Raw genomic sequence first — 144,179 nt, forward strand, 5'->3', positions numbered from 1 at the left:
AGCTGGTTTTCAACCTAACTGAACTTAGTAGGATTGCACATTTTTTTACATGAGAAGTCTCAGGGCTAAATTCTCCTCTTTATTTATATATTATAAGGACATTGATGATCAAATCAGCTAGTATGGGAAATGGACATTTAAGGCATGTATATGAACCTTGATAGTTGTAATCTGAGTATTCTCTTAAGGCACTCATGTTTGAAAACTAGTTTCAAAGCTTCATCTCCAGAAAAATAAAGCATTTCTATGGGATGTGAAAAAGGAGGCTGAAGTCTTAGCTTTAAGAAATACATTGGTTCCTATTTTTCAGCTCAAATGGAACTGATCAGCATCTTCAGAATGAGCTCTCGGGTGCCTTTCTACAAAATATATTTGAGCTTGTCAGATCACCTGTATTTAAAAACTTTTGAATGGTAGCCTAAAAAGTAAGAAGATCTAAATGAAAAGGAAGTATCCTATAACCCATAAAACAGTGACAATGAGACCACAGTATCTCAAAGTCTATTAATAATCTACATAATAATGAAAAATTCATAAGCTATAATACACTAGAAGACTCATTACCATTCATCTTCTCATTGCTCACCTAGGGTTTTTTTTAACTTGCAATAAGTTGAAATTTGCACTCAAGTTTTGTCTTATCTGCAGAGTTTGTGTAATGGGCCAAAACCGCTGGTGATGTACAGGTCTGTGACATACAAGTGTCATGCAAATGGTTTGAAAAGACAGGGGCTAAACAAGGAGGTGGTGCAACTTCAGTCAGTGAGTGTGCAAAATTAACTTATATTTACACACTGAGCAGATGGAAAGAGAATGTATCACTACCTTGCCATTTACACAACTGTTTAATGCCCAAGAACATATCTCAGAGATTAATACAAGAGCTGAACTAGCTTCACTGGAGACTTGCATTAGAGCAGAGACAAAAGTGACCCAATATGTTTAATTTTCATCTCTCTCTATTCCTACACAGTACATACTGTATGCACACCATACTTATGAAAACTACTTCATAAATATTGTTTCTTATTGTCGTTTCAAAAAAGAATCGAAGCAGTTTTTAAACTACGGAAAAGCAAATGAGGAAGCTTTAAGCTCTGCTTAAAGGCAATTTTTCTCCTGAGTTATGTATGAAGCCACCCTCAATGTAAGGGGGCCTTGTAAATGACAAAACCATAGCTAGAGCTTCTGTAGTCAAGATGAATTCAATGAGTTTATCTTCTCACCTCTTAAAATAAAAAAGATAAGAACTTTTCCTCTGTTGTAAAGTTACTCTTGGTACTGTGTGTGTTGCCCCTACCCCTACCTCCACCCCCCAAATTGTCCCTTTGGATCTCTTTCGATCAAAACTATAGTGGAACAGCATTACTCTGATGAAATAGTGCCTCAATCCCTACTACTGTGTGTCACTAGAGGAAATCATTTTAATGCTCTTTTAAACACTGCCACAGAGCCAGAGACTATTTAGTGTGTGACAGTAAAACAAACACAAACTGCCGTAGTCCATCTCTGTCCATCAAATTAAGTTTTGGATTGGGTTCAATGTATTCAAAAAGCTGCCATCATCAGGCTGGCTTATATTATTACAGACCCATTCACCACTTTCTAGTGCAAACACCCCATAAGCATCTCTGTTGTAAACAGTTGTATTAACATAGTGCCAAGAGCACTTTCTTTATCCGGTGAAAAGATTGCAAAAAGTCCATATTGGAGAGTAGAATTTATGGATTCAAAGACTTGTTGGATACTTTACATTTTAAAGTGCTAGAAGATTTCCAACAGCTCATTTTCATTGCACAGGAAAATAAATGTTCTACTAAATGTATCCACTACAAATGCTGCATCTCTTCTTTTTAATAGATTCTTCCGTTAAAGAGTCTTCCTGTTTTTATCTAGAACTACTGAAAACACTTAAACCAAGATTTTTTTCTCCATTGTACATAGTAAATTACTAGTTTAGAACTCCTTCTAAAGGCATCCTGGCACTAGACTGACAATACCAAGATCTAGGGACAAATTCAGTTTTAGGTTAAGCAGAAGTAATTCTATTGACTTGAGTGGCATCGCAACCACTTTATACCAGTCTACTTTAGGCCTTAATATTTTTTCTGAACTTGTTGTCCTGCCTAAATCCTTTGGCTTCCAAACTCCAAGAGTAGTAGTTGGGTTTTTTTTTTTTCCATTCATCCTTGGATAAGTTACTTTAGCTGTACAAATTAAGATCCCCAAATAAATTAGAATTGCTGGTGAACACATGCTTAAACTGAATGTTACCCACCTTTGCAAAATTCTGCTCAGCCAATCTCCTCGTAGAGAGAGTTTTTTCCTCCCAATGGGTGAATAAAATATCATTAAGACCAATAATGAAAAAAACTAAAGAATGGAAGTAGATTTTGTGCCTGGGCTGGAAAGTTGTCTTGGTCATTTTACCAGGCTGATGTACTCCTTTTACTAATTACCTAATTTTCCCTCAACTGTTTGTATCTTATACTAATAATGCAAACTGGTTTTTCTAGGACCCTATCTGTAACAACAGTAATCATGTTCTTCTTTGCTAACATCTGTTAGAGAAACTCTTACTCTGACCACACATTGGCCAGCTTAAGTTTTACCATTTTGACAAGTGTTGAAATAAAGGCTCGAGTAAGCTTTGAACAGGTTTTGAGTCCACTGGCAGAAACATATTTTCCTATTTGTTTGGAATATACTTATGAACTGCTCAAGAGCTGACAAAACTTCTTATGGCAGCCAATGTTGTAGTGATCTCCAAGCACTGGACTGGAGTTTCTTATTGTCTCTGTTTTTCTAGCTTACAGGCAGAACCTCATGTCAGAGTATGGTTAACACTAATCCAGAACACTGCACAGTTGATTTCTGGATTTATCAACAGAAGGCCTAATACTGAAAACATAAAAAGAACACCAATAGTTTTCCGTGATCTTAGAGTCTGCAATATTTAATTGGCAGTACTTGCATCACAGACTTTCTGGTCACAGTCAGTGTAAAAGTAAATGATTAGCGACATGTGAATCTGAAAGAGTATGGAGGTTTGCTTTGGCAAACATCCCTCCTTTCCTCCCCACTTCCCTAAGAATTTAGGTGCTTTTCTGATCCTTTTCTAAATTACCCATTGGTTCTGAACACAGAGTTATAACAGCCTCTTATTGCCCTTTGACACTTCTGCTTCCTGTCAGAGCCAGAACTAGAAAGTAACTCGGGCCCAGATTTTTAAAGGTATTTAAACGTTACTGTGCTCAATGTTGTAATGCTGAACTGATTTAGGAGCCTAAATCCCATTGGCAGTGGATGGAATTTAGACTCCTAAGCACCTAAATCCCTTTTGAAATGGAGATTTTTTTGGTTCCTAAATCAGTTAGGCTTGGCAATGCTGAGCACAGAATCACCTAAATACCATTACAAATCTGAGCCTAGATCAATTTAGTACCCAAGCAACTAGTAAAAAAGCACATCTTAAAGTTAACAATACAACTTCCCATTGAGGTATGAAAAGTATTATCTTCATTTTATAGATGGGACACTGAGGCACAGAAACTAAGGATGGGATCCACAAACTGAGCCTCACAGCACTGAACTTACAGGCACCTTGAACATTACAGGAGCAACACTGCAATCCACAAAGCTGAGTTAGGCACCTAGGCTCCTATATAATGAATGAGGAGAGATTGGCACTTAAGAATGTGATCCACAAAAGCCAACATGCTAGCCACTGGGAGATGCCAACTAGAGCGGCAGGGGTGCTAAGCCCCACCCCACTCTTGGCAATAGGCACCTAAGTCCAGGCTACAGGGAGGAGCCCATCTCGGCTTAGCAATCTACAAATGGGAACCCCCTGCATGAAGCGAAGCTACTTCTCGAAGGAATGAGTTAGGTGTTTGCTTCTCTCCACACAAAGTAGCCAGAGGAGGAGGTGGTGGGTGCCACCTCCACCGCCTTATAACTCTTATTGCTGTGATGTGGGGAGACGCAGGTGCATTTCCCCCATCTCTGCCAGAACAGGGTCTCCCACCTCTCAGGACTGTGCTCAAACCACCAAGCTATGGGATATTTTAATGTGAGGCTCCCTCAGTCTCTCTCCTGTTGAAGCTGTTCCCCTGTGGATAAATAATGAAAGAACGATTTATAGCAGGGGGATTGGACTCTGGGTCTTCCACCTCCCAGGTGGGTTGTCTATCTCTGCACTACAGAGTCACACCCACTCTTGCTCCTTCCCTCCCACCAGGCCAACGACTTTTTAAGTATTTATCCCACAGTGGAACACTCATTGGGGTGGAGAGAGAGGGAGAGACTAAACCCAGCCTTTCCTGCAGCCATGTGCCAATGGCAGCAATATTACAAAGGATAGCAGCAATGTTCCCTCTAATTTTTGCCAGGCCGTGTGTGCAAAAAATTTCTTCTGTGCAAATTGCTGCGCTTCTGTTCAAATTTTTTGTGCACAGTGTTTCAGATCTGTGTGCGTGTGCACACGCACACAGCTTAGAGGGAACAGTGGATAGCAGCCCAACTTTTCAACTGGCCATTCATTTATTTAGCCCAGAATAGGATTATTACCTCATGGGCAAGAAGGATCTTCAGGTTAACTCTGAAGGTTTGTATTTTATTGTTAACTCGGGCAACTACTCTCATTGGGACCCTTACAATTGTCTTAATTCACCAATTCAGTGTCCAGATACAGTGTCATTGACTTTCTGAATTACATAATATATTTCCCCGCAGTGTGAACTGGAAATTTGTTTGTATGGCATGTATAAAGGGTTAATAATAATTAGAGCTAAAACTGATTGTGAAAACATTTTTGGAGCTGCTGTTCCATACCTTGTTCCTTTATTCTAACAGACAGCCACAGTCTAGTTTTAAGAAAAGGAGTACTTGTGGCACCTTAGAGACTACCCAATTTATTTGAGCATGAGCTTTCGTGAGCTACAGCTCACTTCATCGGATGCATATCGTGGAAACTGCAGCAGACTTTATATACACACAGAGAATATGAAACAATACCTCCTCCCACCCCACTGTCCTGCTGGTAATAGCTTATCTAAAGTGATCATCAAGTTGGGCCATTTCCAGCACAAATCCAGGTTTTCTCACCCTCCACCCCCCCACACACAAATTCACTCTCCTGCTGGTAATAGCCCATCCAGGGAAATTCACAGTCTTCCAACCCAGAGGTTTGTTTTTTTTCTTCCTAAAAGTAAATGGGGGGGGGTGTTCTATCCATTTGCTTTTTCTTTGGGCTGGGTAAACAGGTTTCCAAGTAGTTGGAGGTTTTTTGCTTTAATTTGGGCCCAGAGCAGAGACAAGGGAATTGTCTTTTTCTGTAGGCTGACAATCACTATCAGAGAATAAGTATTCTATTCCAGCACAGCAAAGTTTTACAGCCAAGTTTTGTTTGTTTATTTCTAAACCTCAGGTGTAAAGTTAGTTAAAAACAGAGGTTAGAATGACAAAATCCGCAGCTCGACTACAGCTGGAATTAGCCAAATTTCAGGCTGAGGAGAGAAACAAAGGGTCTGTGTGTCTGTCTATATGCTTGTTTCTGCCGGGGATAGACCAGGAATGGAGTCTTAGAACTTTTAGTAAGTAATCTAGCTAGGTATGTGTTAGATTATGATTTCTTTAAATGGCTGAGAAAAGAATTGTGCTGAATAGAATAACTATTTCTGTCTGTGTATCTTTTTTGTAACTTAAGGTTTTGCCTAGAGGGGTTCTCTATGTTTTTGAATCTAATTACCCTGTAAGATATCTACCATCCTGATTTTACAGGGGGGATTTCTTTATTTCTATTTACTTCTAGAGTTGTCACTTTGGATGGGCTATTACCAGCAGGAGAGTGAATTTGTGTGGGGGGGGGGGTGGAGGGTGAGAAAACCTGGATTTGTGCTGGAAATGGCCCAACTTGATGATCACTTTAGATAAGCTATTACCAGCAGGACAGTGGGGTGGGAGAAGGTATTGTTTCATATTCTCTGTGTGTATATAAAGTCTGCTGCAGTTTCCACGATATGCATCCGATGAAGTGAGCTGTAGCTCACGAAAGCTCATGCTCAAATAAATTGGTTAGTCTCTAAGGTGCCACAAGTACTCCTTTTCTTTTTGCGAATACAGACTAACATGGCTGTTACTCTGAAACCAGTCTAGTTTTAAAAACTACTGTTCCAAAGGATTGGATGGTAGCAAATGTTGCACCAGTACTTGAAAAAGACTCTAGGGGTGATCGAGGGAATTTTATCCCTGTAGGTCTTACATCTGTAGCTGGCAAAGTGGTTGCATCAGTAATTAAAATATTGGAACAAAACAAAACATCTGGAAGATTATGATCTGATATGGTGCAACCAGAACAGATTCAATAAAGGAAATTCATGTTTCACTAATCTCTTAGAACTCTTTGAGTCGATCAGTGGAGTAAGTATGGAAATTCCCAGTAAGCAACTTTTACTATGTTATTTTAAAATGAACCAATAGTGGTACTGCTCAATGTTGTCTGGTACTTTTGACTCAGGGCAGGATTCTGCTGTCTATGGTTCCTGATTTATGCTAGTGTAACTCCTGTCTTAGAAGTCAATGGAGCTGCTCCAGATTTATATTGGGGTAACAGAACTCAGTCTGGACCCCAACGTTCTACTTTTAATGTTCTTTGTTTTACAGTGAAGCATGCTGGAGTGAGATTGTATGGCTCCGGCTTCCCTCAGATCCTTATTAAAATGAAATGTGAACTTGGGGAAGCTAACATAGGGAGCAAACTATTAAATACAAATGTTTTATGTCCACAGCATGAAGTTCTTTATTGGCTTTCCTAAAATCCGTCCCTCTAGAATCTGCCAGGATTTAAATGGCTACTATAGCCTTCAACGTTACACTTAATGTGCCAGAAATTTAAAAAATTCATACATTACATTTTTTTTTGTAATGATCAAAAGTAGGAGGGGAGGAAGGACATTCATAGCTACTCTGCACTTCCAACTTTCATGGCACTGTAATTTCCAGCTGAAATCTCTCCTTTTACAGCAGCAGACTGCTATTCAAAAGATCACTGGAGGAAATCTTTTATCTTCATAGCCCTCTAAGATAACTTCTGTACAACTATTAAAACAAACATCAGGAGTCTTTTTGCAAGAAAAGAACTAGTATGGCTAGGGCAGACTACGGCAATTTGGAAGAACTCTTCTTTCACAAGCTCAGTTCATGCGAGTCAATGCCTGTCTGTACATTCAGAAAGGTGTGGATCAAAAGGCTTTTTTGTTCCTGGCATGATTTCTTATGTTTCTAGCTGGAAAGGAAAGTGAAGGGATTTCCCAAAGAGAAAGAAAGAGTGTCCATGAGGTAATAAACCAGCATGGAGTGCTGCAAAATGTCACTGGTTTCCTCACTTGTAGAAACTAAAGATTACTTTATTTCCTGCCACAGAGCACCTACTTTCTATTTGCTGTAGTACACATATTCATAGTTTGTTAGCCAAATCAAGAGAAAAATTAATATCCAGGGTAAATGTATGCAGCCTCTTTGAAAGTCTGAGAGAATTTTAGCTGCAACAAAATGTTAAATTGGATCATAAAATTGTTGTCAATGATAGTTTCACTTGCACTGATTTGGCATTCAGTGGATGTGAAAAACCAAGTGCATTACACTACTTAACCTCTTAAGCCTGATGTGTTATTTAAACCACAGTTTGTCACGATTTTGATTCACCGAAGTCCAAACCAGTTGATTTCCATCTTGTGAGCATGCTATTTTCCTTTGAGATTTAAAAACTAGCTGAAGCGGCCAGTTACATTTTCATATTAATCCAATAAATGTGTGTAGCCTCCCACATGCTTGTGCAAATGAATTTCACCTAGATGACCTGTTACCCCTTTTCTCAATATTAACTTAATGCTTTTATGGGTCCAAATAATTTGAAGAAGATCAGATCAATGACAAGTTGCCACAATGACTAGCCTAGGGCAGTTTGCTCAACACAGTTTTGGTGTCTCTTCTGTCCTGACCATAATTTCCTGGAAATTTTGAAGAGTTCTTGCCAACCTTAGATTAGTTAGAGTTTTGTCTAGGTTCCCTGCACCTGGTCTCTGTACCCTCTAGTTACTATACTATTATAGCCCAAAACAGTACTCTAGAAACAACAGCAAACTACAAACCCATTCCCTAGTTCTGTGATGTAGTCCTTTCCTTTTCCCCCAAATCCAGTGATTTACTGACCTGCCTGCTTCGTTGTCTAAAAACTGATAACAAAACAGCTTGGTTTCAATACTCTTCTCTTGTGTGTTCTTATTTAAGTGCCAAATAGAGTCTTGCCTGCCATTGTGAACTCCAGCACTAGCCTGTGTACCCTTTTTAGACCTCTCAGTCTGTTTTACCACTAAATTGCAGCAGAGCTAAGAGTGAGAACTACTCTGTATTAATATGCATTTGAGTTATTTTTGGTTAGATCTCATTCATGAGGCTTTTCCCATTCACTTTCTGCAAACAGCCACATGCTCAAGCCTTACTACCCCAAAATACTTGTGAAGAGTAACGTTTAAGCTTGACTATCCACTCCAAGCAAGTTTCTAGTTGTATTTTTAATGGTAATAGTCATGGATGGGGGCTGTGATGGTTAGTTATATGAACCAACAGAAATACCTACTATGATTTAGCAAAATAGTCTACACACCATGTTTCTAAGTTCTAACAAAAAATATTCACAGCTGGTTGTAACCTACCTCCCTTACCATACTCTGTGAGTAGTTCCATTGAACTCAGTGGGACTACTTGCAAAAGATGCTATAGTTGTGTAGAAATAATGAAAGAGTGATTGGAGCAGGGGGACTAGACCCAGGGTCTTCCAAACCTACAAGTGTGTCTCCTAACCACTGAACCAGAGTCACTCTCTCTCCCCCTCTCTGGCAGCTGGTTCCCATTCATAAATTACTAGAAGAGATAGTCACCTTCCTGCAGCCTAGACTCAGACACCTGTCTCTGAGAGAGGGGCAGGACTTAGCATACTCCCCTCTGATTGGCATCTCCCATTGGCAGCTCCCTACCTAGTGTGTTGGGTTTTGTGGATTGCATTATTAGGCACCTATCTCTCCCCATTCAATCTATAAAGAGTCCAGGCACCTCACTCAGCTTTGTGGACTGCGCTGTGATTTTCTAGGTGCCTAAAAATTACATGCTGTGACTCAGACCTTGTCTACACTAGAATTTACTTTGGTATAAAACTTACATCACTCGGGGTATGAATAAACCATATCCCTGAGCGACATAACTTATACCGACCTAAGCGCCAGTGATTTGTAACCCAACACCAGTCGAAACTGATCTCTTTGCCAAAGCAACTCCACCATGCTGTACACTTATGCAGAGTAGGCATGTCTATGCAAACACACAGTCTGTTCTTCAAGTCTTTCTCCAGTTCAACACTAGATGTTAGGGGAGAGCTCATTCAGACCTTGCTTACATTTATATTAGGTTTGACAGTCCAGATGGGAGCAGAAGAGGAAGCAGGGGTGGGTGGGAATTGCATCAGAGCTGGAAAGTGGAAAACAGCTGCAGAGGGATCTAACCTTATCTCACTCTCCTGGTGCCAAATAAGTGCTCTGTATTTGCAGAGCAAGTTGAAATGGAGAAGAACATTTCACATTAAAGTTTTTGAAATTCAACTTTGGCTATACATATCCCATTCTTCTTTTATTTCTGCTCATAAGTAAGCCTCAAAATTAGTGGCAATTCACATATATCTGAGTACTGTTAAGGATTTCACGGTTACCTTCCCAACTCGGACTAGAAATTTCTTTTCTTAAAAAAATAATAAGTAAAAGTAATAATAAATAATAAATAATAATAATAATAATAATAAAGTAGAGAATGCAACAAAATCCATGCAAAAGCTGAAACTCAACCATTATTTCTATTAACACAAAAGACCATTGCACTTTGTATTGGAACAACCCACGTGTTCTGGTGTCCAGGGATTAACAGCATGTAAAGCTATATGCATGTGAAAGAACTGACCTTTTTAAACTGAAACTGCTCTTCGCACAATAGTTTGATATTGGTTTGGAAAGCCAAGACTGCTGCGTCAATGTGAAAGTAAGCTGTGTGCCCACTACAGCCTGAAATAGTAGGCAGTAAGCAAATGGTTCATTAAAAAATAAAACCATTGTGGGTCTGGCCATACCAAAGCATCATGTTTCAGTTTAATTTTATAGTTAGAGCAACTCAGTATAGGGTGGTTTTTAAATCAGGGACAAACTGAATATTTTCCTTTCTGGCCTTACGAAGGCAAAGAATAAACAGCCAGCATTTAGGATATTGAAGTCAATGGTTCTCTGCCTGGGTTCAGAGATATGATTGCCCAGAGCGCTTTGCAGGATCAGCGGCCAAGCCTTCACACACAGCGTACCCACCTCATGATGCATTTGTTATATAAACATGGGGCCAGATCGTCTGCTGATGACAAGTCCATAAAAGGAGATTGACGCCAGCTGAGAATCTGACCAATACATTTCTACCATTCAGTTTATTACAAGTGAAAATTTGCAGTGGACATAAGATAAGGACGGAGTAGAGTCAGTTGCGTGATCACCACTTACTGAGCTCTATGCAGCACAAAGGTATATAAACATCAAGGGTATGTCTACACTGCAGCTGGGTTCCCAGCACAAGTAGACAATCAGTAGCTCTCCTTGAGCTAATGCACTAAAAACAACAGTATGATACTGCTGCATGGGGAGCAGTTCAGGCTAGCCCACCTGAGCTCGGACCCTGGGGATCAGGCAGGGTTGCACTTGGGCAGCTAGTGCACATCTGGGCAGCTAGTGCAAGCTGAGAATCACACCTCCTAGCTTCAGCATAGACATACCCTGGAGGTCTTGTGCTCATTCCCAAGGCTCACTGCTTTCCCCATCTCTTAAAATCAGTTATTTATTTCCTTAACACATACAAATAAGTGCGAGCTGAAAAATCAAAACACAGTTCTGTGAAAAAATCCAAAAGTTTCACAGTTTGAAATGAACAATTTTTTGTTGTTTTGAATTTTCATTAAATATATTTTCCAAAACAAAAAAAATAATAATAAATCAATTTTTCCTCCCCCCCCCCCTTCTGCCATGGAATGCAATATACTTAATTATTTCCAGGGCTTTTATTTTTTTCTTTCCACTTATTTCATACTTCTCTTTAAACTCTAACTTGTCAAAGCTTCTCCAGTCTTTTACAAAATACAAAGTGGCAGCATTACAGACTTTCACTTTCCTTTGAAGAGTTAGAGTAACTAAAGGAAAAATGGAGGAAAACACACACAAAAAGGTTTTTAAAAAACCTAGATGGCAGTCATTTTATTGTATTCCATGGCAAAAATGGAAAAAAGTGCGGGAAGAGAAAAACAATTCAACAGAATTCAAACAAACAATTCAAAATTCTGAAGATTTCAGTTTTGACAAAAAAAAAAAAAAAAGACTTTTTGCATGTTCCGTAATACAGTGGGTTATCAGTGGTGAACTTAAAAATAAATAAGTATGGCATGGCAAATAGGAATAATACACACACCTTGATAGTAGAATAAACTTTTAGGAGAGGTCTACAATAGGCTTATTTCTCTAAAAGATTCCTAGTTCAGGTTAAGGTAGTCTGACAACATTAGTATGAACTGGGAACCTTTTAGTTGGTACCTGCAACATCCACGGGGGAAGTTACAGCACAGAACTTAGGTGCACACTGCAATTCATGCCCCCGTAGTCCAAACTGCAAGGCAGCACAAACAAGCCCTTACCTTCCCCACTGCTGCTATTAGTAGTTTGGCTTCTCCAGTGGGAACAATGATGTGAACCCTAGTGTGGACAAGACTTTACATGGCTGCCAATGTTTTAAGAACCATGGTGCCTAACTCTGCCCAAAGCAGCTCTGTGACTGACAGGGTTCACTCACCACTGTGGGGCCTCCTGCTGGCTGTCCCAGGGATCAGCTCTGCTAGCCCGTGCGCCCTCTTCTCGTGGTGTCTCGCCGCTGTCACTTCTGCTCCAGGATCCACGTCACTCCCAAGACCCTGCATCCTCTTCATGATACAGCCCTACGTTTGTGTCACGCTCTGTGTTCCCACACACCACCCACCCCTTCCAGGTGAATGTACTGCAATCTAACAGTCCAGCCACTTCCTCAGTGGCACATGGGGGTGAGGGGAGGGGGGTGAGGGGAGGGGAGGGACCCACCCACTACTCTGGGTCCCAGCCTAGAGATCCTGTAGATGGCAGCCACGCACTGTATCCCTCCAACCTCTCAGTCTACTTCCCTGGGTCATTTCTCCACAGCCCCAACATCATCTCTGCCCTTATCTCAGGACTTCAGCCTGCCAGCTGTCAGCAAGGGGCTTGCTCTTACTCCCCTGATCCTGCCCAGCTCTGCTCTGCCCAAAAAGCTAGCTTTCATCCTCCCTCCTCAGAAAGCAACTGAACTTGCTCTGCCCTGCAGCTCTTCTTATATCGGCCTGCCCAGCCCTGATTGGCTGCTCCTTGCAGCCCCTTTCTAATTGGCTGTCTCCTATGCAGCTCCCTAGGGCACTCTCTAATTGGCTGCCTGCTGCGCAGCCTCCCTAAGGTTCTATTAACCCGTTGTGGGCCAGACACCCCATCAGAGTGACACAGTGCTTAAAACCTAGCAGCTGCCAATACCTTGTCTTCACTAGCTCTTTTTAGTGTTGATATCACCAATAGTAATAATAAAAGTGGAAATTTTACAGAAATAAGCCTAATGTCAACAGGGCTTAAGAGACTGAATTACTGAAATAATTCATAAAGGGCAGGCCCACAATTAGATTTCTGAACTCTTATTTCCTTCAAATTATATTTTGCTCTAATCTCCATTCTTAACCTTTACATTTATTTCCTCTTCCATTAGGCGAGATAATTATCTCGCTCTAGTCAGTATTGTTTTAGGCCTCAAATTACTACATTTTTTTAAAATGGGCAAGCATTCAGAAGAGAGTAACAAAAAATGATCGATGTTTGGAAAATAAGACCTATGGGAAAATGTTAAGAGAACTAGCCATTCAGTTCAGAAAAAAATAGGAGAGAGATAATTGTCTAAAGATATATAAAGGACATTAGAGTGATGACAAGGCCCAGTTATTCCATTATGAGAGTCATGATAGTTGCCCAGCTCTACCTTATTCTAATTTATTCGCTCAGGAAAAAAAATTGTATTTTATACCATCTAGGAACTCTAGTCATGAACAAAGACCCCACTTTGCCCTGTACAACCACAGAACAAAAAGACAGTTGCTGCTAGGGTGACCAGATAGCAAGTGTGAAAAATCAGAACAGGGGATGAGGAGTAATAGGTGATGTCAAGGTTCTTTCCCCACTCTGAACTCTAGGGTACAGATGTGGGGACCTGCATGAAAAACCCCCTAAGCTTATTTTTACCAGCTTAGGTTAAAACTTCCCCAAGGTACAAACTATTTTACCTTTTGCCCTTGGACTTTATTGCTGCCACCACCAAGCGTCTAACAAATATATAACAGGGAAAGAGACCGCTTGGAAACATCTTTCCCCCCCAAAAATCCTCCCAAACCCTACACCCCCTTTCCTGGGGAAGGCTTTAAAAATCCTTACAAATTTGCATAGGTGAACACAGACCGAAACCCTTGGATCTTAAGAACAATGAAAAAGCAATCAGGTTCTTAAAAGAAGAATTTTAATTGAAGAAAAAAGTAAAAAGAATCACCTCGGTAAAATCAGGATGGTAAATACCTTACAGTGTAATCAGATTCAAAACATAGAGAATCCCTCTAGCAAAACCTTAAGTTACAAAAAGACACAAAAACAGGAATATACGTTCCATTCCGCACAACTTAATTTCTCAGCCATTTAAACAAAATAGAATCTAAAGCATATCTAACTAGATTACTTACTAAGTTCTAAGACTCCATTCCTTTTCTGTTCCAGGCAAAACAACCCACAGACAGAGAGAACCTTTGTTTCTCCCCCCCTCCAGCTTTGAAAGTAGCTTGTCTCCTCATTGGTCATTTTGGTCAGGTGCCAGCGAGGTTATCCTAGCTTCTTAACCCTTTACAGGTGAAAGGGTTTTTCCTCTGGGCAGGAGGAATTTTAAAGGTGTTTACCCTTCCCTTTATATTTATGACAGGTGACTATGTAAGATAAAGCCCCAAATATCGGAACTGTCCCTATAAAATCAGGACATTTGGTCATCCTAGTTTCTGCTCCAAGAGCTTACAGTCTAAGTATAACACATGAGACAACAGGTGGATACAGACAGATTGACTAGAAAGTACAAGGATATAATGAGACAAGAGTGATCAGCATAATAGGCTGTGGCCTTAGCATACCAGTCGCCTAACCATTATCAAATTTTTGGAGGATTCATGGCAGAGGAAAGTTAAGGAGAGATCTGAAGGAGAATAATTAGTTTTGTAGATGTTTACAGAGAGCTTCATGAGGGGCAGTATGGGAGAAAGCATGAATGATGTTCTTTGAAAAGTAACAAGTGGGTAATATAGACTGACATCCTGGGCCAGTTGGAAGATGAAAATGACCTTTCAATACTGAATGAAAGTAGATTGAATGTTAGGAAGAATTTTAAAAGTTAGACAAGGAAACAAGCTGAAAAGAGGCCTTGTTGAACCGCTACCACTAGAGATATTCAAAGCTGAACTGGACACTCATCTATATGAAACAGAGAGGTCAAATTATTATTATAATCAGAAGATTGACTGGATCCACTCAAATTGAAATGCTCCTTGGACCAAAAAATTACAAGAACCACCACTGATTTAGAATATTTGGGTTCCCAACTTGAGACATCTTAAATGGGCTTGACATTCAGAAAGTGCTGCACACTCAGCCTCTTAAAAAAATCAGGTCCCTTTAACAGGTCACAAGTTGGGCAACCAAAAATCACTTCTCATTTCTGAAAGTTTGGGTCAACATCTTTGTAAATTTTTGTATTTGTAGTGAACTTAGGAACTGCTAGTACCATGTCTCAGTGAAGAGTGAATTAAATATCTTTTCTACTAATTTCTTTGTCATTTCTATTTGAAAGAAATGACAAAGGGTGGACTTCCTGATCAAAAATCTCTTCTTCCTGCACAACGTACCTATACCTGCTTGTATCTTTGGGTCCATGGACTTCTCCAATGAATTTGGCATGGAAGACTGGCCAGGGAAGAGAGGGAGGTTGTTTTTTGTGTATTTTTAAACTTTGAGACACCTAATACAAACATATATGTCAAAGAGGAAGGATGGTCCAGTGGTTAGGCTGCTAGTCAAGAATTTGGAAGATAGGGGTTCAACTCCCCACTCTACTGCAGACTTATTTTGATTGGGCATGTCATTCAGTCTCTCTGGCCCAGATCCTCAAAAGGTAATTAGGTGCCAAACTTCCATCAATATCATTAGAAGTAAGGAGCCCAACTTTACCTTTCTAGATCTGGGCCCCTGTGTCTCAAGTCCCTATCTGTAAAACTGTGACAATAATATTTCCCTCTCTCACAGGGGTATTACTAGGAAAAATACATCAAAAGATTGTGAGGTGCTCCAACACTTAAACTTGGTATGTACCTTAGCTAAAAAGGTATATTAAACAAGAACTATTAGGGGTTATAAAATAGCATCCAGATTCTCTTAGAGAGAAAGTCAACATCATAACACTAAGTCAGTGGTTCTCAAAGCCGGTCCACTACTTATTCAGGAAAAGCCCCTGGCAGGCCGGGCCAGTTTGTTCACCTGCCGCATCCCCAGGTTCAGCCAATTGCAGCTCCCACTGGCCATGATTTGCCACCCCAGACCAGTGGGGGCTGCAGGAAGGGCGTCCAGCATGTTGCCGGCACCCAGTGCCAAGAGGCTGAACAACAGCTTGAGTTGGTTCGTTACCCGGTGTGCTACACCCAATAATCACAACGGGGTGGAGAAGCAGAAAAGTTTATTTGCAGCTGCAAAAAGGTACAGGGAGAATAAAATCTCAAATCCTGCACCCAGAGCAGGAAGTTACACAGACTTTTATACATCCTTTTTCCCAGCATACTTATCCAATAGCAAGCTGCCCCAAGTATCCATATAGCCAGCCAATCCAGTTCCCAGCTAGTTCCCTGATTCTCTGTATCATTTGTTAAACTATACATAAAGCTGCTTTATTCAGCATTGTTCTTCCATATCTGCCCTGTTTGGCCTTGCTTAGTTTCAGACAGTCTGACTCTGCAACATATTGTTGCAGATCCTCAGCATAACTGCTGTGTGTGCCTCCAGGCGGGGGGGGGGGGCCCAAGGACACCTGGGCCTAGTACACAGGGCTGCTGCGAGTGCCTCCAGGCGGGAAGGGGGGCCAAGGACACCTGGGCCTAGTGCGTGGGGGCTTCATCGACACTTGCGGTCTTCCATCCCCTTGAGTTACCTAGTGGCCATGCCCCAGTGTCCCCAACAAGCACATCCCTCAGCCCGCGCCGCTTTCCACAGCCTCCATTGGCCTGGAGCGGTGAACCGCGGCCAGCGGGAGCCGCGATTGGCTGAACCTGCAGATGCGGCAAGTAAATAAACCAGCCTGGCCCGCCAGGGGCTTTCCCTGAACAAGCGGCGGACCAGCTTTGAGAACCACTGCGCTAAATATATGCGAGTCTTCAAAGAGGTTCCCATGATCTCATTCATTCCAAGGGACATTTTTTAGCACAAGCTGTAGGATGCAGCCTGAATTACCCTGTGCAACAGTGGGTAATAAAACACTTGCAAGCAGACAGATATCCCTCACATTTGGAGATAACTGTACTCTTTCCAAGCCAGTTTGACTTATCTGTGCTTTGAATATTTCATGAAGCTCTTCAAAGGCAGTCCAGCTAATCGACATGTTACTTTTTTTTTAAATAACTTTATTCAAACTAAGAAAAATATGCTGTGGGACAAGAAAAATGTTTAAAGCTGTCAGCTTGCTCTGTTTTGGCACCTTTAATAATGCCACCCTGTTGGCAGCCATACTGTCCATTATTTCAAAGAGTTTAATACAATCAATATGACATTCCATTAAAAGCTACAGCTTGTCATCTTAACATAATAAAAAGGGTGATATTTCAGAAAGAAATACCTTTCTAACCATTGTGCAGTGCAAGTCATGAAGCAGCCAATGGATAACAAACCCATTTTCCATGTTCTGCAGGTTTAAAGGCAGCAATTAATTACTAATTAGATAATTATTTATTTGCATTGTGGTAGCACCAAGAGGCTCTGATCCTGACAGGAGCTCTTTTCTGCTGGATGCTATATAAGAAGATCTGGGCTGGGATTTGCCAAGGAGACTTTGGCACCTGCCACTTTATGCACCTACATTCAGAATTTAGGTGATACTGGCATTCACAAAACCACCACTCAATCTGCTCCCAAAGTCCCTATGAACCTAAATTTCCACCACTGAAGTCTCCAAGGCACCTAAATTTTAGCAGCTAGGCATGCACACAGCTACCTCAGTCCCGACTCAGTCCAGCAGCTCATTGCCTAAACCCAGATGGGATTCACAGACTAGGCATTCCACCAGCTATCTTGCCTTTTGGTCCTGCTCTGGTAAACATGATCTGAGCATAGCTACACCCAGGCAAAACAGCCATTAAAAAAAATAAGAGATGGTGCCCCCTGTAACTTTAGCCCAGTAGTGAGGGCACTCTCCCAGGGAGGAGGAAGACATGGGTTCCATTGTCCCCTCTGCCTGATGCGAAGAAGGGATTAGAACTTGGGCCTCCCACCACCCACAAGTGTGTTCTAACCACTGGTCTATGGGATATTCTTGGGTTTGTCTTTTTCAGCCTCTCCAGTTGAAGCAATTTCACGGTGTATACATAATTAAATATTCATTGGATGAGAGAGAGCAAGAATCACCTCTGGCCCAGTGGCTAGGGCATTTACATGGAAGAGAGAAGACTCAGGTTCTAGTCCCTCTACTCCAATGACTACTCATGGTACCACTGACATTGATGGGAGTTTTATCATTGATTTCACTGGGCTCAGTATGTGTCAACACAGGGGGCTTTCTGTTAGTGGAGTAGGTGGACAGACCATGGAGGAGATGAGAAGATCATGGAAAGGAGGGACTAGACAATATGTGGATATAAGAATACTTTACAGAAAGAGTAAGGAGGGTGAAAGTAGGCACAATAAGGTAGAGAACAGTAAATGTCAACAAAATTAACAATATTAACTGAAGCTAGAGGAACAGAAAGTGTAGATTTGGAGAAAGGTATCTCTGATGTTTGCAGAGATGTCTGAGAGACTGACAGCAGGAACCCATTGCATTTCTATTCTGCTGATTCTCCGGCAGTACAGATTCTGAGGTCCATATGCCCACTGCACTTGTTGTGGCTGAGCTCCAAAAAAAGGGATGTGCTTTGGGAAAGAGAAAATGACCATTTACTGCAAAACTGAGTCACTCATATTCCCTCTGAGAAAGAGGCAGATCTGGGAAGCAGTTTAGTGAGCAAAAATTTCAGTGGAATTGGATGGAAAGCATAACATGAGTATGCTTATACCTCTTCAGATGTGTAACTAGTAGGGAGCTTTCGGCTACCTGAGATATTACATCTCTTAGCTAAATCAAGGATCCATATAAATTAGCAAATACCGTAAGGAAATAAGCACATATGAGTAAGCAAAAACAATGCAGCACAAAATCTGCTTTGTTCAGGGGAATATTTTGTGGTATAATATTTTATAAGAAAAATTATGAAGTCTTAGTAACAAGAGAACTCACTACTGCTCTTTGCTGTTAGATCTTTGTTGAGAAGTAGGGAGAGACTACCAAGGTGCAGTTCAGTGAGGAGTGTTGTGTATGATATTTGATATTGTTTGTCTATTTATTAGACAGAGAGAACAGCAGTGAGGGAAACAAAGTAATATTTTCTCTAGTATTCAATGCCAAATAATACAAAATATAGAAAGCGTCAGGAAATGGAACAGATGGTGGTGTAGGAGGAGCGTGCTTTGCAAGAGTGGAAGATGTACATATTGTTCGTGCACATGTGGCAAGGGAGACTTCGGTTGCTGTTGTTACAAAGTTGATAGAGTACATTTGGGGGTGTTTGGATCAGCATTTTGCTCCAGGGCCTTCCTCTAATTAGGAGTGCAAAGAAGTTCTATGAATGCACGACAGGAAATACATTAACCCATCTGAGATTACATAAGGGAATGTAGCATGGACAGGATGAATCCATCTGATCTATTTTGTCTTAACCCAGTTTGGGGTTGATGGAGGTCTCCAGGGCTATTTTGATAGCTGGTTACCAGACTGTTTCAAGGGCAAACAACATTTGGGGAGAGTAGAGTAGAAAGTCTGGTGGATCCATACCTCATTCAGCCTTAATCAGCCCTGACCATTGATTAATACAATAAAGCTTTGGCGCTAAAGAAACACTTACAAACCTAACTTTGTGTTCCTTGCGGTACTGTAAATGAAGACCCCGGAGACAGCCAATGTGGTATCTAAAACACTACAGACCAAAGACACTGCTCTCACAGAAGAATCATTTCTTCTTTGGGATACTAACTGAACTCTAATAGGGTATCAACGTGAATGTAAAGATGCCAATTGGTGCTGCCTGTTTGGCAGCAACATGAGGCATTGCAGCCAGATTCAATGAAAAAAACCCAATATCAGAGAAACATCACTTTGATGAACTATGTTTAACTAACCCAAAATGTTTTAAAGTGAATAATTTTCTATGGAAATCTGAATATCAACAGTCAGCCTTTTAATCGCTAGTGGCTTGAACATGGGTGTTAGAACATTTGGCATTACACAGCCAAACTTGCTTTCAGCTGCAACCAACAATACAAAAAACAAAACTATACTACTAAGTGGCAAAGACATTGAAAAGAACATTTCTCCTAGACAAATTTTAGCTTTGATTGTCTGGCGGCAGATATCCAAGAAACTCCATGCTAGAGACTCACTTGGCAATAAAGTACTGTTTTCAATGATCTATGAGACAGCCAAGTATCCCAGGAGTTTGCACAGCAAGTTTGATTTTAACTGTCCCCGTGACATTTGTAACAAACATTCATTCTCAAAATTAAAACTTATTAAGAATTACAAAAGGATAATGGATCAAGTAAGTCTGAAGTAATTGGGGATTTTGTCAGCTGAGATCTAGCAAAAATTAATATAAAATAAGTTATTGATGATTCAACCTGCCATCCTGAAGGTATGCAAAATGAGCCTGAAATAGCTACATAATTTGTACTCTGATCACTTACTTACAGCCTCCTCTAAAAGAGGCCCCACACACAGGTCCCACTTCTGCAAACAAACACACAAAAATCCCATTGAATTAAACAATTTTACTCACACTTATAAAGCCTGTACACACGTAAGTATTTGCAAGGGTCAGGCCTTAAATTTGAGAGGGGGCCAGAAAAGCAGTGCCATGCCACTGATCAAAACTGATGTTTCTTTCATTCTCAGCCAAACTGAGTAAGTATTCATGTCTGACTATCGGTGACATCACAGCAGAATTCTCTGAAGCTTTCACGAGCCATTACTAACTTCAAGCACTCAGCAGCTGACCTTCGAATGATCTGCCATACACCATCCATCCTTCTTCTTGCTGGTCATCCCCTACTACAAGGACTGTCCACCATTCCTTCCAGAATAACTTTCTCAAGGTTATTTCCAACTCTATTTCCAATGAGAGGAAAGTACATACATTTGCAACTGTTGATATCGGACATCAGGGTCTGCTTTTCTCCAATAATATTTCTATCATAGGCTTTTTTCCCCATCCAGGAGATTCACCATATTTTTTTCCAGCACATTTCAAAAGCTTCCATTTTCTTGTCAGCAGCATTGACTTCCCATGATTCTCTTCCATAAATTACTGTAGGAAAAAATTATTTTTTCACCAGTTGCACATTTCAAGATGCCCTGGTTTTTCCACACTTTCTTAAGTGAGGCTGTAGCTGAGCATTCAATCCGTAGTCTTCTTCTCATTTCCTGGCCAAATAGTAGCTACAATTTTTGTCGTGAGCAATGGTATAAAATGTATCTCAAAATTCTATTATAAAACTATCAAGAAAGACTATTTACTCATAATATCTTATATCTAGGTAGGAAATCAGAGCATATACAAAAATAAAAACTGTTGACATTTGCTCCAGTATAAAAAATGTATATATGATAATTGGTGATTGTGAGCAATATATTTTTCTGGCACAATTTGTTTTTAAATTAGTGCATGGTTTCGGGGTGGGGTGGGGGGGGGGTGCATGTTTGTTTTATAAAGGAAGGTTGTCTCTTCCATTTCTTGTGTGCAGTCGTTTTAACTCTGAATAGTGAACAGTATTGAATTGTTGCCATAGAGATCAGGTTGCCTAAAGAGATGTTACAATATTAACATTAAATTTAGCAATGAATATCTAAATTGGTAACTCACTGCTCCGGAAAGAAGTGCAGCCTGATGTTGAAATCACACATCTGGGGCCCAGATTCTATTCTTGCTTCTGCCAGTGACCCAACATGGGACCTGCAACAAATCACTTAAGGGTGGAATTTTCAGAAATTGTGTAAGTGACTTAGGAGCACAAATTCTATTCGCAAATAACTGCGATTTGTGCTTTTAAAGCCTTTTAGGTGCACTAGAAATTTCCATTTGCAACCTCTCAAAGTCTCAATCTGATAATCTGTAAAGTAGGCATTAATTGTTATTTTCTAATATATTGGGAGGCAGAGGTTTAATTAAGGTTTGTACAGCACATGGAGACCCTAGGAGGACATGAACTCTGGCCACGTCTACACTACCTGCCGGATCGGCGGGTAGTGATCGATCTATTGGGGGATCGATTTATCTCATCTCGTGTAGATGCGATAAATCGATCCCCAATCGCTCTACCATTGACTCCAGAACTCCACCACTGCAAGAGGCGGAAGCGGAGTCGACGGGGGAGCAGTGGCCGTCAATCCCACACCACGAGGACGCAAAGTAAGTGATTCTAAGTCGATCTAAGATACGTAACTTCAGCTACGAGAATAGTGTAGCTGAAGTCGACGTATCTTAGATCGATCCCCACCCCCAGTGTAGACCAGGCCTCTGTATTCTAAATGCAGAAACCAGGTCAATATCATGTCCTGTGAAATTATCTGAAACGGAACAAAAAAAGCTCTGTAAACTTTAGCTGGTTCAATGTAAACTTGTTGTCCCTCTACCTTTATCTCCCTGCCACTTTCACACCCTTCCCACCCATACACACACTACACTCTATTGTTATGACTTTTTTTAAACCTAGGATGGTATTCGCAAGGGGGACTGAGGTGCCTAAAGAGGCTGTTAGACGCCGAAATCGAACATTTAGGTGCCATTGTCATTCACAACACCCCTGCTCAGCTGCCATCTAACCCGTAGGCATCTAAATTCCCTGGACACCTATGTCCCCAAGGCACCTACATTCAGGAATCATTGATGAGGGATGTTGTGAAGGCTTAAAGTATAACAGCCTTCAAAAAAAGAATTAAAAACGTTCATAGGTCCATCAATAGCTATTAAACAAGATGATCAGGGACACAACCCCATGTTCCGGGTGTGCCTAAACCTCTCACTACCAGAAGCTGAGAATCCACAATAGTGGATGGATCACCTGAAATTGCCCTGTTCTGTTCATTCCCTCTGCAGCATCTAGCACTGGCCATTGTTGAAAGACAGGATATTGGGTTAGATGGACCATTGGTCTGACCCAGTATGGCCACTCTTATCAATAGTATAATAGTAGTAATATCAATTCCAGGGTATTATGCTATGCCCATCACTGCAAAATCTGAGCACCTTGAAACAGGGAAGTTCTTGAACCTTCCTCTCAGGTCCCTCAGACCTCACTTCTCTCACTGAATTCTAAACTTATGTTAAAACGTGATCATAATATCTACAAACCATCCAACATTTATCACAGGATCTTCAGAGGATAAATAATCTTATATCATGCTTATTATGAGTCAAAGGCCTACGTGCAGTAAGCACTCTGTGGGTTAAATTCTTTATAATTTTGTAGGAAAGGATCAGCCTGTCCTATAGCAAACACAGTCGAGAGCATTTTCTGATCAATTACAAGCCATTACAGATTACAAAGAGAAAAAACCCCAGCAAATATTCTATAAAATAATGGGCTAAATTTCTCCCTGTGTAATTCCACTGAAGTCAACCAAATTGCAAGAGGGATAAATCTAGCCCCTGGTTGTTAAATACTATGGGCCTGTTTCTCCACAGCCTTGGCCATTGCATAGTCATGTACAGTCTTGCTAAGTGAGTGAGAAATACTAGTGTCAGATGTAAACAACAAGTCAGAGGAGAATCAGGCCTTTTAACTGTATAACCAAATGTAGCCACAGAAAAAAATCACAGCAAAATATACTAAACCCAAACCACACCCACAGAACACCAGCAGGATAGGTCATATATGTTTGCAGCTGTTGTGTAATTGTAGATCACATGCAGTACAAATGAATGATGCCAGGCGGCACATTAACTGCAAGAGGCCTACAGATGACTATTAATACCAGTTATTGTAAAGGACAACACTTTGCTGCTGTCCCCGTGAGAGATAAAAGGCTAGCTGCAAGTGCAAATGGCCTTCTCCTAGTAACCTGCAAAGTGAACGTTTCCACTCAGAAGATTTTAATGGGAGGAAGGCGAGTTGTACAAATCTATATCCTCTATAATCACTTCATTTCAAATACTGCAACCTTTCTTTTCAAATTCCCTCTACCAGAGCAGCAATAGTCCATTTAAAATAGCCAATAATTGGGCGGAGGTTTAGATCCTACTGCTCTTGAGCTCCATTACCACGCATTTACATTTAACCAGGAAATGCGGTTTCAATTTCAAGGGAACATCATATCATAAATTTAACTCTTAACATTGAAACGGCAGTTTCATTCCCAATGCACCACTTACGTCTTATGACAGATTCATTTTAGACTCAAAATTTACCACATCTCACACCAATGCCAGTTTTATCCCACTCTAATACTGTAAGTAACAATTAGAGCTTTTGTTCTCAGTTCTCCTCTCCCTTATACTAGGTTTACATATGTAAGTCCATTGACTTCACAAGACTTATTCCTCATTTGCCATGGTGTAAGTGAAAATGTGAATCAGTCCCCTGATCTCAGTCTCAGCAGTGCCTGGACTGGAGTCCATATGAAAATGCCTTACCAACTAGAAGGCTAAAAAAAAAAAAAAAATGTATAATTGTCCCAATATACTAGCTGAACTTCCCATTTGATTCAACGTCTGTCCTTTTCCCTGGTAGAACCAGCAAAGAGCAAAAGAGAATCTGTCTTTGGGGAAAACAAATATTGTGTTCATGGAACACATCAGATTCCACAAGAGGCTTCAAAGGAAATTTAGCTCCTTTCAGTAATCAAGAGGATGTCTTCACCAGTTTGGCATGAACTGCTTGCAAAATAGATGGAATAAATCTATTTGTGTGATGTACGCAGTCATCATTTAAAGTATCTGTGACATATGGTCCTTTAGACATGGAGATAATCACAGGGGAAATTCTTGAGAATCTATTAGCTTCTAAAGTAGCTGTCTCTGCCAAGTGGTACTTGATGATGTCTAAATATAATACATTTTGTCACTTGGTTTATTTTCATAAATGCAGCTAAGAGGTTTTTTGTTTGTTTTTTTTTAAGGCTCTTTAATGCTACAAATATGAAGAAAAAAGTACCTGCCCTAACTAGTTACATAATAAGCAAGAAATGTATTTCTGACTCCAAGGCAAGTTAATGTACAAAATATAAATCTGCTGCTGATGTTCAGTGATGTGAAAACAACAAGTCTTTCTTTAGTTAATGTAAATAGGGATTCAAAGAATCTTAAACCTGTATTCAGTACTAGACCTGGACAGAAACTGCATAAATGTTTTAAAGACAGTAATAATACTGACAGACCTAAAATGTAATCTATATATTTTTCCCCAAAAAAAGTGTTTTTATAAAAAAATCCTAACATGGAAATAAATTAATTTATGCCCCAAAATTATTGAACTTCATACAGGGAATGCTCCTAGGGTTTGGGGTTTATATTTGTGGATGTGCACAGTCACACTCCTTTACAGCTCTTCTGATTTTGTAACTGAAAAAATGCTTTGAAGAAGAGAAAGAAAGGAGGTGAAAATTTGGAAAACGTAAAATTGAGGTATTACAAAACCAGACTAAAAACGTCATCAGATTTGCCAGATTCATGTCAAGGAAACTGGTATAGCCAAAGCAAAAATAGTTAACAAAGAATCTCAAAGAACATCATAGACAATAAACACGCTCGTGGGAAGAAGATATCTGATGGGAGAAGGCTGCTTAATGACAATATCCAATATCTGTAAGCTGAAGCTAATTGAATTGATCAGTTGCAGAATTGGTCTGAAATCAACAAGACAAAATTAAATAAATACAAGTGCAAAGTACTACACTTAGGAAGAAAAAATCAAATGCACAGATAAAAACGAGGGAATAACTGGCTAGGCAGTAGTACTACTAAGGAGGATTTGAGGGTTATAGTGGATCACAAATTGAATACGAGTCAATAATATGATGAAGTTGCCAAAAAACCACAAGGCTAGTATCATTTTCGGGTATATTTATAGGGGTGTCATATGCAAGACATGGGAGGTAAGTGTTCCACTCTACTTTTCACTGCTGAGGCCTCAGCTGTAGTACTGTGTACAGTTCCAGGCATCACAATTTAGGAAGGTGTGGACTAAGTGGAGACAATCCAGAGAAGAGTAACAAAAACGTTGGTTTTGGAACATACGAAAATCTGACCTCTGAGAAAAGATTTTTTTAAAATTGCCAAGGTTAGTCTTGAGAAAAGAAGATTGATGCGGTGGGAACATTATAACAATTTTAAAATATGTGAAGGGCTGTTATGAAGAGGATGGTGATCAACTACTTCTTGTTTTACTTTCAATGGACATTGAAGACAATCAGCTTAATCTAAAGCAAGGGAGATTTAGGTTAGATAGTAGAAAAATTTTCTAAGAATAAGGATAGTTAGTGCTTCATTTCGATGCTTCCACCTGAAATTAAATGTTTTGTTTAGTTCAGGGTCAACATTTATCTCTGCCTCTACCTGAACTGCCACAATGCCTCAGAGTTGCAGTTTTGGGGCCTTCATCCTCTCATTTTCCCCAGTGGCCACTCTCCCTGGATGCATCACAGTCTATCCCTCTGAATGAGCCCCATTATACACCACATTGGCTCAGCCACAGGGAGAGCCACATTGTTTTATTTTTTCCCCAGTGTAATATTCCACCAGAATTTCTTTTTTCCCACTGAAAATTTCTATTTTGACAAAATAGAATTTTCTGACAGAAAAATGTTCCACTCAAATTTGTTCAACTGGCTTTAGGAGGAACCATCTCTCAGAAAGCACACGCCTGAGGGAATTAAACAGAAAATCTGTTCCATTATAAATGCACTTTTAACATCAGTGTCATTTGATGAGGAAAATGGAGACTCCCCTCTTATGACAAAAGCAAAAAACAAGTCTGAACTAATTTAGAGACCACATGGCAGCTGAATTCTGCTTCTGAAATTGTGCATTTATTTGCATACTTGTAGCTATAGGGACATTAAAATTGGCCGAGTAAAATAAAACAGTGTATTCACATAAAAATGACAGATTCTTAGACATTTTATGATTTGGCAGATAGCTTTTCAAATTGGTATGTTTTTATTACATTTTAAGGATGCTATTTGGCAAGTTAGAATGAACAATATAAATGTCAAACTGTACTATATGTTATGTCATTTGATGGCGAACGTCAGATTCAATAAACTACAGTATTACTATTTCCACGTCAGAAGTGAAAGCAAAAGCTTTTTCACTACATATGGCAAAACAAACCATTTAAAAAAATCATATTGGTCGCAGACTAACACCAGTTTTGACTAGTCATCAATTACAAATCAATCCTGATTATCAGTAAATATGTATTCTTTATAAGTATTTGCTGAATATTTTGGACAATTTCTAGATTGTTTTATGATGTATTCACTTAACATATTTGCTCATCATTGTTAGCGGTGCAAAGCTGGTTATCTACATCACACAGTATTGATTTTTCTTTCTGAATGCATTACAAACTTTTAAAACAGGAGACTGAAAAAAATAACAATGAATGTCATGCTCCATATTTTAGTGTTAAAAGTTTTGAGATTCATGACGATTTTCAAGAACAGCCAGCAGCTGAGTATGTGAGCCCAACTAATAATGTGACCTTGTGAATCACGATGCTAAGTTCAGTCCACATTTATACACAAAATGTATTCAGGCAGTTTTTCCTGTATTCCATCAGCTTTTGTGTTCAGCTACTACACTTGAGTCTGGGACTTGGAACATGATGAAAGTCATGAGGGTTCCCTAGACAGAAGTTTATACTGTAGGAAATAACTTGGAGATTTTTTATTTCGTTACAGAAAAACACAAGTGTAATTTTAAAAACAAGATCTTTCTTGTTACTGTCCCAATGCTCTCTGATAAATAGTGATACAAGAAAAATAAAGGTTGCTCTTTTCAATTCACAACAGCTCCCCAGTAGTCTGACGTAACTGTGTTGCACTGTCAAAAAGGAGACAGGTTGAACATCGGATTCTAAAGCCCAGAGATTAAAAATAAATAGCAAACAAGAGAAGAAATGGGCGAAGATAGTGCTTCAGGCTGCCTCTCAGGTTAGATGACTAGTGAATCAGATCAGAAGATCATAAGGAACCTCATTGATCAAAGGAGTGGAAAACATATCTTCCCAGTGAGTGTGAAACACACTGAGCTCTCAGGCTGCAGTGTTGGAATCCTGTCCAGGCTGAGCCCCAGTCCTGTGCATGAGGGGAAGACATGTGAAACAAAAGAGGACCTCCTCCCCTTATGTTTGGCAGCTGAATTCCCACACTGCCACAATGGGAATTGTCAAGCAGAATAGTCTGTGCCAGGATTGTGGTGATCGCTGTAAATTAAACAGTTAGCACTGCAGCATGACCTGTTGCAGTTTTCCCAGAACAGACAGCTATTCCAGAAAACACACACTTAGCTAGGGCTCAGATTGTTCACTGGAAAAAAAAAAAAAAGGAAGAACCACAGAGATGTCATTTATAGTTGTAACCGACAGGTGTTCAGTGCTTCGTGTCTTCCCAGGAGGGGGTGAAATTATCTCTCTTTCCTCAACGACTGAGTTCTCGATCGCTTTCTGTGAATGCAATACATTATATAATTTGTATGTCCTCCCCTCTCCCTCCTCTTCTGTATTCAGTTCATGATCTCTGTATACCAGGGTTGCCCTCTGCTGCATAGCTATGTGTTTAGTGGTACGAGTAGAAGCTGAAAGAAAAACTACTGCGGAGCCAGGAATGCCATGCCCAAAAATAAGCACTATTGAAAGTGATCAGATTGCAATTTGCTTTTTGTATGTTTGAACTTGTATTTTAACTATCTAATAAACAGATTTCACTCACTGCATGTTACATATTTCATCAACGATCTGAAAGACCTGTATGAAATATTAATTATAGGTAAGCCTCACTACACTACTGCGACTGGTACGTAGAGAGCTAGGGGGCCCCACCCTACATTCTTTGGTACACCTATATCCTCCCTTGACTTCTTGGGAGCTCATGAAATGTAGGATCAGGCCTTCATGGCCTGGTCAGCAGACAGGCTGGATGCTCATAGCTTCCACTGGAGTCAAAAATCAGACCTCAAAGTGAATTGTCCAAGGTTGTACAAGTCAGTGAAGACACTTGGGAAGGACCCGTAAAATCCTTATTTTGTCCCCCTGCTCTAACCCCTGTCTGGATGCCACTGACTTGCTACTCCAAGTGCAAGGTTGGTTTTTATTTCAGGTTTTATTGGTTCCCTTATTTCAACTTTCCAACAGAAAACTCTGATTTTGTGAAACAGGCATTTTCCTTTGGAAAATCATTCTGATGAAAAATTCCTGACCACATGAAGATAAAGCTCAAAATAAGACAACCTGAGAAGAGAAAGCACTCACATAACTAAGCACACATGTACAAATACACTCATTTGTAGTTTGATTCATGGCCATAGGAAGTAGGGCCCCAATTCGGAAAAGTTCTTAAGCACATGCTTGACTTTAAGCATGTGCTCAGCGTCCATAGCACATGTAAGTGCTTGGGTGAATAGGGATAGACTAAAACACACACGTAAATGTTTTGCTGAATTCACAAGTGCTGGAACTAAGGATGAAGGGGATGCTGCCACACCCCCTGGCTTGAAGTGGTGTCCATTATATACAGGGTTTACAGTTTGGTTCAATGGCTTTCAGCACCCCCACTATACAAATTGTTCCAGCATCCCTGGCTGAATAGGACCCTAAAAGGCAAGACATTTTGTGCAGCTTGTTTTCAAATATGTTGCCTCATATTTCTGTTACATGATCATAGCTCTTTGCATGATTTATACACAAGGAAAGCCTTTTTTTAGGGTACACTGGTAGAAAAGTATATAAGTATCCTATAAACTGGAATGTTGCAGGGATTAACAAGGATTTACTTAGGTTGGGTGTCTAGCACACAAGGCAAGTGGTTCTGCTGTGCTTGCGCCATCCATAATTTTGGTTGTGGAAGTTTTGCTACAATGAGTTGTGGCAAAGCAGGAAAAGGGCAAGACTAAGCTCTTAACCTTGTCATTAATGCAAGCAGTCAACCATCCCACTGCATGCATATTTTTGCAAGACTATACAAGTGAAGATTAAAAATGGGATTCATCTGAACTCACAAAGAAGAAAGCTTCATTCTGAAAATAGAAAATTATAAATCTTACTTACAATATCACTTACAATATCAGACGCAGAGGCCCAGACAATTCCATTATGAACTGCTGCGGACAAATCTGGGAAAGAGGTTATCAGGTTTCTTGTTCACAGTAAATACTTCAGCTTGCTACTTTTACATTAGTAAATCATATTAGCAGAGCAGGTATATTTTTTCTCTTTGGAAACTTCTTTCTTGTGCAGAAAAATACCATCAAAATATAGAGGAACAGTCTTAAAGAGGCGCGCCAAGCCCAAATAGGGAAGTAGCAAGAAAGAAGGAGGAGAGAGAGAGGGGAACAGGTTTTATGGGACATCAAGGACCTGCTCCAAAGCCCATGAAAGTCAATTAGATCCTTTCCACTGATTTCAATGGGCCTAGTAAATATAATCTGATTGCATACGTGGGTAAACAAGACACAAAACTGCAAGTGTTACTCAAGGTCACACAGTGAGTGAATGACATGTAAGGCCAGGAATACAACACCTGATTTCTTGACTTCTAGCTCTACAATTAAGCAGCTAGACCAAGCTGATAAGAAATTTCTGAATCTTGTCACAATATCCAGAATAGAAAAACATTTTAAATCTCTGACCGATATTCACAACAGGATAAGGAGGGACAAAAAGACCAAAGGCAAGCACTGAGGCTGAAAGTCATACCGTTGTTTATAGCATACATTAAGGATCTATCTCTGTGACATTAGGATTTCTAGGACTATTAAGCAACAAGGATCACATGCTGTAGACACTATTTTTCATAGTCTGGTAAGAAAAGCACAACTAATAGCCAGGCAAACAGTTTTGGCTCATGTATTGATCTCCGATTCCAAAAGCTGGTCAGTATTCACAGGCTCTTTGGAAAGCTTTTGAGCTTTGCCAATAGTTCAGTGTTGCTCTACATCATATAAGTAGTAACTTAGATTGCAGCAGCAAAATGCTCTGCAGTACATGCTACTCTGTGCTGCTCAGATTCCTGCAGAAAAAATGTCAGATGTAGTAAGTGACTGTTGTACATACTCAAATACCAGGGGCCTCCCTCCCTGTGCAAACGTATACAGAGGGGAATGAATCAAGCTGCAGTTCCAGTGATGGGGAGTTCTAATGATTTCACAGAGTGAAAACCTGCAAACTCAGGGGAAATTAAACCCCAGTCCCACAAAGGAAGCCCAACCGCACACTGTCCTGATCTCCCCAAACATAGTAGAACACATAGCTGTGCTGCCATGGGTCCGCAGGCCCCTGACACATCAAAAGAGAGTCAAGGAGCACGACACAGGAGAAGGATACCACTTAGTGACTCCTCCCAAACCTCACCTCGGGCACTTTGGGGCAGAGAGAATGGTGACTGTTCCATGTACTGTGTAATGGGAAACAACATGAAAGGACTCCATACTTGTAATACTAAACTAGCTCTTTCTTAAGAGAACTATTTACAGAGATGCTGCAAATACAGCTAGCTTTCTAGTCATGTGAACACAGACTGATTTTCTGGTGCCTCCTCCAAACTCTTCCTGCCTGAAACTTGTCCTCTTTCTTCTAAGTTCCATGCTGGTTACTACAGTGGCCTTATATGAATATTGCGGGGGGAGGGGGGAGGAGTGGGGGAGAGAGAGAGGTTTGTTTAAAAATATAAACTATTTTTATTGTTTGATGTGTCCTATGTGGCCTTATAGAGACTTCCTTAATGCATGTGTACATGGGGCACAATTAAAGTTGTGGATGCTACATTAACTTTGTTATTTTTAACTTTTTAAGACCTCAATCTGACCAAGCTCTTAATTTTTAAAAAAACCTATTATTCTTAAAAGGTAAGAAATTCCATAACCAAAATATTTGGCTTATTACCACCAGAACTCTCTATGCTATACATCTTAGAATCTACAAGAGGAAATTCCTCACTGCCCACCTTATCAAAATGTACTAACTCAGGTAGGGGTCCTTTTCCATTTTCAGAAGTGACTTAAGTGCTTATGCACCTAAATCATTTAAGTACCTTTTTACTTGGTTCTATGTGATTTAGGTACATAACTCCTATTGATTTTCAATGGGAATTAGGTACCTAGTGGAATTTACAAAAGTGCCTAAGAAGATTTGGCAGCTATCAGTATCTTTAGATGCCTACATATCTTTTTAAATCTGGCCCTTGGGGTCTTTAAAAAAAAGTTACCCTAAATCTGGCAAATTTCACATATAAAAGCAGTGGGGCTAGAATGAAAACACTTATGCAACCCTTTGTCAAAGCTCTGCCCACCTCCATGGATGGGGGAGTTTTGCCACAAAAGCTGCCTTGCCCCTTCTACTGGGACTCAGGACATGGATAGCATGCATATGAGAATAAGCACCTTACACTTACCTGCTCCCCTTCCCAGGCTTATTGGGCTAGATTCACAGAAGGACTTAAGTGCCTAATTGCCACTTCAGATCCTAAACCCCAGAACCAGGCCTTCCTGGGATTCACAAAACTCCCACTTAGTTGCTGCTAAACGCTGGAGGCACCTAAACATGCTCAGCAGTAAAACATGCTTTGCAGTAAAAGTTCCCGACGCGCCTATGTTTTTGCCTCTGCCTATGCCACTGTAACCTCACTTTAGGTGTCCAGGTGGCTAAGCCCCAAAGCGCTTAAGGAACTAGAGAAAAACAGGTGTTCCTCCAACTATCTTACCTGCAGGGCCCCAGCTGGTGAGTGTGCTCAGAGCTCACCTACCAGATCAGGTCCCCATAGGTCAGCTCACCCAAAACAGCTGGGGAGGGGAAGGCCAATGTCCTTCCTCATAATGTTTAGCCACTAGTTAGGGTACTCACCTGGGATGTGGGAGATCCCCAGTTCAAGTCTCCCCTCCACCTGAAGGGAAGAAGGGATTTAAAATAGGGATGTGTCAGGTGAGTCCCTTGTCACTGAGCTATAGATAGTCTGATAGGAGCCTAGTCACTAGAAAGCATGTTTTGTTTTGTTTGTAACCATACCTGTCTTTTTGCCTCTTGCTTAGTATCACTTAAATCTCTGTTTTGTTAATAAACATTCTTAGTTTTGCTGTAAACCCTCTTGGTGCTGCAATATTGAAGTATAAAGAGAGTCCTCAGCTAACCTGACAGGCTGGTGCAAACTTAATTTCTGTGAGTGCCCAGGGAGATGGACTGGATACCACAGCCTACTTATGAATCCTAGGGATTTTCTAGATGCCTAAAATTTAGGCGTGGCGATGCTCAGTATCACCACACCTAAATTTTGTTTGTGAATCTAGCCTATTACCATTTGCTCAATCTAGCAATAGAGGAGCGTGTTCCTTCACCTAACCAAGTACAAATCTTGGGGCACCCAGTTACTAACTTCCCTCCATGTTAGTAACATTATTTATTTGTACTCTGCCTGTCTATCAGGGTATATCTACACTTCTGGTTGGAGGAAACATATCCTTGGCTCAAGGAAATGTACTCGCACTAGCTTTAATCAAGCTAGTGTGCTAAAAGTAGGAGTGTAGCTGCAACAGCACCAGCAGCAGGACAGGCTAATTGTTCTAAGTGTGTGCCTAGAGTTTCAGATGGGACAATAGACAGGGAAGAGAACCCTTCCTGCCATTCATGTTGCCCTGGCTACACTTCTATTCACTCAGTCAGCTAGCATGGGTATGTGTACCCAAGCTGGAAGTTATACCTTGCAGCTGTAGTGTAGATATATCCTGAATCAGTTTCTAACCCAGAACAGGACTCCCTTTAGTGAGGCATTTTATCTGTAGTTTTCTAAAAGTTCATATAAATCATGCCTATCATTTCCTCCTTATCCACTCTTTTGACTACCTCAAGTAGTTTGGAGACTTACTGTTTTTCCCTGTTGTATCATGGTCATCTAAGTATTGTATAATTCTCTAATTATCCTCTCCTCTAATTTAACTGGTAATGACGTAAAGTGCCAAGATCAGTATTTTACAAGATTACCCCTACTCATTATTTTTAAAGAAAGCTGTAACATTGGCTACCCTCCAAACCTCCTATATGGCAGCTGGTTTTAATGATAGCTTACATACTTCTTAAATTCCTTCAGAATTCTTGGATGAATACCATCTGGTCCTGGTAATTCAATGGAATTTTAAATTATCAGCTGGTTTCACACCTTCTTTTCTGACACCTCGGTCGTTAGTAGTGCCTCATCTTTATTACCTGTGAAGAAGAGCTCTGGAGTAGGTATTTTCCCATTGTCCTGAGCAGTGAAGATGGATGCAAACATGTTTAATTTTGCTACACTTTCCTTATCCATCCTTGTTTGCTCCCTTTTAGAGTTAGTAGAATACTATTGGACAAATGCATTAGATGGCACATTTTACCATTTTCCTCATCTAGTTTATTCAGTGAAGAACTTCTTGGCAGTATTTAACTAGCTGGGCTCTGGTTGGACTTCATTCATCAAACAAAGATTAAAAGCAATATTCAATACATAATTTTCTCTGGTACTTTACCAGTGGTATGCTTTTTACTCCATGCTCATCTAGAGTGCCCACAGTGCTTCACCTCCTCATCCTGAGATGTATTTATGTCTTTGACTATTCACCAGTTTGCCACTTGTCCCTCCTAATTTCCATCTCACATTTTACCTTCCGTATAGCTTATGTTCCTTTCCAATGACATCACTCAGGTTGGACATCTGCATCTTTGGCCTTGCCTAGACTAGGAAAATGGGTCACAAATAAAAAAGTGTAATCAAATATATTGCAACTAACAGTTGTAAACACCTGTGTAGCCAGGATTTCACACCTTTAAAAAATGTTAGCCAACTGTGGTCAACCTTGGTGGTAACGTAGGCTTTATCATTGCAAGCTAGAGTGCTTTTAAACATCATTATACACTAGGCATTAAGTAGTGGTGTTTACAGAAGTTTTAATTAACTTGTGTTGGCTTTCACATTTAAAATCACTACTCATTTCCCCAGTCTAGACAAGCTCCTAGAAACAAGAGTTTACTCCAGTGAAAAAGTTCTCTATCTTGCCCTTTTAACCATACTGCTTTTTATTGGGAGTATTCCTATTTTTTGTAACGAATAAAATACACTTAAGAATCCTCCATGTTAAGTTCTTCCTAACTGGCTTCCTAGCTGTTGTAATGTTAGTTTGTGGTATAATCCTTCCCTTGGCCATGTTTTACTTCACCATATTATGCTCCTGCTTATTTAGTGACCATTAGTTACTTCTTGAACAAAGTCCTGTGTTGTTCTGTGACTTGATCAAGACTAGACACAATGTGTGTGTTACATGACTAGCTATTCCACATATGTATATACAGTAGTTCTGAAAAGTGATTTCTCAACACCATGTTGTGATAAGACTTTAACTCAAGTACTTGGATAGTTGGTAACCCATTGTTATTGATTTAATAACTTGTGTGTCTTCTCTGATCTTCCTCAACACTAAACACTCATAGCCTCTTGATCATGACAAGTAATAAACCACCACTACTGTATGTGTAATCTTATAACTTGTGATTTTTTTTAGGCATAACTTGTCATTCTACTGCATGGTATCCTCCATTCAGACCCATAAGTGACAACCGCTGACTCCTGCAAGCCTGCCTCAGCTTGCCACAAGGTGGCACTTGAGCCCTTTATGCTCCATCCTACCTCTAGGCTCAATTATGCCCTTAAGGCACAATCCTGCATGCTCCAGGCCATCAGCTAAAAGACAAGTTCTGCCATGTCTTCCCAAGCTTTCTTGCACAGAGGGAGAGTGTGCCAACAGCTAGCCACCAGAGCAGGTACAGCATACTCCCCTTGACTACCTAACCTTGGCCATAGGCCTGTTTCCCCCCGATCCACTGTGGCTGCACAGAAGGAGCAGTGTATGCCCAAAGGAAACCAGAGTGCAGAAATTGCAATTCTGCTCCACAAGCAAGACACATTCCTTGTGCCTTCCATTTGTGTGCCCTGCCTTCCTTTGTGGCATCCACGGAGCAGCTGGGCATAGTCTTGCTGCTGTCCTGAATTGCTGTCTTCTGCTCTGTACATTTAAAGTAGGCCCAGGAAATCGATTGAACTGCTCCTTGTGAGAGAAACAGAAAAATACACAGACACGGAGAGAAAGGAGGCAAAGCAGGGAGGAGCTGGAGAATGGCAGGAACAGGGCCGTTTTTGTGAATTTATGTAGCAAGGGTCCTGTTCCTATTTGTGCAATCCTCTTCCTGAATGTATCCTACTCCTCTGGACAAGAAGCTTACACATCTTCTTCACTCCAAGTGATATTTTTCAGGAAATTCCTGCCATTTCCTAGCAGTTTTATGAAAAATAGTCAAATTTCACCCCTCCCCCCAAAAAATCTTTTTGTGACAAATGTTTCTCCAAGGTCTAGTCACTACCATGATTCCATAATAGTAAAGCTCCCAGAGGGGGGAAAGACTATATAAACAATATGAAAGCAATAGATTGTAGAATTGTATAAGCTCCATCCAGTTTAATATAAACCATAAAAAATGTAAGTGTACTGTATGCAGCAGCCTTACTAGTATTAAATAAATACTTGCCACAAGCCACAATACATCACTTTGCTCAAGATAATTTAATTTAAAATAATACTGCAACAAACTAATTTAATAAGTATAGCTTTAATCTCTCCCCAGCCACATTTTAAGACATCTCATTGTGGACACAGTAGGAATAATGTATAATAAATTGTTTCATTGGCTTCCAAAGGTAATATTTTTGCCAAGACAGCTGGGGCAAACCTTGCAAGTTTATTGGACCTTATATTCAAGCTCTGTATCTATTTGGGGAAAACAGTTGGGGACTGAAATAAAAATTTACATAAATAATCAGAAGCCTGTATTTCAGAAACACACTCAGATCAGTCAGTCATCATTACTTATTATCAATACAACAACCAAACCAGGGTAGGCATCCAGGCTTCAACAGACATGTATACAAAACAGGAGTTATGGCTTAAAAGTGATTCCTGACTAATAATTAGTTTTTGGACACAAAGTCCAGTCATTGCATTGTGCAAAACTAATTTCTGAAGCTTCTGCAAAACCTCACTCATGAGAGAGTTGTTCTTATTCTAATACATTGGTATGTGCATAATGTTGATAGTAAAAAAAGAAAAAAAAAAGGTGGTAAAGGCCAATGTTTTCCAGCCTGGCTCCCTAAAGATAAGCACCTAAGTCCAAAGTTAGGCACCTAAATAAGTGCTCTGATTTGTAGAGGCACAGAGCACACCCCAATTCTCATTGACTTCAGCACAAGCAGTAAGTGCTCGAGACCTTTGAAACCAGCCCATTTAGTTAGGTTCTCCCCGTAACCTCATCTAGAAGAGATATTGCACATGTGAATCTCATCCCTTTCGTGTTGAAGAGGGTCAGGTGGTCCATGGCACCAGCCTGCCTCCTCTGGACTCCATGAAAAGTGTCTTGTGAGGTCCATGTTGGAGACTAGGTTTGCCAGGGTTGAGGGACATTCATTGCTTGACCATCTCCAGGTCTGCAGAGCTTAGGCAGAAAAGAAAATACAGCCAGCCTGAGGCTGGATTGTCTTTCCACAGATCCTCCTCCCAGAGATACACATGGTCAGGGGGTATCCATGGTGGAATGGCTTCACTGGAGTGGGCCCAGGGCCAGTGCCGAGCTTATGGGACTCAATGCTGATGGCACTGGTCTTCTGCACATCTAAAGGGATCTGGGGGGGGGGGATATGCCAGGGTTCTATATGGGCCTCATTCCACAGAGGGGCAAACTTCCTCCAATAGAATGACGGGGAGTACTTCTAGAAGGAGATTTCACCCTGGCTCTTCCACATGGAGAAAGTAGGGGGACATGTTACGGTCCTATGAATATGTATGCCCAGCTTAGGCACACAAGTCGGAAAAGTTTGGCCAAAGATCCCAATAGCTATAAAAAGGTTCCTCCCCCCCCCACTATTAAAATGTAACATGATTGGACCATTTGTGGGTGCCTGGTTGCCACATGACAAATATTAATCAAGAGTATTGAGTTATAATATCACATACTCATGCATTTATCATTTTGATGGAAAATGGTACAGGCAGTTTACATTATGCCTGGGCAATTTTAAATGAATGAAAGGCTCAGACACAATAAATGTTGATATTTTATATAAAGTTCAGGGATGGGGGGAAATAAATCAAGAAAGCTTTTCTTGCCCATTTTACTATCACACTGCTTGTGGGACTTGGAAGAGCACACGAAAAAGGCTCAGAAGGGAATCTCTCAGCATGGCAAATGTATATGTGCTGTGGGGAAATAAATTCCTTTTTGGCTCTCTCTCAGTGTTGTGCTAGACAGAAACCATTTAGGATCTCTGTTAGAGGCTTTGAAAAGTCAAACAGATGAGTCATGCTTTGCCTGTAATGGGAAATAGCACATTGCCCCACAGTCTGTTCAGAAACTATCCTGTGTCAATCTGCTCCAGTTTACAGATGTTCTTCTAACTAGGAACTAGTCAGTACATAAGTTTTTGCAGCAGCAACATGAAGCCATCTATTTTGTTGATCCATATGAATTTTTTATCAGTTCTGGGAACCAGAGTGTACATTTAAATAACCATCTAGGGCCTGATAATGGCCTGAAATCAACAGCAAAGCTCCTGATTTCAGTGACTGAACCTGTTGGACATTATCTCCACCCTAACATATTTAAACAATGGAAAGTATTTAAGGGCCAAAACCTGCAAAGCCTTCATCATGCAACTATTGTTATAGCTACATAATGTAGATCCCAGAAGCGCCAATTAAAATTGGGCCCCATTGTGCTAGACACTGTATGAACATATATTAAAAAAATTCCCAGCCCCAGAAGCCTTTGAGGGAAAGTCTACACTACCAGATTAAGTTGACCTAAAGCAATGTCTACACTAGCACTTGGGTAGGCAAAACTTTTCTCACTACAGGGTGTGAACAAACACGCCCCTGAGCGATAAAAGTTTTGCCGGCATAAGTGCTCGTGTGCGCAGCACTATGGCAGCAGGAGACGGGCTCCCACCAACATAGCTACCACCACTCGTTGAGCTGCTTTTATTATGTTGACAGGAGAGCTCTCTCCCATCAGCATAGAACAAATACCCGAGCAATCTTACAGCAGCACAACCGTATCAGTACAGCTGTGCTGCTGTTGGCTTGCTACTGTAGACATGGCCTCAGTTACGTTGATGTACAGTCACCACAGTAACTGAATTGCTTTTGCACGTCCACACTATGCTCCTTGTGTTGGCGGTGCATATCCCCACCAGGAGAGCTTTTGCACCAGTTTAACTGTCTGTCTGGGGCATTGTGGGACAGCTTCTGAAAGGCAGCAACAATTGATGTAAGCAACACAATGTTTATATTGACATTGCATCGAACTAACTACATTGACCTAAGCACTATGCCATTCATGGAGGTGGAGTTATTAAGTCGGTGTCGTATGTGAGTTACATCGATGGGAACTGCATTTTAGTGTAGATGCTTACAGAGTTAGGTCAACATAAGCTGCCTTATGTTGACCTTACTCTGTAGTGTAGACCAGGCCACAATTGACTAATATACAAAGGGTATGACAGAGAATGCTACGGTCACATTCATTATGTACACATACATTTGCATTTCTTTTCATTGGGCGGGATTTCAAAAAAGACACCAAGTGACTTGATTCCCATTGACTTTCAATGGGACTTTTGCACACAAGTCACTTTGCTTCTTTTGAAATTTCCATCCATTAGGAATTTATATCTCTCTATATATTTACCATTTATATCTCTCTGGCCATCATTAACTGTCAATGCGACCATTTGTGAGAGTCAAGATTACTTATGTGGATAAGAGGTGGGATTTAACAGTATCAGGCCCTAATTAATTACATATACAAGTAAAATGCCATTCAAAATATCAGAGTTTTTGGAAGCAATAGCAAAATGTTAAGAATCAGCCAGAATTATTATTAAGGCTTTCAGTTACCATGGCAATGGACGTGACATGGTATAAAAACCCTAGCAGATCAACAGATCCTCTGGACATCTTAATTTGAGCAAGTTCTTAGTCATGCAAGTAGCCCCTTGACTTTAATGGGATTACTCAAATGAGTAAAGACTGCTTATCCAGGTAAGGGTTTGTAGAGCTAGATCTTTAAGTTTTACAAAATGAACAGGATATATTGTAACAGAAAGGAACTTAAATATCTGATGTCTCTTTATTAATGCATCAACTACTGGTATTCTTTAATTAAGGTTTTTTAACTTGAAAAGAAAATAAATACAAATAAACACAAGTCAAACTACTAGAGAAAAAGAGTGTTTACACATGCCAGCCACTTCTGTTCAAGGAAAGAGAAACTGAAATCATACACTTAAACACTTTGGAAACCAGATGTAACATGGGATATAGCACTATTTTTATACCTACTGCATCTAAGTCCATCAGTGGTTATTAGCCAAGGTAGTCAGAGACACAACCCCATGCTCTGGGTGACCCTAAGCCTCCAACTGCCGAAAGCTGGGACTGGATGACAGGGGATGGATTATTCGATAATTGCCCTGTTCTGTTCACTCTCTCTGAAACATCTGTCCCTGACCACTGTCAGAAGAGAGGATATTGGGCTAGATGGACGATTGGTCTGACCCAGTAGGGCTATTGTTATGTTCTTACTCCTTACTCCAATATTTTAAAATTTAATCAAGCTTTAGGGAACATGAATGGTTTCGGGAACTAGTAATGGGACACAGAGCCTTTCACTCATAGGACATTAGTTCCAACAATGCCCAGGTGTTTAGAGTCTTACATCATGCATTTGAGATCTCAATCTGTACTTTCTCAAAGGTTTGGGTCCAGGATTTTGGGGGTGTGCATCTGTGTGTGTATATATATGGATTTTGATTTCAATTCATCTCTTTGACAGGACCTAGTTATGTGTCCTCACTGATGGCTCCGGCTGGTTTCAAAAATGTAGAACACGATGAGAGCCACTAGAGGGTTTAAACTATTTAAAGGGATACTACCCTGTTCCTGAACACCACAGGTAAGGATTTCTGCGGTGGTGCAGCAGAGAGTGTTTTTCTGCAGTGCTTTCCTGTTAAATCAGCACTACACATTGACTGTCTGCTTCTCCTATTTTTGGAGGTGGGGAAGGGGGAATAGTAGCAATGTGTTTCAACTGTCTCTAGAATTTTTGTTACCATGAGCTAATTAGTTGCCAGTTAATGGAAAGTACTTAACGTGTTTGTAAAATCTACTATGAACACTCCCCATCTGTTCGTTCCAACCTTCGAACATTTGTTCTTTCCCCAGTCTGATCCTTAGGGTAAAGAAAAAAATAATTGTAACCTTGATCAAGTGTGTGGTGACGGTCCACACTAGTCTTTAAGCTCTTTCTGTTAATTAGCAATTAATAAACTGGAGGTTAAAAAAATCTGATGTAGCCATACCCTCTGAGTTAACTAAATTAACTTTTTTCGCCCCTCAAGCATCACACAGAAAAAGCATTATTGTAGTTAGCTCCAGCCAGTTTCTTCAAACAAGGTCATTCCATTGAAGTGGACTCATGGTACATCAAGATTTAAGCAACAAAGACCGTAAGGGGCAGACCTGAACTCATGTAAATGATCATAGCTCCACTGAAATCAACAGAGCAATGACAAGAGACCCAAGCCTAGTGAGGGACAGTTAGGTGGCTACCATGATGGGAGATAGCAAAAAACGATGGGGTGGACTGGGTCTCTGGGAGATTTCCAGATCCCCACCCCAACCTCACACAGGACTTCTTGGGCAGGTCTGAGGTCAGGTAGGATTTGGCATGAGATTTGGAGCCACAAAAAGAGGGCCTGCACGCAGGGCCACTTCCTGTTTGCCGCTTTGTCCAGTGGTCAACCCACTCTCCCACCCTTATCTGGGTTGCTGAAGGCTACGCTAGTCCCTCTTTTGAGGCTGGGAAGGAATTTTTCCCCGTATCACCAGGTTGCAAAGAAGGAGGGGCTGGGGGGAAGCACAGAACACTCTGACTGGCCTCAGCCAGTGAAAACTAGGGGTTGGTTTCGGGCAACCGCAGGGCTGGGACTCTTCCCCTCTTGAAGGGCCCAGTTTGGACTTATGCAAGAGTCATGTAGTTGTTGCAACGTTTGGCTGGTGCCCAGTGCAGGAACTCACTCATTTAGGCTCCAGATCCAAAAAAGGTAACATAGTGGGCATGCTGAGGGCATCTCCTTATGAGATGGGAGCAAATGTCCAACCCCCTGGGGCAAATGCAAACCAGGGGCCAGGACACTGTGGGGACCTCCCCACCAGTGCACTTTACCGCAATGCTGGCAAGGGGTGAGGTCCCCTCTCATCTCAACACCACCCCCGAGAGGGAGGGATGTGAGCAGGCAGGTGGAGGTGCCCAGAGAAGCTCTTAGTATGATTATTGGCTGCCCCCACAGTGGGAGCACACCAAGAATTGGCAAAGGATCAGTGGATTGCAAGTGGCTGTGCTGAGCTGTCCTCCCAATCATAACCTTGGCTGTAATTTGACTAATAAAGTTGCAGCATGGTTAAAACCCATATCATGTGTCCTTGCTTTCTTCTGTGAAGTGAGCACACCAATTTACACGAGCTGAGGATCTTACCTCAATTCTCCCGCCTTTTCTTGTTCCTTTACAAATCCCTGCCCTTGAATTGTGTCCTCCCTTCAATTTTTTGAGTGCACATGCATCGACATACCACAGGAAGAGGACAATGGATCAATTTAAAAAAAAAAAAGAACCGTAAGTTGTCCCTGACATAACACTGCAAGTTGTCCTATGTTCTTATTAGCAGAGTAATTCAGAAAATCATTCTAACCCCTTACACCTTTCCTACATGCTTGTTGCATGATTCAGTCCCCAAGTATTTCCATTAAGATCCACTTTGTGGATCTGAGGATAGAATATGGTGCCATTATTTCAATGCTCCTCTGTGTTATATATGATAAATAGAAGTTCAGCTAGAACAGAGGATTGAGCAAGCTTTGGGATCCTCATTACACCAAAACCTAGCTTGCAGATTTATTTGAGGAGGAAATTTTAAGAGAAATAAATTGAGAAAAAGGAATTTAATTGAGTAGCTGGTTTTAGTGTTTTGTATTTCAGCTGAAGATTCTTTGCTGAGCAGTAAAGGCAGTTATCTTTTCATACCTAGTTACATTATTCAGCTAATAGGCATTAGTTATGAGAGCCTGCCTGGTAAAAGTTCTGGACCAGTGTCATTTGTACAAATTTATGTACTTTGGAAACACTCACTTTGAATGAGTCTTGCCAATGTCAAAATTGTTTAACAGAGCTAAATCATCAGCTCAATTACAAAGAGCTAATTTGGGCAGCTTTTCTCCAGAATTAACAGGTCAAAATTACTATCATAATTCTAGCTTGACTACGGGAGAAAATTAAAAGGCAGTTCCAACATCATTATACCCTGCAAATGTTACTAGTACTACAAACACAGGGCCAAATCCTTAGCTCAGTGCATCACTCCTCTGCAACTGGAGCTGCTCCATAGCTACTACTGCCACCTTCAGGACTACAGAAAGAACAGGAGGACTTGCAGCACCTTAGCGACTAACCCATTTATTAGAGCATAAGCTTTCGTGAGCTACAGCCCACTTCATCGGATGCATGCAGTGGAAAATACAGTGGGGAGATTTTATATACACAAAGAACATGAAACAATGGGTGTTACCATACACACTGTAAGGAGAGTGATCAGGAAAGGTGAGCTATTACCAGCAGGAGAGCCGGGGGGGGGTGAGGGGTAGCGGGGGGACCTTTTGTAGTGATAATCAAGGTGGGCCATTTCCAGCAGTTGACAAGAACAGCAGGGTGGGGAAATAAACAAGGGGAAATAGTTTTACTTTGTGTAATGACACATCCACTCCCAGTCTTTCTCACAGCTACTCACAACTCTGTGAGGAGAATGGCTGGGATATCCATCATTATTGTCCTGCTTTCCCGCCCCCAATCTCCATCACATGCACTGGGGGACAGCAATTCCTCATGCAGCATACCTCAAGGGAGCAAAAACCAAAAAACACTCTGCATTTCTCCAGAACCTCTAGTCATGGTTATGCTTTTCCCATAGACAAAGAGCAAACATTTACTTTCAATCTCTATTATTTTTATTTTAGATTATTAGAAATAGCAAAACAAGGAAGAATAAAAGTAACAAAAAAGTAAAGACTCCAAGACAGAGCAATCTCTCCAACATGCTGTGTCACCTCAACCTCAAAAATAGCAACCACACCTGCAAAGTACCTTAGGAGCATAGAGATGTGGCATAAAGAAAACAGTCATAATAGTTCTATAGCTAAATACATATATTTACAAGCTGGAACAGCTAGTTTAATGTTTCCTTATTCCACATGCATATCCAGAAGATTATAGTTCTTTAGTCATGTAGGAAAAGGATCACAGCAGTAGCTCCTCTGAGAAGGAAAGTTTTGATTTTCACACAGTAGGGGAAGTGAAGGCTGATCTTAAAGGACTTCCAGAAGAGCATTTGCATATGGAATAAGCAACACAAACACTGAAAGAATGTGAGAGTGACAAAGTAAAATCATGTAGATTCATCCATGCCATGTCAATCCTAAACGCCTGAGCTCAACACAGCACTGCAACTTGCAGACTTCCAAAAAAGATTCTTGGAGGCTAACATGGAATATGACAGGTTTCAGAGTAGCAGCCGTGTTAGTCTGTATTCGCAAAAAGAAAAGGAGTACTTGTGGCACCTTAGAGACTAACCAATTTATTTGAGCATAAGCTTTTGTGAGCTACAGCTCACTTCATGCATCCAATGAAGTGAGCTGTAGCTCACGAAATCTTATGCTCAAATAAATTGGTTAGTCTCTAAGGTGCCACAAGTACTCCTTTTCTTTTAACATGGAATAGATCAGGGCTTACATTTTAGTGATGGGCAATTCTATCTGCCCATTGCAGCATGTTTCTGGGCCTTCAACTGCAGTACAATGTAATGTAAAATACAGACATTTTCTCAGTTAAGAACATAAGAAGAACATAAGAATGGCCATACTGGGTCAGACCAAAGGTCTATCCAGCCCAGTATCCTGTCTGCTGACAGTGGCCAATGCCAGGTGCCCCAGAGGGAGTGAACCTAACAGGTAATGATCAAGTGATCTCTCTCCTGACATCCATCTCCACCCTCTGACAAACAGAGGCTAGGGACACCATTCCTTACCCATCCTGGCTAATAGCCATTAATGGACTTAACCTCCATGAATTTATCCAGTTCTCTTTTAAACCCTGTTATAGTCCTAGCCTTCACAACCTCCTCAGGCAAGGAGTTCCACACGTTGACTGTGTGCTGAGTGAAGAAGGACTTCCTTTTATTCGTTTTAAACCTACTACCCATTAATTTCATTTGGTGGCCCCTAGTTCTTCTATTATGGGAACAAGTAAATAACTTTTCCTTATTCACTTTCTCCATATCACTCTATATACCTCTATCATATCCCCCCTTAGTCTCTTAATTTCTAGTGCAATGCTTTCAAAACATATGTACTACCCCATGTTATGTAATTGTTTTGGAATGGAATCTAAATAAATATTTCTGTTATTCCAAATCCTTGGGATGTTTTCTCCATCATTTAGATGTATTGCCGTAAAACTATTATGTCTCATCTGTGATTGTCAATGAAAATTTCTGGCAAACTATCTACCCTACCAATGTGCCAATATATATTTGCATTCAACAAATTTATGGCTAAATTTATGTAGGGTGAGGGATGCACAGAGCTGAATGAGCTCTGGGACAAAAGTTATCCTGCCAGCATGGGGCAGGATGGCTCAAGCCAATCCAGGGACACCCTTAATTTCTATTGCAGAAGAAGTAGCACACTCCCCTGTCTAGAGCATAATATAGAGAGCAGTATAGGTGCTATCCAGCTGGGATCCATGATCTTCAATCTATGGTACCCAAGAAAGGTCATAGCACACTCTTGAGTGCTTGATAGAGGACACTGTTAATTTGGGCTTGAATAGGGACTGGGAATGGCTGGCTCACTACAAAACCAATTTTCCCTCTGTTTGTATTGACACCTTCTCATCAATTATTGGGAGTGGACCACATCCATCCTGACTGAATTGGCCTTGTCAGCACTGGTTCTCCACTTGTAAGGTAACTCCCTTCTCTTCATGGACCAGTATACTTATGCCTGCATATGTAATTTTCACTCCATGCATCTGAAGAAGTGGGTTTTTACCCACAAAAGCTTATGCCCAAATAAATCGGTTAGTCTTTAAGGTGCCACTGGACTCCTCATTGTTTTTGTTGGTTGTGTGCTGCTGTTTGCTTGGATGAGGCAGAGAAGAGACTCCACATACACCCACACGGTACAGGGCAGGATTTCTCCCTAATATTTAAACATCCAGAAGTAACTATGTTGACTTACTAGGGTGACAGAAGTTACTTGTGTTGCTCAGAAGACCCACTTAGGGTTCAAATCCACCCTGTGAAGTCAATAGGAGCTGCCCCTGTAACGGAGGGCATAATTGGGCCTTACGTGTAAAAACATTCTCATCCTAGTTCCTAAACTGCGGCCACTGCCCAACGGCCCAGAATAAGCCAGCACATCTCCAGCCAGGAAGCTAATGATCAGGGAAACTTCTATTAACTGAGCACCCCTGCAGCTTCCTACAGACATTAACTGAACTGTTATTCAAATTTTCTTTGTTTCTTTGATGAGAGGTTATTAATCAATTGTGTGCTTGCTGTAATGAAAGGACAGTTTTGAATTTTAAGAAATGTCGTATAGAAAATTAAATGAAGAAGTAATTAAGAAGAGATTACCTGATTTGGCGCCACCTTGGTAGGAATGCATAGACCCAGAGAGGCAGTATGCTATACAACAGGGCATTAATGGTTCCTGCACACTCTTCCAGACTTTTTCCACGGTTGCTTGTAAAGTGAAAGCAAAGCTGTGCTCTCACATATATAGTCAAACTGGAGAAATTTAACTCCTCACTGGTCTGCCAAACTGGGGGAGCAGGAGATTCCCTTTTCTCTTGATTCAGTTTCAGTTCAGTGTGTTGCTTACTCTCGTTGCACCTGTGTGTGAGCTGCAGCTCTCATCACAAGACTTTGTCAGTGGAAAGTAGCAGTAAAACAACAAATCACATACATGAAATCGAGGCAAATCTAAGTATCTCCTCAGTTCTTCTGCAAAACAGTGTGATTAAAGCACATTAGCTCTTCAAGTAACAGCAAACTTATCCAGAAATCACCTATTAGAGGTCAGGCCCAACAAGGAAAATAACAGAACACCACTGGCCATCACGTACAGCCCCCAGCTAAAACCTCTCCAGCACATTATCAACGATCTACAACCTATCCTGGAAAACGATCCCTCAGTCTCAGAGAGCTTGGGAGACAGGCCAGTCCTTGCTTACAGACAGCCTCCCAACCTGAAGCAAATACTCACCAGCAACTACACACCACACCACAGAAACACTAACCCAGGAACTAACCCTTGTAGCAAACCTTGTTGCCTACTCTGTCCCTGTATCTACTCTAGCGACACCATCAGAGGACCCAACTACATCAGAGGCTCATTCTGTAATTTTCACTCCTATGAAGTGGGTTCTAGACCACAAAAGCTTATGCCCAAATAAATCTGTTAGTCTTTAAGGTGCCATTGGACTCCTTGTTATTTTTGTGGATACAAACTAACACGGCTACCCCCTGATAGCAAACTTATCATCTGTTTGCATTGTGATAGCTCCCAGAGATCAGAGCTCCATCATGCTGGGTATTGTACAAACAAATAGAAAATATGGTCTATGCCCAAGACAAGTTACAGTTTGAGACAGGACACAACCAATGCATGTGACAAACTCAAAGAGGGAAGGAAGGAGAATGAGCCTGATGATATCACATGGTTACATCAATTAGCTATTACATAGCCTCATTGTTGAGTATCATCCAAGAGGGGAGTTTTAAAGGAGAGATTTGAAGGAAGATTGTGTAGTGGCTTTGCAGGGTTTTATTTATTTATTTTTTTAAAGTGTTCATCCCAGAGGAGGCATCAAAGGAAAAAGACCAAAGATGCCTGAGGGAAAATCGGACTAATAGGTGATGATAGTTGGCATTGGTTGCAAGAGCAGAGACAGTAGTCTATGGTATGGGATTTTCCAAAGTGCTTAAGAGCTATACCATTGACCAAAATGGAAGCAAAATTAAGCCTTTTTTAAAGTTCCACCCCTAGTGTTAAAGAGGGTCAGGCTCCTCTGGAAAAAGATTGTACATGGTCATGTAATTTAAAAATGTATCATAATAGATATGCTCCAAAAGAGGCAGGATTAAGGTTACAGGGACAACCTTATTTCTGGCATTTCATAATTTTTTTCTTAACTTTTGAGTGCCACTAACATTCTCAGCAACACAATAGTAGTTTAGGACAGGAAGTGAAGAATACCTTTTCCAATCCATGTAGAAAGAACATACAGGCTTCAAATACATAGGTAGTATATCATATTTTATATGCAAGTTGTTGTAGCCATTTCAGCCTCAGGATATTAGACAGAAAAGGTGGGTGAGATAATATCTTTTGTTGGACCAACTTCTGTTGGTGAAAGAGACAAGCTTTCAAGCTACACCGAGCTCTTCTTCAGAAGTTGGTCCAATAAAAGATATTACCTCACCCACCTGGTCTTTCTATTTTTATATAATCTAATATGGCTGATGGCCAATGTCATAGGGCAGCCCTGTCTTGAGCACCCTACTGTGGAAGGATGCAGCGTGTCTGGGGCACCTGCCTCGGTTCCCCTTTTCTTCCACTCATGAAAGGAAATAGTTTCTCAGTGTCCAATACAAAGCACAACTCTGGTTATAATTTATTCACATATTCACAGAGCCAGGGCTTAAATTCCCAGAGCGTTCCCCCCCCAACCCACACATATTCAGGGCTTTGGGCTTCAGCTGTGAGGAAGGGGCTTGTGGGGCTTCAGCCCCATTGTATACCCAGGGGCTCAGAGTTTCAGCCCCATGGGTCACATCAGGGCTTGGGGCTTCTGCCCCATGGCATGCACTGGAGCGCCTGTGGGTTTGAAAATATTTACCAAATTTAAACTCTGAGCAGAGCAGTAATTCCCCCAAAACCTGGTAGTAAAGTCATTCTCCAATTTCCATAACAAACATATAAAGATACATTATGTTTTTCCAGTTTCCCTTTTCAGAAACATCACCTCCAAGTCACACACCCAAGTGTCAATACCAGCATTTTGTTCCCAGTTCCTTTTTCTCTGATCCAAGGTCCTCTTTGCCAGCCTCTCTGTCTGAGAGTGACCAGCCATCCTGCAGCCCTTCAGTTAGGTCTCTGCCCCAAGAGCTCCCCTCTTGCAGTGTTCCACCTCTCAGGCCTCATTGCTTGGGTGTCCTGCTTCTGCCCAGTGGGGATCCACCACCACCCATCAACCCACTTGCATCCAGGCTCAACTCCCCCGGACCAAGCTGGCTCTTCTCTCTAGTGTATTGAAAACTGAGTTAAAATTGTAAGCTATCACTTTAAGTAGTCCGGTGGTATTCCTGGTCCTGCTTGTAACCTAGGGGATTCCTCAGGGAAGCATAAAATCTGGGTCTAGCAGCATTCAGTTTACAAATAGCAAGTCTACTATAAGGTGGGGTGAGCTGTGCCTTTCTGTTTCAGGGAGAAGCCTGCTTTATCTCTCTCTGGTTCGTGTGTTCTGAATTCTAAGAAATGAATTAGTATGAATTTGCAACATTCCAACAAGGGTATTTTATGTTTTTATGTAACTTCTCTGTTGTATGCCATAAAACATAACAGCCCCCTTTTCTTATGGACCTGTGCCTGAGCCTTCCGCTCAGCAGAGGTCCCCAGCTTTAGTCAGTTTTCAGCAATACTCTTGTTACAGTTCCCATCTGAAATCAGCTCTCTCTACTGGGTCTTCTGAAGCTCTCTCCCAAGCAACGCCTGCCAGTTCTTCCTTACTATTTCCTGTCTCTTGGAATCTCTGGCAACTCTTACCCACATCTCTTATATCTGACTTCAGGTCTTGGACTCTCCCGGTCTCCTTTCCTTTAGAACACAGATGCCTGTGGAAAAGGACCTAGGGGTGACAGTGGATGAGAAGCTGGATATGAGTCAGCAGTGTGCCCTTGTTGCCAAGAAGGCCAATGGCATTTTGGGATGTATAAGTAGGGTCATAGCGAGCAGATCGAGGGACGTGATCGTTCCCCTCTATTCGACATTGGTGAGGCCTCATCTGGAGTACTGTGTCCAGTTTTGGGCCCCACACTACAAGAAGGATGTGGATAAATTGGAGAGAGTCCAGCGAAGGGCAACAAAAATGATTAGGGGTCTAGAACACATGACTTATGAGGAGAGGCTGAGGGAGCTGGGATTGTTTAGCCTGCAGAAGAGAAGAATGAGGGGGGATTTGATAGCTGCTTTCAACTACCTGAAAGGGGGTTCCAAAGAGGATGGCTCTAGACTGTTCTCAATGGTAGCAGATGACAGAACGAGGAGTAATGGTCTCAAGTTGCAGTGGGGGAGGTTTAGATTGGATATTAGGAAAAACTTTTTCACTATGAGGGTGGTGAAACACTGGAATGCGTTACCTAGGGAGGTGGTAGAACCTCCTTCCTTCGAGGTTTTTAAGGTCAGGCTTGACAAAGCCCTGGCTGGGATGATTTAACTGGGAATTGGTCCTGCTTCGAGCAGGGGGTTGGACTAGATGACCTTCTGGGGTCCCTTCCAACCCTGATATTCTATGATTCTATGCCCTTTCTTTAGCCTAATTGAGGGTCAACTGACCAGCCACAGATGAACTGGCCTCTTCCCTTTTAAAGTGTCAGTGTCTCCCTGTGACAGGACACCTTCATATTATCTCCTACAGAAGCCACTATTAAATCATAGTCCTATACATAAAACATATATGACGTCACATATACCATATATAATATACACACACACACAATTTTGAACCTCCCCCTCCCCCACCATCATACACCCTATGCCCTGCACACTGTAAAAATATGTTTTAAAAATGGAGAAAAGAACAACAAAAATGATTCAAGACCTGGAGAAAATGCCTTAGAGTGAGGGACTTAAAGAGCTCAACCTGTTCAGTTTCTCAGAAAGAAGAATGTGTGGTGACTTGGTTACCATGTATCAATGTATCTTCACAGGGATAAAATGCCAGATACTAGAATTCTCTTCAATCCAGCAGCGAAAGACATAACAAGAACCAACAGCTGAAGCCAGACAAATTCACATAAGAAAATGAGGCACCAATTTTTAACAGCGAGGGTGATCACTGGAACAAACTACCAAGGAAAGCAGTGCCTTCTCCATCACTTGGATTAAGACTGGATGCCTTTCTGGAAGAGATGCTTTAATCCAGCACATGTTACTGGATTCCATGTGGGTAACTTGGTAAAATTTACTGGCTTGTGATATACAGGAGCTCAGAGTAGATGATATAATGATTCCTTCTGGCCAGTATTTCTATCCATCTTTGAATACATTTGTTCTGTGGGGAAACAGAAACTGTAGAGGGAATTTAGGTTGCCAAACTTTATGTAAGTTGAAATTTGGCCTGGACAAGAGGATATTCCTACTGCTACCAAATGTGCCATGGGATCTTTAATGTCTACAAATGGTCTGGGCCTCATTTTGTCCAAAAGATGGCATCTTCAGCAGCACTGTACCCCTACACATCATGCTGAGGAGCTGGCTCTATACTAATCTAGAGCAAAGATTGCCCCCTAGAGTTCCCAATTCCACTTCCTGCAGAATCTATAGACCTTCATTGTCCTCCAAGCCAAATAATAATCTATTCAGACTTTGCTTTGGTTTATCTTGTGAGATCTTGACAGTGTCAGGGGACAGGGTGATACAGCTGTAAATTACTGCGTTATCCTTTGTATTACAGTACCTCTATTTGTGGCATCCAAAGTGTTCCAGTTTGAGAGTGGGGGGGCGGGGGGGAGAAGGAAAATGACAATAACGGGAGGGGGAAAGGCTGGAGGCACCATTTCACTTTTTATTGATGCTCACAGTATTAATTTACCTTCTGCACTTTGTGAGCAGGGAGCCCCAAATTTCTTCTGTAAATATTTAAGTGTGCCATTTCCATCTGAGCACAGAAGTTTGAACTCTGCTTTGTAACCTAGAAAACTACTGGGCCAAACCCCCTAGTGTAAATTCCACATGGTTCCACTGAAGTCAATGAGCTACATCAATTTTTACCATCTCAGGATGTGGTCCAGCTTTAGGATACATTAAGACCCTGATATTTAAGGGACGAGAGCTCCACTCTAGTAAAAAGGGGTCTCACTACATCCCTACCTGGGGCCTGATTCTTATGCTATTGAACATGGAAAAGAATTAAAATTACACATGAAAACAGTCAGCCAAGTAGGATCTTTGTTTTAAGAGGTTCAAAGCAGCTACAGACAAATGTGTCTTAAACTTGCCTCTGGATTCACTACCATCACTCCCTCATAATTCCTATTGTGTAATTCATAAATATTATGAACATTTGCCTGTTTTCCTCTTTCCAGTTTCTTAAACTCGTGCTGGAGAAAGAGTCTCCACTCAAGGTCCTGGTGACATTTGGCTAATTTTCCTGTCTTATTTGTCAAATTGTAATTGCTTTTTATTAAATTGTCTCCTGTTTCTTTTGTAACACAGTTTTCTAAGTGTTATGTTACAGCTTGTGATGGAATGCAACAGACATGAAGCCTTTGTAATGGTCAAAGATTAAGCACTTTTTAGAAATAGAGCTCCCCACATCACTTAATCCAAGCAGTTGACAGTTTACTAAAGCAATTAGAAGCAATCTACCACTCTATAAATAGGACATTAATTTCCTTATTAAACTTCAGGAGAGCCAACACTTTGATTCCCTAAGGGAAGGAAACTTTCACTGACAAGCAGCTTAATATTCAAAGTCTGCAGCACGAAATAAGGGATTCTGCACACACAGCAGAATCATGTTGTGGTTCTATTTATGTTTCAAGCAAAAGAGTGTTCCATTCCCCTTTAGCCCCTGATTCCATCAGAAAAGTAAAGTGTGATGATCCCCTTGCAAAAGCCAGTTTTCCCCCTTGTAGCTCATAAGATAGGTATGAATGTGAACAAATAACCTGTGCCAAAATACCTCATTTAAACTGTCATTCTCAATAAATTTTCAGTATAAGACAAGCACTTCCATTGAGCTGATCTGTGCACAGTTCTTTCTTATTGCAGCCAACAGTGAAACAAAATGTCCTCTCCCCTTTCTGCAACTCTTTTGATTGGGTGTTAGCTTCAATACATTGAGAAACAATACTGAGTGTTATTCTCCCAACTTCTCTTTTCTGGTGTAGAATTCCAAGCAATGGCACACAGTAGAGTCTGATACAAATTTCATTGAAGTCAATGGAAAAACACCTACTAACTTCAATGGAGCTGAATCTGCCCATAGTCACCTATTTTCTATTTGTATCAGCCTCCTAGCAGATACGTGAGTAAATAGTCCCAGATCTAAAGATTTAAACCTAGCATAGCTATAGTAAGAAAGAGGTCGAGAATGAGTGCATCAATACTTACATATAATCTAAGTAACTGGATGAAAAATTGTAGCTGCAGAAGCTTGCCGGGAAACTTTGCCAGAGGTCTATAACATTAATTGGCTCTGTAAATGCTGCACATAACAAGAAGCCAAGACTCCAATTTAAAGAGTTGTATATCAAAATTCAATAGGACACCTGGAGCAAGGTTTTAATTTATTTTTAAGTTGTACTCACCCAGTCTTCATGGAACCATTTGTTGCACAACACCAAATATATTTCAAACCATTTGCCCCTCTGGGTTTTACATATACAACTGCAGCTTTGCCTATCAAATTTCTAAATCACTTTCAGGTATCACAGTGGTTTCCAACATGGCAAGTTTTATTTAGATGTAACATAATCTAAAATTTTTGTTTTTCCTTTCCAAACTCCATTTGTGATTGAGGTCCTGACAAAACTTCCCCTAGATCACCACTAAACAAAGATATGATTTACAGAAAAGGACATTAACATAGTTGAGAAAAAAAATGTAAAATACCAAGATTTTCATTAAAGATAAAGCACCCTAAAAGGCTGGTTCTAATCTCTGCAGTATAGCATGTAAAATTAGAACCTGGTCTTGAGGCTTAAACTATGGCAGTAATGTGTTATGAATATATTTTGCGAGGAGGGGTGGGTGTTATTTGTTTTTAAAAATAACAGCTGGGTACTGGATGGCTCAGAATGACTGTTAATAGGACATAGGTATTCATCTCTAGAACTTGGATTCTAGCCTTAGCAATGGCAAATGAAAGTAGTTACTCATCAAATGGCTGTTTGGTGGCACATGTGAAATGAATAATTTTATAAGAGAGCATTTAGTCCAGTCTTCAGGAGAAACAGGTGTACAGCTAAAACACCATGGATACTTTGATCAGTAGTCTCATCAGAAAGGCCAGGGAATGAAATGATATAGCCTGTCATTCCTATAGAGGTTCCCTCTAGGTGGAAACCCATCACTGGGAACATGAGGGGAACCATGCATTACTGCTGTCTATTCCATAGAAAAATAGAGGACTTCACTCTGAAGTGCCAGACTGACAGTATTAAATTCCTTTAATTTTTCTTGTGCTTTATGAGCTCCTCTGGCATTATGCATGCCAGTTACTTTCTTCATAATTAAATCAAGCAAAAAGTCACACTAGGATGCCTTGTGTTGTTAAGACGTCTTGGTGAATAGTTCATAACAAATATATTTGTTATTTTCTGTTCTCAAATTGTCTACAAGCAGATCACTGTGTTACCAACTCACCTAATAATTTCTCTGACTAATTCATAGTCTGTAGCTCATTTGTTAACCATTTATTGCATGTATTCAACATTTGACATTGAAGTTGTATTGGTTGTATTCATGATATGTTTCTGCTCCCTAACTAGATAAGTGTAATTTTTAGAAACTGATTTCTGGTGGAAACACTTGTGATAAATTTTAAATTTCTTTTCTGTGAATATTCTGCAATGTTTGCTTATATTTTTTCAGTTTTCATTACTGCTGCTGCTAGTAAACTCCTTTGCAAAAGCATTAATAGAAACAGAACAGAAACGATCAAAAGTGAAGTTCAAACATTTGAATGAATATTCACAGAATTTTTTTACACTATTTGCCCACTTTATATGCTAAACACAATTCTAGCTATCTGAATTACTGTGGTAGGTAGAGGCCTGGGCAAACGCTCACAGGTTGCGTTTTTCATACTTCCCATTGAAAAGTTTCTATTCCTTAGCAAAAGGATAAGGACTGCAAGTTTTGCTCAATTATCTTAATTAATAGAAAGCTATTAGTTAGATCACAGCTTGGTAATTATTTTAGCCCCACAATATATGCCACTAAAATCATTTTTACAGAACTCTTCTAATGAGCAGCTATTCCTGTAGTGCAATTGCTTTTAAATCTCATGAGGCTAATCTCATGACTGTTCCAGTTCACATCTCTCAGCACTCAAAGGACATAAATCAGTTTTCAAGTTGTTAATTTGTCAGTACTCTATGCTTTTTAACCACAGAGACAAAACCATTTGCTCTTTTCAGTTGGCTATTAGGTTATTAAATTATTTACATCCATAAATACTGTCAATGCCACATGACATTAACCGCATCATCTGTGAATTTTACAACTTCCCTTTCTATGAGTTCCATACTTAAGTTTGCTGCAAGTTATCTGCTGACATAAATGGAGAATAATTATTGGATATAATGGTATGGGACCCTAGTTCAAAGACAGGCCCATGGAACATGACAAATTCATAGTGAAGGACCTTACCTGAAATCAGTCATTCATCTATGCTTAACCAAGGTAGTATTCCATCCATGGTACTTCAGCATCAACAGGCCTTTGGAGCTTGTTGGAGGTGTTACATCTATCAACATCAAGGTTAGACTTTTTGGTAGAATAGGTACATAAGTAAATATGATAAACCTTCTTGCTAAATATATCTTTGTCATCTTTAAATGGGGTTTCAGAATTTCCCAGAAGGAATAAGTTATGAATTAATAAGCATTTTAATTAAATAAGTGTAATCTAGAGATAGGTAGGACCTGCAAAGTTTAGAACTGAATTCAAACTTTACCTGTGCCTAAGTATTCATACCTGGGGTTCCAGCTTGGGTTCATGTGTAGTCTTAGGCCTTATTTTTGCAACTGGATCCATACAGAATCCATGGATTTATGGACTTTAAAGACAGAAGAGAGCATCATGATAATCTAGTCTGAGCCCCTGCACATTGCAGGCCACAGAACCTCACCCAGCCACTCCTGTAATAGACCCATAACCTCTGGTTAAGTAACTCAAGTCCTCAAATCATGATTTAAAGACTTCATGTTACAGAGAATCCACCATTTACTCTAGTTCAAACCAGCAACTGATCCCTGCCCAACACTGCAGAAGGAGATGAAAAAATGCCAGGGTCTCTGACCTGGGGAAAAATTCCTTCCCAACCCGAAATATGGTGATCTGTCAGATGCTGAGCATGTGGACAAGACCCACCAACCAGACAACTGGGAAAGAATTATCTGTAGTAACTCAGAGCCCTCCCCATCTACTGTCCCAATTCTGGCCGTTGGAAATACACTAGACCCTCGCTAGAACGCGGGCTTTGGGATCCATGCCAAGAACCGCGTTATAGTGGGGACCGTGTTGAAATGAAATTACTATATACAGTAAATGTCACATCCATAATGTATAGAAAACCTTAGAAAATAAACTCCAACTCGAAGGAAATAATAAATGAGGAAAAAAAGTGTTGCTTTATTAGAGATCTAAAGTAGACATTACAATAAACTAGTCTAGTTTTTCTTTAAAAAGTCGGTGAGTTGCTTTTGCTTCTTGCCGCTGTGCCGCTTCCGGTTAGCAAACTGCAAAAGACTACGTAGCTGCATAGTCTATAGGCTCAACATCTTGCATCTTAAACCATCTCAAAGCAGTCTCTAAGCCAGCTACAGTCACAGTTGACGTTGAAACATCGTCCACTTCATCTTCCTCTTCTTCCATGGTGAAGGCCAATTCTTCAGCTTCTGGAACGTTGTTTGGTCGTACTGCCTGAAGAATTTGGTCATCCGTTAGACTTTCAGCAATGGGACAAAATCCTTCTGCTTCATCATCGCCTCTTATCCAGGACTCAATATTTTGTGGCAGAACTGTTACCCCGAGCCCGGACAGTTGCTGGCACAGCTCCTGCATCCACTCCATGTCTGTTTTTCCAACTTCCTCCTCTGTAAATCCCTTCAAGTCGAATTCTTCGTCAGACTGTGATCTGCTTTCTTCATTTTCTTCTAGGAGCGGGCAGCCAAATGACTCTCTCAGTCCCACCAACCAACAGTGGTTTATCGTTTCAATGAATTCCAGGAATTGCCGCCAATGTAAAAGAAGTTTTTATAGTCAACGTCTTCAGAAAATCAGTGACAGACAACTCACTTTCAATCATTTGTCCTACCAAGTTCCATAAATAGTGCTGCAAAAAAATGGCAACACCACCTTGATCAAGTGGCTGGATTTTGGAAGTCGTGTTTTTAGGTAAGCAACCAGTATTTTACCGTCATAGGTTTGGAGTCTTTTGGCCGGAGGATGTACTGGATAGTTGTCTAGCAAAAAAATGGCCTTTTCTTCTAAGCGTTTTGCCCACAAATGCTTTCGCACAGAAGGGACAGATTCAGTGAAGAATCATTGTTCAAAAATCTCTCGTCATCCAGGAATTTTTGGAGTTCTTCTATGAAAACGGCAGGCAATTCACATTTATGTGATGAAAGCACGGAGGCATGCGAGACTTTCCAATGCACAATGGTTTTAATTTATGCTTGCCTGTTGCATTCACACAAAACAATAAAGTAAGGTGATCTTTTGCCTGTTTATATACTTCTTTATTACGTTCATCTGTTCTGACAGCCAGGGCTTTATTGGGCAACATTTTATAATAAATTCCTGTTTCGTCTGCATTGTAAACCTGTTCCTCTGAGTAACCCTCTGCCTTTAAAATTTCCCTCAGCTTCTCAGGGTACGATTGCGTGGTGTCTGCGTCAGCAGAGCATTTTTCTCCCAAAACTGCAATCTGAAAGATTCCGTGTCTTTTCTGAAATCGCCATAGCCAACCTGAACTTGCCTTAAAATTGCAGAATACCCATTAAGTTCCCAGTCGAATTTTTCCACTTGCATGGCTATAAGCGGACCAGAGATTGGAATGCCTTTCTGCTGTTCTTGCACAAACCACATGTACACCGCAGAATCAAGACCAGCATAATTCGCTAAATGGGCTTGTTTTCTTTGAAGGCCATGCTTTTCATCCAGGTTATGAATGTAAGTTCCAAGCTTGTCAGCATTCTTTAGCAATCCACGAAGGTGGACTCGTTAATGCCAATATCATGGCTAATTTTTGCCTGGGTTTTGCCATTTCTAAGTCATTCGATAGCATCCAATTTCTCCTGCACTGAGTAAGCCTTCCTTTTGCTCGACATTTCTGACATCTTTCTAAAGATGAATGCTGTACCTGTAAATTTTTATTACATTATATTTGTATGGCATTCTAGGCCTAAAGCAATCGTCTTGGGCTTGTCTACACTACTGCGTGGGGTCGATCTCTCCCGTCGACTGTGCTTGCACTCCTCATTCTGATGGAGTACTAGAGTCAACAGGAGAATGCTCAGTGGTCGATTTATCGCGTCTATACTCAAAAAAATTGTACTGTACAGTACTTAAATTTGGGATCCATGGCCGTGACCACATTATATCCGAATTCGCGTTAGATAGATGTGCGTTCTAGCAAGGGTCCAGTGTATTCGCTAATAGCGGTCACAGATGGGCCACATGCCATTGTAGGCAATCTTATACCATCTCCTCCATAACCTTTTCAAGCTGCGTCCTAAAACAAGTTAGGATTTTTGCCCCCACTGCTCCTCTTGGGAGGCTGTTCCAGAGCTTCACTCCTCTGATGATTAGAAACCATCTAATTTCAAGCCTAAACTTGTTGATGGCCAGTTTATATTCATTTGTTCTTGTGCCAACATTGTCCCTTAACTAACTCCTCTCTCTCCCTGGTGTTTATTCCTCTGATGTATTTATAGAAAGCAAATCATATCGCCCCTGAGCCTTTGATTTGTTAGGCTAAAAAAGCCAAGCTACTTCAGTCTCCTCTCGTAAGTCTTTCTCTAATCATCAGCCCTTCTCTGCACTTATTCCAGTTTGAATTTATATTTCTTTAACATGGGAGACCAGAATTGTACACAGTATTCCTGATGATGTCTCACCATTGTCTTGTATAATGGTAATAATGCTTCTACTGGAAATACCTCCCCGATGAATCCTAGGATTGCATTATCAAGGTGAGCTCCCTTGAGGTCAGGTTAATATCAAGATAAGGGCTTTAGATGATATTTCAATTAGATTAGCTTTCTAAGAAGTATTAAAAACTTAGAATGACTGTTCTTCCTTGAGTTACTTCCCAGAGTTCTCTCCCGCTAGTTCCTTGAAACCTTAATTCCACTTAGCAAGTTCCTGACAGATTGTTAATTGCTTTTTATTTCTTCATCACTGCATGTTCACCCACTCATTTGTTCTCGGGTTTTGTTGTTGTTGTTTTAATATACTACAGTATATTGCTAAGGTCACACTTCAATATTTCATCTGGGTGACACAATGCTGAAGTAGCTTAGTTTATAGGCCATGAAATTTTGATGAGATTTAGTTCATTTTGCATGAAAATCAAGAAGCTGGGGCAGCAAAGTTCATTCATGGAAAGTGCCTTCTCAGTGGGAGAATCTCAAGTTGAACTTGTTCCTTGATTAAAACTATTTTTCCCCTGAGCTCCTACCATCACTAAGCTTGTTATTTCATTTCCTGAGGCCCCAGAACTTTTTTAAATAAGAGTTTCCATATGAAAATATTAAGCCTCAAATATAATTTCAGCCTAACTTCAACCACACTATGGAAGGTGAAATATCTGAATTTCTGTTTTGATAGTGGACTTATGAGTCGAGTATCAGATTAAGTGTTTTGTTATAAAACCAAGCGATACCTACCTGATGTTGAATGCCTTCTGATGAAGTGTATTTCAGTCTTTTATTTTACAAATTCGTATTTGATTTTGACTATAAATATGCACTCATTGTAAAGACACTGGGTGGATATAGCTTGAACAATATCAAACTGTTGACACGTGCCAAAAAATGAACTTCCCTTAAATACATTCTAATCAGCCTACATTTAGCATTCATGTGAAACCTTGAGTGAACAGATAAACCTTGCATTATGCCTTGAAAGTCAGATTTAAGCTCTGTCACAGCACAGGAAGAAATGAATTCCAGAGTATAGAGCTATCCACCAAGAACTTCACACAACCTGTCCTCTAGACTTCAAATCTAGGGACTGTTAGCAGAAGTATCCTTTTTCTCTATTGTTTGCTACTCTCCCTTCACTCCATTCTATCTCTATAACAACCAGAATTCAAAATCATGTGAGGATCAAACACAGACCTTGAATTGTACCTGGAAGCAAACTGGGAGATAGTCTATGCAGAATACGTACAAGATACTTCACATGACTATTATCACTAAGTAGAGCTGGCTGAATACTGAGAAATTTGATTCACAAATTTATTTGCAAATTTGAGGCTTGAGTTAAACTAGCTACTATTCATGGGGTCTCATTATTCTTTCAATTCTTTGAAATTGGCTGGTATTTGAAAACTCCTACTGGTAATTCAGTATTCACAATAGGTGAAATTCAGCTCCATGCAGAGGACCAGCACAAAGCCTATATACCACTTAAGTCCTCCTTTGAGGGGCAGATCATAATCTCTTGTAGAATATCATCGTTCTATGGATTTTAATGGAGCTATGACAATATCTGGTACCAGGTGAGGATCTGCTAGAGATTTTAAGTGGGACTGATGGTGCACAGGCCTTGTGCTGAAATTCATCCCCACGAAGAGGGTTATCTACTTTGCTACTCATTTTTTCCTGCTTCATAGATTTTAAGGTCAGAAGCCTTCAGTTATCCAATCAGGGAATAGAATCATGGAATATCAGGGTTGAAAGGGACCTCAGGAGGTCATCTAGTCCAACCCCCTGCTCAAAGCAGGACCAATCCCCAATTTTTGCCCCAGATCCCTAAATGGCCCCCTCAGGGATTGAGCTCACAACCCTGGGTTTAGCAGGCCAATGCTCAAACCACTGAGCTATCCCTCCCCTAGAAACAATGCCATGTGACTTAAGTAACCCGTGCCGATGGTCAAAGTGAACAATTCATAAACAACCCATACACTGAAAATCATTCCTCCGAACTACTCCATAAGCCAATACAGATGCCAAATATGTTCTGAGCTGATAAGACTGGTTCACAAATGATACATAAACCTACAAACAAAAGCAAAATCTGTTGGAAGTTTGATTCAAACAAACAATACTCAAATAGCTGTAAGACCCACACTAGTCTAAACTTCAAAGTGGTCTTCAGTACATATAGAGCACACTGTGGTATCCAATCTGAGGTTTACTAAGGCTCAGTTAACTGGAGCAAAGTCTGCCTGAGAGAAAAACAGTTGCAACCCCATAGCTAAATGCAAATAGAAAAAGGCACTTGTAGTCATGACTGGAACCTGGGGAGAGCCCTCCAATGTGATCATCACTGAGAAAGGGTAGGCCCTCACCACCTCAGAGAGGTCAGTAACTATCTCTGTCATATTCTTTCCTCTATGTACCAGCATAATTTCTGTCTGGTCTAAAGTGAGCTTCATCCACACCTCTGTCTTGGCCAGAATCCATCCCAAATACAGTGAAAAAGAGAAATAGAAAAGTCAGTAGGAGCCTAAACCAGGGATCGGCAACCTTTCAGAAGTGTGTGCCGAGTCTTCATTTATTGACTCTAATTTACGGTTTCGCGTGCCAGTAATACATTTTAATGTTTTTAGAAGGCCTCTCTCTCTAAGTCTATAATATATAACTAAACTATTGTTGTATGTAAAGTAAATAAGATTTTTAAAATGTTTAAGAAGATTAATTTAAAATTAAATTAAAATGCAGAGCCCCCCCGGACCAGTGGCCAGGACCCGGGCAGTGTGAGTGCCACTGAAAATCAGTTCATGTGCCGCCTTTGGCACGTGTGCCATAGGTTGCCTACCCGTGGCCTAAACCATCTTCATTTTTAATAGCCTCTGATATACAGGTACCTTGCACACAAGGGGGTGACAATGAAAGCTTCCAGGGCAAAAGCACTTTTGCTCAATCCCCTCTATCCCTCTTCCCCCCCCCCTCCCCCAAGAATTTTCCAGAAGGAAGTCATAGAGCCACTGGAGTACACCTGTATCTACCTCAACAGAGCCAAAGGCAAGCCAGCAGAACCTTTTGGTCAATGGTATCAAAGGCTGCTCACTGATCTAAAAGAATCAGCCTGGTAATTTAACCTTTGTCCTTCACCAAGAGGTGAACACTGACCAATTAAACCAGAGCAGTGACTATACCATATGCATACCCCTGCCTCACAGGGCATTGTGAGGGCATGTATGAGAGCTGTTCAGATACTACTGTGATGGGGCGGGGGAGGGCACATAGGTACATGCATAAGCAAACTTCCACTCCAGCCGCACTTTGCCCGGATATGGCTCTCATCACCTAAAGTATAAGAAGATTGCTGATAAATATTTATTAAGGCAAATGGTACTGCTGCTACACAGGTCTTGCTAAGTCTTATTATAGTGGAGGCAAAATGTATATACTGTTGTTTATACTGTTGATGCATCCGATGAAATGAGCTGTAGCTCACGAAAGCTTATGCTCAAATTGGTTAATCTCTAAGGTGCCACTAGTACTCCTTTTCTTTTTACTGTTTGAAACCAGATTTCAGCTCAGCATTGACTGGAAATGCTAAAAGAAGAGACAGACAGGACCAAGGATGAGTCTGAAAGCCTAACCTCAGAGCTCTAATAAACACCATGATGATTTATGATCTTAAAACGTCTTCATATTTAGTAGCTTGGACATGTAAATTCAGATTACTTATATGCATCTCACTTCCCTCATTTTATAGAATAACTGTATTGTTTATGGCAGTTTTAGATGTTGGAAAAGTTAAAATTTACAAACAGTTTTTAAAGCTACAAGACCGCATATGTTATTTAGCAAAGTTATGATATCACCACTGGTAAATTTCTCTTCATCTTTAAAGAATTCGGGTCCCTAGGGTAAAGATTTTGCCCTATTACTCAATGCAGAAAGGCAGACAGAGATAGGCAAAGGAACAGACCAAATAACAGCTCTAATTAGATATGGGCCCAAGCTATGGAGGGCAGAACTGAATTTGTAGCCACAGCCTCATTTCCGAATAGTTCAGGAATTAAACTTGGCCCCACTGAGAGTTTTTCCATTGACTTCAATAGGGCAAGAATTTCATTCCAAAATTTCAGAGGTTCATATTTTACTTTGGGCCCATTATGAAGTGATAGGCCTGAGCTGCAAGTTTCAGAACCACATCTGGATGCAAACACCAGGGGGGATGCTCAAGTTCATTGTAGTTTGGGCCAGTCTGTGTTCCTAACTAAATATTTATATAATATTTCATTGCTTGTTACAATTGTTTCCTGGGATGGTTATGTGTTAGGGGCAACCAGGATGCTATTCTGGTTGCCCCAACACATATATTGTTTCATATGTAGTCTTTTCAAAACACTCTTGTTGACTCGATGGTTGGTGAGACCCAGAAAGAAACACTATTCATAATATTCTTTGTTCTCCTATTTCACTGCAGCTATAATGCAGATTTTATATAACTGCAGGACAGTTCAGTGATGATCCCTGCAGTATTTACTTGGCATTACCTGACTGTTAACAACTTCTGTTATTGAGAAAATACTTAGATATTGGGACAAAGTTCTTCCTCTGCCTTGGTGGGTCCTGCGCTTATTGGCGGATTTTCTCACCTCAGTGGCTCACGGCAGCCCTCAGTTTGGCCACTTTCGTGGCTCAAATCTGCTGTTCACTCAGTTAGCCTCATCACTGGCCAGCATGGGGAAAGGAAGTAGAACATTCCCTGCAGTCTCTGCTGATCCACCTTGTAGATCGGGGAACAGGCCAGAGATCTTCCCCTCTGGTGGGACCCACAGTCCAGTTCAACTCCTCCAGTATCAAGTAGGGAGTTGGGGGAATGGAGGGATGGGGGGAACCCGGGACTGCCCTCTACTCTGGGTTCCAGCCCAGGGCCCTGTGGAATGCAGCTGTCTACAGTGGCTCCTGTAACAGCTGCGTGACAGCTACAACTCCCTGGGCTATGTCCCCATGGCCTCTTCCCAACACCTTCTTTATTCTCACCACAGGACCTTCCTCCTGATATCTGATAATGCTTGTACTTCTCATTCTTCCAGTAGTACGCCTTCTCACTCTCAGCTTCTTGCGCCTCTTGCTCCCAGCTTCTCGCACACACCACAAACTGAAGTGAGCTCCTTTTTAAACCCAGGTGCCCTGATTAGCCTGCCTTAACTGATTCTAGCAGCTTCTTGATTGGCTGCAGGTGTTCTAATCAGCCTGTCTGCCTTAATTGTTTCCAGAAAGTTCCTGATTGTTCTGGAACCTTCCCCGTTACCTTACACAGGGAAAAGGGACCTACTTAACCTGGGGCTAATATATCTCCTTCTATCACTCTCCTGTAGCCATCTGGCCTGACCCTGTCACAATATGTACTCTCAAATTCGAACAAAACGAGCTCACATGTGCAAAAAAGAAAGCAGGGCCCAATCCTGCAAAATGTTCATCACCTACTGTTCCCGTCCCACTGAAGATGGTGGAAGTTTAGGGTTCTCAGCACCTAGCAGGAAAAGGTTCTTAAAGATTTGGCCATTCACATATTTAAATACTGAGACTGACAACCGTTTCCTCCACCACAATGGAACTTTCTATCAGAAAGGTAAAACTCATCTGTGCAGGAGATGGAGCTTCCTCCAGGACCTGCCTGAAACTGTGATACGAACTCCCACAAGAACTGAGGGCCATCACAAACCTCACCACCTTCTGCACTGAATGCAAAGCCCACCTTTTTGAGTTGGCCTTCTCTAACATAAACACATAGCAGCACATACATTTGAAACAAAAACAAAACCCTACCAAAACAAAACACTGCACAACACACACAAGTGTCCCCTGGGGAGAGAAGATGAGAAAGAAGAAATCTCCAATGCCATGTGTTGGTCATATTGTTTAATGCACTACTGGAAGGATGATATAAGAACCTTTATAGAATAGAATAGGCATTCACTGCTGGGGAAGACTGAAAGGTCTTTGGAAAAATTGTTATCTTTATAAAACATGGACTTTCTTTTTCTCTTCAGATTGTAAAAAAAAATCTAAGATCATGTGAATTCAAAACCATTAAGTACATACCAGATCTAATAGCTATATTAATTCATTATAGACTTAGTTTGTGAGGGTCTTATTTCACTGTCTAGGGGGTTAAACTTACAGATGTCACAAGTTAAAGATAACCTCTAGGATTAAATAAAAACTCTCATAATAGCAACTGCATCTAACTAGAGAGAAGAATTAATTTTAAAAACTGGTTAACAGTCAGTCAGTAAATGAGCCATTAACTAATAAAATTATAGAATTTAGAATAGCTTTTCAGATTTCTTATTTTAATGTTTTTTCATGGCAAAACCAATTCTTTCTACTTTGCATCATCCACCTGGGCCCCAGCTGGGAAAAATCATTAATATTTCAGACCCACTGAGAGGCACAGCATTACATGCCGAATGGAGATAATTGAAACAGTGACAGGTATTTCTGAAACTGTTTTTGAAATTCCTTTGAAATATATGTACAAATCTAGTAAATAATTATTTACTAATCTAAAGACAACACCACAGAGGGCGGGGAGCAAATCATTGGTGCCACTTTTTTTTTTAAGTGATCCATGCCCCAATACCTTTCTAATTTTCCACCAGGTTTGCAACAAAGGTGTCAAATCCTAAAGGCAGCAACTTCTGCTTCATGGAACCTTAAAGGGCTCTCTGGCCTGCCTGGGTTAGACTCTGGAAGACACCTCTAAGGCAGCCAGATAATGCTTGTCCAACTGTTCAACCACTCCTCCTCAGAGGTGGAGTGCCTGATTCTGGCCAGCCCAACTCCCATAATAAGCAGATGCAGTATCTCTCTACCGTAATAGTTAGGTCCCTGACTGACAGCTCTGAAAGCAATACCTCAGTTGTCTGTTTCTAAAAGCCAGCATTTCAGAAGGATTCCGTGACAGTTAACATACAGTCATTGGAGAGGTTTCAGAGTAACAGCCGTGTTAGTCTGTATTCGCAAAAAGAAAAGGAGGACTTGTGGCACCTTAGAGACTAACCAATTTATTAGAGCATAAGCTTTCGTGAGAGGGAATCCTGGCAATTACAGGCCGATAAGCCTAACTTCAATAACAGGCAAATTGGTTGAAACTAGTAAAGAACAGAATTCTCAGACACACCGATAAACACGGTATGTTGGTGAAGAGTCACCATGGCTTTTGTAAAGGGAAATCATGCCTCACCAATCCACTAGAATTATTTGAGAGTATCAACAAGCACGTCAACAAGGGTGATCCAGTCAATATAGTATACTTGGACTTTCAGAAAGCCTTTGACAAGGCCCCTCACCAAAAGCTTTTAAGCAAGCTAAGCTGTCATGGAATAAGAGGGAAGGTCCTCTCACGGATTAGTAACTGGTTAAAAGATAGGAGACAAAGGGTAGGAATAAATGGTCATTTTTCACTCAAGAAAGATCTTGGGGTCATTGTGGATAGTTCTTTGAAAACTTCTGCTCAGTGTGTAGTAGCAGAAGAAAAAAGCAAACAACGTTAGGAATCATTAGGGAGGGATAGATAATAAAACAGAAAATATTATAATGCCAAGATACAAATCCAGAATATGCCCACACCTTGAACACTGCATGCAGTTCTGGTTAGCTCATCTCAAAAAAAGATATAAAAGAGTTGGAAAAGGTACAGAGAAGGGCAACAAAAATGATTGGGGATTGCAGTTTCCATATGAGGAGAGATTAAAAAGATTGGGATTGTTCATTTTACAAAAGAGATAGCAAAGGAGAAATATGATAAACTCTATAAATCATGAATGTTGTGGAAAAAAAATAAATAAGGAAGTGTTATTTACCCCTTTACATAATACAAGAACTAGAAGTCACCTGATGAAATTAATGGGGCAGTATGTTTAAAAACAAACAAAAGGAAGTATTTTGTGTTCACAATCTGTGAAAATCATTGCCAGGGGATGTTGTGAAGGCCAAAACTATAACTGAGTTAGAAAAATAATTAGATAAATTTGTGAACCAAGGACCGTCACTACACTCTGTTTAGAACTCTATGCAACACAAAGATATCTAGTGGTTGCAAGTAAACATATAATTCGTCCTCAATGACACACTTCAAGGGAAAGATCTAATATCAAGGGATCTTCCTCCTGCAGGACTTCAATTCCTGACCTGGTTCCTTCCAGGTTTGATCCATGTGTTATAACTTGAAACGGATTTTAAAAAATGCCATGAAAAGAGGGAGGATTATAGACATTTCTGACCAAAAAGTTTCCTGTTTTTCCATCAGAAAGTATTTTCACTGAAATGTTCCAACCTGCTCTAGATACAAGCATATTGTTGTCTGAGAGGACATACGAGTGGGAATGGAACCAGGAATTGGGCCTATTTGTAGGGAACATCAATTAATATTTTAATGCATAAAACTTAGCTTTACAGCCCCTGATATCATTTTAAAGGGGAATAAACATAATTTTACTGAAGAATACCTTAGTCCCCAAGTTTAAAGAACCAGACTGTGTTTTTCACTCTGCCTTATTTTGGAGTAGTTTGGAGCTGCACCACCTCAGGAAGCTCTAGGAGGCGCCATACTCACCCAGCTCTTCATGTAAGGGGAGGACACACATGCACCATGTTTTTAAAGATACAACCTATTTATCTCCCTCTGAATGCCCAGCCAGCATCACAAAACTGTGTGAAGTGGGGAAATGGAGCCATAAAGCAGTGCTCCCCCTTCTCAGTCCTCTCCACCCTCCTTGGAGAAGTGCTGGAACTACACCCTCCTATCAATGGGACTATTTTTGTAACTCACCTTTGCTTGAGAGGTCCAGGGGGTGGGGAGGAATTACCTTCAACTAAGCTGTAAAGATGACTGGACAGTGGATCATCTGAACTCCTCTCAATCAGGAAAACTATTCATATTTGGTTCAAGAGCTGTCAGAGGGTTTGGAACAGTTCTTAGTTTATGCAATACAGTGATGTTTAGCTGTTTGAAAATACAAAGCACAATATAAATGCCAAGTATTTTTGTTCACCCATCCTAACTACAACTGAAAATGACTAATTTTGTCCCCTCTGCATACTACAAATGGGTTAACACTTTGTAAAACAAGGACAACCTTTGCAAGAAATACATGTTCCTTATTAGTAGCAAGTCTTTCTGAAGTTTTTTTAAATAATCACCCTGTTTCTTTACTGCACAATAGGTAACCATGAAGCAGAGAGATCTGCAGACCTAGATACAATATACTCTTGGGGCTGCATTTAAAGAGAGCATCTGCACCCTGCAGCTGAATCATAATTTTAGTTAGCAACATCACCCTAGATATTCTGAAGTTTGCTTTAAAAGTCCAAAAGTATGTTCAGCTCACGAGTACTAAACACAAAAGACAGGATAGATTTCTTAGGCTTGGCAACAAATAGGATGAGATTTCTGTATTTGGTGCTTTTACAAGTTTCATCCCATCACAGAAACCAGCACATCTTAAAAGAAATATTTGTCTGTTTTGGGAGGGGTTTTAAACACAAGAGCATAAGAATATAAGAACAGCCATACTGAGTCAGACCAAAGGTCCTTCTAGCCCAGTATCCTGTTTTCTGACAGTGGCCAATACCATGAGCTTCGAAGGGAATAAACGGAACAGGTAATCACCAAGTGATCCATCCTCTATTGCCCATTCCCAGCTTCTGGCAAACAGAGGCTAAGGACACCATCCCTGCCCATCCTGGCTAATAGCCACTGATGGACCTATCCACCATGAACTTACCTAGTTCTTTTTTGAACCCTGTTATAGTCCTGGCCTTCACAACATCCTCTGGCAAAGAATTCCACAGGTTGACGGTCCATTGTGTGAAGAAATACTTCCATTTGTTTATTTTAAATCTCCTGCCAATTAATTTCATTTGGTGACCTCAAATTCTTGTATTATGAGAAGGAGTAAATAGCACTTCCTTATTTACTTTCTCCAAACCAGTCATGATTTTATAGACCTCTATCATATCCCCCTTTAGTCGTCTCTTTTACAAGCTGAAAAGTTCCAGTCTTATTAATCTCTCCTCATATGGAAGCCATTCCATATCCCTAATAATTTGTGTTGCCCTTTTCTGAAACTTTTCCAATTCCAGTATATCTTTTTTAAGATGGGGCGACCAGATCTGCACATGGTATTCAAGATGTGGGCATACCATGGATTTATATAGAGACATCATTTTCTGTCATATTATCTATTCCTTTCCTAATGACTATAAAGGATGGAAATCAAAAAAGCTGTCAAAGGCTAAAATACAGCAGAGCTCTCAAACGGTTGCTTGGGACAACAGGGTTATGTTGTGGCTTTTCAGCCACAGAGAGAGTGGGAGGCTGAGGAGGAGCTCAGAAGCGTTGTGACTGAGACATGCACATAACAGTGGGAGCTACTAAAGCCTTTAATACAATGCAGTATGTGCATAGTCATATGCCTTCCACTGGGGATCTGAATGTGCAGTTTACTACAGCACTTGAGAAAGGATGCTTTGCTTGTATCAGAACAAACATCATGCATGCCAACTGTCAGTGGTTTGGATTGTATTGTTTGAGCAGGACTTTACTGAGCCATAATCAGAATGATGTTTTGAGCTTCTTGTGGAATACAGCTGCTTGCAAGAAGATCTTTGTTAGTTTTGTGAATCCACCACCCCACCCCCACTGAAAAAAGAGAAGCAGGGCCAGCCAGGTAAACTAATACGGCGGACAGGTACACAGGCCTTTTCACTGCTTCTTTTAATACCCACGTTCCAACAGAACAACATAAAAAATTGGTGGGTGCCAGAAGATGGAAGCAAAGTAGGATATTAAAATTCCTCCTATTACTTTGAGGAAAAATTGGAAATAAAGGAACAACTGCAAATTTGTCAAAGCAGACAAACAAGGCCGTGTGCCTACAATCAAAATGTTCCTCATTTTGTTCCGAGTCACAAATATAAACTGCAATTTGATGGCAGGAGCATGAGGAAAAGGCCAGCTAGGGCACACTGACAAAGGACATTTCATCCAGATGTGCAGCAAGCTCCCAGACATTTTGGTAGTATTCAGACACTATCAAAAGACAAAGGCATGAGATTCCTTATTCCCTACCCAGCCGCACAATTAGCATTTGTCTTGCCAAAATGGACTGAAATGGCTCCAGATGCTAGATTGGTCATTCCTCACACTCAAAAGCCAAAAATGTATAATCCGGGGGGAAAGAGCACCCTGATACTGCTGAAGAGGACAGGGTGGAAATCACTATTGTGCTCCAAGATAAATCCAAGAGCACATAGAACAAGCAGAACTTTCTGAAATTGACTTGAAATTGTCTTTGCAACAAGAGAAGAGGAGCAGAAACATCTTCAGGCTGATATAAGGACTACTATTATACATTGCTCTTCTCACTGATTATGAGAAGTGCTCCTGAGATATTGGGTAGCATTGTACCTTTAGCCCCAAACGTTCAAACTATAGTACTGGATGTGTGGCACGTGAATCCATACAGGCACCTAAATAATTTGCCCCATTTTCACAGACGTTAAGCACTGTAGTGGGAGTTGTGATTCAGTGACGCTGGAGATGAGACCAATTATTTACATTATGTCCCTAAAAATGGATTTAATTACCTCACTTCAGGCACTCACATATTGATATTTTCTCCTGAGCTCTCACGGTGCTATTGGGTTTTATCACAACTTCTGTGAAAGAACAAAAATCAAAGTTTTCACAGCTTAAAAACGGAGGGGGTTAATTATCGGTATTTGCTATCAATTTGCTGGGTGCTGTAATGAAAGGAAGAATGATCCCTCTCAATTCAAACTCCTCTTGGGTAACAAATTTCCTTTCATCGGCGGGGGGAGGCAGAGGAGGGAGCGGGGAAGAAGCTACCTGAGGCATAGGAAATTCCTTATTAAACTTAAACAAGTAGAGTTCTCTCTGAATCATTCTTTCACAGTTATGGAATATATGGCTCAACTTGATCAGACTAAACCTTCTTATGGAGAAAGTTCAGCAAGAGCAACACAGAACACAGTCACGCTTGAAAGGAAATGGAAAACAGCAATCAATTAGTTCCAAAATAATAACATAGAATTACCCCTAACATATGGTTTTGTATTGAGTTGATTTTATAGTGCCTCCTCGTTTGGATTTAGATGCTATTGAAAGCAAAAGGAAAACATTATGAACATGTATTTCCTGTCGTATTTACAATTTTAAAAAAAAGAGAGTTAAAAATCCAATTTAGTTTTAATACTTACCAATTTTTCATGTCTTTCAGCTTGGGAACTGAAAGTCAAAGGAAATCAGTTTCATCTTTGTTTATAGTTATACTGTAAATGGAGCCTGGCATTCTGTCCTCTTTCTGACCGTTGGCAGAAAGATGGCCTAACTGTGTAATCCTTAAATGCATCGAGTCTTACTGACATCAATGGGATTGCTCACATGAGTAATGGTTCCACAACCCAACCTTTGAGGTTTGCTCATTTGGATCCTCATCCTGTTCTCATTTACACCAATGTAAATCAAGACTACATGAAAATCAGTGGATTTACACCATCTAAAACTGGTGTAAAGTCCGAATCAGACTATTGAGGTCCAGTCCTGCAAACTCTACTCAGGCCAAATTCTCTGACTCCAGTAGTTCTATTTCTATCTTCTGCTCTATGCATGGCAGGCTTTGCTGTTTCTGTTTCTTCTTGGCTGACTTTACAGTACTTCGTATTAGCTGTTTATTTGCAATTTAACATTTATGCATTAGTAAAATTCCAGGTTATGTACGCAACAAGATGAAGAGCTAGAGAGCTGATGGAAAAAGATGGTGTGAAATGAACACTATGAGGAGTAAAATCTTTGGAGTACTGATCCTACAATCAAGTCCTTTGTGCTCTACACAGTCTGCTTGGTCCATTTTAGGTTGTGCAGTGCTTTTATTTCATTGCATTTTTTTTCCTTTTCTTTTGTTTTTATTTTTGAATGGAAGTTGTTTCCAAAAGCTACATTCAGGCATCAGTAAGGAGGAGATTACAGTTACACACAAAGGACAGGAAATGTAGAGCTCAGATTCCCACAAGCAGCTTTATTTTTTCCCCTTGTGCATATGCATTATAATGAGGCCCAAGGGAGGGTGGGGTGAGATCTTGAATTTGAATTGATTTTTTAGCAACCTGTAGAACTAGAATTGCTGGGATCAGTCACAAACTCAGATCTGCCAGATATGTTTATCCAAATAATACTTGGTCAGGATATTTTTTTGTGCTGAGATTAGGCTCTAAATTTTCAAGATGTTGCATGGTGTTCTACCCCATGACTCCAACTAAACTATTTATGAAGGTATGAATTGCCTTCATAAATAAGAAGCCTTGCCTTCTATTTCCCAGTGGCAAAATCAGCTTCATTGGTATGCACATTACACTTTCTGTATGGCATAGGTGAAACTCACTAATACTAAAGGTGGTCTATTTAAACTAAAAAAAGGAATCAGGATTGAAAGGAGGATCTAAGGAGTATCAGAGATTTCTGCCACATCTAGAAGAACTTCAGATTTCCAAACACAGGCCTAGACCATGCTAGGCAAAACACAAAGTAGGGGCTTGTTTACACTTGAAAGTCAATATGGACTAAGGTGCATTAAAGATGTGAATTTAAAGCACAGTAGATTTTCCAGACCAACTTCATGTTTGGGGACACTTATTCCAGAAGAAGAGTGCTGACTCATTTTAGGTGTTTATTTCCAGGAATCCTGAACAGAGATAAGTGTCTTGTTCCTATTTACCTTTCAAAGTGGGTTGAATTAATCAGCAACAAGTCACCCTTCTTCTGGAATTAGGGTGTCTACTCATGGAGATGATCAGGAACAGCTCTATGCATGCATAGACAAACCCTAAGCAATGGTGATTCAAGGAGACTTCAGTGGGAGTTAACCACTGGGCTATTGACTATTCCAGGAAACCCTCACTCAAAAATGGCCAGTCGGGCTCCCCAGGGATGTCCTTTGGTGAGGCCCAGTCCAGTCAGTGTGAAAGAAGAATGCCTTCTGGGTTGGACCCTGCAAGGAGGATAGATGGGGGGAACGCCTGCTCTGTGGGCAAAGGCATGAGCTAGAGCATGGGGCGGTTTGGCAGATGCCCACTGGTGGAAATTTGATGGAAATATGGGGAATTTAGGCACCTCTAGGGTTAGGCAGCAGTTGAGTAGGGGTTTCAAAATCTTACTAGTGCATAAATGTTGGACTGTGGCCCCTAAGTAGCAGTTAGTCACCTATGTCTTTGTGGATCTAGCCCTTAACTCCAATTGAAGTCAATGATTTTGCAAATGCTACTAGGCATCTATCAGCATCTTTAGCTGCCTAAACCCCTTTGTACCTGTAAGAGTGTGATCACTCCCCATCTCCTTTATAGGGTACAACATTGTCCCCTCTCTGTGCACAGGCCCCATCCTGACGTGAAAGGGAGATGGGACCGTGGCCCTTCAGTGACCCCAGGTGAGTAGGGAGAGGAGTTACAGGGGCTGCATTTTTTCCTGGGGCTGCACATGGGAAAGGTTGTGTTCCTCCTTCCTTGTGCCTCATGTAAGGTTCTGGCTGACCCTGGCCCAGAGTGAATACCAAACAGTCTGTGTAACAGAAACACGTTGGGGATGGGTAGGACTGCTGGCCAGGTTCTCCAGCCAGGAAGGACTAACCCCAACCCCAACCTCTCCCGCCACACACACACACAGTGTTCAGGCCCTTCTCACAGGGCCCAATTCATTAACACAATAAAAAATGTCAACATAAGTTCTACATATAAACCCAGTCTCTTCCCCTGACCCAGGGTCTTCTGCAAGGGCCTGCCACAGGAGCCCACCTCCATCCCACAGCTCATCTTTCCAAATAAGCCACTTCCTGGCTTTTATAATCACTCCATCAGTCTCAGCTGGGAGGTGAGTGATCAGTTCACAGCTCAGGCTGGGCCCAGCCTTGCAGCTCCTTAAAGGGCCAGCCATGTTGTGAAAGGACCACGGTAACTTAATGCATACCCTATAGAACTGGGCACAACCACAACAATATTGGGGAAATATACAACAAGGCTGCTTTATTTAAAAACAAGCTGTATACATCTTGTATGGATTGGAGGATTGGGCCAAAAGAAATCTGATGAGGTTCAATAAGGATAAGTGCAGGGTCCTGCACTTAGGACGGAAGAACCCAATGCACAGCTACAGACTAGGGACCGAATGGCTAGGCAGCAGTTCTGCGGAAAAGGACCTAGGGGTGACAGTGGACGAGAAGCTGGATATGAGTCAGCAGTGTGCCCTTGTTGCCAAGAAGGCCAATGGCATTTTGGGATGTATAAGTAGGGGCATAGCGAGCAGATTGAGGGACATGATCGTTCCCCTCTATTCGACATTGGTGAGGCCCCATCTGGAGTACTGTGTCCAGTTTTGGGCCCCACACTACAAGAAGGATGTGGATAAATTGGAGAGAGTCCAGCGAAGGGCAACAAAAATGATTAGGGGTCTGGAACACATGACTTATGAGGAGAGGCTGAGGGAACTGGGATTGTTTAGTCTGCAGAAGAGAAGAATGAGGGGGGATTTGATAGCTGCTTTCAACTACCTGAGAGGTGGTTCCAGAGAAGATGGTTCTAGACTATTCTCAGTGGTAGAAGAGGACAGGACAAGGAGTAATGGTCTCAAGTTGCAGTGAGGGAGGTTTAGGTTGGATATTAGGAAAAGCTTTTTCACTAGGAGGGTGGTGAAACACTGGAATGCATTACCTAGGGAGGTTTCAGAGTAACAGCCGTGTTAGTCTGTATTCGCAAAAAGAAAAGGAGTACTTGTGGCACCTTAGAGACTAACCAATTTATTAGAGCATAAGCTTTCGTGAGCTACAGCTCACTGGAAGACTAACCAATTTATTAGAGCATAAGCTTTCGTGAGCTACAGCTCACTGGAAGTGAGCTGTAGCTCACGAAAGCTTATGCTCTAATAAATTGGTTAGTCTCTAAGGTGCCACAAGTACTCCTTTTCTTTTTACCTAGGAAGGTGGTAGAATCTCCTTCCTTAGAAGTTTTTAAGGTCAGGCTTGACAAAGCCCTGGCTGGGATGATTTAATTGGGGATTGGTCCTGCTTTGAGCAGGAGGTTGGACTAGATGACCACTTGAGGTCCCTTCCAACCCTGATATTCTATGATTCTATGATCTTTGATGGATGTATATTTCAGGCATGTGATTCTGCTCTGAGATAGGACTGTGTGAAACTGGACCTTCTTACCTTGCATGTAAAGAATCGTATTTCCTTACTTTGCTGGCAAAAAACAAAGGTTTGGGAGATTGTTTATTTTTTAAACTACCATACTTTTTAATTCCCTTTGGAGCCAATCCTATGAGACATCAAGCTGTGCTCCCACTGAACTCGCTGGGGGTGGGGAGCACCCAGAACCCTGCAGGATCCGACCCTTAATTTTTATTAAATAGTAAAATACACACAGCCACACACACAGAGCACCCCTTGCGATGCATATTGTTTTCCCTTGCAAAATGTAAACAAGAATGCATTCCTTAAGGACTCTATTGTGCTTAATAGACACAGACCTGTTTTGAGGCTGAGGGTGGGGTGGAGGCTGTTCCGAGAGGTCATCTGTTGCTTCACCCCTTCAGTATTCAATGTGTGCTCCCAGCCCTAGCAAGTCAGCACTATTGGTCAGTCAGAGGGAAGGAGGGGCCAACAATCTGTTTCTTCCCCATCCCCTTTGGGATTGCGATACTCATTCTGCATGGTCCTGGCATTCAAGCAAGCACAGAGCCTAAAAATGAAGATGACCCCTGTATGAGGTGGGGGGTTATGGGAGAAGGGAGAGAGACCTCTTGTACCTGGTTCCCTACTTCTACCCACAAACCAGGTCAAGCCACTATCTGGCCCTGCAGGCGGCACTGGTTAATGGGAAGAAACCAATGTGCCAAAATCAACTGTGACAGGAAGTCCTTTTATTTTAGACCAATGAGTACACATGCACAATTTTCCAACTGCAGAATTATGCGCTCTCTTGCTGATGGATATTTAAAGAGATAGTTTGGCACTGGACATTCAGTACCTGTCTTGCAAGGACTTGGCAGAGGGAAGAGGTGAGTAATCAAAGACATGCCAAAGACTCGTCAGCGAAAAGAAAAGAAAAAATGAAAAACTTGTGCTCAATAGTAATCAAGCCATGCTCTGTGCCAGTCCTATTGCTCATCCTTCCAAGAGAGAGCAAAGTCTTTCAGAGCAAATTCACCCGTGCTGCTGCAGGGAGCACAAATACCTTTTGTATCTGTCAGATGGAAATGAAAGATGAGGCGGCTGAAAATTTTTTTAAAATCCTGTCTTGTGCTGTGTGGTAACTAATATTTCTACCTGCACAGAGTGGTTGTACTGCATTGGGGAAGCTTGAAAGAAATAGGCATCATTTGTGGCTCTGGCACTGGTGGGTTGAGCTTCTTTGTGCAAGTCTGCCAGAGTATTTCAGTCCTCATCACCAACATTCTTGCCAGGGCCAGATTAAGTCACAGGCAATCCATCACATGCCTAGAGCCCAAATTCATGGGGTAACCCCAAAAATCACAGGCTACAGAGTTGTGGGGAGTGGGGCATCCAATCTTTGGGGGAAAAGCCTGCGTCACGCTGCAACCCCCTGCACCATGTTGCAATGCCACTCACTCACGCTGGAGAGGCAGCTGGGCCAAACCTGCCTGAGTGGCACTGCAAGCTGGCATGCAAGGTTGCAGCACTTCTCAGGTTTGGCCCAGCCACTAGGATTGTCACCTGGACAGTTTTTCAACTGCCAACTGTAAGCCACCGCACAGCAACTGGCACTCAGGTCACATGGCTGCTGGGAGCAATGTTGGCATGGTACTTGAGTCCTGCCCTGGCATGCGGAGCCCTCAACATGCCAACAGCAGTGGAGGCTCCTGCTCCTCTCAGCACCAGGGCAAAGAAGTGGGACAGACAGACCAGAGGCTCACCAGCAGGGAGAGGTAAGGAGCAGAGACCAGGGTGGGGAAGACAGGGGCTCCTGGGAGGGAGTGCAGGGAGGTGTCTGAGAGGGGAAGAGGGGCATGGCTAGTGGCCATTTTATCAGTGGTTAGGCCAAGAAGCATATGTTTGCCTAGGGTCCCAGTGGTGGGTTAATCTAGCCCTGGGCCCTGCTATTCTAGTGGAGACCGTTGTTCTTGCCACACTGATTCTTGGATATGGAAAAATTCATACTGAAGACTATAGAAAAGCAATCAAACTCATCTACACTGTACTTGGACTGCTGCAGCCCTGCGGGCAAGAATTTCCTCTGTAGTGTGGCACACTTGAGCTAGAGCACTTGAGCTAGAGGTGAAAGATACAAATAATCATCTCACTTTGGGCCTGACCCACGTTTCACTCCCGCTCTCTAGTGATGAAAAGTGAAGCATTTATGGCCAGATTTTGCCTAGCTGCTGCGCAGGTACTCGAGATGGGGCGGAAGGCACAAAAAGTTTCTTTTCATTCCTGCCCCTCGGCCGAGGCTTGGTACAACTGCAGTCACCGAGTCACCCTTTTGAACTCAGAGCTCACACCTTCCTAGTGCCTCCACTGGCTCAAGCAGCCCCAGGGTCAAAGTGATGGATCTGCCCCACCTCTGCAGCAGCCAGCAGCACACTGCACTTAGGGTGATCAGATGTCCCGATTTTATAGGGACAGTCCCGATTTTGGGGGCTTTTTCTTATATAGGCACCTATTACACCCCACCCCCGTCCCGATTTTTGCTACCTGGTCACCCTTACTGCACTCCTCCTGCGGGATGGTGCACCCTGCACATCCCCTTGACATACCTGGGAGCTCCAGGAGGGAACAGGTCTCTCGGCACTCCCCCAGTGCAAGGCAGCTACCACAGCTGAGCTCTAATCTCAAGCACTGTTGATCTTCCTGAGGTTTATTAATTAGGTACATTATAGCCCTTAATGAAGGAAAAAATTCAAGTAATTCAATAATATTTAAAAAAAAACTTCACACTTCTATTGCAGCTTCCCTCCAAGGGTCTGAAAGTACTCTACAAATATTAGAGAGTGTGGCCTCCCACAAGTCCTGCAAAACAGGGTATTTATTATTGTGTCCATTTTACAAGATGAGGAAACACAGGCTCAGAGAGGTTAATTGGCTTGCCCCTGGTTGCACAGGAAGTCTTTGGCAGAGACACAATGTTATTACTGTTATAGCAATAACCATTTTCTAGGGATTTTACAATCAGGAATGAAGAAAAAGTCCCTGTCCTGAAGAGCTTATTATTATCAAAACAAGATGAACCTAAATCTTCTGATGCCCAGGCCTGTGCGTGCTTTAAGCACCAACTTCCACTTATGCCTCAGATATAACCTAGTATAAAATTGTGAGAGTACCAGAATTTATATTGGCTTCAGTGAGACTGCTCACGCACATGAAGTTACACGTGGTTACAGGATCAGGGCCAGAGCTGGTAGAGAACTGCAACTATTTGTTTTAAAAGTACATGCATCCACTGCACTGAGATACAGTATTTCAAAAGAAACGAGAACAAAAGAGAGGCGGAGTTCTCCCAAAACAATGCATGTGCTCCTCTGGCTGCCTCTATTACATATCATTCCCAGAACAGTGCACGTTGCTGCTGAGGTGGTCAGTGATGCTGGCGCAGCAGGAGAAAACAAAGAAAGCTAGGCTATGTTGGCTTCTGCTCCAATGAAAACACCAGAGGAGAAAAGAGCAAGCTCAATTTTTGTCCTTTTTCTTTTGGCAAACAGCAGCAGAAAAACAAGTTTAGGCTCCAAGCTTTCAAAATGATATTGCAAACAGCACAGGGTCAAACTGATTTTTGTTTTCCACTAGTTGTCTTTCATTGTGCCAAAAGGGATATTTTCAGATGCTTTTACTTTTCTTCCCCCCCTGCCCCGGTCTGTTGGTACATATGCCTTGTTGCACACAGTTTATCTTAATCACTTAAAACTCACCTTCAAATAGTTTTTAAAGTTCTAGCTTCACACCAACAAAAGCCAAGGTTCTGACCAGGAACAGCCACCCAGAGGTGGTGCTAGCCCCTTGGGGCCCTAAACAGGGCCACACACACACAAAGCAAATAGGGGGCCCCCCTTGAGCTATTCGGGGTCCTAGGCAATTGCCTAGTCTGCTTCTGCCTAGCGCCGGCTCTGCAGCCACGTTCAAGGTGTTACTGTCTGTGTAAGGAAAGCAGAATTTTTACAAACCCACTACAGTCGGCCCCTCAGTCCCTGGCGGTGAGTCATAACAAAGGCAGTTCTACAACAAGTACAGGGAAGAGGCAGATGAAAAATAAAAAGGCAGGTGACGTAATCTTCCAGCATAGGAATGTCATCTATAACTTTTGTTTACAGAGGCACAGCTCTGAAACTAAGGAATCTCAGGGCGCTCATCCTCAGCTCGAACATTCAGACAGCAAAGAAGAAAAAAAGTCACCCTGTAAGAATGGCCATTCAGACACTGTGTTTATTCAGAGACCTTTGGAGCAAAATCCCTGTAGTTGCAGGCGTCGGTACCGACTTAACCCTGATTTTTTCCCCCTTGGGCATAGGTCAAATTTTTACCCTATAGTGACCATCCCTTCTCTTACAGCAATGGCTGCAGGGAATGCTAATGTTCATAAGGATCCCTTGATCCCACAAATGGCAGAAATTATACTTTATCATTGAGCTCCTGGAGACAGCTTCTCTTTTCTCTTCGACAATTCACTGTCCATTGGGAGAGTACTTTAGAGAAAAGGGGCAATGGGTCCCATTTTGTGGCTGTGCAGTATTTTTTCTTCCCCTTCTGCTCTAGTGAGAAAGTCCCTTAGTGGGGTACAAAGTTATGCACCTCTACACTTCTAGATGAATATACCAACCCATTCATACATGCACAATCGACCATTAGTGGCGTAACCTAACAGGTGGCTTTCAAGGTAAACCATGTAGCAGAGTGTAGGCCCTCAAAAGTTAAATAAATATAAAAACCAACGCCTTTATCCAAAAGCAACAGCAAATCAATTTGACATTAAAAAAAACTGACCACCACAGCATTAGTCTCACCCTAACTTTCAGTCCTATGACCTACGTAACCACTATGTTACTTCAATTTTACTTTTCCTCTCTGCCCTTTTAAAAAAAAAAGTCTTTACGGTGTTGTGGAAGCATAACACTGCAAGTACTCCATGGCACACCAGACCCTCAGTCTCTATTTTAGCACTTCAGAGTTCACAAGTAGCTCACAGATTTTAAAGCCAGAGCCTTTAGAATGTGGGGCATTACATCATTCAGCCTGACCTCCTGAATATCACAGGTCACTATGTTTCACCCAATTACCCCTACCTTGACTCCAATAACTTGTGTGTAACTACAGTGTATCTTCCAGAAGGGCATCCACAGTCTTGATCTGAAGACCTCAGGAGATTAAGGATCCATCACTTGCTTTGGTAGTTTTTGCCAAATGATTAATCACCGCCACTGTTAAAAATGGGTGTCTTATTTCTATGTTCTTTGTTATAAATTCTGATCATCTCTAAAATATTGTCAGGCTGTGCTCCTTTGAGCTAAATAATTCACCATGTCACTGTGGAAAACTGTCGCAGAGAAGAAAATTCCTTCAGGACAGGCAACATATACGGCATTATTTAGATTGCTCATCTAGCCACATTTGAATTAGAGCACATGCTTGAATGATGTGGGCACATTCTCTTGGGACCTGGGGATATTCCCTTGGGAGAAAATATTATGCTGATCTAACAAAAGTATGATGCAAAGCTACCTTTTGTCTATATGCATTAAGGCCCCATCCAGCAAAACACATACGTATGTGAACAACTTTAAGCACCTGCTTAGGTAGTTGGCTGAACTGGGGCCTAATTGTATTGTATTATGGGTAGAAAGGTGCCTTTGCATTTCAGCCATCTAACGTACGCTCATCTGAAAAATCAGATTTGTGTTTTGCAGGAGATAGGGAGAAGCACTGTAATAAAGTTTTACCAGTGGCTAAAACATGGGTTGGAATGATCCCTATTATTTTGATTTCTTGGTGGTAGAGATACTTAAAAAAAACAGTATTGAATGAGGGAATCAGGAAGGAAAATGGGATTACTTCTTGCTCATTTATACACCAATTCACAAGAAAAAATTCTAGCTCAGAGCCATTTCATAGCTTAGTTGTGCTCATGTTTCAGAGCACTCTTCACAAACAAGAATGGTGGAAAGATCCCTCTACATATAACTTCTATCATCGCTGTATGTGTGCACCTATGAATAAAATGGACGGAGTCAATCTTCCTTACTGACAATATTTATGGAGGCTCTTTTCAGAATAGTTACTCCTCTACTTAAGAGAATCAGCCTGCTCGGACTTGAGCCTGAAGAAAATGTTTTTCTAAAAAAAACAAAACAAATATATTTCCCTCTTCAATCATATCCTATGGACCAGATGCAGCACCCAGTGAAGTCAGTGGAAAGATTCTCATTGGATTAAATCCTATTAATATTAACAGGAAGACTGGGATTTTGAGCTTGTCTATATTAGCACCTAGTTTGCAGCAAGCTGGGGTATAAATCTACCCCACACTAGCCTGCTGTTAAATAATTGTGCCTGTGAACTCTGCTGCCACACTCCAAAACTTCCCTAGTGCACTTTAATCTACTCCCATTTCAAAGTGCTCTAGATCAAAGTGTGATACAAACTTTCAGTGAGCGGCAGCAAGGTCCACATGGATATTTAGTGTGCAGCAGGTACAGCAGGGTAGATTTACACCCCACCATACCATGAACTAAGTGTTCATATAGTCAAGCCCTTTGAATTTTATGGCAGCAGCCCTCTAGGCTGTGCCCAGTACTAGCAGGAAAGGTGCCATGACAAAGAGTAGTTTTGCGTAGTTAATTAGGATCCTGAATACCTGATTCACACTCATTCAGACACCAAGTGGGTAAAGTAACTATCTGACTTACAAATATTTAGGGTGAAGGAGACAGTCACAAACAAGAAATATTTCCCACTCTGACCCATCTCTATAATGAAAGCTCATGGTATCACTTTCTCTTGTTTTATAGAATGTCGGATAACGGTCTATCCATATAGTAAATATGCTCTGGCAACAAGGTAACACTACAAAAATAGCCTGGAAAAATACAAACAGAACAACTTATGATCCTTAAAGGGTTATGGGCAAGTCAAATTTGGCCCCAAATGTAAATATCATGCAACCAAACTTTTACAAGACTAACGTAAATTTCTGTTTCTATTTTATAGAAAGTTATTTTTAAACAAAATACCACAAACAACATACTGTTCTCCAAAACATAGCAGCAAAGAGAACTTGCATGTAAAAAATAACTACACAAACGTCAAACTTCATTAGTTTTCATCATCCAAGCTGAAAATAAGGCAAAAGTAGATCATGTTGAAAACTGGATTTTGTTTGCCTTTTTTATTGTAAAATCAGCAAGAATGTAGATGTGCATAATGCATTAACTTTGTTTTCAATAGCATGTGGATCTAAGCAAAGGGCACTTCTATATGTATATTATACCAAATAGATATCAAACCATATCACAGGGTAAGTCTAAGCTGGGGAGGGTGGCCCAGTGGTTGGAGCACTGACGCAGGTTACCCAGGTTCAATTTCCTGCTCTGCCATGTATGGCCTGAGTGACCTTGGGCAAGCCATTTAGCCTCTCTGTGCCTCCGTTCCCTCATGTGTACAAAGGGGGTAATACTGCTCCCCTGCCTCACAGGGATCCCTAAGAAGAGAGGGGCACTGCAGGGATAAAAGCACCACCATTGACATGTCATGGAATGACTCCATTACCACTATGTTAGTCACAAGATACATAAGACATAAAAATCTACCTTAATTATTTTGGGAATTTGTTTCCCCATTTCCTTTCAAACTGGTTCAAATTCTGTGTTGCCCTTGATGAGACTTGCTCCGTAATAAGGTTTACTCCAATCAAGCTAACCCGTATGGTCCTTTTCGTTCCTACTGGATACATCCCTCACATCAAAATTGCTTTTTTGGCCACTGTTAACAGTAACAACAGAACTCTGAGTTTAATAATCTAACCCCTGATGAATAACCTAGTAAAGAAGTTTCTCTACAATATAGGGTTTTTAATGGACAGGAAACTAATGAGGCATCAAGAGTGGCATTGTGAGCAGAGAAGTGTTCTATAGGGGAAATATAAGTGACCAGGTGTAGACCAGAATGATACTGTGCAGGGTCTTGAAGGTGAGGACAAGAAGTTTGATGTTAATGTGGTGCTCAAGGGTTTACCTGTGGAGGGGAGTTTTTAAAATGTGTTTCTTCATGACAAAGTCTAACATTAGCTCCCAAGAGTTTAACAATTTTTCTAATACAAAAATAAGCCAAATTCAACTTCAATGTAAATCCAACGGATGAATGTGGCCCACAGTGTGGATTTAGTCACAGAGTAATATAAAGCACTAGTTTTTGGTTGGAGATGTGAAATAAAATTCAAGGACTTACAAGAGAGTTTGAACTGTGTTTTAAATAATTTCTATTTGCCCTCCTCTTGACTTTAGAATGATAGTCTATATAGAAATAATGCTTTACATGATCTGAACAGGTAGAATATAAATGGAAGTTGTTTTTTCTCCACTGAGGGCCTTCTCTGTAGTACAATTAATTTTATTAGTCCATTAGCAGATTTGTCACACTCAGCTGACAATTACCAATCTGCTTGGTAAAGAATACTGGTCACTCCTCATTACATCTATTTAAGTGATCTAATGGGAGAATGCCACTTGAAATGATAAATGGTCTGGTATTTGATGGTAATGGAGTGAATGTTTTTTCCTTTATTTATCAATGAAGAAAAGCTGCATTTTGCTTTCACTCAGCTGCAACAGCAACTACTATCTCCCAGTCTCCTCAATATGAGTTCTGGGCTGGGAGTGGAATGGAAGGAGAGGAGGATAAAATACAAGAGGAGTCAGATTTTCTCATTGCAGGTATTACAGAGAATCTGCTTCTGGAGGAGTTTGCCAAATCCTGAGGTGAAATCCTGGCTCCATTAAATACATCAATGGGAGTTTTGCCACGGACTTCAAGATTCCACTCTTGATGTCAGGGAGACCTTGTGGCCCGTGCTCTGTATCTAAAGCTATCCTACAAAAGATTGATGGGAAAATAAGTCTCTTATTGTATTAACGGCTATAAAATTAAGATGCAAATATTAAGGAAAGGCAGCCCAGAACAAACGAAGTGGGAGAATTTCCAAAATTGAATGACATTTCGGTAAAATTAAAAATTTGAAAATTGAAAAAGAAGTTTTTCACTCTGCTCTAATTTTGCAGGGTCTTAAAGCTGGATTTACCATAGATTGCTACTGTATTTGCATCACTTATTCAAGATGTTGTTGCTGATGTCTGAATATATTTTTCTGGGTTAGTTATATAGCTCGAGTGACTTATTCACCGAGGGTTATCAGTGTACTCAGCCCTCTGCACACATGGTCCCTTCTGCAAGGAGACGGCAGTCTAAGGACTAGACCTGCTCCCATTGAAATTAAAAGCAAAAATCTGAAGGGTGGGGGGAATCAGGCCCTATTTCATATGCATGATGGATTTTCATAAGGTGAATGTTCAAGCTGCAAAAAATGAGGCACCTAAAAATCACTAGGCACTTCTGAAAATCTTGGGTGATATCCCCATCATACCTAGGTAGGTATGTATATAGGTACCAATACCAATGATCCATTTGTATCTATACAAATCAGGTACCTGTGAGTCATAAATTGAAGAGCCATTCTTAAAGGGATATAGGATTTTTTTCTACTGTTTTACTTGACTGTCTTTGGTGAATTAATGGGATAGGCTTTGCAGAAGAAGTGTGTCCTAAAAGGGGGGTTGAATGAAGAAGGGAAGGTGATTTGGCAAGGGGCCAAATCCTCCAAGATACCAAACCTCCTCTGTGAGGTGCTAGCTGCTGCCTTCAGCTCCCATTAAAGGTTTGTTTTTATAAATTGGGCATGTGGCTTTTTTGGCTTTTTGCTGGGAATAGAAGGCAGGGTACCATTATGCTAGGCCCAAATTACATGTCCTTTGTCACCACAATTTTCAGAATTAATGTACCAAATTTCTGTGGGTAAAGCCCCTCAACCACACAAGGCCATAATCTGCTTCCAACACCAGAACAGACCCCAAGAATCCCAATATCCAACATTTTCCTGCTAACTCCCTAGCAGATATCTGACCCACTGGCAAAGTGTCTGTTCTGTCACTCTCGCTTGGCTATGCCACATAGAGAAAAAACAGACTACCTCCGTTACAAGTTACTCCTTGAGCTCAAATAGAAGAGGTCTGTGCTAATCTGATCCCCTCTTAAATTAAGTTATTGGGGGACTAGATGCCTGTACTACTAAGTGATAATTTAAGTGAAGATTCAGGTTAGTATTTATTGGAGGTAGAGGTGATTCATTCCTCAGGGCACAGCTACCAAGCCATATAGCCTCTCACCTGTAGATGACTGGCAGACTCACCAGAAAGGCCAAGCAGTGCATGGGCCATGTATACAAAACTATCCCAGTTACTCCTAGTAGAAACCACCACTTATATCAGGAGTGAGGCAATGGGCAGGACCTGGAAGCTTGCCCTGAAGTTAAAGAAGAACTTCTTTTATCTGAGCTGTTGGTTTGATGCCTTTCACTAACACTAAAAGCACACCATCTTCAGCTGAAGTGTCTGGTTACATGCAAATTAGTTGTCAATGTGCAAGTTAGCTCATGACATAATTTGCATTAAATGCAAAGTGGAGCTGCACAAAACTTGGCAGTTATGGATTTGACCACTCCACAAAAGTACTAGAATCCACAGCTGCCACTGCCATTGTGCCCTGTTACTAATATTTATCTGACCCAGTAGGTGGCTCTAAAATTACATAGTATGACAGTTGACCTGAGCAAGCCGAATGCAGTTTCTGTGCTATTCATGACAGTTGCATGCACTTTGGGTACTTAGTGTACACAGTAGCAGCAAGTGTACCCAGATATGATGATACTGCCACACACACACACACACACACACACACACACCCCTCTGTGAAGGAGTGTATTACCCCTGTAAGGGGCAGCTAGGAGTTCACAATCAGAACAGCCTTGGAATAAACAAGATGACTCCCTGCTCTGCCCAAAGACTGACCTATTTAAACAGAAACAGGAAGCTGAGCAGGACAGAGGATACTTGAAGCTCTCCAGCTTGCAAAGGGTGGTGATCTCTCTCCAGCTGTAGAAGGGATAACCTGATCAGACACAGAGACTTTGTTTTGGACTTTAAGTTTGAGAGCTCTGGACCTGGGTCCTGAGATAAGAGCCTTTGAACTATTATTCCCAATGGAGCTTCATGAAAAGTAGACACTTATTCTGATTAGCTTGGTCTGGGTTCTCATTCCCCTGACCTGTGCCAGCAGAGTTACTTTCCTCCAACAGGGTGTCAATAAGGCAGGGCTCACCCATAATACCACACCTGGCCAAAGATGGCACATAGGGTAACCCATCCCTTTACATACCCATTGATAACACCCATCATCCCAAAAACTACACTAGTTTGGATCTTTATTTTGGTCATGTTCTCTGCTTTGAAGCTACTGCAAACATAGATTCAGCTATTTGACGAGTGATGTCAACAAAATTAATGGCCCTCATTTTCCTTAATTACCCTTAACTCTAGCTGTCCTCCACATCATGTGCACATTTAGGGTACACAAGTTTGAAATTAGGAACTAAGTTGATTTTTTTTCGCTATTCAAAAAGCCTGGGAGAAATTATCCAGCCATCTGTAGGCACAGATCATAAGGTTGAAAACATCTGTGTGAACCAGCTGGGCTGATGATTCTCCTTATCGGGAAATGCTGATAAACAGTTTCCAATACAGAGGCAAAACCAAATACAGTATATACTGGGTATTAAACACACAATGCATGGATCTACCAGCTCTGTCTGCAACATGAACTTCAGGAATTCCCTTGCTATTTTTGCCTGTAATGGGGTGCACTCACCTCTCACGAGTACCCCATCTTAGTGCACGTACCTGTACTCTCTCTCTCTGTTTGTGGTGGGTCTTCGGTGACTCAACCCTCTGGCCATGTGACACAGCCTATGCTTGAGATAAAAATCAAAACCTCTTCCGGGATATAAGTCCAACAGGGGCTCAGTGCCCTCTGTAAGGTCCCTCGGTCTGCAGCCCAATCTTTGGGCTCACTCCTCAGTCAGTCCATCAGAGCCTATCAAGTACCCTAGTTTGTTTCTCAGCCCCCTCTGGGCTCTCTCCTTGTTCTCCAAGCAGTCCTGGCCCTTGTGTGGGGCCATGTCCCCCAGGGCTTCCTCTCTGGAGATTCTGACCCCAGCTCTTCAGCTGGGCCACTAAAATTTGAGTTCAGTTCCCCTTCTGGGGTGTATCAAAGTCCAGGCCACTTTCCCAGTGGCTGGTGGGGGAGATTCAGGCCCACCCGCTACACTAAGTCCCAGCCCAGGAACCCTAAAGATAGCAGCCATCCACCATGTCCCTTTAACTAAGTTACGTTGCTGCTAGGATTCCCTTGGCCATTTCCCCATGGCCCCAGCTCATTCTTCACCCTTACCCCAAGACCTTGTCCTGGTTGAGTCCTAGCAGCCAGTCTGGCACTCCTTTGTGTACCCCCAGCCTCTGCGAACACTGCTCTGTCCACGGTCCTGTACCTCCCTCAGCCAGCCAGGCACACCATCCATACTCCGCGAGCTCCAGCAAGGAACTGATCTCACTGGCCCTGCAGCTGTTCTTATACTAGTCTGCTGGACCCTGACTGGCTGTTTCCCACACAGCTTTCTAGGCAGCTTGGGGGACCTCTCTACTGCCCTTTTCTGGGTCCATTTGTGGCAGGGTCTTTGGACCTGGTCCACCTTGTCATATAACTACATGGCCATATAACTACAGGGCTAGTGCGGACGTAGACCTATATTTTCCCAGCAGATCCATTGCTCTTTCAGAGGCAGTCCCAATACTGAGCACTTTATTTCTCTTGCAACAGGAGATTGTGTGCCATTACTATGGATATATATTACTATTACACTATTATTTTTCCATGTGAGTTATCAATACTTGTACCATATAAAATTGTACACTATAAGATTCATTCCTCTGGCCCAGATGCCAAAAACCAAGCACATCCATTAGACTTACAGGGATCAGTCAGTAACAGTGCAATATCTTAATTTCATAACTACTCATCATACATTAGTGTTGATATGGCATTTATCAATAACTGCACAAATTTGTTGACCTGGCACAAAGAAAAATTGATGACCAAAATCAAACTGCATACTTCCAATAGTTCTCATTAGAGTAGGGGTTCCCAAACTTGGTTCGTGACTTGTTCAGGGTAAGCCCCTGGCAGGCTGCGAGACGCTTTGTTTACCTGAGCGTCTGCAGATACAGCCACTCGCAGCTCCCGGTGGCCGCGGTTCACCATCCCCAGCCAATGGGAGCTGCTGGAAGTGGCGCAGGCCAGGCCACTGCTTCCCGCATCTCCCATTGGCCGGGAATGGCGAATTGCGGCCACTGGGAGCTGCGAACAGCCGTACCTGCGGACGCTCAGGTAAACAAAGCGTCTTGCGGCCCACCATGGGCTTACCCTGAACAAGCAGCAAATCAAGTTTGGGAACCCCGGCATTAGAGGATATGAAAAGAGTTACAAGAATTATTCCAGGACTAGAAAACATGCCTTATAGTGAAAGACTAAAAATGATCAATCAAGAGAAGTTTACGAGGTGAATTAATCATGGTCTACAAGTACATACACAGGGAAGCAGATAACTCTTTAATCTAGGAGAAAAAGATATAATGAGATCCAATGATTGGAAGCAGAAACTAGACAAAATCAGACTAGAAATAAGGCATGATTTTTTAAACAGTGAACATAATTAGTAACTGGAACAACTTACCTTGGATTTAAAGAGTTGAAGTCTTTAAATAGAGCAGGAGTGGGGAACCTTTTTTCTGTCACGGACCCTTGATCCACCAAAAAAAAAAAAAAAAAAAAAATCAAATCACGGGCCACTCACCTGCAGCGGGAGGTGGAGGCTCGGAGCTTCCTCCTGAAGTGGGGCAAGCCGGCGCTCGCCTCTCCAGTCCCACAGGGGGCACAAAGGCAGTGACACGAACAATTTTTACAGTGGGGGTGCTGAAAGCCAGTGGTCCCCAGACTTTTTACCTGGCACCCCCTTACTCCTGTCCATGCCCCCTCTCCCCAGAGCTGGAGCCAAGACTGGGCCGTGGTTCCGGGAAGGGAGGGCAGGAAGCGGACAGGGGTAAGGGGGCTGAAGCTGGGACCACAGCAACGGGTGGGAGCTGAGCCCCAGGAGCAGGGCCAACAGCCAGGACCCCACATGCAGGGCCGGGAACAGACTCCCGGGTGCAGGTCTGGTGGCAGCCGAGACCCTGCGCGCAGGGCCAGAGACAGAGCTCCCAGCGGGTTTCAGGCAGCATCAGAACCCTGGGTTCTGGTGGCTGGGACCCTGTGCAAAACCTGGGGGTGCTGCAGCACCCACTGCACCTCTAGTTCCTGCACCTGTGTGCGGAGGCTCGGGGATTCCCCCCACGGCGGGGCAAGCCACCACTCATGGCTCCAGCCTGACGGGGGGCGGGGCACCACAGACCAAATGAACTTAAGCAAGGAGCCAAATCCAGCCCGTGGGCCATAGGTGTCCCACCCCAAAACAGAGACTGGATTTCTTTCTAAAAAGATATGATATATCTCAAACAGAAGATACAGGCTTGATGCAGAAGTCATGGACTGAGATCCTTCATCTTGTGTTGTGCTTGAGGTCAGACTAGATAATCAGATTGGCCCTTTCGGGCTTTAAAAAAAAATCTATGAACCCTATATTATGTGTCAATGTGTTTTCAAGAAATCCTAAGATTTGGTATCTGATCGTCCTGCCTAAAGCATTATCCATATTTCAATTAAACCGAAGGGTGTGAAAGAACATTCTGAAAGGGACATGTGGGCAACAGAACGGTGTGCTATCTTCCCAGCACAAGACATCTCTCTAAGATTGGATAGGCTTCTGAACTTGACGGTCAAGGACTAGTGATGGTTCATATCGGCACTAATGACACTGCATCATGGACCATAGCTGACTTCAGGGAACTTGGAAGGGTGCTGAAGAAGAATGTCCAAGTGATCTTGTTAGAGATCCTTCCTGGCCTGTGAGTGCAGCAAGACAGAAAGTGAACCACTAGCTAAGTAAATGGTGGAGGATGTGGTGGGTTTCGCTTTTCTGAAATATTGGTTGTGCCAATATTTTAAAAGGGATGACCTAGGTAATTTATGGGCTTATCACTCTGACAGACTCCAGGCAAGATAATGGAGTAACTAATATGGGATTCAACAAAAAAGAATTAAGGAGCATCCAAAGTTACAAAGTGCATCCGCTGCACTTGGCAGATGGGGAAGTGTCCACCTGTGGACAGCTCCAAATAACGAATATGGAGATGTGGACCTTACGTTGTGCACAAAGGTTAGTAATACCGTCATGTAAAACAAACTTACTACAGAAATGGACACCAGAAGCCATATCGATATGCAGCAGGCTCAAACACGAGATCAACTTCACACAAAGAATAATATTGGCATTGGTCAAACCTGTAAGGAAACCTGTATCCTGAAAAGTCCTTTGCTTGTCCCTTGTAGAGTCCTGTGGCAGATCAGTAATGAAAATCTAATTATGGAATTTGAGAACAGTTTAAAAAACTATTAAAAGCTGGTCAGATAATTAAAGGAATGGATTGATACCATCTTGGTGTCCTTGAAATTAATAAGTGTGGATGGAGAGGTTCGAACAAACTACATTTTAGAGAAATAATTGAGACCACCATCCACTCTGGTAATGTGGATAATGGATCTGAAGTTGGCATATCAATCCTAATGTTGAATGAACCAGATCATGCACTTTCTGAGCTGGAATCAGTCAGTCAATGAAAGAATTATTGGAGCTCACTTTCAGAGTAGATTCTTCAAATTAACAATCATACAATACTATGCACCAATCAGCAAAACCCCAGATGAGTAAAAAGAGGCTTTTTAGGATTTGTTACCGGATGTGTTAACCAAGCTCCCAAAACATGATATCTAGGACTATGGATGATTTTAGCACAAAGATTGGAAATAACAATGAAGTTTTGGATAAAGTGTGGGTAAGTGTGGTAGGGGTTTGGATAGGAATCAAAATGTTGAATAGTTGGTAGAAATTTGCAGCGTGAACAACATAGTGACAGATGAAGCAATACTCCCTCAAAGAAATTCACAAAGTGACATGGAATTCCCCAGTTCCTACAGAGAACCAGATAAAACACTTCTGCATTTCAAGAAAGTTTTGCAGCTGTTGGTAGATGTAAGTGCACAGAGGGAAGCAGACATGGGCAGTGTCCATAACCTTTCTGTGGCTAAATTGAAGATCAAATTTAAAAGGATGAAGAAGGTAAAAGAAGACCAGGCATCAACAGTGCACTATTAAAAGACCCAGACACAAAAAGTACTTTTCAGCTTGAATTGAATAACGTGTGCAGAGTTCTAATGGAGTCAGCTGAAGAAAACCAAGACACTGCTATTTTGTGGGAAAACATCAGAGTGCTATCTAGAAAGTGCAAAGACACTCCTAACAACAAAATCCAAAAGGAAGAATGAATTAGTGATGCTACTTGGGCAGCTGTGGAAAAGAGAAGAAGTGTAAAACAAAAACTGATGAATGCTAAGACATGTGAAGAGACAAGCAAGTGACAAGAAGAATAGAGCGCTCTAGACAGAGAGGTAAAAAGGAGAATATTGATACCCTCTCAACATTTTCCAAAGGCACTAGCCAAAGAGTGAGCTTACAATCTTGTATAAAACAATCAAACATCTAATAGGAACCTTTAGCAGTACTGGAGGCCCTATTAAAGATGCAAATAGAAAGACTCTTAGGCCTTGTCTACAGCAGCCCAGCTGTACTGAAGCTCTCCTGCCGACATAGCGCTGTGCACATGAAAGGGAGGTGGCTTTCTCACATACCTGAGTGACACAAGTTATGCTGACACAGGCTGTAGTGTAGACATAGCCTTAACATAGAACAAACAACAAAGGAGAAGATGGGCAGAACACTTTCAGGCTGTTTTTAAATAGAAAGTTGCTAAAAATACATGATAAAGACCTACTACCAGAGCTTGATGTTGATTTAGGAGATATTACAACTTCAGTAATGTTATCATCTCCAGCTGCTTTTCTATTTTGGAGAGATATTTAAAGCAAGTGATGAAATAGCCCTCCAGACTTTCCTGAATTTTTGGATAGAATATGGAGTGAAGAAAAGAACCAATCCAATGGAAGAGAGGCCTTATAGTAAAATTGTCAAAGAATGGTGACCTTACCAATTGCAATAACTGGAGAGGAATCACATTACTCTCCATACCTGTGCATCATCATCCTGGAACATACCAAGAAACAAAAGAGATCTCCAACTTCAAGAGGAACAAGCAGGTTTTAGACCACTGAGATCAAATGCAGATCATATTCTTGTTCTCAGACAAATTTTGGAATAAAGCGTAGAGTGGCAAGCACCACTTGTGATACATTTTATAGACTTCCAGAAAGCTTTTGACAGCATACACAGAGACAATCTATGGAAAATTATGGCATATTACTGAATACCTGCAAAATTAATTAGAATCATCAAGAATCTGTATGACAATGCCAAAATGTGCAGTCAGAGATGGGGACTACATCAGCCAATGGTTTGCAGTGACAACTGGAGTAAAACAAGGATGCATTATGTCCCCACTATTGTTTGAACTGGTCATTCACTATGTCACGAGGAAAGTAACTGCAGAAGGCAACAGAAGAATTATATGGACTAATGATAAAGCATTATTGGATTACCTTGTTTTTGCTGATTACATTATCCTGCTTAGTTCAACATATCAACTTAATGGAAGAAAGCCCCAGTTTTTGGCAGACACAGCAAAACAAGTTGGTTTGTTTATCAACCAATGGAAAACAGAATATATGGTTATCAGCATCCCCAAAGTAACCAGCAGAGTAGAAGGAGAAACACTAAAAGTAGTACTTTTAACTATCTACAGAGTGAGATGTGCAATGTTGGTGACACCATGCTAAATGTCAAGCAACAAATATCAAAGGCAGCAAACAACTTACATACACTTAAAGATTTGGAAAAGTAGCATGACTGGCACGGATACCAAATTATGAATTTTTCACATTGACATCATGTTTGTTCTCCTACTACAACAGAAATCTGCAACAGAAATTAATAAGATCAAATCATTCCAAAGAAAATGCTGTGGAAGATCTTTAGACTTCATTAGAAAGAGTTTCTTGAAACATCAGAAATTTTAATACAGCAAATCAAACGTAGTAAGACGATGATAGACATGTTTGGGACACACTTTAAGGATGCCACCAACACGACTTCCATGTCAAGTGATAATATGGTCACCACCTGGAAAGAAAAAAAAAAAAAAAGAGAGTAACCTAGAGAAACATTACACAGAAGAATAGAGAGAGAAGCTGTATCCATCAACATGACACTCAGGAGCCTGAATAGACCAGCACAATACTGAAATAAATGGCAGAAACTGGTGGACACCCCATGCACCTGAGAGTGCAGGAGAATACCAATAAAGAATGAAGAATATTATTAATGCCAATCAACATCTTATTTTCTTGTAAAAGGGGAACCATTATTGAGCAGGTATGTTTCTAGTGGGCACAAACAGACAATATGCATTTTAATGTGGCTAAATGGAAATGTATATATCTAGGATCAACTAAGGTAGGCCATACTTACAAAATGAGGGATTCAGCCCTGGGAAGTAGCGGCTGTGAAAAACTGGGAGTCATGGTGGACACTCAGAATACAGCATCTTATGAAGTTAGAGACACTACTTAAACAAGGTTGTTGCAAAGGCATGTGTGTTCTCTTAAAAATTAATACTTGTGCTGCCCAAAATATAATGATGGTGCATACAGGACAGCAGACTTAGTGGTGCTATGTAAAACATCACATCAATACATGTACACTACTGCTTACATGGTCACAAACTGATGCTCATTGCACCTTACAATGCGTATTAGTTAGGAAGTAAAATAGTTGAGTCAAACTCATTATCTGATAAGATCTCATTTCCTCATGGTCTTCCATTAGTGGCAGATTTCTGCACAGTATTATTATTCAGCATTGCTTCACATCCTCACACCTTGGGTACTTTAAAGCCACAGCTGACTGCCAGAAGAATGGACAGCATGAAATTGCATTTTTAATATAACAAATGTTCATTCAGTTACAACATCCTTTGCTGGGAATATCATTGTACCTCTGCTCTCCTGGAGCTGATGGCATGTATATGAAAGTCACTAGATAATGGACAAAGTTTAGACACTGTCACCTGAAGAAAAAAACTGAAAAGTTATGTGAACACTGCTTAATTCCACTAGTATGGTATTGTCATCGTGTCAGCACCTGACACTAAGATCACGTGCCCAGGGGCACATTACACACCAGCTACATCCTCCCCACTCAGCAAGTGCCAAACACAAACCACATTCTTAAAGTACATATAAATATTTCAATTCTTAAAATAAAACAAGTCCATGCACACCACAGTCAGTGCTGCCAGGCTTCTAGATCCACCAGACATAAGAAAGGTAATACAAAATAGGCTTTTCTACGCTTGCACAGAAAGGACAACACTGATGACCCTATAGATTCTACCATTACAATACCCAGACAATTCCAACAGCAACCATAACAGCCAAGATATTAGAGTGAGCAGCAGTGGTATGCACAAGTAGAGCTGGTTGGAAACCAGAATTTCTGTTCCATAGGAAATTTTGAACATTTAAAATTTGTTTTTCTTCCAAATCAGAATGAAAAGCTGAAATTTCAAAGTATTCTGCACAGTGAAAATTCTTAAATTTCATTTTAGAATTGTCAAAATGTTTTGTTTTGATGATGAATTGCTTTGTTAATGGTGAGCTAATTAAATATAGTATAAATATATGTTAATATAATAAAAGTTAAAACAAAATGAATTGAAATGAGTAAGTCAAAACAATTCACATAGCCTTTTTCCTGCTGAAAAATTTGTCAAAATTGACATGTTCCCATGAAACATTTAAATTTCTACAAAACTACATTTTTCAGTGGACCAGGTTGCATCTAAAAATTTTGAGCAGCTCCACTCACAAGCATCATGCACACATATGTAGACCACAAAAACACACACACACACACTCATGAGAAATGTGGGACAAATAGAAATGAATGTAATTACAGCTCATATTTAACGTACAAGTAAAAAACCAAACCCAGCAATGAAGAGGTACACAGAGTTTTCCCTCAAAGTGCCAGATATATATAATGTCAACTGATCACTTGAATATCATTCAACAGCTATGCAAAAGCTCTCATAAACACACAACCTGGAAAAATACCACAACCCTACTATTGCTTCTATCTAGTGGATATCTCTGTGCTGCCTCAACATAATGTAATCTCTATTTTCCTATTACATTATTCTGTGTGTATCAAAGGCCCCAAATATTGTTTCATGTGTCATTTATATTTCTACAAATGCCAGCTACTGTCCTTGGCCATGCAGAACCTGCTGTGATGATGACCCATCAAAAATGAATGCATAATGGCAGGAGCCTGGAAACTGAGCATTAATTATTTGTATCACAAATGGACTGAACATGTAGGGCCAAAATTCTCAGCTGGTGTTAATCAGCATAGCTCCATTCACTTAAAATGGAGCTCCACTTATTTACCCCAGGAAAGGATCTGCCCTTCGCACTATGGAAGTGGCCTTTGTGTCAGAGTTGTGATTTTGCCATGCCTGTGAAAGGCCACCAAAATTTGGCCAAGATATGTCTTTGAAAAAAAAATTGCAGTTTGCACATGCTCCGTAGAGATTTTCTAGGATTTTGTAGCTAAAAACTCCTGTGAGAAAACAGTATGTGATCATTCAATGAAGGACAGTATCATATTTGCCTTATTGAAAACTAACATGGTGATATCATTGAGAGCTTGTGACGAATCAAAGTACAAGGCAGGTTCCCAAAATTCTGGACCCTCTCTGGCTAATTATCCTGACTGCTCATGCTCTGTCCACATCATATCTCAGGGCAAAGAGTGATGAACCTCACAACAGAAAGCAGAATTTGGGGACTAATAAAGCAGAAAAGACAGTAAATAAAATGTACAGTGTGTTTGTAGGTTTGTCATAGTTTATAAGCATGGAGCCAGCCGATATATTACGAACTATAAAAAAATTGTTAGAAAAGATGGTGGGGGCAGAAAAAACCTACGCTTACTTGCATGTTGTTGCAGAACTCAAAAAGAAATAGGGAGATCTGAAAAGATTAGTTAAGGGAGAAAATGTCTCTGCACACAGGGAATTGGCAAAACAGGAGGAAGATCGCTGACTCCAATGACCCTATTAAGCATGGAGCAGGAAATTCAATTCTCCCCTGGGAGCAGGTGCAAGGAATAGAGAATGGCGTCCTTCTCATCGTCTAAACAATGTACCATTCAGCACTAATATCAGCTAACAATGGAAGTATGTTTGTTAGCTTACAACATTCTGGTTTGTGCCCTTGAATGCAATGGAGCAGATGAGCAGCTAGGATCACTAGCTGAACAAGTGGCCCAAATTTTGATCTTTTTCGTTGTGTGCTTTATGCCTTGCAAAGTAAATCTGCACGAGCACTCAGTGGTATCTCCACATCTCAGCCTTTTTATAATGCAGATTGCTTTGGGGAAGGATCATTGCTTCATGTGTGATGGGAGTTTAGGATGAGTAAGTTCTCTGAAACACAAGTCAGCCAAATGCTGCACAGGATCACAAATACCATGTGATAAACGTGGACTGTTACTCCAGCTATGGGCTGGTAACTAACATTTGGTCATTATCTTGCATAAATTGCCAAATATTCCCAAATTTTGCTGCATATGACATATATGCAAGGAACCTATTTCAAATTAACTCAAATATCACCAGAAGTACTTGGTGACACCAACAAGGTGAGGCTCAGGTTCCCCAGAGCTTTAGAGGACTGGGGATGATCAAGGAACCTCTCTCCCAGAAGCAGACCTACTGGCCATATCACGTGTCCTCTGTACTAAGCAACACTACATACATTCCTTCCATCTTCTTAGAGTAGTATCTTTTTATGGGCTAATACTAGCAAATTACTGCAGTAAACACTCAACCCTGATTTGCACAGGATTCCCTGCCGGCTGCCAGCTTGCTCTGGAAGTACAAAGAGCAAACCATGGGGTTTTTTTTGGAAATGTTTACTACAGTGTTCTATAAACATACTTCTTATGTCTCAAAATATTACCAATAAACAAGCAATCAGATCCCTGTGAGGTTTGGCTTGATCTATACCAATGATCATGAAGTAATGGCTAATGTTCATAATTGAAACACAAAACATTTTAGGGCATCATCAAGTTTGTCATGCACATTTCCATAGCAAAGACCAGTACCATCAATGACAACATAATAATCGCCTTGCTGACTAGTCTACAAAGGTTACAGCAGACTGACTTCTGTAATTAGTGTGTTGAAAAATTAGGTGCCTGGTAATTAATAGACATAGAAATGTGCATCTCACTCAGTAGGAGCTAACTCCAGCAAGTGGGTATGTTGAATGGACGATATGAACCTTTATTGTTCATAGATTTGGAAAATTGTATCTCTAAATTATGAGCTCTGTTTTATTGGCCTTTCCAAAATATTTATGATTTTAACTGGGAACTAGAATATCCATCCTTGTCATAAGTTTCCAGGATGAATGCACACATAGCATTAGCTCATCTTGACAAAAAATAATTTCAACTTACAGTTAGACAGAGAGGTGCCATTTTCCATCACTGAATGCTATTTACGCCCCATCTGACTACTAATGAGCTTCAGCAACTTCGATGTTAATACACAGAGAAGTCAGATAATGCCATTGTGCTGCTACTTTGTGATGCCTATTCACGTATCTCTACATTTCTCCACAGGATTAAATCTGCAAGGAAGCAGTGGAAGGCCGAGTGTCACCCTCTGACACAGCAGTGGCAACCATTACTAGGTAATCAACTAAATAGGATTTGACCACCTCTTTACCTAGCATGCACAAGGCAAGAACCACAGAATCTCAAGTTAACTCAATTTATCTAAGGTAGGTAGTGTTGCAGAGGCCATAGCCAGAGATCCAGGAAACATTAATGGTTATGCAACACTTGCTGACATGCGTACAGTCCACTCAGCAGCCTGCTATTCCCCCTGCCTCAGTGTACAGAAACAGCCAGTCTTCAACCATATGCCGGTGGAGATAGTGCATGATTCACAGAGCATGGCATTCGGCACTGAGGCGGAGACAGCTGAGTCAGGGGTTAGCAGTCAAATATGCATCTGCAGGCAGAGGTGTTTAAAATCAAACTAGTCCAATGACTGACAACTTCAAGTCAAGGAGGATCTGGTAGTGAGTCCAACTTACCGACTTCACATATGATTGGAGATGCTGATGGAGATTCTCCTGTCACTGCTCTATAAACGTAGCTTCTCAAACAGAAGGTTAAGGGGTAACTTGATCACAGACATCTATAAGTACCTGCAGAGGCAACAGAAATTTGGTAGAGGGCTCCTCAATCTAGAAACCAGAGATATAACACCGGCTGGAAGATGAAGCTAGACAAATTCAGACTAGAAATAAGGCACAATTTTTTAACAGGGAGGGTAATTAAACATTGGAACAATTTACCAAGGATTGTGGTGGGACTGTTTAATAGTGGCAATTTTTAAATCAAGATTTAAACCACTCTGAAATGCTCAGGGAGATTAGAGGGGCTATTAAAATAAAAAACTCAATAATAATGAGGGATTTAAACTATCCCTATATTGACTGGGTACATGTCACCTCAGGACAAGATGCAGAGAAAGTTTCTTGACACCTTAAATGATGACTTCTTGGAGCAGCTAGTCCTGGAACCCACAAGAGGAGAAGCAATTCTTGATTTAGTCCTAAGTGACACATGGGATCTTGGCCAAGAGGTGAATATAGCTGGACCGCTTGGTAATAGTGACCATAATATAAATAAATATAACACCCCTGTGGTGGGGAAAACACAACAGCAGCCCAACACTGTAGCATTGACTTTCAGAAAGGGGAACTACACAAAAATGAGAAGGTTAGTGAAAAAGAAATTAAAAGGCACAGCGCTAAAAGTGAAATCCCTGCAAGCTGTATGGAAAATTTTTTAAGACACCATAATAGAGGTTCAACTAAAATGTACACCCAAATTTAAAAAAACATAGTAAGAGAACCAAAAAAGCGTCACCGTGGCTAAACAACAAAGTAAAAGAAGCAGTGAGAGACAAAAAGTCATCCTTTAAAAAGCTGAAGTTAAACCCTAGTGAGGAAAATAGAAAGGAGCATAAACTCTGGCAAATGCAGTGTAAACATAAAATTAGGAAGGCCAAAAAAGAATTTGAAGTACAGTTAGCCAAAGACTCAAAAAATAATAGCAATTTTTTTTTAAGTGCACCAGAAGCAGGAACCCTGCTAAACAACCAGTGGGGCCCCTGGACAATTGAGATGCTAAAGGCGCACTTAAGGATGATAAGGCCATTGCAAGCAGAATGTTGGGAATCATTAAGAAAGGGATGGATAATAAGACAGAAAATATCATTTTGCCTCTATATAAATCCATGGTATGCCCACATCTTCAATACTGCATGCAAATGTGGTCGCCCCTTCTCTAAAATGATATATTGGAATTGGAAAAGGTACAGAAAAGGGCAAGAAAAATTATTAGGTGTGTGGAACGGCTTCCATATGAGGAGAGATTAATAGGACAGGGACTTTTCTGCTTGGTAAAGAGATAACTAAGCAGGGTTATGATAGAATCATAGAACCGGAAGGGACCTCATGAGGTCATCTAGTCCAGTCCCCTGCACTCAAGGTAGGACTAAGTATTATCTAGACCAGTGGTTCCCAAACTTGTTCCGCCACTTGTGCAGGGAAAGTCCCTGGCGGGCTGGGCCGGTTTGTTTACCTGCCACATCCGCAGGTTTGGCCAATCGCAGCTCCCATTGGCCACGGTTCGCTGCTCCAGGCCAATGGGAGCTGCTGGAAGCAGCAGCCAGTACATCCCTCAGCCCGCACCGCTTCCAGCAGCTCCCATTGGCCTGGAGCAGCAATCCGCGGCCAGTGGGAGCCGCGATCGGACGAATCTGCAGACGTGGCAGGTAAACAAACCTGTCCGGCCCGCCAGGGGCTTTCCCTGCACAAGCAGTGGAACAAGTTTGGGAACCACTGATCTAGACGATCCCTGACAGGTATTTGTCCAACCTGCTCTTAAAAATCCCCAATGATGGAGATTCCACCACCTCCCTAAGCAATTTATTCCAGTCCTTAACCACTTTGACAGTTAGAAAAAACTTCCTAACGTCCAACCTAAACCACCCTTGCTGCAATTTAAGCCCATTGCTTCTTGTCCTATCCTCAGAGGTTAAAAAGAACAATTTTTCTCCCTCCTCTTTGTAACAACCTTTTATGTACTTGAAAACTGTTGTCCCGTCTCAGTCTTCTCTTCTCCAGACTAAACAAACCCAATTTTTTCAATCTTCCCTAATACGTCACGTTTTCTAGACCTTTAATCATTTTTGTTGTGCTTCTCTGGACTTTCTTCAATTTGTCCACATCTTTCCTGAAATGTGGCGCCCAGAACTGGACACAATACTCCAGCTGAGGCCTAATCAGCACGGAGTAGAGCAGAAGACTTACTTCTCATTTCTTACTGACAATACTCCTCCTAATACATCCCAGAATAATGTTTGTTTTTTTTGCAACAGCACTACACCATTGACTCATATTTAGCTTGACTATGACCCCCAGATCCCTTTCCACAGTACTCCTTCCTAGGCAGTCATTTCCCACTTTGTGTGTGTGCAACTGATTGTTCCTTCCTAAGTGGAGTACTTAGGATTTGTCCTTGAATTTCATCCTATTTACTTCAGACCATTTCTCCAGTTTGTCCAGATCATTTTGAATTTTAATCCTATCTTCCAAAGCACTTGCAATCCCCTCCCAGCTTGGTATCATCCACAAACCTTATAAGTGTACTCTCTATGCCATTATCTAAATCATTGATGAAGATATTGAACAGAACCAGACCAAGAACCAATCCCTGTGGGACCCCACTCGTTATCTGGTCTATAAAGTCATGAATGGTGTGGAGAAAGTAAATAAGGAAGTGTTATTTACTCTCTCATAACACAAAATTAGGGGTCACCAAATGAAATTAATAAGCAGCAGGTTTAAAACAAACAAAATGAAATATTTTTTTCACAGAATGCACAGTCAACCTGTGGAACTCTTTGCCAGAGGATGTTGTGAAGGCCAGGAATATAACAGGGTTCAAAAAAGAACTAGGTAAATTCATGGTGGATAGGTCCACCAGTGGCTATTAGCCAGGATGGGCAGGGATGGTGTCCTAAGCCTGTTTGCCAGAAGCTGGGTATGGGTGATAGAGGATGGATCACTTGGCGATTACCTGTTCTGTTCATTCCCTTTGAAGCTCATGGTATTGGCCACTGTCAGAAGACAGGATACTGGGCTAGAACGACCCTTGGTCTGACTCAGTATGGCTGTTCTTATTGGATCACTTTCTAATTATATGCCCTAATTCAAACAGAAATTAATTCAAGGAAGTCCTATGGTCTGTGTTATATAGGAAGTCAGACTATATGATCACAGTGGTCCCTGCTGGCCCCATAATCTATGAACTAATCACTGAAACTGCTGGTGCATTTGGAGAACACTACTATGGTCCCAGATCTTATACCACTCCCACAGTGATCTATTTTCCAGAAAAAAGAAAAGTTGCAGATGGTAAATCTCATGAGTGGCATACAGAGAGTCTCTTGCAAGTTCTTATTAAGGAATAGGAGTTACATTGCAAAAAAGTTGCGATCAACAGTGAATTACAACCACAACAAGAGTTATTGGAGAGAATCGGTATATTCTATAGAGAAAATGCTGTCCGCAAGTCAGGTGAGCACACACTCCAATGATACTGCAACACAGGGAAATAAGGAAGTTATCCTTAATGAAGACTTGATGGAGGCAGATGCTGAATCCAATCAGACACAAGGCAAAAGTCTTATAGAAGGCCATAATGGTTGGCTGCTGAGACAAGTCAGCCTTTTCTTGCATTGTCCAACCATAGTTAAACCAGTAAAGATCACAGGAGGGACCAAGTAAAGTCATGACAAGAAAGTAAGGGAACCACTCTTAGAAGACGGTGTAAAAATTTGAGGTTCTGCATTACTTAATGTGAGAACATAGGAAAATAATGTATATACTTTTAAGATGGATGCTGCCGCTCCAAAAACTCAACATAACCATATCTGTAATTGGTTTGAATACCTTATAGGATAGCCATGAAGGGTAGAGTCCAAGGAAATGCTCAGAGTGAAAAGGTACTACAGTGTATGTATTATGCTATTACTGTATATATCTAAATTGGCGGGAAATGGACATGTATTGAAGATGCCACTAATTGTACAGTAAATGGCGTATTCCAACAAAGGAATCAACAAGCAGTGAAAAAGTATTGGATAATGTTGTCTAAAGTTTGAAATAACCTTAATGGATATTGTCTCATAGTGTCTGCCATGCCTGTCAACATCCTGAATGCTAACGCTAGTGTCTTTGCACAAATAAAGATGGAGAAAACAGAGTGAAAGATGGAAATAGTGGGGATTAGAAAAAGAACGAGAGAACAACAGAAGGGGAGAGAGAAAGGAGAAGTGGTTGACACCTTTCTCCTCTGCCCAGGAGCAGCAGCAGCTGTCCTAATTAACTCTCAGACCTCCCCCAACCCTGACTCAATTCATTTCTGGCCTCTCCCCGCCACAGTGAAGCAATTCTCACTTTCCACCTCATTCCAGTTCAGCTAGTTTAGTTGTGAACTCTTCTCCTCCCCAAGTATTTCTTCCTCTGTCATCCTGTTCCCACTCATTGTCTCCATTTTACGTCCCACCCTAACCCCAACATTTTATGCTCTAAATCCTGCCCCCAATATTTCCTTCTCAACAGCTGTAAACTGCCCAGCCCAGCATTTTATTCTCTACCTCCCCTGTCATAGGATTTAATTTTTAACCCCCACAACCCTTATCCCAGCATTAAATTATTAAACCCACACACAGCCAGCCCCAGTGTTTTTTAATTAACTCTGCTTCCCCTCCAGTACACACTCCTTTAGAAATCTCCCCCTCTCAAGTCTGTGTTGGGGAGTCCCTGGTGGCTTATTTCCTGAGCAGGTGCCCAGATGTTCAGCACCCTCCCAAAGTGAAGGGAGCAGGCAGGCAGACTCTTTTCTCCCCTTCCCAGGACTGGGGGGGGGGGACTTCTCCCCTGCTCCTAGTATAGTGCACTGCTACTGGCTCTTCTCCCTGCCTTCCCCAGGCTGGGAGAGGTGCCATGACAAGGGGCCCAAGCAGAATCTGCAGAGCTGGCAGGAGAAGTTGCTCCCCAGCTGACTGTAGTACAGAGAAAGCACATCCAGCCCTTCAGCAGGGCGACAGGGAGGGAGAACTGCTCCATGTAATCAGGGATTTAGAGATCATTCAAACTGTTCAGCCACTCCTTTGGCTGCCCTTCCCCAGGAAACTGGCTGTCCTTCCCCATTTGCCCTATCAAAAAGGATGTTCCCCCATAGACCCAAAACAAGATTTGAAAACCTGCTGCCTACAGGGAAAGTGTAGAGTTGATAAGTTCAAATCTAGAGGGGCAGACCTAAGTATTTTGAGCACTACAAACAGAAGTCACTATATAAATGCAAAGTTTCAGAGCAGCAGCCGTGTTAGTCTGTATTCGCAAAAAGAAAAGGAGGACTTGTGGCACCTTAGAGACTAACAAATTTATTTGAGCATAAGCTTTCATCACGAAAATAAATTTGTTAGTCTCTAAAGTGCCACAAGTACTCCTTTTCTTTTTATATAAATGCAAAGTACATATTTAATCATACTATGGATGTCTCATTCCTTCGGCTGGCAGCAGATTCAGCCCCCTGTGAGGAAGGCTCTTTTCTCAGCACTCAACAATAAATCTCTAGACCAATTCAGGAGCTGCCTTGGTGAATTCCAAAAGAAGGCCTGTCCAGGATGTTGGCTTTGCCTGGTTGAAGGGCATCAAAATAGAAACAAAATTGGGTGGTGGAAGTAGGAACCTCTGGCTTCCACTGGGAAGAAAATAAATTAAGGCTCCAATTCTCCACTAAATCCAGGTGCAGTGGCAGATGCAGGGAGATGATATCATCTCCCCGATTCAGGCCCTGCTGGGCCCAATTTAAGTTAGAACAGGAGGCGCATGCAATACAAAGTGGTCTTAGCAAAACTCAGAGAATCTAAGCCCTGAGTGTCTGAAAATTACACTGACAGCTAGAAAATTCAGAATTAGTGTTGAAAAATGTATAAAGCATAGAAAAAAAAATCTCCTGCTATTCAGAGATCCCTTAAATTTCTAAGTACCATGGAGGTGGTGGGGTTGAAAAATATAAATCTAGCTGTAGGTCATATTATCCTGGCTCTTTCTGGCTTGTCAGATCTTTCACTTTATTTGATCATACAGAAAGCTATTTCACAGTTTCTCTGTGCCACTACTTCAGTGTGTACAACCCAAGACTACCAACAGTAAATGCATCGCACTTGTCCACACACCAGGATAGGTAATGAAAACTAAGTGAATTTTGTACTCTAATACTCTGTCCAGATACTGAAACTTGCACTGGCCTCCTCTCCCCCTTGTATAGTCTGCAATAGAAGACTTGTTCCCCTGCTGCCCCCGAGAAAGTAGCTTTCACCATGGCAGACATGTTAAGCAAAGAAAAAGGATAAAGATAAATTCCTGAGGAAACTACAATCCATCGGTGATCTTCCTGAAAACACCATCCTGGCCACTATGGATGTAGAAGCCCTCTATACTAACATTCCACACAAAGATGGACTACAAGCCATCAGGAACAGTATCCCCGATAATGTCACATCAAACCTGATGGCTGAACTTTGTGACTTTGTCCTCATCCATAACTATGTATACCTTCAAATCAGCAGCACTGCTATGGGTACCTGCATGGCCCCACAGTATGCCAACATTTTTATGGCTAACTTAGAACAACGCTTCCTCAGCTCTCGTCCCCTAACGCTCCTACTCTACTTGCGCTACATCGATGACATCTTCATCATCTAGACACATGGAAAAGAAGCCCTTGAGGAATTCCACCATGATTTCAACAATTTCCATCCCACCATCAACCTCAGCCTGAACCAGTCCACACAAGAGATCCACTTCCTGGACACTACGGTGCTAATAAGCGATGGTCACATAACCTACTGACCGCTATGGCTACCTACATGCCTCCAGCTTTCATCCAGACCACATCACACAATCCATTGTCTACAGCCAAATTTTAAGATACAACCACACTTGCTCCAATCCCTCAGACAGAGACAAACACCTAGAGGATCTCTATCAAGCATTTTTACAACTACAGTACCCACCTGCTGAAGTGAAGAAACAGATTGACAGAGCCAGAAGAGTACCCAGAAGTCACCTACTACAGGACAGGCCCAACAAAGAAAATAACAGAACGCCACTAGCCATCACCTTCAGCCCCCAACTAAAACCTCTCCAACGCATCATCAAGGACTTACAACCTATCCTGAAGGACGACCCATCACTCTCACAGATCTTGGAAGACAGGCCAGTCCTTGCTTACAGACAGCCCCCAACCTGAAGCAAATACTCACCAGCAACCACATACCACACAATAGAACCACTAACCCAGGAACCTATCCTTGCAACAAAGCCCGTTGCCAACTGTGCCCACAAATCTATTCAAGGGACACCATCGTAGCGCCTAATCACATCAGCCACACTATCAGAGCCTTGTTCACCTGCACATCTACCATGTGATATATGCCATCATGTGCCAGCAATGCCCCTCTGCCATGTACATTGGCCAAACTGGACAGTCTCTACGTAAAAGAATAAATGGACACAAATCAGATGTCAAGAATTATAACATTCAAAAACCAGTCGGAGAACAATTCACTCTCTTTGGTCACTCAATTACAGACCTAAAAGTGGCAATTCTTCAACAAAAAAAACTTCAGAAACAGACTCCAACGAGAGACTGCTGAATTGGAATTAATTTGCAAACTGGACACAATTAACTTAGGCTTGAATAGAGACTGGGAGTGGATGGGTCATTACACAAAGTAAAACTATTTCCCCATGTTTATTTCCCACCCACCCCCACTGTTCCTCAGACATTCTTGTCAACTGCTGGAAATGGCCCACCTTGATAATCACTACAAAAGGTTTTTCCCCCCCGCTCTCCTGCTGGTAGTAGCTCACCTTACCTGATCACTCTTGTTACAGTGTGTATGGTAACACCTGTTGTTTCATGTTCTCTGTGTATATAAATCTCCCCACTGTATTTTCCACTGAATGCATCCGATGAAGTGTGTGTAGCTCACGAAAGCTTATGCTCAAATAAATTGGTTAGTCTCTAAGGTGCCACAAGTACTCCTTTTCTTTTTACGGATACAGACTAACACGGCTGCTACTCCAAAACCTGTCATAAATTCTTTATGCACTGAAGGCTCTGTTGTGCTTTTAAGGCACAGCTGTGATTTGGAGGCAATAGAAAAGCAGAATGTCTGCTAGAACTCGTAGGAGCATAGGGGGAGTAAAATGCAATGTGTCACCCTTGAAGAGGATGCATCATCCCTACCACCTCAACATGTGGCCATTTTTGCTGGCCTTTGCAGAGAGGTGTGGGATCATGACTCAGGATTAACAGCAGTTTAAGTGAGATCAGAATTAAGCTTATAGTAATACAAGCTGTAACACTATGGTTGCTGTTTAAATCTATGCATAATACATGAGTGAAATGGCAGAAAAAGCTATTGTTGTGGAAACCATTACTTTGAATTTTCTGACTTGTATGTTTAAATGATCAGTCATAGAATTGCATTACAATTGTTTTGGTACTGAATTTCCTAACTCTTTTTTGTTTTTTAAAAGAATGGTGATTGATCACTTAAAATCAATGCAGTGAACAACATGTTTATTTCAATGTGAGATTTAAATGGAAGAAAGTGTTGTCAATCTGTTTGACCATACTGTTGATATAGGACAATAGGTACCAATGATCACTTAGGCAAGTAAACACAAAAGTGCATTTATATGATGGTGCATTAGAACTTGACAAAATTATCCAAAGGATTCATCTTTGTTGGAGAAAAACCATGAGAATTTCAACCCAAATTACTTTTGGTTTAGTTTGGACTTACATCTGTTGTCATGGTAGACTTATAATAGCAGCTCCTGGGGCTAGTTTGTGTTAAGGAAAAGTTAGCACATGTGACTCCATTTTGGTTTGGGACCCACCATTGTTTAAATGCCAGCACATCATACACCAGGAGGAGTAATCCTCAGATATTGAATCCCTGTGAAAATCCTCCTCCTTGTCTCCAGCCTGCCTTGACTGCCAGTATCTGGTTTTTGTCAGTCTCGAACTCCCTGTCTCTTGGCCTTGATGTGAGGCCTCCCATCCTGATAATAAAAGTTACTGATGCATGGCTTTAGGACCATGCTGTGTAATTAACATACTGGTATAGCATGAGGAATGCACCAAGCAGGGATAGGTGGTAGATAAGACAAGGGTTTGTTTATTGGCTAAGGTTTCCGATGCACGAGGGCAACATGCTTTGCTAAAAGGTATATAACCTTTGTATAATCTGCATTCAGGGTCCCCTCCTGGCTAGCAGGGGGGCACCACGCTCGAGCATAATAAACTTAGTGTCTTTTGGGAACTCTGCAGTTGTGGACTTTGTTTCTGTGCCTCAGCCTAGATTCGAACTGTGCGTGTCCTACCAGGAGTAATTCGCAACACTGGTGTGCGTGTCCTACCAGGTGTAATTCGCAACATTTGTCATCCTACACTGCACGCTCTTAAGAGGCTGGTAACATGGTGGACAGATAAAGGACTCCCCTCTTCTAATGGCTTCCTGTGGACTACCCAGAATTGGCTTCTTTTAATGGGGGGCAGTCCCATCCTTCAAATTCCTACTGGGAACAGACTGTCATGTCCAGAAAGGATGGAAAGAATCACTTGTGCCACCCAAACCAGTTCCCTCCTCCCCCCTCATACTCTCTCCCACAGATGGGAGAGCCCTTGCTCTTTAGACACCCCTATATCCTATTCAGGGAAAGTATCCCTAAACAACCCCACCCTCATCCTCTCCAAAACAGCACCCCCAAATCCCATCCTCCTTGGAAACAGAATCCTGCACATGGCTGAAAATGGCACCACATAGTAACCTGTACCTCCACTGCAGTCAGTAGGGAGGTAGTATAGGAGGAGAGCGCTGCCAACTCAGAAGGGTAAGGTGTATGCACAGTAGGGCGAGGAAGCAAGTGTAACTGACTGGCGAGTGTTGATCCACATATGATATGAGGTGTTACTGCCCTTAGCTAGAGACAATTGGTTCTCTAGGTATAGCAGCTAATGCTTTTAGCTCTGAAGGTCCCCCATCCAATTCCCACTGTAACATCCAAGAGAGCAGTTGTCACTTAGCATCACGTTCCTAACAGCATCAGTTACTTTTTTAAAGTCATAAGCACCTGAAATTGAAGAGCTATAATGAAAACACTTTGTCAAGCATCCTGGGAGCAGGGGTCAGGTGCGCGTGGGGAACTGGTGGTACTCTTACAAGCTCTGCTTATAAAATAATCTCCAGCCACATGAGACATTGCTCAGACTGTGCAGATAGTAAAAATATGATCACGTGCTCTCTGCATTTCTTGGGCCTGGCTTTCTGTATTGGGGTTGTCAAGGTTCCTTCCCCACTCTGAACTTTAGGGTACAGATGTGGGGACCTGCATGAAAGACCCCCTAAGCTTATTCTTACCAGCTTAGGTTAAAAACTTCCTTAAGGTACAAACTTTGCCTTGTTTCAGAGTAGCAGCCGTGTTAGTCTGTATTCGCAAAAAGAAAAGGAGTACTTGTGGCACCTTAGAGACTAACCAATTTATTTGAGCATAAGCTTTCGTGAGCTACAGCTCACTTCATCGGATGCATTCTGTGGAAATAATATCTTCTACACTTTCCACAGTATGCATCCAATGAAGTGAGCTGTAGCTCACGAAAGCTTATGCTCAAATAAATTGGTTAGTCTCTAAGGTGCCACAAGTACTCCTAAACTTTGCCTTGTCCTTGAACCCTATGCTGCCACCACCAAGCGTGTTAAACAAAGAATCGAGAAAGAGCCCACATGGAGACGTCTTCCCCCAAAATATCCCCCCAAGTCTTACCCCCCTTTCCTGGGGAAGGCTTGATAAAAATCCTCACCAATTTGTACAGGTGAACACAGACCCAAACCCTTGGATCTTAAGAACATTGAAAAATCAATCAGGTTCTTAAAAGAGGAATTTTAATTAAAGAAAAGGTAAAAGAATCACCTCTGTAAAATCAGGATGGTAAATACCTTACAGGGTAATCAGATTCAAAACATAGAGAACCCCTCTAGGCAAAACCTTAAGTTACAAAAAGACACAAAAACAGGAATATACGTTCCATTCAACACAGTGTATTTTACCAGCCATTAAACAAAAGGAAATCTAACAACACTTCTAGCTAGATTACTTACTAACTTTTTACAGGAGTTCTGAGTTGCATTCCTGATCAGTTCCCGGCAAAAGCATCACACAGACAGACAGACCCTTTGTTCCCCCCCGCCCCCTTCCAGCTTTGAAAGTATCTTGTCTCCTCATTGGTCATTTTGTTCAGGTGCCAGCAAGGTTATTTTAGCTTCTTAACCCTTTACAGGTGAAAGGGTTTTGCCTCTGGCCAGGAGGGATTTAAAGGTGGTTACCCTTCCCTTTATATTTATGACAGGGGTCCAAATAAGGACATGGCCTCTGCCAGGCTCTTTGTGCTTTGTTTCCTCTCAGCAAAGATTGTATTCTCCTCTGGACTTCTTGAGCTTGGTCCCCCCCGGGAGGTTCAGATGGCCCACTGTGCTCTGACAGATTCCTTGGACTTGACTCCTTCATGACTGTGGACAGGGGAAAAGTGGAAATATCTCCCAAGCCCAGTCATTCATGGTGCCAGAATGAGCTGTCACTCACAATAGGATGTACAGCTTTTCATAACCTCCTTTCATACACACGTTGACAGGCAGTGAATCCTTTTAGCCACCATGACCTCCAAGACTCTGGACAGGGTGCTCTGGAGAAAAGATAACATGTCCCCAGGGTATTATATGTACCCTAGCATTATCTTTTCAGAGGAATCTCTCCAAGGCCTCAGGAGGGACTACATGTATCCCTCCCTGCCTACTCGATTGTCTGGCCTGTCCAGGCCCCTCCCATATCCCCAGACTCACAGAAAGGCCTCGTGGGGACTAGGAGCACATAGTGCCATGGAGGTGCCTCAAACCCCTTCATCACAGCCCTCCATAAAACAGATCCCTGGGCCACAGCCTGGGCACAAAATGTACACACACTCTGCCCAGTTGTCTGTTACTTTAAAACACTGAGTGATTTCAAAGAGGCACCAAGGATTGACACATACTCAACGTGAGACTGAACAATTCAAAAATGCCTGTCTCTGAAATACCATCAGCTCAGGGGATGGCTCAGCAAAAACAAATCAGTGTTCAGCCTAATGAAATCTTTATAATAATAAATCAAGAGAGGGGCGCACAAGCAAAGAGTAAGAAATAGGAAAGTCACCAGCCCTCAGCTCTAGGGTGACCAGATGTCCTGATTTTATAGGGACTGTCCTGATATTTGGAGCTTTGTTTTATATAGGTACCTATTACCCCCCACTCCGTCCCAATTTTTCACACTTGCTGTCTGGTCACCCTACTCAGATCCCAAGGATGGAACCCTGCTCCCCACAAGCATTCACCGCACCCTGCCTCACCAACAGCTCTACTCATTACAGTCCTTCTCTTCAGCTCCTGCAGTTAACCCCTATCTACGGAGCACAAAACTGTGTCACTCTACCCTGCCATATGTTCAGTACTGTAGAAAAATATACTACTCTGTGGGTCTAGGTCTTCCAGTTTGCTCCCAGGGCTCAGATCCTCAGCAAAAGGTCAATGACCCATTTTGGCTCACAAATTAGACTAATTCTGGCATCCCACTTATTTTCTTAAATTCCCTGAATCTGTGCAGGAAACACACACACACACACCGCTTGAGTCTCTTCTCACTTACACCACTCACTTTAATGACTTCAATCAAATTCCTCCCATATTATACTGGTGTGAGAGAATTACCAGGCCCATAATTTTCTAACACACAGCAAGATTTGTTTACCCAGATCAGATTGGCTCCTTTATAGCTTATTGGAATGAATAAGTGAACAACTTGGCCTGGTAAGGGTTTCCAACTCACAGCGAGTATATTTCACCGAGGCATTGAAGTTTGAACTTAAGGGAGAAAATAAATAAATTAATAATAGTCCAAGAGCAAAATGCATGTTCTATCTAGAACGATTCTCCAACTCTCAGCCCTTCCATAACACTATCAGAGTGCAGATGCTGGGAACAAAAAAACATTAAAGACAAAGGAATTACTGCAATTACCACAGTTGAGACGACTTCTTTTCTATGTTCCACACATGACGAGCACAAGGCTCAATGTTCAAATGCTTACACTCTGTTGGACTGTAGCATAGCTTTAATATTTGATATGTAATCAGGTTTGATTCTTAGTCACTGCACAAAAGATGATCATGAATGGCTTGTAATTGTGATAATAAAACATCACTTTTGGAAATATTATTACAAATTCAAGCCAAGTGTTTATTATAAAATAAGCCAGTCGGGTATTTTCAGCTAGACTGTGAGCTTTCTCTTCAGTGTCTGAGACCAGAGGAGGCACTTCCTAATTTAATGCTGTTCTCTAAAAGGAAATCCAGTTTCCACCACTCTTGGCTTGTTGTCTAAGGCATGTACTTGCTAAAAATAAATCTAACCTGATAATAAAGCATCTAGCTGAGAGAGGAAAAGGTGGAGAAAGTGACAAGATATGGGGCAATGCATTTTTCAATTTACAGAATGACATGACTATAAGTCTGCCTGGAGGCTCAATTCAAGAGAGCATCTATTAACCCTTCCAATACATTGTTTTACTATAAAGGACTCGACCCTGCATTCTTTTCCTCTTGCAAGTAATCCCATTGACTTCCCATTACTTCACTGGTGGCAGGATCAGGCCCACAGTATGCATCTGTCAATGCTCAAGCCTCATTACACTGAATATGATCCAACCAGGCATCTCAATTAATCACTCTCATGTATTTGTAAGTAATTCATTAATTCAATAAATTGCTCCAGGCCTTGGCATAATCAGTCATGTCAGAGATTATAACAAAATCACACACCAGAGTGTTAAACACCGGCCTCTCTCTGCTGATTCGTCATCTGAGGCAATAACTCAAAGCAGAACAGGTATGCTTTACACATTTTAAGACAGTTGACATGGAAAATTAATCATGCTAATTGTGCAGATTTCCTGCATAAATGTATTGTCCCATCATGTCTGGTGATTAGAGAATTATAAGTTCCAAACTGCATAAAATTTAGGGACATAAGTGCCTCAAAAACAAACAGATCCTCAGAAATGCAGAGATGGTTTTGGTGATAAGTCGTGGGATCTATATGTATAGTAACATGTAACTCACATTCTCCTTAATTCCTTGGCATCAAGAGAAGAATATAGCCTAGAAAATGAAAGAATGTAGAGCCCAAGCTGGAGCTATCTGACATACATAGCACAAACTAATGTCACAACACTGAGAGGTTGTACTGTATATCTTCATCTTTTCCGTTTCGTCTGGAATGCAATTACTAGTATCTCTTTTTATTTTTTAAATCATAAACAGGCCGACCTAGCAGTGCTGAAAGTCCAAGTGTGACATTATCTGATTAAAATTGACCATGTAGATAATTGTTGCTACCACTGTTCTATAATTGCAACAAATCTTGTACAAATTATGTCAAGTAAAGTTTCTATGGAAAGGTTATGATTTGCTTAATACGATTGTGCTATTTGTATAGCATGTATCATTTTTGTATTGGAAGTTATAAGCATTGGCTCTATACCTGGATTTCAAATATGTTTGCTTCTGGGGTAACGCCCGCGAGGTATTTAGCCTGCGCATCTGGAAGGGACTATTCAACTTAAGTGGCCCATCAAAAGAACACTTAGCTCACAATGGAAGACACCCATCAACACTGAATGGACTTTCCTGTGAACGTCCCATCTGAAATATAGGTAATGGCCTCAGCTATGATTAAGGGAAATCATGCGTGGACATGTGACTTGTCCATGTGACTCCAAACACCATCTTGTTCCCTGTAAATTTCCAGTAGCCTGCGCTGAGGGCTTTGTTTGAAACAATGGATTTCCCTCCACATGGCAGAAACTATAAGAGACTCTGGAAACCCCCCCATTATGTCTCTTTCTTGCTCAAACCTCTGGACTATTAACTCATACTAATGAGAGCATTCTGAACAAAGGACTGAGGACGTTCCAATGATTTGGAAGCAACCAGAGACTTGACTGAAGCCAGCAGTTTATTCCATCACTGCTACAAGCCTGATCCAACAACTTTGCATTTGTATGTATTTGATTCCTTTAACCAATTTTAACTCTCACCTTTCTTTCTTCATTCTTTTTTATACATAAACCTTTAGATTTTAGATACTAAAGGATTGCCAAGAATGATTATTGGGTAAGAGCTGAGTCATATTGACCTGGGTATGTGGCTGGTCCTTTGGGATCAGAAGACCCCTTTTGTTGATGAAACTGGTTTTAAATAACAACTCATCTTTAAGTCTCATTTCTGGGTGTTAAATCCAGGACTACAATGCCTAAAGAAACTGCTTTTTTTGATTTCTTGTTAGCCAGTGTGGTGAAACAGAAGTTTACTTTTGTTGCTGGTTTGGTATATCTTATGGGAGAATAACCACCAGTTTTGGAGTATGTCTGCCCTATTTCTCAGCAGTTTGTCCTGAATTTGGTACTCTAAGTTGTGACCCACTGAGGCATGGTGAAACCAAGCAATAGTTTATATCAGTTTGCCCACAGCCCACCCAATAATGGGGCGTGAGCCAAGTTTTACTGGGCTGTAAGGACAGAGTTATAGGTCATGATAGCCTCATATTCAAATAAAGCATCATCTGGTAGACAAAATAGAAACTGCCAGAGATCAGCATGTAACATCTTCATATCTCAGGTATGTACATTATGCTCAATTCATTGGAGGAGAATCTGAGAACCACAATTTCAAATAGTCAGCAGATCATATAAACCAGTCTTAGAAAATCAGTTGTGAAAAATTTACCACCCAAACTTAAAACTTGACTTGCCTGCTCTTTACTGTGAAGATGGAGGATAATGAAAGAAGCTAAGGTAAATGTGCTTATCAGAAAAATCACTCACCCTGGAAAGTGAATGAGTAAACATTTGGGTAACCCACATGACTGTACTATGACATTTTATATCTTTTAAGATCAAAAGGAAGCAAAGCAGCACTGGGGAGGAAGAATGGACTTTCTGGTTTCATATGTGCTTCTGTGTATGAGCAGAGAAGGGAACACACACAAGAGCCCCAAAAGACCTAGAAGGTGGTGTATATGTATGCAGTCATTGATAGAGCTGGCTGAAAAATGTCAAAATCCCCTTCCCCTTACCCCCCACCAAAAGGGGCAAGGTTTTCTGCAAAACTTCTCTCATTTTTCAACCATCTTTCACTAGAACGAACACTTTGAGCTACCAGCTGAATCAGCTTGTGACCACTAAGATTCCAGTCATGGAAGGTGCCTAGTGTACCGGTGAGTTGCAAAGCATTCCCTACACAATGAAGCAGTACTCTAAGTAGCACACTTTCAGGGCCTGGGTTTAGCCATACAACTAGTCAATGAGAGTCATGCAGCTAGAGCCAAGTGGAGTGCTTTGAAAATATAACCCCTTATGATGCATTATGTCTGTCTATTTAGGTCTTATCATATATGTTGTAGGATTCAAACATTGTTCCCACACGTTTTAGAGGTATGAGAGATTTGTGAAGGTTTACTTTAAAAAGTATCCGCCAAAATACCAAATCCAGTTATTGTCATAAATCTGCAGCCCATTTATATATTAACCTCATTGCTGTCACCAAACAACATGCAATCCAGGAAGGGTCTCATGGCCAAATGGCAAATTTAGGATCTCTTGATCTGTTATGTGAACTGTGGTTAGGGTTGCCAATTTTGATTGGACGTATTCCTGGAGGTTTCATCACATGACATAATCCTTAATGAAAGATTAATTTTTAATTCCTGGAAACTCAAGGGCAATCCTGGAAGATTGGCAACCCTACCTGTGGCTATAGTTTTCCTGCTTCATAACACAGCACATGGATTCTGTGCAGAACACACAATTACAGAGGAAATCTAAATTATTATTATTATTATTATTATTGCATCTGGGTCAATGATTCATTGATCCAGTACAAAGTAAAGCCCTGAAAGAAACTCACAGGTTGTGGATATGGTGTAAAATAAAATGTAGGCTTCGCTATGGGATCAGGTCTTATATATGCATATTGAAATCACTAGGCTCAAAGAGTGAAACCCTGAAGTCAATGGGAGATTTGCCATTGACTTCAATAAAGCCAAGGTCTCATTCAAAGCCACATAAAACAGAATCTTGATATGTGGACCTGCCAAAGGATGGGATGTTATCAGGGGTTTATTTACAAATCAGAATGAACCTAGCAAGGCACTTTAGAACTAGAGCTGGTCAGGAACTGGAATTTCCATTCCACTGAAAATTTCAACTTTTTTTTAAAATTCCTAATCAGAACAAAAAGCTGAAATTTTGAAATTTCCTGTGAAACAAAAATTTTGAAACATTTTGATTTGGGATCATCAAAGTGGTTTTGTTTTGATATTGTCAAGACATTCTATTTTGATAGTGTCATTTCAATTAATTCCATATTGACTTTTATATTATGCTGTATTAATATATTAAATGTAATATATTATATAAATCAAATATTGACGTTCATAATTAATATCCCAAATTGAAATGATATAATCAAAATGAAATATAACACTATCAAAATGAAATGTTTCAACACTGTCAAAATGTTTCAAACTTTTTCCTGTCAGAATCAAGATGGTCCCGATAAATGTTATAATTTCACAAAGTATCATATATGTTACATCAAAAATAATGTTTCAGTCAGCTGTTTAAAACATGTTCAACACTCGAAGCTTTGCTGAACAGGAAGATGGTTACACATGTGCTTAACCTTAAGCACATATTTAACCTTTGCTGAATCGGGACCTAAATCTTAATGGCACTTAGTACACCTTATGAATAAAGCGTTCTAAATAATGAAAACGTTTTCAATAATGGTGTGCTGTACTTGAAATTATAGAGTTTGTTTGTACAGTAAATTAAAACCAATAAGGCCCCTGTCCAGAAAAGAATCCCAATTCAGAAAAGCATAAAAGCCTGTGCTTAACTTTAAGCATATGATTAAGTGTTTTCCTGAATAGGGATGATGTTAAAATGTGCTAACTTACTTTGCTGAATTGGAGCCTAAGTTGGCTGGGATACTAAAAGACTGAAAAACTGATCATTGCAGATCTGAACTATAATAATAACTGCATCTTATAAAATCATCTTTCAAGGTTAACCACATGATTTTCAATATTAAAGAGAACAATTCATCATTATAACTAATTAATTGTTAGGGATACTACTAGATATTTAGCAAAAATGCTTTGTCCATGTGACATTCTTACTTGCAAAACACAGAGTTAACTGCTATGGAAATATCCATAACCAACAATAGTGAAATAATGGACTCAAAACATTCAGGAAATTCCACCCGTGAAAAAGCCCTGCAAGCTTTAGAAAGGGGCCAAGGATTTATTGTAAAAAACATTATATTTGCAACTTCAGAAGTTATAATAAATAGTAACAAAGGTAAATACAACCATACATTTCTAAAGATATGTCTATGCTGCAAAGAAAAATAAAAACCAGATCGATCAACTCACGGTCATGAGGCTTAGGCTGTGGAGCTAAAAAATAGCAGTGTAGGCATTCCCGCTTGGGCTCCAAGACCTTCCCTCCTCCAGCCCAAGTGGGAATGTCTGCACTTCTATTTTTAGTCTCACAGCCTGAGCCTGTGAACCTGAGTCAATTGACCTGGGATCTGAGACTCAGCACCAGAGGTTTTTCTTAGCAGTGTAGACATACCCTAAATGATCTCACAACAATTACCTCTAATAAACCTTGTCAGCAGAGCTTTCAGCTAACTAAACACATTGGGATAGAAATATTACAGTAGATTTAGAAAAGAAACCAAGACACTTAATTATTAATCATGTTTTATACTTGGAGGATCCAGTAACTCTAGAATCAACAGAACAATAGGTCAAAAGCAGTATATATGTGTTACAGTTCAGGGTATCTGCATCTATATTTCCCCTCCATGGTCCAGCCAGGGCACCCTACTCTCAGGTTTCCAACTCCCCAGCCATAGCCTTTCTTGTGTTGGGGACACTGGGGCATGGCCACTAGGTAACTCGAGGGGATGGAAGACCACGAGTGTCGAAGCCCCCTTGCACTAGGCCCAAGTGTCCTTGCCACCCCCCCGGCCCGCCTGGAGGCGCACACAGCAGTTATGCTGAGGATCTGTAACAATATGTTGCAGAGTCAGATTGCCTGAAACTAAGCAAGGCCAAACAGGGCAGATATGGAAGAACAATGCTTCATAAAACAGCTTTATGTATAGTTTAACAAATGATACAGAGAACCAGGGAACTAGATTGGCTGGCTATATGGATACTTGGGGCAGTTTGCTATTGGATAAGTATGCTGGGGAAAAGGATGTATAAAAGCCTGTGTAACTTCCTGCTCTGTGTGCAGGATTTGAGATTTTATTCTCCCTGTACCTTTTTGCAGCTGCAAATAAACTTTTCTGCTTCTCCACCCCGTTGTGATTATTGGGTGTAGCACACCGGGTAACGAACCAACTCAAGCTGTTGTTCAGCCTCTCGGCACTGGGTGCCGGCAACACTTGGGTGGAGACCCACAGCTCTCTCCCTCCTGACCAGGGTATTTCCAGGCTGAACAGTTCACTGCCTTCACTCTGTTATTCCCAGCAAAAGACAGTCTGCCTCAAGAGGCCTGCTTGCATCTCCCCTCAGAGATGGTACTCCATAATAGCCCACGATTATAAATTACCACACAGCTCTTCTTAAGCAGGCATATTTTATTCTAACTGTAACACACATATATACTGCTTTTGACCTATTGTTCTGTGGATTCTAGAGTTACTAGATCCTCCAACAGAGAAAATAATAAAAGAACTTATATGCATGCTAATAAGCTTACCAGAGATCACCCCCTCCTGTTAGGGGAGATACTGGCAACGCAGCAAAAGGCCCAGGCCACTGCCAGTAATTGGAATATTGATTATCATGCTTATTGCCACAAGCAGCTATAGGGCCTTTATAGCAGCCTTAGCATAACTAGGCAAGCTGGAGGGGAGGGAGTTGAGTGACCACGAAAATTGAGCATGACCCTGCTGTCATCCTGTTGAGCTTTCTATTAAAACTGCTGAAGTATGCAGCTTTGAAAAACAGGAAGTCCAACTATATTTGACTGCTGGTATGTAGAAACACAGCTGCACAATTCACGACTTGAACTTGCTAGCTTAATAGGGTTTTTTTAATTAAAATGTTATTGTAACACTTACAAGCATACTTTCACACTTACAAGCATACAAGCACACTTACAGGGTCTGAGGTGAGTGGACTCATTCAGTGAGCTCATTTTAAGATCCCTAGTGGCAGATGGAAAGCTGGCCACCGGAAATCTGTCGCTGACCACTCAAAGACCATTCCAGACTTTGAGTAACTATATATTTGGGGTGCACTCGCCTATTGCATACGTGTGTATGGGCTTGGGACTGAATAAAGTAAAAGCTTTAAGTGAACGCACTCTTGTTTGTACCAATCATTTATCAGACGGATGTGCTGTGTCCCCAATGATTTATTTCCTGACACTGCCTCGCAAAGAGTAAAGTTACTGAGAGCTTTGGGTTCAGAAAACCCTGGGTAACACTCCAACATGCGCTTTGGCAGGAGCAGTCCTTCAAAATCCCCACACAGGGGTTTTCCTGTGGTTGCAAATTCATCACACCCTCAGTTCAGAGGTAGCATCCTCATGAAAAATTTAGTCCATCATTTATACCTTTTGGAGGTCTTTGAACTGGAGTTTTCAGGAGGAGTAATCAGTATACAATTGGTTTCTCTCCCCAGGGCATAGCTTCAAAAGGATGGATTCAAAGTGGGTCATTTGCATTCCCATCATGCCCAAGTATTTCCTCAGAAATCCACTTCACACATATTATCCCAAAAGTCCTTTGAAGTGCCTAATATCTTCCAGAGATTGCATTAATCCTGTATTCCTGCTAAAGAAGTTCCATATTATCCCATAATAGTACATAAACATTTGCATTGTTGATACAATAAACTCCAAAAATGTTTAACTTAATTCAATAAGATTTGTCTGGCTATTATAGGACATTGCCATAATTGTCACAATATTGGACAGAACATCAATATTATAACACAGAATTGGAAATAATTCAGAATTGCTTTTGATACCTTCAGAAAGACCACCTTCGACTCTAAATCCTATTGAAGTCAATGAAAAGACTCCTGTAACTACTATTTTGAGAGCTTAAATGCTTTACTGTCATCATAATCAAAGAGAATGCATTTGTACTGTCTTTAGACAGGCTCAGCTTTGCAGCATGTTATGCAATAAAACCAAAAGCAATAAGGTCTGTCCTAAGCAATAAGAATTTTCACCTCTTAATTGGTGTGGCCTTAGAAAGCTGAGGAAAGATATGCATTCTGTGACTATTAATACACTCCTCTTATTAGAAAGAATAATATATTTGCTTCAATGAAATAGAGTTGGTCCAAGAGACATTTAACATTTGCATTTTTTTCCATACGTTTAAAAGCAAAAATAGCCATTTTGTGGAAACCCTGAATAATGTTTCATGGAATTTTGTATGAACAACACTTGTGAATTTTGCTCAGCTCTAGTAAAAAGCCAGTTTTGTCACTGAAATGTTGGACTGTTCAGATTTGCTATTTTGTAAATATTTCCTCTTCGAATAAACCGAATCTAGGTAATTAAAAAGATAGAAACAACCTTTAGCCAGAGTAATTAGACTATGAACTCTATGCTCAGACTAATGGACTATGGAATTCTCAGATGCCCTCTTAATTGCAGCTGAACAGCTACCACAGTAAAAGGCAGTTTCAGCTAACTAAAGGCTGGAGGGTAAACAAGCTACAAGATTTGTTCTTGGTAGACAACCTGCCAAGGCCAAGCACAGAGGGTGACAGCTATGTTCAACACCATTTTCCCCGGTATGCAATAAATATGATATATTAAGTGACACTTAAACACACACACACTTCTTGAATATTTGTGTAAAAATGTCACATTCAGCACCTGGAAGAGAGATTCAAGCAAATATTGAGGTAATGCATGTGTCATGGGGTAGGTACACCCCATCACAGGGTGCCAGATTTTGGGGGTTAGCCAAATGGTATTTGACGTCCCAAGTGTCCTTCTGCTCAGGGCAGCACGGCCTCGTGGCCCAAATCTATGTGGTGTCCCTGCAGCTCAGGGCAGTATGGCCCAATGGCCAGAATCAATAGGGCTGCCTTTCAGCAGCAAAGTCTGCCCCTACGGATGTCAGTTGCCCCCAGTGGTGGGGCAGCCGTGATAGGGGGAACCTGGGCCCACCCTTCTCCACTGGGGATTCCAACCCTGGAAAAGATCTTCAGAGGTCAGCAGCAATGGTGGGGGCCATGGCTGTTCACAAAGGGATGGCCTCAGGATACCGGGTTGCGTAGTCAACAACCACAAGGATAACTGTATCCCAAGCCGCTTTTCTCCTAGAGCACCACTACGTCCAAGCCAATACACTCAAAAGGTACTCCAACCATGGGAAGTGACATTGGGGTGCCCTAGATATCATAGAATATCAGGGTTGGAAGGGACTTCAGGAGGTCATCTAGTCCAACCCCCTGCTCAAAGCAGGGCCAATCCCCAACTAAATCATCCCAACTAAATCATCCCAGCCAAGGCTTTGTCAAGCCTGACCTTAAAAACTTCTAAGAAAGGAGATTCCACCACCTCCCTAGGTAACGCATTCCAGGGTTTCCACCACCCTCCTAGTGAAAAAGTTTTTTTCTAATATCCAACCCAAACCTCCCCCACTGCAACTTGAGACCATTACTCCTTGTTCTGTCATCTTCCACCACTGAGAACAGTCTAGATCCATCCTCTTTGGAACCCCCTTTCAGGTAGTTGAAAGTAGCTATCAAATCCCCCTTCATTCTTCTCTTCCGCAGACTAAACAATCGCAGTTCCCTCAGCCTCTCCTCATAAGTCATGTGTTCCAGTCCCCTAATCATTTTTGTTGCCCTCCGCTGGACTCTTTCCACATCCTTCTTGTAGTGTGGGGCCCAAAACTGGACACAGTACTCCAGATGAGGCCTCACCAATGTCGAATAGAGGGGAACGATCACGTCCCTCAATCTGCTGGCAATACCCCTACATATACATCCCAAAATGCTATTAGCCTTCTTGGCAACAAGGGCACACTGCTGGCTCATATCCAGCTTCTCGTCCACTGTCACCCCTAGGTCCTTTTCCGCAGAACTGCTGCCTAGCCATTCGATCCCTAGTCTGTAGCGGTGCATGGGATTCTTCCATCCTAAATGGAAGACTCTGCACTTGTCCTTGTTGAACCTCAGATTTCTTTTGGCCTAATCCTCTAATTTGTTTAGGGCCCTCTGTATCCTATCCCTACCCTCCAGTGTATCTACCTCTCCTCCCAGTTTAGTGTCATCTGCAAACTTGCTGAGGATGCAATCCACACCATCCTCCAGATCATTTATGAAGATATTGAACAAAACCGGCCAGAGGACTGACCCTTGGGGCACTCCACTTGATACCGCCTGCCAACTAGACATGGAGCCATTGATCACTACCTGTTGAGCCCGACAATCTAGCCAGCTTTCTATCCACCTTATAGTCCATTCATCCAGCCCATACTTCTTTAACTTGCTGGCAAGAATACTGTGGGAGACCATGTCAAAAGCTTTGCTAAAGTCAAGGAACAACACGTCCACTGTTTTCCCCTCATCCAGAGCCAGTTATCTCGTCATAGAAGGCAATTAGATTAGTCAGGCATGACTTGCCCTTGGTGAATCCATGCTGACTGTTCCTGATCACTTTCCTCTCCTCTAAGTGCTTCAGAATTGATTCCTTGAGGACCTGCTCCATGATTTTTCCAGGGATTGAGGTGAGGCTGACTGGCCTGTAGTTCCCAGGATCCTCCTTCTTCCCTTTTTGATCCAGCTCTCTGGCATTCTGGACATGAGGTGCAGCAGTCCTGGACTTTCCAGTGTATGCCAGGCCAAAAGAATCTTTGTGCCACCCATTGTAGAGTTCTCCCTTCCCAGGTGTCCCACCCATAGCAGCAAGCGAGCTAGGTGTAACAGGCCTCTTTGAAAGATCTGTGGGACTAACAATATCCAGGCATCTTCTTGGGTCTGGATGTCCTTAGCCAGCTGGTAGAGGCAGTCATCCCGGATCATGAATTGGGGTCCTTGGGGTAACCGCATGGGGCTACCCTTCCCTTACTCCAGGTCTGCCACTTGCTCCCAAGCCCGGCTTAGGGTTGGATCCTCCCTTTGTTTCCTTCAGGACACCTCCGTCAATGTCCAGCCACCCTGTCAGTCCTCCTCCGGGGTCCCTGTTGTAGGGTAGCACCAAAATGGGTGCAGATTTTCAAACACCTCAGCTTTCATTTAAGGAATCTAAATAAGCACTTGATTTTTAAGAACTCAGCATGCAGCTGCTCCTGTTGCGACACCTATACTGAACTCTTGAAAATGTGGCCACATATTGAACAGTCTAAATGGGATATGAGCTCTTTTGAAAATATGGTCATATGCCCACATTTTTAGATGCATATCGTTGGGTTGCTACATTTTTTTCACTCTAATACTCAGATTTGTACATCTGAATAAGCTAATTTATTATCACAAATGTAATTTGAAAAAAAATAAGCTTCTCAGAATGAAAAAATATAACTGTTAAAATTGCATATCCAAACATTCAGTCATGCAGCTTTAGGCCTGCTAATTCAGACTCCTTATTTGAAAATTTGCCTGAAACATAATTCGGTTGATAAGGGATTTTGCATATCCAGTTATGTGACTATCTAAGCTAAATGCACACATAAAGCATCAGCAAACATTCAAAATTGTTTTGTGCTGACATTTGCAAATGGATCATTGGTGCTGTCTCATTAATATATATAAAGCTGCCTATTATTGCCTTCACTTGCAGCGTGTAAGCAGCTTCTAAAATTTCTTCTTTCCATCATTTTAACTAGGCCTGGTCTGTGGCACCAAGAAGAGAATTACCTACAGTCAAACAACAATTTTTACTGATGCTAAGGTAAAACAATGGTAATTACCTTAGAATATGAACTCTACACATATATTATGTATGTGACTATATCGCTGAGAGAGGGATAAGGCTCTGGACATAAGTCAGGAAAGCATTTAAGTATGTGCTTAAATGCGTTTGTATTTAGGACTGTACTATAAGTATATTGACTTAATGTTAAGATCATGTGGAAGTGCTATCCTGAATAGAAATGCTTTCCTGAATTAGTGCCTGTATGCCCTCTTAGGGTTAAAATATTGTAACTTTCATTTTTCAATATAGATAAAGAAAACATTTGAAATGTTTTAGATTTAGATAGAAAAATGTTTCCAAATCTGGTTGTTTGCTTGGACAGTGAGCTGTAAATTGAATGAAGGGCCTGCTTAAGAATAAGCTATATGTTAATAGAAAGTATTTCTTAGCAGATCAGACAGCAATTTTTTATATTATTGGTGGGATTTTCAAAAGCGTTTTCATTAGCCTAACTGTACTCACACCAAAGTCAACATGGGTTTTACCACAGGGTTCAATAGGAACAGAGTTAAGACAGTGCTAATATTCTTCTTTATAACAGTTTGCAGTTTTCTTACACTTTTGCTTTTAGACATTTTATTATAGGTGGTTGTGTGATGTTTATGGTTGCCTTTTTAACGTTGTAAAGAGTTTGTTATCAGCGTTTTTTAGCTTGTAATCATATGCTAAGAATGTAAAGTGAATTGGATGCAATGTAATTGGATGCCCAAATGCCAACTGTTTATAAGCAACCACAGAAGTACATCTCTTTAAAAATATTACCCTCATAAGCATGGTATACTGTAGTGGGGGGCCCACTTACTGCATTTCTTTTCCAGTTTGTTGGAAAGTTGGGTGGATCATATCTTTTTTAATTTATAGTATTCCCTTCTTTGTCTTGGAAGCAGGGCAAAGGAGATGATTACACTTTGTGACTCACTGTTGAGTAGGAGAAAAATTTGTGGTTAAGAGAAATGGCTTTGACACACCTGCAAGCTGCCCACTAGCAGTATGCATGCAGAGTGTGTGTTCACAGCAATATCTTTCCGTGTACGAGTGAACGGGTCACATTCACTAGTGTTTTAGCTACATATTAAAAACTAGAAGACACTAGCAAGGAATGCATGCTACAGGGAGGCTGCTGATGGTACCCAACTGTATTCTTTTTTAATTTGCTCCTCATAGTATTGTAAATTATAATTGTCCTACAGCATTAAATTGTGTCTCCCACACACCGCCTCCACTCTGACAATGAAGTAGTTAAAATCCCCTATTAATAGTAGATAACAAAATAAAATAATAAATATAGGGCTGTCAATTAAAAAAGTAATTGTGATTAATCGCACTGTTAAATAATAGAATACCATTTATTTAAAATTTTTGGATGGTTTCTACATTTTCAAATATATTATAAAACAGAACACAAAGTGTCCAGGCTGATGACTGGTTCTGCTCAATAACAATCCAAAGCAGAGCAGACAGACGTGTGTTCATTTTCACTATCTGAGTTAGATGCCATCAGCAAAAGGTTAATTTTCTTTTTTGGTGGTTCGGGTTCTGTAGTTTCTACATTGGAGTGTTGCTCTTTTAAGACTTCTGAAAGCATGCTCCACGCCTCGTCCGTCTCAGATTTTGGAAGGCACTTCAGATTCTTAAACCTTGGGTTGAGTGCTGTAGCTATCTTTATGTAAGGGGACTATTGCCCCCTTACTAATATCCAGTGGGGGTGTTTTAGTTGCTAGCTCCCTGTACTAAAAAGGGGGAAGGGTCGATGGGAAATCAGGACCCTGAGACTGACAGCCCCCAGGAACAATGGGGAGAGGCTAATGCTCCAGGTCAGCCTGAATGACAGGGCGGGCAGGCTAATCAGGGAGTCAGGAAGGTCCCATCCTCCGTGTGAGCTGGAATTGCCTGGCCAGACAGAGTGGGGCCGAGCTAAGGAGAGAGTAGGGGGCCTACGCTGAGCTGAGGAGGAGAGCTGGGCCAGATCCAAAGGGACCAGAAAAGCAGCCCAGAGAGAGCAGACCCTGTGCTGGGACAAAGCTGGAGTCCCAAAGCCAGAGGCACAGCCCAGAGAGAGCAGACTTGCCCTGGGAGGAGAGCTGCAGCAACCAGAGCCAGAGGGGCCAGAAAAGCAGCCCAGGAAGCAGGTCAGTGCTGGGAGCAGAGTCACAGAAGCAGCCTTCAGAGCAGACCTGTCCTGGGAGCAGAGCTGCAACAACCAGAGCCAGAGGGGCCAGAGAAGCAGCCCAGGGAGCTGGAGGCAGAGTGGAGCTGGAGCAGTCTGGAGCTGGGTGCGGTGAGCAGCTGGGGAGACCGAGAGGGACCCTGGGCAGCGAGCCCAGCACAGGGAGATGCCTCAGCCAAGAGGCTCTGCAGGCCAGACTTGGATCGTAACCCCAACAGGGCGGGGGCGACACTGGGAAGAAGGGTTCTAACACTTAGAGCCTGAGAGCATGTGGCCATCACAAGAGCAAGCGTCCAACCCGCAGCATCCCCGTAGCACAGCCAGGGCCTGAGAAGGCAGCCTGGGGCTTACAAGGAACAGACTGAACTGCCCTGACATTCCAGAGACACTGTTTGTGATGTTCCCTGCCACAGAGCAGGTTGATGTGTTTCCTTGAACCTTTCCCGTTTTTCCTTATTCTTTTTTAAATTAATTGTTGATTAAATAACTTGCATTTGCTTTAACTTGTATGTAATGGTCAGTGGGTCAGAGAAGTGCCCTGTGCAGAGAGAGTACCCTGAATTGGGGACACCCTAGCCCCTGTCCTAGGTGACCATAGCAGGGTTGGGGGTCGAGCCCCCCAGGAATCCTGGGCCCAGCCTTGTTGGTGTTACGACAACTCTGCCAGACAGGAGAGTGGAAAGGGAGTCCTCAAGGGCAGGGAGGCCACTGGATAAAGGAAGTGGGAGTGAGGACTCAGATCCTTTCGCCGGGGTAGTGCAGAAGCCAGGAAAGTTCCCCACAATAGCGGGACTATTCCCTCGCTTACATTTAGAAATCTCACATTGGTACTTTGTGTTTTGTGAAACCTGCAGCGAAAAAGTGTTCTTAAAATGAACAACAAGTTATCATCCGAGACTGCCATAACATGAAATATATGGCAGAATGCGGGTAAAACATCAGGAGACATACAATTCTCCCGCAAGGAGTTCAGTCAAAAATTAAATTAATGCATTATTTTTTTAACGAGCATCATCAGCATGGAACCAAGTCCTCTGGAATGGTGGCCGAAGCATGAAGGGGCATATAAATGTTTAGCATATCTGGCACATAAATATCTTGCAATGCCAGCTACAAAAATGCCATGCAAATACTTGCTGGTGACGTTGTAAATAAGAAGAGGGCAGCATTATCTCCCGTAAATGTAAACAAACTTGTTTGTCTTAGCAATTGGCTGAACAAGAAGTAGGACTGAGTGGACTTGACTGTTTTGTTTTTGAGTACAGTAACAAAAAAAATCTATATTTATAAATTGCACTTTCACGACAAAGATTGCACTACAATACTTGTATGAGGTGAACTGAAAAATACTATTTCTTTTGTTTATAATTTTTACAATGCAAATATTGGTAAAAATAATAAACACTTTGATTTCAATTACAACACAGAATACAATATATGTGAAAATGTAAAAAAAAATCCAAAATATGTAGTAAATTCCAATTGGTATTCTATTGTTTAACAGTGCAATTAAAACTGCGATTAATTGTGATTAATTTTTTTATTCATGATTATTTTTTTTAATCACGTGAGTTAACTGCGATTAATCGTCAGCCCTAAATTAATCATATATCTGGGTGCATTACACAGCTCAAATTCAATCATACTTCCCTTAACATCACTGGGATCTCACTTAGGAAAAAGCTAGGATTCCCTTTCTATCACTGATTCTCTTGACACACGGTCAAGATAAGCTTAATAAAGTACTAAAATGAGGCCAGTACATAACCAAAAACATTATGGATCTGGCCTATCTATTCCCATAGTGGGAAAGCAACCTGGTTAGAGACTTGGCCAGAATGTCTAACTCTATAAGCACCCATGTTTATTGTATTTTATGCTATCAATAGCATTGATATTTGTCAGGGCCAGCTCTAGGATTTTTGCCACCCCAAGCAAAAAATTTTTTGGCCACCCCCGCTTTTTTATGTGTGCCCCCTAGCTCTGCCCCAACCCCACCCCTTCCCCAAATCCCCGGCCCCACCTCCTCCCCCAGGCGTGCTGCGTTTCCCACCATTGCTTCCTGCAGCTCCTCCCCTGCAACCTCTGCCCTAGCTCCCCTCCTCTCCTGAACATGCTGCTGCTCCGCTTCTCCCCCCATCCATCTCAGGCAAGGGAGAGGCAGCACGTTCAGGGGAGCAGGCGGATCAGAGGTTAGCGGGGGAGGGAGCGCGCAGGAAGTAATGGGGGGGTAGAGGAACCGCTCCCTGTCCCAGATCGCCGCCACTCCATCACCGCTGCCTCCCCCGAGTGTGCCGCCACTCGGCTTCTCCTCCCAAGCTTGCCGCACCAAACAGCTTGTTTGGCGCGGCAAGCCTGGGTGGGAGGGGGAGCAATGGCGGCGCACCTCGGGGGAGCAGGCGGAGGCAGAGCGGAGGCGAGCTGGGGCGGCAGGGGCACAATTCTAGGGGCAGCATGGCCGGCGCTGGAATGCCGCCCCTAGAAATGTGCCCCCCCCCAAGCACCCGCTTGTTTTGTTGGTGACTAGAGCTGGCCCTGCTATTTGTATTGTGATAACCCCAACACTAGTAAGATTCAAAGTCCCAGCATGGTAGATAGACATGGTACATAGCGTGGTAGACATTGTAAGAGGCTGTCCCTGTCCCAAAGCTCTGTCTAAGGCAAGACAAAATAAGTGGGTGCAACAAAGGGAAAATGGTCAGTGAGAGAGGCTTAGGCTAATAATGACATGGACATGTATAACAGGCTCCAGCCACCCCAGGGGGAAAAGAGAGGGCCTGAACCCTAAAGAATAATCAACACCATTGGAGGGGGAACTTACACATCAAAACAGGCTTGAAACCCAGTGTAGGAGTACATGAGAAGGTATGAACTGATTTCACTGAATAATATCCCAGTTCTTCAGGTTTCTGAGTAGCAGCCATGTTAGTCTGTATCCGCAAAAAGAAAAGGAGTACTTGTGGCACCTTAGAGACTAACAAATTTATTTGAGCATAAGCTTTCGTGAGCTACAGCTCACTTCATCGGTTGCATGCAGTGGAAAACACAGTGGGGAGATTTACGTACACAGAGAACATGAAACAAGGGGTGTTACCATACACACTGTAACGAGAGTGATCAGGTAAGGTGAGCTATTACCAGCAGGAGAGCAGCGGGTGGGGGTGAGAAGAACCTTTTGTAGTGATTATCAAGGTGGGCCATTTCCAGCAGTTGACAATAATGTCTGAGGAACGGTGGGGGTGGAGGGGGAATAAACATGAGGAAATAGTTTTACTTTGTGTAAGGACACATCCACTCCCAGTCTCTATTCAAGCCTAAGTTAATTGTATCCAGTTTGCAAATTAATTCCAATTCAGCAGTCTCTCGTTGGAGTCTGTTTCAGAAGTTTTTTGTTGAAGAATTGGTCACTCTATTACAGACCTAAAAGTGGCAAAGAGACTGAAGTGTTCTCTGACTGGTTTTTGAATGTTATAATTCTTGACATCTGATTTGTGTCCATTTATTCTTTTACATACAGACTGTTCAGTTTGGCCAATGTACATGGCAGTGGGGCATTGCTGGCACATGATGGCATATATCACATTAGTAGATGTGCAGGTGAACAAGGCTGAGAGTGTGGCTGATGTGATTAGGCCCCATGATGGTGTCCCCTGAATAGGTTTGTGGGCACAGTTGGCAACGGGCTTTGGTGCAAGGATAGGTTCCTGGGTTAGTGGTTCTGTTGTGTGGTATGTGGTTGCTGGTGAGTATTTGCTTCAGGTTGGGGGCTGTCTGTAAGCAAGGACTGACCTTTCTCCCAAGATCTGTAAGAGTGATGGGTCGTCCTTCAGGATAGGTTCTAGGTCCTTGATGATGCATTGGAGAGGTTTTAGTTGGGGGCTGAAGATGATGGCTAGTGGTGTTCTGTTATTTTCTTTGTTGGGCCTGTTCTGTAGTAGGTAACTTCTGGGTACTCTTCTGGCTCTGTCAATCTGTTTCTTCACTTCAGCAGGTGGGTATTGTAGCTGTAAAAATGCTTGATAGAGATCTTGTAGGTGTTTGTCTCTGTCTGAGGGGTTGGAGCAAATGCGGTTGTATCGTAGAGCTTGGCTGTAGACAATGGATCGTGTGGTATGGTCTGGATGAAAGCTGGAGGCATGTAGGTAGGCATAGCGGTCAGTAGGTTTCCGGTATAGGGTGGTGTTTTTATGTGACCATCGCTTATTAGCACTGTAGTGTCCAGGAAGTGGATCTCTTGTGTGGACTGGTGCAGGCTGAGGTTGATGGTGGGATGGAAATTGTTCAGGAATTTACTCCTAGATTATGAGGAGATTGACTCCAATAGAAAGGTTCACAAAGGGTACATCTGCATTGGAATAAAAGACAGCTGGCCTGGGTCATTTGACTTGGCACAAGTCTCTGGCTGAGGGTCTACAAATTACAGTATAGATGTTTGGAATCGAGCTGGAGTCCGGGTTCTAGGAACCTGCCCTTTTGCAGAGTCAGAGAGCTTGGGCTGCAACCCAAGCCCAGAAAGACTATACACCAATATTACAGTCTCACAGCCTGAGTCAGCTGACCCTATCCAGCTGTGGGTGTTTAATTGATGAGTAGATGTAGCCAGAGACTGTGCACAACATAAACTGAAAATGAAGGTGACACCTATTTCATATGACTAAAGCCTGAGTAATCATGTTCAGTGTGTGAGAAGTCCAGATGGGTTGTGGGAGGTGAAATCCACCTCCCACTAGGGAACCTGGCTCCAGGCTGCAACATAGCCATACTTTGTAGCTCCTACTCCAATGGAAGTGGTCTATACAGCAGGCTGGCAATGTTTACCTGACATGCCATATATTGATCTGGCTGACAACAGGTCAAGTACATTCATTTGATTCACTGAGACAAATGGCTTGTTACTTTACCTGCATATAAAGGAGGTGGGAGTGGCTCTCTAAGGGAAAAGGATCCAGTATGGAGGCTGAGTGATCCTGAAGGAGGAATCCTGGTAGTAATCAAGCCTGCAGAGATGGTTTGTGCTTAACCTAGTTATGTTACTGATAATTTCTTTATTAATAAATACCAAACACAGGAAGGGATGAGTTATGTCATCTGTAGCACGTGGTACTTGGTAAGTCGGTTCCCATTCCTCCACACCACTTGCACAGGGTATTGGGGCCATGGTACATAAAAATCCCAGGGACTTTTCCTGGGCATTCCCAAAACCAATCTGCAACAGCCTATGCAAGGCTGGCACAGGCCCCTTTTCCATAATGCATCCCTGGTGCCTGGCTGTTCTGCCTTCACCCCCTCTAAGCATCCCCTGCACAATTCAGCCTCAACAAAATATTTTACAATTTAATTTTTTACTTATCTCAATCCAGACAGCTATGTAAAGGACCTGATTCTGTTCTCACTTGTTCTGGTACAATCCATTGCAGTCAGAGTTACTGTCATGTAAGATTAGATTCAGGTACTATGTTCTAATCAGTGGTGGAAGGACAGTCCATGGAGGTGGTATGTGGCCTGGTTTTTTACCTGATGTAACCCACCATCCCAATATCTTTCCTCTCAGGGTCAGTGAGAAAATGGAAGTTCTCATCTTTGAATTTGATCCTATTTCCAAAAATCTTATTCAAACTCAGTTCATTCCTAAAATATTTCCTTTTGATCTTCACTGCTCATTCCAGTAACTCACTATACCTACTATCATATATTGGTCTGGTGTTCAGAAAATATAATAGTGACCATAAGGTTGAGTGTCTCACACACTTGCTTTCTCTCTTTTTCAAAGGTCTAGTGGCTTAAGTTATTCTCTTGACACTGGAGAATATTCATGGGAAATAGAGATTTTTAACTATCTGTATGAGGTATGTGTTAATACCACTGTGGGTTAGTTTGTTTGGGCGTTGTTTTGTTTTTGTTTTTTTAAAGGCATTATAATAGGGAGACAACCTAAATAAATGATGTAACATCTGTTGTTTGTTTGTCTTCTTTTTTTGTTAAGTACTGAATGTAATCTCCAGGCTTCCACGGTCTGTTTGCATATTGATACATATGGGATTTACATGCATAGCTTTCATTAGCATTATTTGTCTCAATTCCTGTGCACTAGTAAGGTGCAAAGTCTCCTCATGCTACTTACTTGCTTCTATCTCACAGAAAACTGGCAAACTGATCAAATTAATACTTCTCTGTAGACACTGTAGTGATTAACTCATCCTATTTAATGCCATTTGGTATCTGCCCTCTACAAAACTGATATAAAATGAAACATTGTCACAGAAGATCAGTTATATATAGGCCAAATTCTGCCTTAATATGACAAATAGGACCCTTTGCAAAGGGACCCTTTGCCAACAACTCATCTCAGAACTGACAAAGTCACTACATCAAATACATGGCTGACAGAGTATTTGTCCATAAAGCGCAACAAAGTCACTATTGAAAGCTTGCATTGTATCAGTGTTGCTAATCATGCTGTGATGTGCGTGCAGGTAATATTTAAGGGGTGATGTAACTATTTTGAAGTTTATGCCCTCATGGTCTTAAGGTTAAAAAGGAGTCACCAGGGTGTGCTATTACTCAGAGATGGCCTATTCATGCAGTAGGGAAGCGTCATCCCTCCCTGGTTAGTCGATTATGTAAGGTAGTGTTCAATTGCCTATCCTTGCTCCATCACAGAACAGTCAAAACCACCTTCAGCTAAAACAGAACATGAACAGAAGATCAGCCTGTCTCTGAATAAAGACAAAAGACTGATTTAGTATATGAGATGGTGAAGAAAGACTTTGTTCACTGAGGAGACATCTTGCTGAGTGGGGGTGTTTTTCATGAGAGATTGGATTCTGATTCCTGAGAAGCCAGCCAGCTCTGCAACAGAGTGAACTTGTTTGGGGGGAGGGGAAGGAAGCTACCTGATTAGATAGAAAAGATAACTATTAATAAAAATGTAGACCCTAGTTCACAATTTATGACTTCATTTTCTATTATAACCATTTGATTCCATCTCTGTTCTCTCTTAAATAAACCTTCTTCTACTATTTCATTACAAGTAGTGTGTGTTACACACAACTGGTGGCTTAAAATAAAACTGGTGTATACTGCTCCTTTGGGGGCAGAGGATCTGGTTTTCTGTGTCAGGGGCTGGATATCACAGGGGAACACTTAAAGGGGACTTAGTTGCACCTCTTGTTAACCTGCAAGACAGATAGGGCTGGCATAGCCGCGAGGGGAATGCTTGAGTGGCTGAAAGGCTGGTGGTGTTAGAAAGCTAACACTCACTTATCCCAAGGCAGAAGGAGCTAACAAGGTGACTCACAGTGTCATAAATATGCATTAATGGAACCTTATTGACTCAGTAATACATTGACTTCACTAGGGTTGATGAGTGTGACTGAGGGCAGACATTGGTCCAGGAAGCACTTTTTACCTATAGGGATGGATTCGCCAGTCAGATACGGCCAGTATTGAGCACCTCTCCACATACACCTCACCTCCCAGTGCCAGGAACTCTCGCCTGGTGTGAAGCCAGTGGAGGCAGCCCTACAGGTCCTGTGCCACATACACTCTAAGCTAAAGGTAGGGAGGGGGCATACAGAGGGCATTCTGGGGCCAAGGACAGAGTTATATGGCAGAGCCCAGTTTGTTATGACTGATCCTTCACTGGAGTAATATTCTGGAAGGCCTCCTATGGTGGGTAGCATTAAGTTAAGGTTGGATTGGGATAGGCCTAACTTACTGGATGGCTATGAATCAGAGATGCAACCAGCGTCTTGCAACCACCACTCTCTGCTTGGTTCACCTGCAGAAGCAAGCCCATAGATTCTTCAAAAATCCTAAACTCAATGCTTGGCTGCAGCTGTGAGGCTTTGGGCACAACTCAGGAGGGGAGATGATCATGAGAAAAAGAACTGGTTAGAAAACATTGCATTTCTAATTGTAAGATCAATAAGGCACTAGTGTCCATTCCAGCTAAAGCATGGGTTTGGCTACTTGCGGGTAATGAGAATGACCAAACTTTTAGAAATAAGAAGTAGAGATAGCTTTATGCTAATGCTACAAGCTAGAACCCAAACGTGGCTTAGCTGGAATGGCTTACTTGAGAAAGGGTGATCTATTTGACTGATATCTGAGAGGTGATGGATGATAAACAATGAGGTTTCAAATGGATTGGTAGACCACCTACCTAATTCTTAACACAGAAATTAAGAAGTGTGTTTAAAAGTCCATAACTACCTGGCCTCAGGCTTTTGGCATGAGACAGTGACCATAGAAAGATCCCTCATAACTGACTAAAATATCGCAGGTTTTCTAGTAATGCTGGAGCAGCAATTGTTGCAACCATAAAGAGGAGTAGACACAGTGGGTCCCACCTAGGCAAACAGCAAGAACTTTCCAGTCAGTTGTCATCTGGATACAGTTTAACAATTCATGTGCATTCAGAGAGTGGTGAGGCTCAGGGAGTGCTTCTCCGTGATCTTCTGAGGCAGTCCTCAAATGTTATTTTCCTGATTTAAAAGAAAATCAGGATATTGGTCCAGATCCTCAGCTGGCATGAATTAGCATAGCTGTACCGGCACATCTGTGACCAGGGAAAACCTGGCCTCCCACCCCTTTCCTTTTGTCTGAAATAAGCTTGGTTTTTTTTGTTTTGTTTTTTTCCCCTAAATGGCAGACAAACTTTGGGTGAGGAAAGAGAAACAGAGTAAATCATGTGTGATGCACTGGGAACCTATGTACAAAGCACTAATTTAAGTTAAAGAACTGTGCTTGGGGATCCAGAGCTCTTTTAGTGGGTAGCATTTATGACATGGCCTTCAACCCTGTACAGAGACAGAGGTATTTTTGCTGAGTCACTTTGAGATAAGGTACATTGTTCCCATTCAGCTCCAATCCAAAAATGTCTGGGGGAGGAAGGGAAATAGTGCCAAGATGTTTCATGAAAAAAATTCCAAAATCATATTCATCTCACACATTTGAAGGAAAATAATGTTTAGGTTGTTTAGAAATTATTGCCAAAAAAAATCAAAAAAGTTGATTTTCCAATCTCGATTTTCCCTCTTCTCTGTTTCTCAAATTTTTGAGCTTCACCACCCTTTTCCTTGTGCTATCATGTCACTGAAGAAGTAGGGTGAGGAAGTAAATGAGTGGGAAAGTAGAGGGACAGGGAAGGAAAACAAAAATGAAGATTCTGTCTTTGGGGTTTCTTGGGGGGAGGGGGAAAAACAACCCTGAAAACTTCAAAAAGTGAATTTCCCAGAAAAGAGAACATGCCCTAGGAGCAAAGAGTCCCAGAGTGCGTATCCCTCTAAGTGGAAGTTCCAGGTAGCACGGCTAACATGGAGTCTCACTGACATTGAACAGGATGTATACCTCCAGATTTACTGCAGAACCTTGGGGCAGATAGTCCTTGCCTCCCACAGATCCCCCAGAATCTGCACAGTTAAGTGATAAATTGAGTAGTCTGTTCCACATAGAAGGGCCCAATCACGGACACCTACATACTCTGACAGAATGACATGGGTATGTATCAGTGATGGAAACCTTGTGGAGGTTACCCGCCTCCCTCTGCCCCAGAGCAGGTTCATCCATAAGAGGGAGTTCTCTGGCACATGGCCCTCAACAGCAAGCTCTCAAAACAGAACTATCAGCCATGTTATATTAACCACCGTGCCTCTGCAGTAGAGCCAGTTGAATTATTCATGTTGAACAATTTATCTGATGTTTGGCAAATGCATTTTTGGTTATCAGACCCACTCTACAGCTGGCTGATGAATGAGAAAAAATATATTTGAAAAAAGCACCAAATAAAAGTATGCAACATTTTGTTCTCATTATGAGATCAGCTCTGCTATGCCCCACTAATTAGGGGAGGGCCTGGTGGGCGAAGAGGCTGCATTGTTAAAAATCAGAATTCCTGGCTTTTGACAGGTTAAGGCAGGCCTCTAATGTTATTTGAACATACTGTGGGGTTTAGAGACAGATGGCATCCTGCAGAGAGCAGAAACAATTTGCTAAGGAATACATCTATAAACTTGACAAGAATCAGCACTGAGACACCTCGCTGACTCCTGTCTGCGGTCTTCAAAGATTTTAGCCAAACTATAGTGAAAATGACTTTCTGATGTGCTAGAGCCTAACCAGACCAGAAAACAGGTATTGCAAGTTTTCAATCAGAATTCTTCACAAAAAGCCACTTTCAGTTGCTAGAAGAACTAGTAGAAAGGGGGGGCGGGGGAAGCAGCCTTGGAATGCCTGCTTTTGCTGGCATTCAGGGTGTAAAATAAAGCTTTCTATGGAAAGCTTTGCTAGTAGAAAAGGACCTCATATTAAAAGCCATACAAAGGCCCAAAGGTCAGCTCCTGGGTAAGATACCTGATAAGGAATCTTCCATAATTGCTGAATGAGACTCTACAAAGCAGAGAAATGCAGAAAGGGAAGGATGATGGGCTTTTATTAATACTAGAGAGGGGGCACAAACTGGAAACTCAGTTCCAAACCCCCTCAAAACTTTAGGAACAATCATACTGATATGTGAATTTAAGTCCAGAAACTGGGTAAGTTATGCCATCTTTGTGGTTCCTTAACCCTAGGGTTGGCGTGTACATGCCCAGTCCCTCGAGTAAAATGAAGGCATTGCTTTTAGGGTATGGGTTACAAAGCTTGGATCTGCACCCAACTTTCCTCAGTGGACTTTGGATCCAGGCCTACTTGTGCGATTAAAATGCTTGACAGGCAGAGTATAACCAAATAAAGCTCTATTGGACTTGTGTTCATAGATTATACAACCAGACAGAAACAAAACAATTATGATAATCTAATCTGACCTCCTGAATAATGCAGGTCATAGGACATCCCTGAATTAATTTCTGTTTGAACTAGAGCAGATCTTTTAGAAAAAAATCCAATCTTGATTTAATAGTCGCTAGTGATGGAGAATCCATCACAACCCTTGGTAAATTGACCCAATGGTTAATTGCCCTCCCAGTTAAAAATTTGCATGTTCATAGAATATCAGGGTTGGCAGGGACCTCAGGAAGTCATCTAGTCCAACCCCCTGCTCAAAGCAGGGCCAATCCCCAACTAAATCATGCCAGCCAGGGCATCATAGAACCCAGGTCTCTTGTATCCAAATCCAGTGCCCTACTACTGGGCTATGCTGCCTCTATCTTTGTATCTAGACTGAATTTGTCTAGCTTCAACTTTCAGTCACTGGATCTTGTTATACTTTTGTCTGCTAGACTAAAGAGCCCTCTATTATCAAAGTTGCTGTTTCCATGTCGGTGTTTATAAACTGATCAACTCACCCTTTAACATTCTCTTTGATAGACTAAATGGATTGAGCTACTTTAGTCTTCCACTGTAAGGCACATTTTCCTATTCTTTCATGGCAACACTTTCAAGCATTGTGATTCAGAGCTGGTTGTAGGGGGATGTACGAACAATGAGGCAGCACGCAGGAGCTCTTTCCTCATGGCACATCCCTTGCCAAAATGGTGGGCCATGAACTGGCTAAAGCATGGGTGGGGAGGATGTAGCCAGGTACTCTGCCCTACAATCCTCCACTGCTGGAACAGCCCCTAACCTTTCAAGCAAACTCTGAGTCCTACTCTTCCTGCTCACTAAGTCTTTGAGCTCAAGTAAATTGCCTAGGGACTTCTAGGAGCTTTATTCCAGCTCTTTTTAAGGGGACAATACACATTATTTCACTCCATACATAAACACTATCAGTCAACATTATTACATTTATGAATCAACATTTATCTATCAGTGGGAGACTGTCATTGACATTCTCGCTTGTTCGGTCAGACAAAAAGCAGATAGGTAAAAGTCAACAGGAGAACCAACAAAAGGTTAGAGCACAGTTACAAAGAAGAAAGTCACTAAGAATGGCAAGCTCTGACAAACTGAAAGTTTTTCCAATAAAGGACCAGGAAATGTTATTTTTACTATGTTCAGTGCTTAGCACAGTGGGATCACAATCCCTCACTAAGCCTGTGCCTTTGCCACAACACAAATAATGATTAACAAAAGTATGTGGACTGATGGAAAAATGTTGCAATGGTTTAATGGATTTTTAGAGAGACTAAGAATTATATAAGGGTTATAAGGAATAGCCAACATGGATTAGTCCAGAAAAAAAATCATGCCAAACTAATCTAATTTTCTTCTTTGACAGGGTTACTGACCTAGTAGACAGGATATACCTTGATTCTAGTAAGGCTTTTGACATAGTCCCACATGACAATCTCCTTAGCAAACTAGGGAAATGTGGTCTAGAGGAATTTACTAAAAGGTAGGTACACATCTGGTTGAAAGATAGTCCTCGAAGAGTAGTTATCAATAGTTTGCTGTCACACTTAGTGGATGTATTTAGTGGGGTCCTGCATGGATCTGTCCTGGGTCCAGTACCATTCAACGTTTTCATTAATAGCTTGGATAATGGAGTGGAGAGTATGCTTATAAAATCTGTAGAATGACACAAAGTTGGCAAGAGTTACAAGCACTCTGGAGGACACTATATTAAAATTCAAGAGGGCCTTGATAATTTGGAGAATTGGTCTAAAAACAACAAGATTAAATTCAAATTGAGACAAGTTGTCGGTTGTGAGGACCACAGCAGTGTGCAAAAAATCACACTTCAATCTGGATTACTCTTTGATACAGACAATAGGGATTTTAAAAAACAAAACAAGAAAGTCTATGAACATTTTAAAAAAAAGTCAAGGCCCTTGATCCTCAGGGCTTTCCAAAAGGGTTACAAGTCTCAGAGACAATCTGGTGTTAAAGCCTCTGGCAAGCTGGCTTGTATTGAGTTGTCTCCTTAGCAGTCCAAAGTTCTTCTGTCCCTGCCCCTTTCCCTCTGTTCCTCCTCCATTATAGCTGAGCTTACCCTCATCAATTACTACAGCTGTGATGTCTGTCTCCACAATTGCCATTTCTCACAGCTGAACTGGGGCATGGTTAATTTGGCTGTCTGCAAGCAGGGAGGGTTCTTAACTTTTTCCTACCTGTCTTTTGTAGACCCCCATCACCCACCATCCCTCATGATTGAAGCCTAGTGCATCAGGGAAAGTCCACCTATCGAGATAGTGTATGTTTTAGTGAGATATTCCTGGGTAGTGTGGTACTTGAAAAACATATGGTTGTAGTGACAGGTATCATCTCATAATTTGTGTTTGTTTCCTTCATTACATTCAACCATAATAAGGGTGCATGATCCAAAACCAATGTAAACACATTCCCAAAGAGGTAATAACTCAGGGTCTCCACAGAGCATTTGACTACCAGACGCTATCTTTTATCTCATGGAAAAAACTTCTTTTGCTGAGATATAACATAGGGAGTTCTTTGGCATCTACCTCCTGGGATGCAACTGCTTCTATGTCCAACTCAGGGGCATCTGTTTGTAATACAAGTTTTTTGAAAATCTGGGCTACAACACTGACTTCAGAGGATGTCTGAGGCCTTGGACCGCTCTCTGGCAAGTTGGTGTCTGTATAACCCACTTTGGGGCAGGGTCTTTAGTTTGGTTGATTAGCAGAGCTGCTATGGTGGCAAAGTGAAGTATGAACCTGCAGTAGTACCCTGCTAGCCCTAGGAAGGCTTGGACTTTTTTCTTGGTGGTAGGTGCTTGGTAAGCTTACAAGACATGGACCCTTGTCCACCTGAGACAAGAAAAACTCCCTGCACTCCATTGTGTAATCCTAACCTCTATTTTATCTCTGACTTCTCTCTTCAATTAGCAGTAGTCATTTTACCATGGAGAAAACTGCAGGTCACTTATTCTTGGATGTTGTAGGTCACATGATCTGAGTTAAGCAATTCCTGGGCTGAGCATGCCCAGTAAAATGAGGTATTGCCACAAATTAAATTACCTGAAGCATGAGCGGTAGGGTCAGATGAGGTAATCACGGCTTTGAGTCAAAACAATGCAAGAGAGCATGTGCAAGAACAATGTGTACGTGCAAGGTCACATACAGGTTGAAAGAGAAGGTTGCCAGATGTCAACAGTGAGCATGGTCAGTAAAGGTCTAGCTCCTGATAGACTAGTATAGAAGGAGAGAGAAGACGGAAGAGCTGCGGAGGAAAGTGACAACTTAGAATCTTGAGGAGCTAAAAGAAGCTGCCCCAAGAGCAGCAGCCACACCAGCAACCTCCAGCAATAGACAGACAATCACACTGTGATGAGTTCGGACACAGATCCCCTTGGGACCGTCACACGACGTGCTGAAATTACCTCTGAGCCCATTTTCCCTGCCAGCTTAGGACTTCCAGAACCCTGCTTTGTTGAGCCAGCCATGCTAGTCTGCTGCAACATAGACCCAGGTCTTGTCCACGCTGCCAAAATGGCAGACTTTAAGCGAAAACAGCTTTGCAGGTTACTTGACTCCAGCACCCAGACACCCAGCTCACGATAGGATCCAAACCCCAAATAAATTAGTTTTACTCATTATAAAGCTTATACAGGATAAACTCAAATTGTCCACCCTCTATAACACTGATAGAGAGACATGCACAGCTGTTTGCTCCCCCAGCTATTAATCACTTACTCTGAGTTTACTAATAAACAAAAAGTGATTTTATTAAGTATAAGAAGTAGGATTTAAGTGGTTCCAAATAGAGAACAAAGTATGTTACCAAGCAAAATAAAATAAAAATAAATTAAAAAAAACACATGCAAGTCTAAGACGAATACATTAAGAAACTGATTACAGGTAATCTCAGAGATGTTCCAATAAGCTTCTTTCAGGCTCGACTCCTTCCTAGACTGGGCCCAATCCTTACCCCGGCACAGTCCTCGTTAGTTCCAGCAGCCATCTCAGGTGGTAACTAGGGGTTCTCTCATGACTGGTCGCCCTTGTCCTGCTCCACCCCCATTTATAGCTTTGGCACAAGGCAGGAATCTTTTGTCTCTCTGGGTCCTCACCCCTCCTTCTAAATGGAAAAGTACCAGATTTAAGATGGATTCCAGTATCATGTGACATGGCCACATGTCCTGTAAGACCCTAGCCTCCATTCTTTCAGGGCTGGCCCACATGTACACAGGAAGGTTTGCAAGTAAACAGAGCCATTTACAGTTCATTGATTCTGAAGCACCCTTAATGGCTTCCACTTAATATATATTTATATCAATAATAAAAGTTTACATCTTATTCTCCTAACTCCAGACATAGAAATGATACATTCATACAAATAGGATAAACACACTCCATAGATTATAAGCCTTGTAATGATAACTTTTGCATAAAGCATATTCCAGTTACATCAATTTCATAAGCATATTTTCAAAAAGCACATGGAGTGCAACTCTCAAAAAGAGATCAGAAAGGACTCAAGGTGGTCTACCACCATGTTGGGAAGTTTGAGACAGGGGTGCTCTCCAGATTGATAGGCACAACTCCTGCTAGGGCAGGGTCCAAGTGGCTTTGTAAAGGCAGCAGGTTGGTCACATGTTGTAACACCTGTTGGTGTGTCACCAGCTGTTCAGACAATTTTCTGCTTCCGGTGTGCTTGTGAGTTAGCTAGTCACTGTAGGAACTGATTCACCTTTATTTGTGGGGACTTTTTGGAGGGGGACTAGAGATGGGCTTCTATGTTGAGAAAAAACAAAACAGATCCAACTTGTAGTGCCACCTGCCAGCTTTGATGACCACAGTTTTGTGCAAAATCTGCCTCAGGCACTCTGGGTCACTTCTTGACCTGAAGAGTTTCAATCAACAAGAAAGGCAGGGTCATTAGTGACCAATGGTTCCATGTCTAGTTGGCAGCCGGTATCAAGTGGAGTGCCCCAAGGGTCGGTCCTTGGGCCAGTTTTGTTCAATATCTTCACTAATGATCTGGAGGATGGTGTGGATTGTACCCTCAGCAAGTTTGCAGATGACCCTAAACTGGGAGGAGTGGTAGATACGCTGGAGGGTAGGGATAGGATACAGAGGGACCTAGACAAATTAGAGGATTGGGCCAAAAGAAATCTGATGGGGTTCAACAAGTGCAGAGTCCTGCACTTCGGATGGAAGAATCCCATGCATCGCTAGAGACTAGGGACCAAGTGGCTAGGCAGCAGATCTGCAGAAGAGGACCTAGGGGTTACAGTGGACGAGAAGCTGATAGGAGGCAACAAGGGCACACTGACAAGAAGGCTAATGGCATTTTGGGCTGTATTAGTAGGAGCATTGCCAGCTGATTGAGGGACATGATCATTCCCCTCTATTCAGCATTGGTGAAGCCTCATCTGGAGTACTGCGTACAGTTTTGGGCCCCACACTACAAGAAGGATGGGGAAAAATTAGAAAAAAAAAAAAGAGTCCAGTGAAGGGCAACAAAAATGATTAGGGGGTCTGGAACACATGAGTTATGAGGAGAGGCTTAGGGAACTGGGATTGTTTAGTTTGTGGAAGAGAAGAATGAGTGTGGATTTGATAGTTGATTTCAAGTACCTGAAAGGGGGTTCCAAAGAGGATGGATTTAGACTGTTCAGTGGTAGCAGATGACAGAACAAGGAGCAATAGTCTCAAGATGCAGTGGGGCAGGTTTAGGTTGGATATTAGGAAAAACTTTCACTAAGAGAGTGGTGAAGCACTGGAATGGGTTACTTAGAGAGGTGATAGAATCTCCATCCTGAGAGGTTTTTAAGGCCCGGCTTGACAAAGCCCTGGCTGGGATTATTTAATTGGGGATTGGTCCAGCTTTGAGCAGGAGGTTGGACTAGATGACCCCCTGAGGTCCCTTACAACTCTGATATTCTAGGATTCTATAAATAAGGCCCTACCAAATTCATGGTCCATTTTGGTCAATTTCAGTCATAAGATTAAAAAAAATAAAAATAAAATAAATCTCATGATTTCAACTAATTAAATCTGAAATTTCATGGTGTTGTAACTGTAGGTGTCCTGACCCAAAAGGGAGTTGGGTGGTGGAGGCGGTTGCAAGACTGTTGTAGGGAGGTTGCGGTACTGCTATCTGTACTTCTGTGCCTTCAGAGCCGGGCAGCTGGAGAGCGGTGGCTGCTAGTAGAGGAGCCCAGCTCTGAAGGCAGAGCCACTGGCAGCACAGCGCAGAAGTGAGGATGGCATGGTATGTTATCGCCACCCTTACTTTTGCACTGCTGCCTGCAGAGCTGGGCCCTCCATCAGCAGCTGCCGCCACTCTCCAGCTGCCCACGTCTGAAGGCAGCAACCCTTATTCTGCGCTGCTGCTGGTGGGGTGCAGCCTTCAGAGCTGGGTGCCCGGCCAACAGCTGCCGCTCTCTGGCCACCCAACTCTGAAGGCAGTGCAGAAGTAAGGGTGGAGATACCACAACCTCCTGAAAATAACCTTGCTACTCCCCTACAACTCCCTTTTGGGTCAGGATCCCCAATTTGAGAAACTGGCCTCCCCCATGAAATCTCTATAATATAGGGTAAAAGCACACAAGAGACCAGATTTCACCGGGTGGAAGGCCAGATTTCATGGTCCATGCCATGTTTTTCACGGCCATGAATTTAGTAGGGCCTTATCTATAAGGATAGAAATTTTAAAAGGTCCTTGATCCTCAGGACTTTCATCCGAGTACCTCCCTTGCCCCACCAAGAGGGCGACAAGTCTCAGAAGCAGTCTGGCGCTAATTAGTGTGGCTGAGTGGCAAGCCGGCTGAGAATTGTTGCTCCTTAGCAGTCCCGAGCTCTTCTGCCCCTTCTCTTCCTGTTCCTCCCTCTTTACAGTTGGCCTTGCCGTTATTAGTTACTGCAGCTTTGAATGGGTCTCTCCATTATTGACATTTCTCACAACTGACCACGAGCATGGTGAGTTTGACTGTGTGCAGGCGGGCAGGGGACTTAACCTTTTCCTACCTACGTTTTAGGTCGGATTTGTAGACTCCAACCACATAAGTGTGAAGCACTGTACTTAAGAAAATAAAATCAAATGCACAAATATAAAATGGGGAATACCCAGATAGGCAGTAGAACTGCTAAAGGGGAACGGGCTATTATAGTGGATTGCAAATTGAATACGAGTCAACAATGATGCAGTTGCAAAAAAAGGGTAATATTCTGGGAGTGTATTAACTGTAATGTCATATGCAAGACTCCAGAGGTAACTGTCCCACTACTTGGCACTGCTGAGGTGTCAGCTGGACTATTGTCTCCAGTTCTGGGTGCCACACTTCAGGAAAGTTGTGGACAAATTGGAGGGAGTCCAGAGGAGAGCAACAAAA

Source organism: Lepidochelys olivacea, assembly GCF_965140295.1.
Source record: "Lepidochelys olivacea isolate rLepOli2 genome assembly, chromosome: 1".
Taxonomy (NCBI): domain Eukaryota; kingdom Metazoa; phylum Chordata; order Testudines; family Cheloniidae; genus Lepidochelys; species Lepidochelys olivacea.